The 130,937-nt window shown below is 43.7% G+C and overlaps 2 protein-coding genes across 2 annotated transcripts; both read right to left on the bottom strand.

The window, feature by feature from the left end:
• Positions 1–39,356: 39,356 nt before the first annotated feature.
• On the bottom strand, positions 39,357–41,409 carry LOC137340919 (inositol 1,4,5-trisphosphate receptor-interacting protein-like 2). The gene has a single exon (XM_068003727.1). The coding sequence runs from the start codon at positions 41,251–41,253 to the stop codon at positions 39,706–39,708; it is 1,548 nt and encodes a 515-aa protein (XP_067859828.1). The 5' UTR covers positions 41,254–41,409; the 3' UTR covers positions 39,357–39,705.
• A 25,532-nt stretch (positions 41,410–66,941) lies between these two features.
• Positions 66,942–111,735, bottom strand: notum2 (notum pectinacetylesterase 2). Its single transcript, XM_068003059.1, has 13 exons — positions 111,714–111,735; positions 108,405–108,531; positions 97,155–97,496; positions 96,903–96,955; positions 95,147–95,242; positions 94,941–95,001; positions 89,049–89,107; positions 88,857–88,959; positions 83,196–83,384; positions 81,010–81,110; positions 80,779–80,926; positions 74,063–74,110; positions 66,942–67,449 (listed from the first exon to the last, which is right to left on the bottom strand). Exons 1-13 carry the CDS (start codon positions 111,733–111,735, stop codon positions 67,146–67,148), a joined length of 1,653 nt encoding a protein of 550 aa, XP_067859160.1. The 3' UTR covers positions 66,942–67,145.
• Positions 111,736–130,937: the final 19,202 nt, after the last annotated feature.

Below are 130,937 nucleotides of genomic sequence, written 5' to 3'. Positions count from 1 at the left end.
GTTCTCGTACTCTGATTTCTTGCTGATTCAAGACTTATTTAGATGCTTGTTGTGGAAGCCTGTCTAGGTGACCTGAAGCAGGCATAAACTGTAATTTGGGATTTACTAAAGTATACGATACCAAGAACTCCACTAAAACAACACCTTCTTGCATTTATATAGCGCCTTTAACGTAGTAAAACGTCCCAAGGTACTTCATAGGAGCTTTACCAAACAAAATTTGACACCCAGTCACATAAGGAGATATTAGGACAGGTGACCAAAAGTTTGGTCAAAGAGGTAGGTTTTAAGGAGAGTCTTAAAGGAGGAGGGAGAGAGGCAGGGAGGGAATTCCAGAACTGCCAATGGAGCAGTGAAAATAGGGGATGTGCAAGAGGCTAGAATTGGAGGAGAGCAGAGATCTTGGCGGGGTGGGGGGGGGGGGCTGTAGGAGGTTACAAAGATAGGGAGGGGCGAGGCCCCTCAAAGATCAGCATTGATCTTCAGGAGGGACACTCAGAATTGAGAAAAATGTGGGATTTGTATTAAGTGAGGCAATGTTTGGAAGGGGTGTAGTTTATATGCGAACACACTTTGTCTGGGAGGAGTCGAGTTTTTAAATCAATATATATTGATTTACTGAAGTTGTAAAATAAATGTAAAAGGGACTGTTTGAGGACACTCACTTGGGTCATTGGTTTAAAACCTCGTCATGTGCGTTAATGCTTCCTGTAACAAAATCACACACTGCGTGGATTGAGACCTGCAGCGGTTCAGTTTATTACTTACTCCCTGGATGATTGCGGCTATAAATCGAGGTCTGGCCGCATTGGACGTCGCGTGCTGACTTCCACCTGAAATCACAGTCTAATAGATAATATTCACTGGCATTTGCCGGAGTTCTGAACATTTCACGATATTAACCGGTCGCTCTATAGAGATACTTTGCAATGTTCTTTGAATTAAAAATAACAACAGAAGTGACTGGAACGTTTAACACCCGGGATGTAGCGTTTATGTAGCAAAATAATAATTAAAAATAACACACAAAGAAGGCAGGCGAGAGATTTTGGTTAAAACATTGTTTTTGCTGCTGCAGTCTGTCAAAGCATGTCACAAGACCCAATCCAATTGTATTAATAATTATAACTATTTGAATGTGTTCAGTAATAAAACGGGGCTCAAAGGAAAATAAAGAAATGTTTAGGATTACATTTGGGATGGGGAATTGGCAATTTCTTCACTAAAGTGTCCGAATTGAATTAAGAGTATCATTTAATCGGGTCCTAATCTAGCTGGAGTTTCACATTTAAAATTGTAGACCTGAAATTTATTTTCAAAGATGTGTAAATTAAAATGAAGTTTTTGAAAATCTCTTGTCATATTAATATCCCGTCAACATTGCCCACAGTGCAAACAATAAAAAATGAACACTTTTATCAGAGCAAGGCCCATAGATACAAGGATGGTTGCTCGTTTTGTGAATGATTTATCCACTCCTCGATATGCCAATATATCATAAGACGTAAGACTAGAACGGTAGTAAATTTGTAACAGATTTGGCGAAACTGTAGAATAGTGACCCCAACTGCATGAAACAAGCTAATGCATCATGGGTTAGTCCAGTCTCCCCAGCTGTTTCATTTTCAACAGCAGACATTGGCACAAAATATAATTAAAGCTTTATTTTGTCTGTAACTGGAATGCGTGAAAGACATTCCCTTAACTTTGCAGCATGTAATAGAACTGATACATTCTAAGTGGAAACTTGCCATTCATACAGCACATAAGGCAGGACTCACGTTAAGATGTAGAGTGTGAGCGTGTGTGGGGGTTGGGGGATAAAGGGTCTGCTTTTCTTTGGCTCCCAACCGTGAGTGCTTGGCGCTTTCACTGGTTGCTGTTAAAAATGTTCCATTTGTCAGGAAACCATCCAGCCCCTTTACAGGCATTCGTTAAGTAAGCAAACATGCATACCCTTCTGAGACTAAATGGAAGCAATTGGCAAACTACAGGAAACGCATTTGCGTTGTATAATTTCCTCTACGTGGATTGGTTTAGATTTGACCTTGCAGTTAATTATTTTCATGTTCAAAAGCCTTTAATAAAATAAAAAAATATATAAAGCATGTAAAGCCCACCCAACAATTATAGATGATCTCATTTTTTAAGTCCCTCATGGCTGTTTCATTAATGCAATGGTTTTTGGGTGTCCCAATACATGCTGCTATTCTGTTGACTGCAATATCTCTAAATCAAGATGTGCTGTAGCTTGATAAATAAATATAGGCTGAGATCAACCTGTCAATGCAGCTAAACTAAATGGACTCAAAGAAAAACAACACTTAAATATGTGGGAGAAAAGAATATAAACTCTTGGTAAATGATATCATTGGAACATTTTCATTAATAAAACTATGAAGGAAGCAGACTTAACAATAAATATTGTGTATTTCTATTTTTCCAATCTGGATTTTTTAAACTTTAGTTTCCCCCAAGTTCTATATCCTTGTCCTACATAATGGTGAGAATCCACACTTTGTAACTTACATTGTTTAGAAAGTTCACATAATTTTCTCTTGTATTTAAAATATATGAAGGTGTCACAGCCCTAATCAAAATCACAAACATAATTTTCTGTGACTGTGACCATGGTGCACTATCCTTTTATTGCCTGCTCTGCAGCTTTTGATACAGCCAACCACACCGTCTTCCCCTAATGTCTCTCTCCAGCTCTGCGGGACTGCCCTTACTTGGTTCAACTCTTACCTATCTGACTGTAGCCAGAGCATCTGCAGCAATGGCTTTTCCTGCCCCCACACCGTTACCTCTAGAGTGCCTCAAGAGTCTATCTTTGGTCCCCGCCTCTTCCTCATCTACTCATGCACCCTGGCAACATCATCCAAAGACATGGGGTCAGCTTCCATATGTAAACTGACCGCACTCTCCTTTACCTCTCCACCACCTTACTCGTCCCCTTCACCGTCTCTGTATCGTCAGATTGCTTGTTCAACATCCAGTCCTGGATGAGCCACAGTTTCCTCCGATTAAAAATTGGGAAGACCAAAGCCGTGGTCTTTGATCCCCACCAGAAACGCCATATCCTCACTCCTAATTAAATCACCCCTCCCTGGCTACTGTCTGTGGTTGAACAAAACCATTCACAACCTTGGGGTTCTATCTGGCCTCAAGGTGAGCTTCTGACCCCATAATCGTCTTGATCATAAATACGACCTATTTCTACCACTAATTTTAAAAAATATATTAATTGTTGGGATGTGGGCATCGCTGACAAGGCCAGCATTTATTGCCCATCCCTTGTTGCCATTGAGAAGGTGATAGTGGACTGTCTTCTTGAACTGCTGCAGTCTGTGTGGTGAAGATGCTCCCACAGTACTGTTAGGCAAGATGTTCCAGGATTTTGATCCAGCGCCAATGAAGAAATGACGATAAATTTCCAAGTCAGGACGGTGTGTGACTTGGAGGTGATGATGTTCCATGCACTCGCTGCGCTTGTCCTGTTAGGTGATGGAGGTCGCAGGTTTGGGAGGTACTGCCAAAGAAGTCTTGATGAGTTGTTGCAGTGCATCCAGTTTATAGTACACACTGCAGCCACGGCTCGCTAGTGATGGAGGGGATCAATGTTTAGGCTAGTGAACGAGGTGCCGATCAAGTGGACTGCTTTGTTCTGGATAGTGTCACGCTTCTTGAATGTTGTTGCAGCCTCACAAGTGGACAGTATTCCATCACACTCCTGACTTGTGCTTTGTAGGTGGCGGAGAGGCTTTGGGGAGTCAAGTGTTGAGCTACTTTTCGGAAAATACCCAGCCACTGACCTTGCTTTAGTAGCCACTGCATTTATGCGGCTGGTTCAGTTGAGTTTCTGGTCAATGGTGACCTCCAGGGTGTTGACGGTGGGGAACTCAGCAGCGGTAGTGCCATTGAATATCAAGGAGATATGGTTACACTCTTTCTTGTTGGAGATGGTGAATGCCTAACACTTGTGTGGTACAAATATTACTTGCCACTTATCAGCTCAAGCCCGGATGTTGTTCAGGTCTTGCTGCACGCAGGTATGGACTGCCTCATTATCTGAGGAATTGCAAATGCAACTGAACACTGCGCAATCATCAACAAACAGCCCGAATTCTGACATTATGATGGAGGGAAGGTCATTGATGAAGTACCTGAAGATAGTTGGGCCTAAAACACTGCTCTGAGGAATACTGCAGTGATGTCCTGAGAAGAGTGGCCTCCAACAACCACAGGCGTGTTCCTTTGTGCCAGGTATGATTCCAGCCAGTGGAGAGCTTTCCCCCTGATCCCAACTGACTTTTGTTTCACAAGGGCTCCTTGGTGCCACACTGGGTCGAATGCTGCCTTAATGTCAACGGCAGTCAATCTCACCTCACCTCTGGAATTCAGCTCTTCTGTCCATGTTTGGACCAAGGCTGTAATGTGGTCTGGAGCTGAGTGGTCCTGGTAGAGCTCAAACTGAGCATCTTTGTGCAGGTTAATGGTGATTAAGTGCCACTTCATAGCACTGTTGATGGCTCCTTCCATCACTTTACTGATGATTGGAAGTAGGCTAATAGGGTGGTTATTGGCCAGGTTGGATTTATCCTGCTTTTTGTGGACAGGTTATACTTGGGCAATTTTCCACATTGTTGGGTAGATGCCAGTGTAGTAGCTGCACTTGAACATTGCCTGCCTCTGTCTTTGCCTCAGCCCATTTGCTGCTGAAACCCTCAACCTTGCCTTTGTCACCTCCAGATTTGACTATTCCAATGCTCGACTGGCTGGCCTCCCATCCTCCACCCTCTGTAAACTTGAGCTCATCCAGAACTTGGCTGCCCATATCATAATCCGCACTGTCCCACTCACCCATCACCCCTGTGCTCGCTACTGGTCGCCCAACGCCTCCAACTTAAAATTCTTAAATCTCATGTTTAAATCCCTTTATGGCCTCATTTCTCCCTACCTCTGTAACCTCTCCAGCCCTACAATCTACCCAGAATTCTAGTCTCTTCTGCATCCTCCGCTCCCTTTGCCCTACCGTTGGTGGCCGTGCCTTCAGCAATCTCCACCTCCCTCTCCTCCATTTGGTCCCTCCTTAAAATCCACCTCTTTGACCAAGCTTTTGGTCACCATTCCTAATAGCTCCTTCTTTGACTTGGCATCCATTTTTGTCTGATCATGCTTCTGTGAAGCTCCTTGGGATGATTTTCTACATTAAAAGCACTATATAAATGCTAGTTGCTGTTGTTGTTGTTATTGTTGTCAGTCTTAGCTCAGTGGTAGCACTCTCATCTCTGAATCATAAGGTTGTGGGTTGAAGCCCCGTTCTGGAGACTTGAGCATATTATCTAGGCTGACACTTCAGCACAGTACTGAGGGAGTGCTACACTGTCAGAGGTGCCGTCTATCAGATGAGATGTTAAACCGAGCCATTGTTTGCTCGCTCAGGTGGGTGTAAAAGATTCCATGGCGCTTTTTTAAGAAAAGCAGGGGAGTTTTCCTGGTGTCCAGGCCAACATTTATCCCTCAACCAACATCACTGAAACAAATTATTCCATTGCTGTTTAAAATTGGCTGACGTGTTTCCCTACATTACAACAGTGACTACACTTCAAAAAGTACTTAATTGGCTATAAAGCACTTTGGAGCATCCTGAGGTCATGAAAGGCACTATATAAATACAAGTCTTTTACTTTAATGACCAGTGTGGTTAGAGGATAGTAACTCAAACTCCTTGCGAATAATTTTAACTTTGGATGATAGTGTAAAGTGGATGATATTGAATTAGCCACCAATTATACACCACAGCCGATTTTCACTACCACTGACTACAACAGAAATGAAAATCAGGTGTGGTGTATAACAGGCGGCTAAAATAATAGCGGCCATTTTACACTATCACCCAAAGTTAAAATTACCCCCCTTAGGTCAGTAAAAATTTTACTTGAAGCAAATAATTCCTGTTTTAACACATTGGGGGTAACTTTGAACTTGGGAACAAAAATCGGGTCCTGACCTCAGATGCTTCGGGCACATAATGTGCCATTTCTATTTTGAATCGGAGCTCCATTTAGGCATCCAATGCGTTCGCCCGAAATCGGTGGGCGCTTATTTACATTAGCATCCTGCGCTTGTTTAAGGTCCCAAGAGCCCTTTTCAAAAGCTCTGTCATTCTATTCGCTAATTCTAAATCAATCACACAAATCATGGGCAGTAACAGCTTGGAGGGTGCCATTTCTAATGATATTTAAAGAGATCAACAGCTGGTCTCAGTAAATCACTGGTTAGTTTATATGGCTTGCTGGTGAGCTGCATTTGAGATTTTTGGCTGCTGGAACTGACAGTAATTGTTTTTGAAAGTAATTTGGTGAGGAGATTGACAACAGGCTTCTGGCAAACTTCTGACTGCTTTCAATGGGTTTGCTACTTACACTGCCATTGTGGCTGGAAGAGGAGGAGGTGGAGGGGGTTAGAGTCCACGGAGCTGCAACTGCAGAGAGAAGGGGCAGAAGGAGGCAGAAGGAACTTCTTACCTGCAGCTCACTGAGGAGCAGTGTGTGAGGATGCTCCACCTTACCAGGGAGGCTGTCACAGAGCTCTGACACTTCTGCAGCACCAAGTTAAGCCGAGGACAAAGTCATGTACATCCTTGCCTGTGGCTACCAAAGTCATTGTTACACCTCGGGGTCATTTCAGTCTGAAGCAGATGTAAGACATTCTTCCTCCTCCTTACTCCCTCAACTAAAGCCTCCAGGTCATTGTCTGAGAATCTGGGTGCACTAAAAGTGGATATTTTGTGTCTTCCAGTACACAGAAACCTGCTTCAGCTCAGCTCCACAATGAGCACTGCATCTCCTTTTTAGAAGATACAAGCCACCAGGGCCGGATGTCCAAAATCCTTGGATGTCCAAAAGGACGAGCTGTCAAATTACCAGCCCAATTTGCACTGACAGCTCGGCCATCAAATTTAAATGAGGCACAAACCTGAATTCATGCCTCGTCCCACCCACTTCTCACCCATTTTGGAGAGAGTTGAAAATTTTCCACCCCTGTAGCACCCCTATAAAACAGCATTTTTCATCCACTGGTATTATACATCATTTTGAATAATCTCAATGGTGGGATGATTATACCAACATATGTTGATGCTGAGGCAGACTCAAGCTGTCTATGCTATTTTTATTATTACTACAGATGCTACCTTGGAAGTAACAAAGACCTTGTGTGCAGCACTGTTTTATCAAAGTTTATTTTCCTTGTTGCAAGTAGGAAAAATTACATATGGGGCTGGATTCTCCTCTTCTCGGCAGGATCGCGGTAGGGCAGGACTTCTGCCCACCTCTGTGACCCCACTGCAATCCCCAACTATTTTCCCGGGTCAGGAGTCATTTGATATGAAGGGTGGCCTCCCAGCAGGACTCCCACCAATGCCAAAAAGAGAAATTGTACCACTGCTGCTGCACCAGAAGAGACAGCTGACCAGTTAAGGGGGTGGGGGGGGGGGTGGCAGAAGAGCCCCTAAGAGAACATTTTATTAAAACCTTAGCTGAGACCAAGGCCTGATAAGGTTAGTGTTTGGGGGAGAAAAGAACGAGGCCATAAAAGGATTAGTGCTGGGACCATTATGGCAGGAAAGGGGGCCACTACCAGGCCTTCTCCCTTCATCGATCGACTTTGGGGACTTGCCGCTACTACCCCAGGAATTACCACCACCCTTCTCATGATGGCCCCTGGGTTTGGCGGAGACAGCAGCAACAGTAAGGAGGGAAATTGGCGAAGAACCCAGGAGCTGACCCCGCCAACATTTACATGCGGTAGGTGGGGAAGAGTTGGCCGGGGCCTGTTCCAGCAAAGGGATCAGAGGGAAATCAAGGTCCATGCAAGAATGTGGTGGTAGGCCTCACTCTTTGTTGCTCCATTTTCTGCCACTATTCCATCAGATTTTGGGTGGAAGACTGAAGGAAGATCCAGCTCATGGCCTTTAATTGCTAGGCTAGCAAATGTTCAATGTCTCCAATAGCATCTGAATGGAATAATAAAACTGGGATAATATCCCAACATCCTGGATAATTCACTGGTCAAAACAGAAACTGTTATCTGCTATGTTATCACACATGCTTAGAAGATCAATCTGGAGTTGCAAATGCATTCTATCTAAATACTCCATCAGAGCCTTGCGAACAATACAGTGAATCACAAATTTCTGTCTCATGTCAGTTTGCTTTCCGGGCAAAAGCAATTAAGGTGGTTGGCAGCAAGGACTGAATCAGATTTTTTCAATTAAAAAAATCTGAAGATTGTCATAGAAATGATAATCGTTTGAAACGATTCAAAGGTTAATTCTGTAATTTCAGTCAGATGGATATATTTCAAAAACAAGTCAATTTTATGTGCGTCTTGCATCTCATTACAGAGAACAAATTATGATAATTTGACACTGGGAGTAATTTATAAGCAACAAATTAATCTCAACAAAGGTATAGATAACAACTGAATACTAGACTCTCCTCTAAATAAAATCAATGTTTTCACCCATGACTTCTCTTAGTGCTCCACTTGTAAGATACTAGAAGCAGCTCGCTTGCAATTTAGGGAGAAGCAGATTGGGGCAGATTTTCATGTCCTGGTGATATTCAGTCTGGAATTTTTAAGATCTATTGCAAATCTGGTTAAATGTATGGTATGCTAATAATATGCAATTTTCCCAGTTCAGCTTATTAACATAATTATTCACAGCTCCAAGTTTTGTTTTAGTTAGCTAGCCTAACTGGGTGGGGAGAGAGATCAACAACTTGCATTTATGTAGTAAAACGCCCCAAGGTGCTTCACAGGAGTGTAATCACACAAAGATTGGCAACTGGTGTTAGTGGGTGGGAGGAAAACAATGGGTGGGCACAGTCCTTGTGCACTGAAACATTAGGTGCCTGACATCACTCCACTCTTCCTCCTTTGTCACAAAAACATGCGACTTGTGGGATTCCTGTTGTTTGCATTTTCAGAACTGATGCAGAAGATGCATGTGGTAGAACCTGGTCACAAAGACTCACTTGCAACTAAGGACCCCATAATAACACAGAGGCGGGGTCTCAGAGGTGGAGGAGGGGCAATAGTAGCCGTGAAACCCGGACGATGTTTCAGAGCATCAGAATGTCCGATTTCAACATGGATACCTAATAATCATTTTAGTTCCGGGTTTCGCGACTCCAATGCACATAATTAGGCCTGATGCAAACCCGCATGATGCCATCTCAACTCGACTACTTAAATGGCCAACCCAAAGATGGAATTTGGAGGAGTTGGAAGCATTTGGAAAGAGATGGTAAAGTTACAACATTTTCAAAGGCTGCGACCCGTTTTAACGACGCCTCACTTGATGCACAGCAACGGGAAGAAGAAACCTGCTGCTGTCACCAAGAAGGCATGGTTAGAGGTGGCTGAGGAGGTCAGCAATGAAGTATTGTGCCCAGTATCTGGATCCAGTGTCAGGAAAGATGAGTACAGTTGCAGATTCACCTACATCCTGTTGTGCACACATCCTCCACCCCCTCACTCTGTTTTGTCAAGTGTATCCCATCATATCACTCCTCACAGCCACTTGAGTTTGAAGAGCACCCACTATTTACTTTCCATGCACTTCCTCACCTCCCCATTTATCCATCCACTACTGCCCCTCATCCCAATTATCATGCAATGTGATGCATCTGCCTGATAGTCACCCTCACCGAATGCACTGCATCCATCAGGCGAAGACATGCCTTACAGACTCTCATAGGTCTGTTGTTCCCTCATTGCAGGAGAAGCGAGCACAAAACAGAAGGGAGAGGGAGAAGACCGGAGGTGGCCCGCCACAGATAATGCAGCCGACATCACCAGAGGAGGAGGCCATGGAGACCAGTGGCATATCAACGTCCCTGACCATTGGAGATAGAAAGACTGGGACTTCGCAGCTGTCTGGTGACAGAATTAAATATCTCCAATCCACATCTCATACAAGACTAAGTCATGTTGACTTGATTTCAGCAACAAGTAAAATATGACCATCTTAATTATGCTAGGCAGCAACATTTTTACATTGCCAGTACTAATTCATATCAGTCTCTTCTCTCCTCCAGGGCCTTCATGTGAAGAACAGCATTCTGTGGACTTTCCAGACGACAATTCCTCAGAGGAGCTGATTCCTTCTGAGGGTGCACAGTCACAGGACATATGTTCACCAGACACTCGAACTTCGGTGTGTCCTATTAGACTGTTAGTTGGGTTATCACCTGGTGAGTCACAGTTCACAAGTGAGTACAAGCAGAGAGCGATGGCAGGGACAGCTATGGAGAGTCCGTGTTGGAGGGAGCGCTCCTCTCCAAGCTCTGTTCAGCTGGACACAGATGCTGAACGTCAGGGACCATCGATGAAAAGAGGAATCATAGAGGGCCAGCAGCAAATTTGCAAGGTACTGACAATCATGCCATGTACATTCTCTACAACAGCAGAGAGGATGGAGGAGTCCAGCTTGAACATCTGTGGATTGATGTCGCAGGCCATTGTGAGAATGTCTTCCATGGATAGAGAGGCCTCCTCTGTGGAACTTCAATCACAGCAATCACAGCAATCAAATCAGTTCACGCAGGCCGTGACCACAGCCACGCAGACTTTGGATGCCAACATGTCTGCTATCTTAAACAGGATGACAGATACCTTAATCGTGGCCGTACAATCATTGGTGGAGTTCCTCAAAGGTGTCATCAGTCAGGTTCAAAGGGGGTATCCTTTGCCACCTAACAGCCACTCTTTAAGGGTGGTTCCAGGTATGAACAGGTTGGGGATGTTGGGCTGCACCATGAAAGCGCCATGGCAGCTCCAAGGGAATCTGACATAGACCTGCATGAACCTTTTCTTGTGGTTGCACACCAACTCAACATTGATGGAATGAAATCCCTTGTGGTTGACTCCTGGTTGATCTGGTGGTGCTCAGATTGCCATGTGTGCAGTCAATGGCACCCTGTACCTATGGGAAAACAGCCAGAGACGAGAATCTGAGTGCCTGCTCATACTGTCATTACAGGGGAAGTTTACATACTTAGGAGTTCTGTCAAACAATCCATCCATCATCTGTCTTATGCATTTACGTGCAGCTGACTGGGAGACCCTCGATATGCCTCTGGTAGCGACCTGGAAGGAACCAGAGGCAAAGGAATTGAGGGCAGTAGTGACTTTCACAACAACTGGTAATGCATGGCCACCACGTCCAGCAGGGAGCAGCTCTTCTTCTTGGAGGCTGCAGATGTCTGCGACCACCTGACGTGATAATCAGAGCCTCCGGAAGCACAGCTCTTCGGAGAGGCCAACGAAGCTGAGCCTCTGTCTGTACACCTTGTTAGGTGGGTAGTGCCTCCTGTAAACTCGACCCCTCTGCTGCTCCCCACTTTGTTGCTCCCACCACAGCACTACCTTGCTGCTGTGGATGGTGATTGGACTTCGGACGAGGAAGACAATCTAAAGCAGCCATAGCACCACCAGTCATGATGTTCTCTGTGTGAACACCTTTTTTTTTCAAAAAATATACTTTATTCATAAAATTTGCAGCAGTACATACAATACAGTTGTCATATCACTTTCCAAACGTACACAATACAGATTATACAATTTGCAGGTTACGTTAAGTGCAGTACAATGAACACATTGGACATAATTACAGTTCATGACACTCTAGGGTGTCTCATTGCATCATACTTAACACAGATTATTGCTTACAGATTCATTTCTGGTCCATTTCAGATTCATTACAGGTACATTTCAGCAATTTGAATTTTACATTCTGCCCGAGGGGGTTTTTCCCTGATTGCAGCCCCTCGGTTTACAATGGCGGGAAGGCTCTAAACGGTTGCCTTTCCCCACAGGGCCTTTGCGGCGGTCGCACCCATCCTCAGTGTATCCCTCAGCACGTAGTCCTGGACCTTGGAATGTGCCAGTCTGCAACACTCGGTCGAGGACAGCTCCTTGTGCTGGAAGACCAGCAAGTTTCGGGCAGACCAAAGGGCGTCTTTCACCGAGTTGATGGTCTTCCAGCAGCAGCACACCTCCAGACTGTACCAATACATCTGTCACAACAAGAACGCTCAGCAAACCGTTTCCCAGAGGCAACTGAGAATGCAACTGTGAGCACTGAGCCTTTATTCATAGTGGGACACCTGACCTTTAACCATCCCTATGAAGTGCCACTCAATCTCACTTCTGTTTTACTGCTGAGTTTCCCCGAGTCCAGGGAAACCTGTGCATAAGGTGTTAATTTCAAATTGCTGCCAGAATCTCATGAAAGGACCCTCATTAACATATTATAATGATAGACCCGCCTCTTGACACCGGGTTACTCAGCCATACCCAAACCCGCCTCTGTTAAAACTGGAGGTGGGTGCGTTCGAGGTGAGATTCAGAATTTTGAAATTTTAACCTAACCCCCTGCCACTGTCCCACCCGTCTTGGGGGGTTAAAATTCCACCCTAAGAGTTTGAAAAAGAAAAAAAACAAAAAAAAAGATGCAAAGAAACATATGATTTTCCAAATCTGCACTTTACAGTCCTTTGGTCCTTTAAATTTTCAAAGCCTCCGTCAGCTGTTGCCCAGTCCTCCTGGAACTAGTGTAAATGGCCCAAAATCATGGAGATGTCTGAATGACATCAATTGTCCCTATTAACAAATTACAATGAAGCTCCTACCTGTTTATGGTAGAAGCTTCTTCTACGGATTTAATTGCCCACTGGCAATATTTGTCAGATACAAAATGGAAAGAGATCCAGCGACACTGATCTTTGCCCGTTTTTTGCTCCATTAGGCCTTGTATGTCCCATTTATGGGGCTTAGCAATAATGAAAATTGTTTTATTATGTCCCAAGACCTAAGAAAGATAAATAGGAGTATTTTCTAAATGATGAGAAACTAGGAGCAGAAGAGGAGCAAAGAGATTTGGAAGTCCAAGTACACAAACCATTTGAAGCTACTGGACAGATACAAAGAGCAATCAAAAAGGCTAATGGAATGTTGGACAAACCCCATCTTAGAGGGGGTGCAGCACAGATTCACCAGAATTAATATCAAGGCTTAGAAGATTATATTATGAGGACAGGTTGCATAAACTTGGCTTGTATTCCCTTGAGTATAGAAGATTGAGAGGTGATCTGATCAAGGCGTTTAAAATATTAAAAGGATTCGATAGGGTAAATACAGAGAAACAATTTCCTCTGGTTGGCAAATCAAAAACGAGGGGGACATAATCTTAAAATTAGAGCTAGGCCATCTAGGAGGGAAATCATAAAGCACTTTTTCCACACATAGGGTAGTGGAAATCCAGAACTCTCTTCCACAAAAGTCTGCAGATACTGAGACAATTGGAGCTTTCAAGACTGAGATAGATAGATTTTTTTGTTAGGTAAGGGTATCAAGGGATATGGAGCTAAGGCAGGAAAATGGAGTTGAGGTACAGGTCAACCATGATCTAATTGAATGACAGAGCAGGCTCGAGGGCCTGAATGGCCTACTCTTGTTCCTATGCTCCTAAGGCTTTTTTAAAAAACTTTATTTTTGTGCAGTTGTCTCATAGTCAAAAGCACACTTTGCCCTTTTATATACATTATAAGATCTACTCAAGCTACATTAGCCCATCAGATTGTAGAACACATATGTAGAATTGTCACTGTTGTTCTATACTGTTTCCATTGGCGGAAGGGTCAAGAACCAGAGGACTTAGATTTAAGACGATTGGCAAAAGAACCAAAGGCAACATGAGGAAAAACCTTTTTTTAAAACAGTGAGTGGTTATGATCTGGAATGCACTGCCAGAGGGGGTGGTGGAGGCAGATTCAATCGTGGCTTTCAAAAGGGAATTGGAGAAGTACTTGAAGGGAAAAAATCTGCAGGGCTACAGGGAAAGGGCGGGCGAGTGGGACTAGCTGGATTGCTCTTGCAGAGAGCGGGCACAGACTCGATGGGCTGAATGGCCTCCTTCTGAGCTGTATCCATTCTATGATTCTATGGTAATAAAATATTCAGGCTCGCCTAAACGCTATTCGGAGCCAGTTTATTATTTCCTATTGTGTTGGCCCTAAGTTTGATCTGCCTACATTCACTTGTATATCTAACAGCATCTGTAGCTTGTTTGACCGATTTGAGAGCGAATTTAGAATGTTTCAATTTGAGGAGAACACTGCTAATATAGCACTATCTAATAGCCCAGCTGCACAATTTTAATAAGCGGGCAGAACTTACTCAGTCGGGATGCCGTTCTTCAATGGCGTCCTCTCCAACCGCCAGCGAATCCATGGGAGCAAGTTCGCGAATGTGCACGTGCGCAGTAAAACCCCAAAATCGCGAACATGCTCCAATTGGTTCACCAGAATTTTGACAGTTACGAATTAAAGGGCCACCTATGATGCAATCAATACCAAGTTATAGTCCAGCAATTTTATTTTAAATTCACAAGCTTTCGGAGGCTTCCCCCTTCGTCAGGTGAACGATGTGAAAATGAAATCCTCGAAATGAAATCGCATTTATAATTCACAGAACAATGCTTGGTGAGTACAGACAGTTTTTTCAACTGCCCGTTGCCAAGGCAATCAGTGTGCAGACAGACAGGTGTTACCTGCCAGTTCTCACAGAATATACAAATCACCAAAAAAAAAACAACAAACAAAAAAAAACAGAGATAGAGAGGTAGAAACATAGAAAAGACAGCAACTGACCCGTTATATTAAAAACAGATAACATTTGTTCGCTGGTGGGGTAACGTGTAGCGTGACATGAACCCAAGATCCCGGTTGAGGCCGTCCTCATGGGTGCGGAACTTGGCTATCAATTTCTGCTCGACGATTTTGCGTTGTCGTGTGTCTTGAAGGCCGCCTTGGAGTACGCTTACCCGAAGGTCGGTGGATGAATGTCCATGACTGCTGAAGTGTTCCCCGACTGGGAGGGAACCCTCCTGTTTGGCGATTGTTGCGCGGTGTCCGTTCATCCGTTGTCGCAGCGTCTGCATGGTCTCGCCAATGTACCATGCTCTGGGGCATCCTTTCCTGCAACGTATGAGGTAGACAACGTTGGCCGAGTCACAGGAGTATGAACCATGCACCTGGTGGGTGGTGTCCTCACGTGTGATGGTGGTATCTGTGTCGATGATCTGGCATGTCTTGCAGAGGTTACCGTGGCAGGGTTGTGTGGTGTCGTGGACGCTGTTCTCTTGAAAGCTAGGTAATTTGCTGCGAACGATGGTCTGTTTGAGGTTGGGTGGCTGTTTAAAGGCGAGTAGTGGAGGTGTGGGGATGGCCATAGCGAGGTGTTTGTCCTCATTGATGACATGTTGAAGGCTGCGGAGAACATGGCGTAGTTTCTCCGCTCCGGGGAAGTACTGGACGACAAAGGGTACTCTGTTGGTTGCGTCCCGTTTTAGTCTCCTGCGGAGGTCTATGCGATTTTTTGCTGTGGCCCGTCGGAACTGTCGATCGATGAGTCGAGCGTCATATCCCGTTCTTACTAGGGCGTCTTTCAGCGTCTGTAGGTGTCCATCGCGTTCCTCCTCGTCTGAGCAGACCCTGTGTATTCGCAGGGCCTGTCCATAGGGGATGGCCTCTTTGACGTGGTTAGGGTGGAAGCTGGAAAAGTGGAGCATCGTGAGGTTGTCCGTGGGCTTGCGGTAGAGTGAGGTGCTGAGGTGCCCGTCTTTGATGGAGATTCGTGTGATTTGTATATTCTGTGAGACCTGGCAGGTAACACCTGTCTGTCTGCACACTGATTGCCTTGGCAACGGGCAGTTGAAAAAACTGTCTGTACTCACCAAGCATTGTTCTGTGAATTATAAATGCGATTTCATTTCGAGGATTTCATTTTCACATCGTTCACCTGACGAAGGGGGAAGCCTCCGAAAGCTTGTGAATTTAAAATAAAATTGCTGGACTATAACTTGGTGTTGTAAAATTGTTTATAATTGTCAACCCCAGTCCATCACCGGCATCTCCACATCATGGCAATCAATACAGTCAACAAATATCCATAAACGTACCCATCTGCCCGGCTGGAACGAAGATACTTACGCCACAGGAAGGTACCAGCCCTACGCTACTTTTTAAAAGCACGGTGACTTCTAAATGACTGCAGAACAACAAAAAATTTAATTTTCAAAATGTGTAATGTCTAATTATTCTTATTTTAATATTTTTGATCATTAAAAAAATTAAATATTTTTTTGAACACTTTAAAATTCTTATGTTTCAGTACATTATAAATCATTTCCTTGCCTTTTTGTAATAAGGTCCATTAAATTTTTATTTAGACTAACTTAGGGAATGTCACTTTAAATGAATGAGTATTACTTGCCTCCTTGTGGGTGGGGCTTCCATTCTCACAGTCTATGCATGTGCATGAGGACCTACTCTGATCTCAGAGCACACCACTGGAGAAGAATTCAAAATGAAGCAGATGAACGTTGTGGGCCATGCAGTAAGTATCTTTGTACTTTTTATCCGCAGGATGTTCGGAAAGCCTTGCCACGCCAGTCTGAGCAAGTTCCGGCCCAATGTATAAATGAAATGTTTGTGTCCTCCAAGGAGCAGAAACTGAAATGAGCCTTGCAGAGGTTTTAGACATCAAGGCCCCTTGTTTCAAAAGATCAGATTTATAGATAAACTGTGGCGGTTTTAGAGAATTCAGCAAAATTTCAATTTGTAAACATTCTGCAGATTGTTTCTAAATGACACTCTCTAGCAGTATACCAATGAGGCATATTAACTAAATAACACTGCAAGGACTCACTTGCTTTATTTCTGTCCAAAAGCTTAATTTTTACACCAATATTATTGTACAGGAAATAAAGTGTCACAATATAATTCAAGTGGATCGTGAAATTTTGCAAAGCAAGCACATTTTACTGGAAGTAAATGACACTCTGCCCAACTTAAATAATAGTGTGAAACAAGTTTAGGATATTTCAATGAACAATTCCCTCTTGTAATGGCCCCTCTGCTCTCCCCGTAAGCAGACTTTGCATCCCTTGCAGTCAGCCTAACCTCAGTGGTGGGCAAATTATTGGAAACAATTCTGAGGGACAGTATTAATTTTCATTTAGAAAGGCACTGATTAATCAAGGACAGTCAGCATGGATTTGTTAAGGGAAGGTCATGTCTGATTAACTTGATTGAATTTTTCGAGGAGGCGACAAGGAGGGTCGATGAAGGTAGCGTGTTTGATATAGTTTACATGAATTTTAGCAAGGCTTTTGACAAGGTCCCATTGGCACACTGGTCAGAAAAGTAAAAGCCCATGGGATCCACGGGAAAGTGGCAAGTTGGATCCAAAATTGGCTCAGTGGCAGGAAGCAAAGGGTAATGGTCGATGGGTGTTTTTGCGACTGGAAGTCTGTTTCCAGTGGGATTCCACAAGGTTCGCTACTAGGTCCCTTGGTTTTTGTGGTATATATTAATGATTTAGACTTAAATGTAGGGGGCATGATTCGGGAGTTTGCAGATGATACAAAAATTGGCCGTGTGGTTGATAGTGAGGAGGAAAGCTGTAGATTGCAGGAAGATATCAATGGACTGGTCAGGTGGGCAGAAAAGTGGCAAATGGAATTCAATCCGGAGAAGTGTGAGGTAATGCATTTGGGGAGGGCAAACAAGGTGAGGGAATATATAATAAATGGGATACTGAGAGATGTAGAGGAACAGAGGGACCTTGGAGTGCATGTCCACAGATCCCTGAAGGTAGCAGGACAGGTAGATAAGGTGGTTAAGAAGGCATGGGATACTTTCCTTTATTAGCTGAGGCATAGAATATAAAAGCAGGGAGGTTATGCTAGAACTGTATAAAACACTGTTTAGGTCACAGCTTGAGTACTGCGTACAGTTCTGGTCACCACATTACAGGAAAAATGTAATTGCACTAGAGAGGGTACAGAGGAGATTTATGAGGATGTTGTCAGGACTGGATAATTTTAGCTATGGGGAAAGATTGGATAGGCTGGGGTTGTTTCCTTTGGAACAAAGGGGGCCGAGGGGAGATTTAATTGAGGTGTATAAAATTGTGAGGCGCCTAGATAGAGTGGATAGGAAGGACCTATTTCCCTCAGCAGAGAGATCAATAACCAGGGGGCATGGATTTAAAGTAATTGGTAGAAGGATTAGAGGGAGCTGAGGAGAAATTTTTTTACTCAGATGGTGGTAGGGGTCTGGAACTCACTGGCTGAAAGGGTGGTAGAGGCAGAAACCCTCATCACATTTAAAAAGTACTTGGATATGCACTTGAAGTGCCATAACCTACAAGGATAGGGACCAAATGCTGGAAAGTGGGAATAGGCATGATAGCTCTTTTTTCGGGTGGCACAGACACGATGGGCCGAATGGCCTCCTATGCCATAAATTTCTATGATTCTATCCCCTATGTTCCAGAATTTGCACCCTCTCAAATTTCTGCCCCTACAGAGATGTCATAACCTTATGACTCAGACCAATCCTAGATTATCAATTCTTTCGGCACCTTTACTTCACCACTTGGAAGAAGGAAATATCAGCCTTGTGTTTGTTTCAGGCCACAGTTTGAGTTACTTGGTTTAGTTACGTGATATTAACCATTAATGCACAATTTATACACAATCACTGCACTAAACTACAAGGCCTTTTGAAACTACACTTTTCTGCTGCAGCAATTAATGTTAAAGGTCTTTTACACTACGGAGTCAATAGTGCGACCCAAGCACCACATCACTGACATTGGTTTTATGTTATTACATGCTTCTGTGCTAAAGCGGCTGACCTTGCAGGATAATATATGGTCAGCCTATTAGTATAATTTACCAGAACTCTGGTTGAAGCTGTCTTGATATGTCAGGAACACCAGGGTGGTTGGCTGCCCATTGTGAGCTAAGAACTCTCCCAGCATGAGGAAGCACCAACTCACAACTTGAGGCAAGAGGCAGGGATGTGGTGAAATCAGGCAAGGTGGCATTTTGCCAATGAGCCAGGTATCCTGAGGAGAGCAAAAGGACAGAGGTATTCGAATTTTTTTTAAAATTAAAGGCAAACTCCCATTCCGCACATGTTCTAAAGGGGCACTGTTCAGCTGGAGTACTGTTTAGTCACTCCTCCTGCATTACAGGGTGGGCAACTCATTTTAAATACAATGCAGGGGCATAATAAGCCTAGCAGATCATTTGTGTGCTGACTCTCTACTCCATTTGTGGTCACCACCCACATTGGGTCATGCTGAGCACCTTGGGTGCATTTTGGGCCTCAAGCTTCTGTGGCCAATTTTCCAGGATACCAGATGTAGTGCAGTGCACTGGGGACCCACCATCACATTATCTACCCCCACAAGTCTCTTTCTCACCCAAGAGCAAGCTGTCGATACAGTTTGTGGGAACACTCAGTATCACATCCCCCTTCGTGTGGTTCAAATTCTCCTCTCTCCACAGTACCCCTGTTAGGTGCTTAATTGTCCTATTTTGTCTTTGATTTGTCTAGCACTATATTGGGACTCTTAATTGCCTCAGTTCCAAGTTGAATGACGCCTAGAATGGCATTGTTCACACCTCCAAAATGAGGCATTCCTGACACAATTAGGACATCAAACCAGTCTGTATGCCAAGAACAAGGAATGTCTTCCAGCATCCAAATGAATGGACGGGTCAGCCAAATTAATACTGAACCTGCCTTGGTTTAATTTATACAGAGAACACACATATATTTCTTGTTTTCACAGCAAATTAAAACAACCAGAAGTTATTTCCCCACAAATTGAAAAATTGCCCACAGAATGATAACATATCCCAAAGTTGAGAAAGTCTTTGCAGAGGATTTCTTCTGTACCGCTAGAATACTGTATGTAAATTGTTTTTCTCCATAAATATATATTTATTAAAATGTTGGCTGTATCACAAGAAATGATTCTTACATATAACAATATGTTAATATTTCCAACATCACTCATTGTCTCTTGATGTTCCTGGCATCCAAACATGCTTGGGATTATCAATATGTGTCCTTAACAACATTTCTATGTCAAGTCTTTGGATAACATTTACAGATATCAGGGAACTGAGCCAGGACATGGCCGGCTCTAGCTATTTAAGAGATGCAATACAGACTTTCAAGAGGTTCAAAAGCAGAAGGAATTTGAATCTCTCCCGGGTATTTGACACCTTGAGCAAGCCAAGCAATGCTGACTACAAGTGGAGATTTGGCATGACTCCTTGATGGAGTTTGCTTTTGGGGAAAATACTTGAATGTAATTTATGGGATTCTATCAGTGCTCATCTAAAAAGCATAATCGTCATAAGGAGCAGTCAGCAAGAACATAAAGAAGACTGAAAATGTACAAGGATGGTAAGGTAATGATATCATTGGAGCACGGCCGATCCTATTTGACGGTCACTACGTAAGTGATAAAACTTTCATTTTTAAAAATGCTGAAGAAATTTCTGGTAGTACCGTTATTTTGAAGAAAAAGTAACATTGCTATTGCTATCATGGTGATCCCCACAGTTCAAGTGGATTTTACATAATAAGCTAGTTATTATGTATTAAGTAATAGGTATCAATTTCAGTTGAGGTTAATGAAATGTTAATGTTAGAACAGCCAAAAGATAAGTGGAAAAGAGAATTGTGGAGAGGTGTGGCAGTGACAGTATGGTTTTTTCCAGTTATGTTATTTGAGCTAGAGAGGGGAGAACTAGTAGGCATGAAACAAGAAAACATACCGTTAGATTAGCTGCCAGGAAGTATTTATTTTCACAGAATGTCATTGACTTCTGGACTAGATTATCAAATGCATGGTAAGTATGGATTTACTGCAGTTCTTCAAAAGGGAACTGCATGAGTTCCTGAGAGTTGAGGACATTTCACGTCTTAGAAGGTAGGCGAGTGGCAGCTGTAATTACTGATATCAGTTACTGCAGTCTCTTGCAGCTTGGCTGATTGCCTTCAGGAGAAGAATTTCACAGAATTTTTGTTTTCTCTTAAAATTGGTCTACTGTTTCTTTCCTCTTTTTTTTGCCTCTCCTAGGTGATTGCGTGACTGATGGAGGAGGGAGTGGTTACTGATGCATGTAGGCTGCACCATGTTTGGAAGGGACAGGCTGGATAGACCAGTTGATCCTTTTCATATGTTTGTATATTTATATAAAATAAAAATGATTTTGAAGTGACATAACACAATATCAGGGTTCCAATGAAGTTCACTAACCATATGAGCTTTGCTGTTGTGAATTCCTACACACGAGTCCAGCTCTTATGGCGCATCATTTATGCTTACTTTGATCTTTGGCCAGATAAAAGTAGATCTCTTTATAGATTTTTATTAATATTCTCAGTCTCCCCCATTAGTGACTCCCTCCATCACCATTTCTGGAAGCAATCTCTATTCAGTGATATAATTGGCTAATCTCCATTTTATCATTTTCCCCCACGTGTCTCTCTTTAGGTAGCTTTCTCTCTGTTCCTTTTCACAGTATCTGTGTTTTTAAGTGATCTTGTTAGATGATCCAAATATATTGTTTAAGTCTTGATCTCAATTTTGTCATCGCTCCCATCTCACGTTACAAAAAAATTGTTTATAAAACAATTTCCACAGAATTTAATGGAAGTAATAATTACAAGGTTCATATTCTACTACACTATCCAAGTGATCTCTTTTACAATTGTACGTTTATAAATGAAACATTCATTGCTCATGAATCTGCATTTTCCATAGGGCTTTTATTGGAACTGTAAGGAAGAACATAATGAGTGTGAGTAATTGCTGGTGAAAGCCATGTTACAACCACAACGTCATGTGGAACAGCAACTTTTTGAAGAGATGTACAATATTATAATTATTATAATTGAGCCCCTGTGAAGAACTCATCTGTTATTAATGAAATGGATCGGCTGTGGGTCTAATTGTTGAACAAAGGAAATCCACAAACAAGGACCAGAACAAGCCTGCTTTGGAAATGATCATAATTCTTTTTTTTTTCCACAATCCACTTTTTTTGTATTTCATAGTTCTGACTGGGAATAGAATAGCAAGGATTAGCACAGCATTTGTTGGTGGTAATTGCGCTATTCATCATTGTAATTCACAACAAGTTTATATTAGGAATGTGTTAGGATGGAACCTGGAGAAAAACCCTGGCCTCGATATTAACCAGCGCGACAGGAATGGGACGAGTGAGCGGGTAAAAATCACAGGAACCCACTTACCACCCCGTTCGCACCGTGAGCTCCCCAATCGCGATCTTAACTGCGCCACTGACTCAGGTCGGAAATGCACCAGGCAAAAACAGGCGGTGCCTGGTGAATATATTCAAATCGGGATCCCACTGCGACCCCAATGCTATTTTAACTAGGCGGACAGACGTCATAACACGGTCAACCCTCTCAATAAAACCTTGTAGGAATGGCCTCAAAAACTGACAGACACAACTGGAAGAACTATGTAAAGGGACACTTATCTGCAGTCATTTGGATCATTAGGATATCTGTGCTTCTGTGAAACCGCTCCCGCACTGTTATCTCTGGAGTCCCCCAAGGATCTATCCTTGGACCCCTCCCAATTTTCATCTACGTGCTGCCTCTCAGCGACATCATCCGAAAACAAAATGTCAGATTCCACATGTGCACTGACGATACCCAGCTGTACCTCACAACCACCTTCCTCCACCCCTCCACTGTCTCTCATTTGTCACTAGGCTTGTCCGACATCCCGTACCGGATGAGCAAAAATTTCCTCTAACTAAACATTGGGAAGACCGAAGCCATTGTCTTTGGTCCCCGCCACAAACACTGTTCCCTAGCCACCGACTCCATCCCTCTCCCTGGCCACTGTCTGAGGCTGAACCAGACCGTTCGCAACCTTGGCGTCCTATTTGACCCTGAGATGAGCTTCCGACTACATATCTACTCCATCACCAAGACCACCTACTTCCACCTCCATAACATCGCCTGTTTCCGCCTCTGCCTTGGCTTATCTGCTGCTGAAACCCTCATCCATGCCTTTGTTACCTCCAGGCCAAGAGTCAGTGTCCTGGATATCTCAGAGGAGCAGTGCATCAGGAAGCTATACTTGACGTGGTAGGGCTGTTACAGATCTGTACAGCTTCCTGCAGCAGGACCTGCAGCCTGCTAGATTAAGGGCACAAACTTAGCCAGTGGCTGTGAAAGTCACCCCACGTCTGAACTTTTTCGCCTCAGGCTGCTACAGGATGTATCATCTGCGTCGCCCAGTCTGCAGAGCACAGCTGCATTAAGCAGATCACCAATGCCTTCTTAACCAGAGCCAATTAGTACATTACTTGTCCAATGGATACCAACAATCAGAATGAGAGCGGTCTGGGATTTGTAGCAGTAGCTGGCTTCCATCGCGTGTCCAGGGCATCATTTGCTGCATGCATGTAGCTACCAGGACACCAGAGGATAAACCAGGAGTTTTTCTAACAGGAAGGGCTCTCATTCCATCAATGTTCAATGGTATGTGATCATCGCCAAAGGGTCATGCAAATCAGTGCCAGTTTTACTGGCAACTGCCACGATTCTTTCATCCTGAGACACTCATCCACCCCCCACTATTCCATCCTTTCAGGAATGTCAGAGGATGACTGCTAGGGGAGAAGAGATACCTCCCCCATACCTGGTTGATGACGCCCCTCTGCAGCCCCACCACGCCTGAGCGGCACAGATACAATAATAGCCTTGGGACCACCAGGAACACATCATTGGCATCTTGACACTAAGGTTCTGGTACCTTTATTTGTCTGGGGGCTCCCTGCAATATGCCCCAGACAAAGTGGATGGTATCATAGTAGTTCGCTGCATTCTGCACAATATGGCAATGCAAGAGGATTGCAGTTGGAGGAGGCAGAGCAACAGCAAGAGGCATCATAAAACGATGAAGAAATGGGCGAAGATGAGGGAGAATCAGAAGGTGAGGGAGAATCAGAAGAGGGAGAGGCAGCACAATATCTGGCAGCCAGAGAGGCCAGGGAGCAGTTAATCTCTAAGCACATTCACTGATCTGCTCAATCCATTCACTTGAAAAGTGACAAAAAGCCCCTCTGCATTAACAGTCCTTGTTACCTCGTCAGCACTCCATTGTGCATAAAAGAACAATGAAACAATTCAGCCAATCTCTATATCAGGGACATTCTGACAATGCAGACTAACCAGCTGCATTGAAGAGATTATACACCAAACTCCCAAATGTGAAAATGTTGATGAATTTATAAAGAGAAGATTGAACTTAAATCTTCTGACACTCAAGTGCTCAACTCATTCTGCTAATCTTAGCAGAAGCTTTCCTCACTACTCCCCCAACATGGTTCTTTCCCAGTGGCTTCAGCAGAGCTGGTGGAAGGCCGCTGCTGCTCATGTGTTGACCTTGGAGATGACAGTGGCCGGCAACTCCTGGGTGCTCGAGCCCGAGAGGGCCCGGTTGCATTCAGCAGCACTTCGGCTTCTGCTGGGGCAGTCACTCCCGCTGCTCCACTGCCACTGCTATGGAGCTGGGGCTCAGCACTTCCACTCATCTACAGGAGGGCAGTGTGCAGAAGATGGGTGGCTTGGTGAAAGCCCCCATCCACTTGCTCTACCAATCTCCCCAAGGTGGAGCATACGTTTGTGCCCAGACTCTGCATGGCAGCTATTTGAGCTTCCAGCAAAGCTGTAAAACATGCGAACATGGACTCCTGTTGTGAGGGCCTGGCTGCAGTGTCCCTGGAGGTGGCCACACTCTCCAAGGTAGACAGCAGAGTGCTGATGCCAGACACAATGAACCACTCAGGCTGGAAGTAGACTGCTCTACACTATCAGCCACTGAGGTGAAACTTCTGGGCAGGACTTCCAATTCCTCATATAACTCCTTGTGTGAGGCAAGTAGGTTTCTTCTCATTGCTGGGCCGCTGAAGTCATCATCTCTGGCCTCCTCAGCAGAGCTGGGAGAGGACCGTTCCCTCCAGGGAACTGTCTCCTGAGCTGTCCCTGCCACCAGAACCTGCTCCTGTGCACTAGTATTAGGTGCATCAGCACGTGCAGACCCCTCTACCTCACTCTCTAAACCAGCAGTGGTGGCAATCTCTGTGCTGGTGCTTGGGAGTGATCGAATGCATGATAGTGCCTCCTCAGGAGGATTCTCTTCCTTCTTTGGGGCGCTTGGGCTGTTGAGAAGGCCCCAGAGGAAAGAGAAAAGGGACAAGAGTTAAGATGGCCTTGGGAGGCTGCAGAGTTGTAGAGCTCATGCATTGCAATGTAATTTTATGTAGTCAAACTGGCAGAATGTGCATTTTTCCAATGCTTATTGAAGTAATTGTCAGAGACCCTGTTCAGTGAAACCCCTGTAATAAATTGGATAGCCAGGTGGTGAAAGATAGAATACTAGAGCCTAGTCTTCAGTTGCTTCCAAGCCTTTATTCACAGAACTCCACATTACCCACTGAGCACCCCCTAGATAAACTTTCATATAAATGATACAAGGGAGTCCCCAATTGATATGCATCACCTGAATACAATTAACACTAATTGATATAAATCACATGGATACAATTAACAACCCCCAGCCTTGAAATGTCCGATGCACACAGGTCTGGGGAGGCCCACAAATTTCTGTGGCTTGTTGTTCCTGGTCGCTCGGGATCATGAGGTTAGCTGGTCCTTCCCCAGTCTTGCTCCTCTCACGATTATTGTGCCATTTTGCCCTTCAGAAAGAAAGGCCGAGACTTAATGAGAGGCTACTGAAGAGGAGATGCAGATGTGTGCAGCTTGTGCTGGAAGTACATATCCTGAGAGGGAGAAGAAGCAAGATGCTAGCAGAATGAGGAAATACTGAATGGAAAGCAAGTGTCTGAAGTGTGAAGTAAGGAAGGAGTCTTGAGAGAAGTCAGTGATTCTGCAAAGGCTAGCAAGGAAGTGGAGAATTCTGCTATGGCTGGTGTGAAGGGAAAATGGAAGAGGTGAGTGTGTTAATAATGAGAATGAGAGGTGGGAGAGTGTAGTGTTAGAAGGAAGTGATGGAGGAAAGAGAATTGTTCAAATTGTTGGGGAGGGAGTGAAGGACTGCTGCCATGTGTTCTAGAGAGAGGGGTAAATGAAGAGCATCCAACTGTAGTGAGGTCATTGAAGTGCTTCCTGTACTGTATCCAGGGCCTGGGGATGACATTCCAGGAGCTGACGACCACTGCAATCTCTCTCCGTGCCTGGTGGACAGTGTGTATACCAACCCTCTTGGCACAGCTGAGGAACAGGAGTTCCCTTCTCGCCCTCACCTCTTCTGCAAGCAAATCTAGAGAGGCTTCTGAGAAAATGGAAGCTTGTCTGCGACTCATTTCAGAGAAGATTCTTCTTCCAGCACCTTGAAAATGCAAGAAGCCACAAGGGAATGCAACCTCACTTGAAGAGGCGAATTCCCACTTTAAATAGGCCTTCTGCTTTCTGTGAGGTTACCACATACTGTTTTATCTCCAGCTCCAAGAAGCCCAGTGCCACATATTACCTGCACTCAAGAGAGATGGCAGTGTGACCTGTTAATAGACAACCTATAACACTCTGATCCAGCTATAAAAGATCTTTAATAGTGAAAGAAGGACTCCTCTCTCCTCCACTGCTGTGATATCCTGCATTAAAATTTTCAAAAGAGAGCTCATGTTTATTTTCCATACACTGCTTTTGCTTTGCATCACTGTGATGTCAAGTTTGAAGATGTCATAATAAGGTTCTATTTGAAGTGGTACACCAAGATTACATTTGATTTCCATGCTATATTCATAGAAATATGCTTATGATTACTTTATATTAAATTTACTTTGGCAACCGTTGTACGACATCAAGAGTTGTGGGATTTATTTGTTCATTGAAAATTTGGCTTGAAAGTATTTTTAATTGCCAAGGCTGGCTTAAAATATGGGAGCTATGAGTAATCACTGGTAGTAACCATATTGCTCCTCATGACTGATAGTATTGACAGGTAAAATAATCAACACTGAAAGAGATATAAAATAAAATCCATTTTAGCAACCGTTAGTGAATTAGGGTCATCTGCCATGTGACAAAACCAACAACATTCCTATAGTACAAAACCTGCTGTGAAACACAACCAGGACTTTGCACCCGCCATTTTACTACAGTAAAGCATTTGATTACAGAACCCTAATATGTTCAATGTGATTACATGTGGCAGTGGGTGGTTTTCAAAATGGCTGCTGCACCATGCAGTCATGTAATTGCTGATGATTTAAATAATTTTCCTGATGCTACGAGAAAGAGTTAAGAATGCTAAGAATGTGAGAAGGGAAAGATGTAAACATGGAACTTGGCCCTGAATTTCTCCGATGTCCATAATATCAATCACCAGCAGGGGGAATAGCATAGAAATTTCCTGGGTAAGTTCATTGGCATATGAAGTGACATTAGTTGTGGTGGAATAGTGTTGTAAAGGTGCTGCGAGCAGTGTAGGCCCCAGGAAATTTCATTGCAGAAGCGACGCATCTTCTGTAAAGACTGCATTCTTCATCAGAGCACTTGGGGACAGCAAGGGGAAGCTGCAGAGATTCTTTCCCCAACCCCTTTGCCTTTGCTAACCCATCGCACTCCACTGTGCTTAAGGGCACCTACAACTCACTATCTGGAACTACGGCCACACACCTCCCGTAACACAGAGCAACTGCCTTGCACAACTCCAAAACAACTTCCTCAACTCAGGCATACTCAAAACCACTCCTCTCTCACTTCATCTCTCCCATTACACTTGTCACAACCTCCTTAACTACAAGCGTAACCTTCATTTACTTATCTTGTTGCAGGAGAAGTCGGCATATAATACCTAGAAGAGACTCAGCACCAGCAGGGGCATCTCCACCTACAGACTCCTGACTCCCCATGAGCAGAAGGACTTGGATATCCTGGGCATATGCTACAGGTGATGCTGAGGCCAGTGGAAAATTGCCAATACCAGTACCTCAATACCTACAATATCACCCTGACAACCCATAGCATTGCCACACACACACTCAACCTTCCACCCCCTTTTCTATCACTCCTTCAACCTGAGGTGGTATGTTCACTCCTTCTCACCTTCTTCCATCCTTCCCTGCAGATCCAATGCAGTCTCCAATGGCAGAAAAGAACTATGAGGAACTAAGAGGAAGAAGAGATGAAACTCAGCAATGAAGAAGGACGTGGTAGTTCTAGAGGAGAAGGAGAGCATACAGCAGACCACAGCACAGAGCCAGCCAATTGATTCCACCCTGTCTACCTCATTCCCAACCCCACCTAGTTTGTCACCAGTGATAGTTACTTCCTCTCTCCCAAGCACCAGCCCAGGAAGTTCCACCCATAGAAATGTACATAGTGAGGATCAGGAAATGTCACCAACAGAATCTTCCAGCATGGAGGTGGGTGAGAATCTGCCCTCTTTCCAGCTGAGGCTGAGGAGAAGTCTGCCGATGGCTTCAGAGTCATGGGACCTAGAGCTTATGGGCTCGCGCCTGAAAAAAAAGGATGCTTGAGGAACATCATTCATATGTGCAGGCTTTGAGGACAATCTCCCAGGATGTGTGGCAATTGGCAGGTGCGACCCTTGAGTCTACTTACATTCTTAGCCACAAAATCGTGGAAGGCTTCTCTTCCTTGCAGGTGACAATGCAGCAAGTGGTATCTATATGGATGTCTGCATCAGAGCCCAGAAGAGAGGCAGCCGGGGACCAGTAAAGGCCTCCACCTCCATGGAAGCACAGACTGCAGCTTTCTTTTTTATTCATTCATGGGATGTGGGCGTCGCTGGCGAGGCCGGCATTTATTGCCCATCCCTAATTGCCCCTGAGAAGGTGGTGGTGAGCCTCCTTCTTGAACCGCTGCAGTCCATGTGGTGAAGGTTCTTCCACAGTGCTGTTAGGAAGGGAGTTCCAGGATTTTGACCCAGCGACGATGAAGGAATGGCAATATATTTCCAAGTCGGGATGGTGTGTGACTTGGAGGGAGACGTGCAGGTGGTGCTGTTCCCATGTACCTGCTGCTCTTGTCCTTCTAGGTGGTAGAGGTCGCGGGTTTGGGAGGTGCTGTCGAAGAAGCCTTGGCGAGTTATAGAATCATAGAATCATAGAATCATAGAAGTTACAACATGGAAACAGGCCCTTTGGCCCAACATGTCCATGTCGCCCAGTTTATACCACTAAGCTAGTCCCAATTGCCTGCACTTGGCCCATATCCCTCTATACCCATCTTACCCATGTAACTGTCCAAATGCTTTTTAAAAGACAAAATTGTACCCGCCTCTACTACTGCCTCTGGCAGCTCGTTCCAGACACTCACCACCCTTTGAGTGAAAAAATTGCCCCTCTGGACCCTTTTGTATCTCTCCCCTCTCACCTTAAATCTATGCCCCCTCGTTATAGACTCCCCTACCTTTGGGAAAAGATTTTGACTATCGACCTTATCTATGCCCCTCATTATTTTATAGACTTCTATAAGATCACCCCTTAACCTCCTACTCTCCAGGGAAAAAAGTCCCAGTCTGTCTAACCTCTCCCTGTAAGTCAAACCATCAAGTCCCGGTAGCATCCTAGTAAATCTTTTCTGCACTCTTTCTAGTTTAATAATATCCTTTCTATAATAGGGTGACCAGAACTGTACACAGTACTCCAAGTGTGGCCTCACCAATGCCCTGTACAACTTCAACAAGACATCCCAACTCCTGCATTCAATGTTCTGACCAATGAAACCAAGCATGCCGAATGCCTTCTTCACCACCCTATCCACCTGTGACTCCACTTTCAAGGAGCTATGAATCTGTACTCCTAGATCTCTTTGTTCTATAACTCTCCCCAACGCCCTACCATTAACGGAGTAGGTCCTGGCCCGATTCGATCTACCAAAATGCATCACCTCACATTTATCTAAATTAAACTCCATCTGCCATTCATCGGCCCACTGGCCCAATTGATCAAGATCCCGTTGCAATCCTAGATAACCTTCTTCACTGTCCACAATGCCACCAATCTTGGTGTCATCTGCAAACTTACTAACCATGCCTCCTAAATTCTCATCCAAATCATTAATATAAATAACAAATAACAGCGGACCCAGCACCGATCCCTGAGGCACACCGCTGGACACAGGCATCCAGTTTGAAAAACAACCCTCTACAACCACCCTCTGTCTTCTGTCATCAAGCCAATTTTGTATCCAATTGGCTACCTCACCTTGGATCCCATGAGATTTAACCTTATGTAACAACCTACCATGCGGTACCTTGTCAAATGCTTTGCTGAAGTCCATGTAGACCACGTCTACTGCACAGCCCTCATCTATCTTCTTGGTTACCCCTTCAAAAAACTCAATCAAATTCGTGAGACATGATTTTCCTCTCACAAAACCATGCTGACTGTTCCTAATTAGTCCCTGCCTCTCCAAATGCCTGTAGATCCTGTCCCTCAGAATACCCTCTAACAACTTACCCACTACAGATGTCAGGCTCACTGGTCTGTAGTTCCCAGGCTTTTCCCTGCCGCCCTTCTTAAACAAAGGCACAACATTTGCTACCCTCCAATCTTCAGGCACCTCACCTGTAGTGGTGGATGATTCAAATATCTCTGCTAGGGGACCCGCAATTTCCTCCCTAACCTCCCATAACGTCCTGGGATACATTTCATCAGGTCCCGGAGATTTATCTACCTTGATGCGCGTTAAGACTTCCAGCACCTCCCTCTCTGTAATATGTACACTCCTCAAGACATCACTATTTATTTCCCCAAGTTCCCTAACATCCATGCCTTTCTCAACCGTAAATACCGATGTGAAATATTCATTCAGGATCTCACCCATCTCTTGTGCTTCCGCACATAGATGACCTTGTTGATCCTTAAGAGGCCCTACTCTCTCCCTAGTTACCCTTTTGCCCTTTATGTATTTGTAGAAGCTCTTTGGATTCACCTTTGCCTGATCTGCCAAAGCAATCTCATATCCCCTTTTTGCCCTCCTGAGTTGCTGCAGTGCATCCTGTGGATGGTACACACTGCAGCCACTGTGCGCCGGTGGTGAAGGGACTGAATGTTTAGGGTGGTGGATGGGGTGCCAATCAAGCTTTCTGCTCATGGGGAGTCAGGAGTCTGTAGGTGGAGATGCCCCTGCTGGTGCTGAGTCTCTTCTAGGTATTATATGCCGACTTCTCCTGCAACAAGATAAGTAAATGAAGGTTACGCTTGTAGTTAAGGAGGTTGTGACAAGTGTAATGGGAGAGATGAAGTGAGAGAGGAGTGGTTTTGTCCCTTTAAGCTCTGGAGGCAATTGGGGACAGATTTGAGCGCAACATAGATCGCAGATTCCAAGCTGTAGCCAATGTCTTGTCTCAGTGTTAGACAGAAAAGAAAGACTTGCATTTATGGAGCACCTTTCATGACCTCAGGCCGTCCCAAAGTGCTTTAGAGGCAATTAAGTACTTTTGAAGCGTGGTCACTGTTGTAATATTGGAAATGCAGCACCCAATTTGCGCAAAGCAAGGTCCCACAAACAGCAATGTGATAATGACCAGATAATCTGTTTTAATGATGTTGGTTGGGGGATAAATATTAGCTGGGACACTGGGGAGAACTTCCCTGCTCTTCTTCAAAATACTGCCATGGGATCTTTTGCATCTCATCCGAATTACGGCACATCCAGTAGTACAGCACTCCTTCAGTAATGCACTGAAGTGTATTTCTATTCATTCCTGCTCCTCCCAGCTCCACATTCAGGTAGCATTTTTAAAAAATTTACCTTTATGGTGACAGACTCCAACAATCCCTTTAAGGACTGCTGATTAGGCCTCATGTAGATCTGAATGCAGCAGGCCTGCTGCTTATTAGCATATTCAAGGGGCCGAATGCCAGTTTTGGGCAGTTACCAGGGACGCCTCTACAGCGGCCAATCCAATATGGTGACAGACGTGTTACCGATGCTATTCGGCTGTAGGAGTTGGCCCCTAAATTAGACCTCTTTGCACCCGTTTTCCACCTGGAAAAAATGCGCAGCACAATCCAATTTCTAGGCCCCAGTGCTAGTTGTTGTGAAAGAAAATGTAAAGATAACTTGCTAGAGATGTATAGTTCTGTAGTTACATCTCAATTAATAGACAACATTTAAAATGGCAGTATATCAGAAAATAGCTCAAATTATATTTAAATTGATCATATGAAAGTAACATGACTAAAGCAGTGTTGTTTGTATTCATACTACACTGGGAAATATACAGAAATGTACACTTTTGTCAAATAAATTGAACAATGTTTTAAGTTTTAATTGAAGACTGTACAGCACAGTGACTGCTCCCATGTTTACCATGTCTGTTAGACATGCAATACTATCGTGGGTCTCTGCACTTTCATAAAAGTTGGATTTGCACGGATCTACAATAAAGTCAACTGATGTTGTCTGACTTCAGTTACAGAGCTGTGGGCGGACATTATGCATGTATCATCAGTGGTAAATACAGTCTTCATGTCTAAGTACTTTCTACTCCTTGCAATCTTTAAGTCACATATCCAGCTACTGAAATTAGATCTTATGCAAATACAGTAGGTAGTTTTCAGTTGCCTTCAAGTAACAAGTCAACATTAAATTTTATCCATGTGAATAAGTTGCTTCATTTCTTACTTGTAAAAAAAAACTTCATAGAACTACTTAATATTGGTCCTGAATCCCCTAGTCCAGTAACATTGGACCATTTTGAAAAACCATGCATTTCGAACCACTGACCTTGTTATTTTTACCACCAACATAGCTTAAACATAGTTTTCACTAAAACATGCTTGTTAGACATAACCTTGTACATTTATTCACTCATTATACATTGCAAAATTTGTGCATATGAAGCAATAAAAGCTGGCAGATCATAAGTATTTCTGTACAATACAATAGGATGTAATATCATTTTTGTTAAATCAACGCTAAGGCACAACAAAAAGGCCTTTTGAGCATCAGTGATATATTTTCATAGCATATGTTTAATCAACAATTGAACTAAAAGGTGCGCAATATATGAGTTGGCACCAATAAATTCTTCAATTTTCAGTTTCATGTGTTTGAATTAGTTTTTCTCAAAAGATGGTGATGAGCTTTATAAGAACTTATGACTAAATCAGGAAATACACATTTTCACCTGGAGGCATACATGGAAATTTGCTCCAGTAACTAATCATGGCCAACAAAAAATTATTTTTTGTGATCAATTTTCAATGCCTATTTCCCTACTCCACTCCTGAAGGTACTTATGGTGCAGATTTATGGGTGTCAATCATCCACCCCCTTCACCTTCCTTATTTGATATCTTTTGGCGCTGCTCACCATGAGAATCACATATTTGAAATTAAATGATTTTATCACTTTGTGAAAAGGGGATGAATGTTGAAAATAACTTAATGAGCACTTTTTTGGGTTAAAAATGTGATTGATTCTTGTGATCTAAAATTCACACGGTTGACTTAAGACTCCATGGTGGCTCAGTGGGTTTATCCAGTGAGCTATGGAGCCATAGAGACCAGATGGTCCAAGTTTTCAATTTCCAGCCTGTGTTGAGATAACGGTTCTCCAATGGGGCTACAGTCAGCCTCAATGCCACTGCATTAGGAATGGAAAAGGCAGCCATGGTTCCCTCTCCTGATTGTTTTCTGGTGGTCTTTATTGGAAGCCCACATACATGGACAGAGTGAGGCTTAACTGTGGCTGCCTCTGCACCCAACTAGCCAGTGATATTCACTGTCAAGGCTCACACATGAGTACTGACTGCTTTGATGAGTTCAGGGATAATTGGCACCCATATAACTGTCCTGTAGCAAGAGTAAGTGCCTTCAGGAGAGGAGGAGGGAAGCAGAGGAATTGATTAGAATAATACATTTTTGTTGGCTATGATTAAACTTTAACAATTCGATATATTTCCTAATTTATAGTACCTAGCAGGAAAAAAATAATTTCTCCATCATCTTAATACTAACATCCTGTCCCCATAGATAATTCACTTTTTCATAATATAGCAAAAATGTGGCAAAATGAATCTTTGCTTATATGACCCGCGTTGGATTTTTCTTTTAAACTTAGAATATTTTTGTACTGCTAGGATCAGCACATAAGGTGTTACATCTATATCACCCACGTTTTATCAAAGGGGGATCACAGCAGCTTAATCCGAGACACGTATGCACCATAGCTGCTAACTAATGCAAGATGCTGAAGATATGAATAAGCATCCCTATGGGGGTCAGTTAATTGAAATGGTCACATTTCTTTGTCAAGCATCTTGGGCTATCAACAAAGTCTTCATTCAATATTGGTGAATAGTCATTCTGAATTAATTAAACCACGAGAAGTATGTTATCTACCCACAATCCTAAGGATAGGCCCTAGTTTGGAGCCCTTAGTCATTGACAGCTCAGTAGCCAGGGACCCCAACTATCTGTCATAAGGGAGGTAGTGTTCTGAGGCAGTCTCCACCTCCGAGTCAGAGTGTCTGTGGTTTTGCAACCAACAGGAAACGGCTGTCTGTATTTTAAAGATGGAACCAGCTTAACTTTGAAGGGGTAAGCTAAAGATGGTAATCTTGTGTCATATCGCCCATGTTTAGAGAGTTACAAAGTTGTCTTTTTATTGCTTTTCTTAAAGAGAGTGCAGGAAAATACATTGTTCTCACTGTGAAAACTGTATACTGTTCATTCATGTATTTTATAGAAATAAATCAGTTATTGGTCGAAAGCCTATGACTTGTTTCAGTAGTGTGCTTATTCAGTTCATCCATAAAGTAAAAGGAGAATTCACATGGTGGCGCATGATACATTTCAGTAGCTGGTTCACACAGGGTCATGGTATTGTTTAACTAGATATTAGACAGAGAAAGTGCACTCCAGATCGTCAGGAATGTGAGGTCCACTTAGGAGTGACTGGTGACACCAAACCAGAGGAAATATCTGGTGTAAAAACACAGCAACCGTGACTCATGATTACAATAAATCTTTCCTGCTTTTTACAGAGGTTTAAAATAACAACGAAATATTAAATTAAAAGCAGTGTAACACAATGAAAAAGACAAAATAACTACATTAAATATAACAAATATTATATGCTGGTCAATTCAAAAGTGTTGAATTTAATCCAAAAGATGTCACAAAAGCTAGCGGAATCTTTCTTTTAACCTCTCCTGCTGAGAGAGAATTTTGTTCACCAAAACTCTTTTTGCATTTTTCCCCTGCAGCTATTTTCTGTGTTATTTCTCAAACATTTTTGAACTAATACTCCATGCTTAGCACCTTTCATCTCCACAGATTCCTTATCTCTGCTAATTTTGCATTCTCTCTCCTGATAGCTCCATATCCAACATGCACCCAATTGATTTTTATGAGAACTGAAAACTTCATAAAAGTATCAATTCATAGTTGTTTAAAAAATAGGTGAATACCACTTAAAAATAATCATTTCATTCAAGTTATTTTTGTCAGAAAAAGGTGCAATAAACAGATTATATGGATGGGATGTACTATGATTAATAATTCTACTGATGGGAATAAGTGATGGCATTTGTCCTTCATGAATTATTAGTTCAGCCCAGTCATAATTGTAATTATGATATTGCACCTCATCTGCCATTTACTATTCTCTCACCACATGAAAACATGCAGCTAAAATGCATTACAAAATTGTACACATTTAAAATATTAAGAAGTTTAGATGGCATCACAAACCTCAACAGTAAGATGTTTATTAATATCAATCTCTTCTGCCATTGCCTTGAGCTATATTTTAAAACATATTATTCTATATTATTTATATATATATATATATATATATATATATAAAGTACGTACTTTCACAAAAATCAGCAGCAGAATTGAGCAGTAAGCTTTCAGAAGGTAGACACTCATGACTGTACTGGTGACTCAAACATGGCCTGTAATGCTACTTTACCATGTAAAGCATACTGCAGCGACTAGACAATTTAATTGAATGTTGCAGTGAAATATAATGTCTTAAATGTATTATATACAGTAACAGAATAGCATAAACTCATGATAAAATGTATTTATATATAAGCTTTTTGGGTTTGACCAATTAAAACCCCACCTGGAAGAAATTTTGGTTCCAGTGTTTATTTTGGTAGTGCCAATAAAACCCAGTAAACCAAATATTTGAAGCCTTGAATGTATCTTGTGACCAATGTATCTCTGCACTGTTAGAAGGTATTGTAGCGCAGCTCATTGGAACTTTTCAATGGCAGTGACACCTCCTTCCACTGAAATCTTTTCCTTGACTTAATCAAGATGGGCATGCAGACTTCCAGCAGTAAAATCTTGACTTGAGAGGAACAGAGGTGGAGAGTGAATTGTCAAATACAGCAACTGATAGCTGTTCAGGCTGTAAAGGAAATAGTTTGTGAGCAGTGTGATGTCCAAGGAGCAGAGCCGTGTCCTGCCAGCTGAGGAGAAGGCAGGTGGGCGACATTTGGGAAATTCAGAAGAGATTGTGTGAACAAAAACAGTCTCACTGAAAGCACTGGGGAGACCCAGTCTTGTTGAAAGAGGCAATGAAGAACACCACATTTGATGCAAATTAACATGGGAAAATAAACACTTGAAACCCCAAGATCTGAAAACCAGGCACTCTAATTATACATAAATACAAAAATCATAAACATTAGTAATGCTGTACGTCTCGAAAGATACTAAAGTCTGGTCCAACTGGGAAAAGCTGCTCTTTTCGTGTCCAACATGTAATCCGCCAGCTATATTTTTGTAGGCCCACATCATTACTTTGTAGTTTTCAGTTAGATAAATAAACATCCAGCTTTTAAAAATAGCATTTAATTTTTGATAGTGGCATAGTTTAACCATTTATTATACCTTCGCAGCTGAGGCTCACACTGTCCAATCTCTTGTAAAATATGGAGATATATAGAAATATTGAAAAGAAAGGTTTTTTGTTTAAAGAGTTTGGGTTATCTGTACTGTGAGTGCATTTGGCATTCTTCATCAAGCCAGAAATGCCTCAGCTGATGTGTCATAGGTCTCAGTTCCTCCTGCACAATCCTGTTGTGTAAAAAGGAACTAATATGAAGCCACATACTGAGAACACACATTGCGGCTTCTAACTAACATTATACAACAGCTCTTTAAAAGTAAATAATCATTAACCCAGCAGGGTGGATACGCCTTCCTTAGCAGGAGGGAATCTTAAACTGCACACAGCTAGTGCAGTTGGAATGCATTCTATAATTCTGTTTCATATCTTTTAGTGTCATCAGGCTCAGAGAGGATGATTAAAGCATAATAACGAGAGAGGATTTCCTCAATTTTGCAACAGAAAGATAATTCACTACATTGAAATAGTTTCTCTCCTTAATGGATATTAGGTTTCCAAACTTCTTTTATCTTATCAGATTCTCATGGAACTGGCTGTTAGATTTATAGAACGACAAGATTTCATCCTTGGCCCACTCCGCTTACTCGTCATCTGCTGCCCCTCAGTGATATCATCCATAAGCATGGGGTCAGCTTCCATATGTATGCTAGCAACACCCCGCTCTACCTTTCTACCGCTATCCTCGGCTTTATGACCGCCCCTGTGCTGTATGGCTATTTGTCCAAGGTCAAGTCATAGATAAGCAAGAATTTTCTCCAACTTAGCATCAAAATCAAAGCCCTTCTGTTCAGCTCCCACCTTTGCCCCTAATTCCAACTCGACGACAACAACAACAACTTGCATTTATATAGCGCCTTTAACGTAGTAAAACGTCCAAAGGCACTCCACAGGAGCAATTTTCAAACAAAATTTGGCACCGAGCCACATAAGGAGATATTAGGACAGGTGACCAAAAGCTTGGTCAAACAGGTAGGTTTTAAAGGAGCGTCTTAAAAAGAGGAGTGGTAGAGAGGTGGAGAAGTTTAGAGAGGGAATTCTGGAGCTTAGGGCCTAGACAGCTGAAGACAGGGCCACCAATGGTGGAGTGATTAAAATCGGGGATGCGCAAGAGGCAAGAATTGGAGGCGCGCAGAGATCTTGGAGGGTTGTAGGGCTGGAGGAGGTTACAGAGGTAGGGAGGGGCGAGGTCATGGAGGGATTTGAAAATAAGGATGAGAATTTTAAAATCGAGGTGTTCCTGGACCGGGAGCCGATGTAGGTCAGCGAGCACAGGGGTAATGGGTGAACGGGACTTGATGCAAGTTAGGATACGAGCAGCAAAGTTTTGGATAATCTCAAGTTTATGGAGGATGGAAGATGGGAGGCCGGCCAGGAGGGCATTGGAATAATCAAGTCTAGAGGTAAAACGGCATGTATGAGGGTTTCAGCAGATGAGCTGAGGCAGAAGCAGTATTGCTGCTTCTTTGCACTTCTTCAAAAGCCTTCTCAAAATGAACCTGTTTGATTATACCTTCAGTTATCAAAAGTACTATACGTGCTGGGAGACACCACCACCAGGTCTGTCTAGGATTAGTTAGCTGTTCTTTTCTAGATCAAATGGCAGAAGCAATTGAAATTAAAGGACTTTTTTCTGGTGGAGGATGAATTCTATGAGTCCAGAGACCTGCTTTGCATACATATAAGTTAAAATAAGTTTCTCTTGCTCAAGGAATTTGTGCATCTCAAGAAAGTCATAACAAACCCCTTAAATCTGTGTCTATATTAGGTATGGCTACGGTGATACTTGGCTGCCTGGTAGGATGTACAGAGCAAGAAAGTAATAACTGGATGAGCTCTGCTCATGTGCTATGTCTCTATCAAAATGTCTCTGTGATGTGTGGGGAAGGTTGTGTACCACCTGCTTAGTTACACAATCAGAAGATTAAACAAAAAAGCAGAAATAAAAAGAGATATTGAGGAAATGAAACTGGTTAAAAACCGCTTACACCAAAAACATCCAGAAAGGATAAAACTTAATTGAAAAAAATTGCAGACTGTGACAATTAAACTGCATTGTGTAAAATATTCTATATAAATATACTGCAATTTAGTTTTACAAACCACTTACACAAATAATAACAAGAAAGGATAAAACTTGATTGTCACAGTCTACATTTTTTTTCAACTAAACTGCATTGTGTAAAATATTCTATATAAATAATATATTGCAATTTAGTTATGTAACCCTTAAACTGCTGGAAGCTCATTGCATGCTCTGCTGTATTTTCTAAGCTAACATTTCCCACAGGTACTCATACTGCAGGAGAAGACAAAAAATGACAGGTGACCTCACAGCATATAGAGTTGGGGATGTAAGATGAAGTAGATCCTCACCTCAGCAGATTCACCATCTCCACAGAATATATGTTAACCCACATAAGCACCAATTAATATACTTGAGGCAAGACCATAAAATTATGAGTTTTACAGTTAAGAGAAAACAAAATGAAAAGCAAATTCTTCAAATGATTATTTATTAATAAAATAATAAATTACCTAGATTTAAATGCTTTAGAAATTTACACGAGTAAAAGCTGACCTTTTGATATAAAGTACTGAGTGCGCATTGTACATTAGACTGCTGTTTTCTCAACGGAAAGCAGCCAAGTAAATGATATATGTTCTGTGACACTGCCTTCTGACCAAACAGGAATATAACAATTATTGATGATATTGAGCCACTGGGACTGACATGCAATAAATTAAAATGGCCATCCTACAGTTTAGCAGATATAAATAGCAGAAAAGATTGACGTTATTATGTTAATATGAAGGCAAACTGAAGATATCAGCACTTGAACTATTATTAATTTCTGGGCAAGTGTTTATGATTGTTTAACTTCATTATTAGATGTGCACGATTCCACGTTTTCAAGAGTTGAAAGGAAACCAGATCCAAAAGAACGGCATCAAACCCAGCCAACAGGTTCACTGGCAAGACTTCCTTAATTTTTCTTGGCACAGTCAAAAAATCCGGAACGTTTTTATTTCCCAGGAAAAAATGCATCAGTTCCTGTTTCTGCAGCCGTTCTCTCCAGAACCTAACCAGGTCCTCTAATCTTTCCATCAGGAATTTTTCATCCCACGCTTCCAGGGGACCTTTCAGCAGCAAATGGAAAAGCGCCGTTTTCATGTTGTAGGAGCAAAGTATTGTGTTCCACTGAACGGAGAATTTCTGGTCGAACTCTTTGCATCCCACGTCACGAAGCGCTTTCAAAATCTGAAGGCATTTCAAGTGGCAAGAGTTGTTCGGAGTTTGCACCTTCAGCCAGTTCAGAAACTTTTGCTCGTGCTTTGACATATAGACATACCAGAAGGCCTCTTGTCTCAGCGGCCTGAGCACCGTCTCGGTCCTGGTCCAGGGCTGGGCTACAAGAAACACTGAATCACCCACATGCACAGCTGGAATGAGTCGGACCGACATGGAGATGTGGCAGCACACGTAATCGGACTTTGGCAGCAGTTTCAGTATGAGTTGGTCATTGACCACAGACAGTGTAACGGAGCATCGCTCCTCACACTGGTATCTGATGACATTCAGGCATCTCTGCATCTTGCTGTAAAACCATCTCAGCACCTGAGTGGACGAGAGAGCAGATTTCTTCTGAAAGTGGACACAGAAACAGTCATTGAAGCCTTTCTTGTACTTTGACCACTCGGATTTGCTGGAGGGTTTTAACCTGCAGATGGCGGTTCCTCTCAAGTAAAAGGGAAGCTCTTTTCTCCCAATATCGAAGGCGGGCTCTAGTTTCAGAACCTGGGGTACTTTTATCGGGACAAGGACGTCGAAACAGTCCGGGCTGTTGATCTTATGCTGCTCATAAGCGCTGCCAATTTGAACAAAATCCCCTCGAAAAGTCAGGGTGCAATCCTGATGCTCAGTTTTCCCAACTTTGACCAGCTCGCTGACTATTTTGGTCACATGAGCCTTGCTGTGTCCGAGGACGTGAGGGGACAGTTTCAGCTGATGTTCATAGTAAGCTTCCAAGACGACCTTCCTGCCGGGAGCCGGCTGGGGAGCCGGTGTTGCCCGGAGAGGCGAGGACTGCCGAGGAGCCGACCAGCAGCAGTATTTGATCAGAAAGTAACATACCAGGAAAGCCACCGAGAACTTGAAAAGAGGGAAGGCGCCGGGTTCCTTGTCTGGGGCGCCGCCGAGCTCACTCTGGTGCTCGCCTTTCAAGGCGTGATGGAGGCACAGGAAAGCGGTGCAGAAGCAGGTCGTCAGCAGCCAAAACACTCGCACGTTTGGAGAATGAGCTGACATGGTTTTTTGTGTGTGTTTATGTTGTGAGATCAGCCCATTTCGACCAGCCCCGGAGCCACGTGTAAACTGCTGAATAACTTCCTGCATCTACAACATATTCCACCTCTGCGGCTCCTAAACTAACCGGTAACTGCACCGACTGGTCCTAAACTCTCACATTTTCCTCCCTAAAGTGCCATACATCCAATAATCCCGACCGTTACTTAGTTTTAAACTTCCTCTTCCGAGGGAAATAGATTTGCGTCACATTCTCTATGAGCTAAGAGGAAATGCCATCCTCTAGTTTTAAACTGTAAGCTATTGTGTGCAGCGTTCCTATACGTTTTAACCATTTACATGCTGGAGGGGAGGCCAAGCTGCAGTTACGTGTTGCTCCTAGCTCCAGACCATCTACAAACATCACCTCCTGCTCAAAGCATGACTGCGATCCCCATATTTCTCAGACAGATGCAAATGTTTGAGCCACTGCAATGCAGCCTAGCTCAACTTTATAAAAGAGCAATTTTGCAAACCCGTCGCATTAAAAGGGGTTTCTTATTATTTACCTTTGGATGTTTGAAGCTGATCGCCTCCAGACGGTACAATTGGTGTTTGGCTTCATTCCAGTCGAAGAAATGCGAGTGGGTAATTATTTCATGAAAGATTGGTCAAATGGAATGCAAAGCAACAAGTGCTTCCCCCTATAATTAAAGTGAAGGTGTTTGCATCTGCACATCAGAGATTTTTTTAAAATGCTGTTCATCATTTGCAAACCTAAACTAGGAGCTGCTGAATGACATGATATACAAGTCTGTAACACTGAGTGCCAAGGGTGCACTTACAGACCTGTAGATGCAGTTAGCACATTTCTGTTGCCTGGTCGGAACTGGATGTCATGCCCCAGGAGAGAGCTGGGCTTGTCAGGCGTGCCAGAGCTCTCAACAGTTTAAAAAAGCAAGGCCCCAGAATTGTAATCAGATGCCAGGACGGATACTAGGCAGATCGCCTGATGGGGATTGGAATTTGGGATGGAACCTGGATTTGCTGGAATTCCACCTTAAGTGCCATCTTAAATTTCAGTGTGAGGAGGGTGCAAGACTTTCAAAAGTGTTTTTTTTTCTTTTTGCGTGTGTTTTAGGCCCCCCTTTTATAAGAAAGGGGGGTTAGGACGTGTTCATGTGCAGAAAACCAAAAAAAACCCAAAATAAGTGTCAAATTGAAATTTTATTATATCGGTCCAGGAAGCACTTCAGTACCTGCGGTGTCCACCGGTCGCGGAAAGCCTCAAGCGTACCGGCAGACACCGCGTGCTCCTTCTCCAGGGCCACCCGGACGCGGAGAATTCCGCGGAAGAGAAGCAGACAGTCAGAGCGACCGCCCCCACGGGCCATGTCTAACCTGGACCTGTGGATAGCCACCTTGGACAGGCCCAGCAGCAGGCCCACAAGGACGTCCATCGTCCTGCCCGCCCCCTCCCCCCCTCCCCTCACCGGGCGGCAAAAGATCAGGAGCGTGGGACTGAAGTGCAGCCAGAACTTGAGGAGCAGCCCCTTTAAATAGTCAAACGGGCTGCAGCCTCCCACACCCTGTGAACAAATGAAATAAGGACTTGTCCAGGCCGCAGAAATTGCAGGCGGCCTGGGAGTCCGTGAAATGGCGTAACCGCCTATTGGTCGCGACTGCTCCGTGCAACACTCTCCACCCCAGATCCCCAACAGCAAACGGGAGGATCCCTGAGTAGAGAGCCCTCCACTGGGGAGCCCTGCCTCCGCCGGACAGTGGGATGGTACGCCAGGGCGTGTCCGGGCAAGAGACGAGGGCGAGGAAGTGGAGAGTGTGCAGGAGCAGCCCGTACAGGAAATCCCTCCACGCAGAGTGAAATGGCACGGAGGGAATTTCCGAGAGACGGCTCAAGTTGTAAGGCACAGCCCTCCGAGGGAGGTTTCGGGGCCTGACGCTGATGAGAAATTCCGTCCGAACCGGAGTCAGATCAGACGGCCTGCCTCCACACGCTTGAGCCTCCTCCACACCCCGAGTGGAGTCAGGGCCGAGTGCCACTTTCAACGCCCGGATGGCGGCGGCCGTGTCCCGGACACGCTGCAAGGACATCCGTGCAGCCAGTGTCCCCGGCGCCATCTCGCCCGCCCCTCCGCCATCCAGGACGACCCTGACTCTGGTTACCTTACCGGCCAGGGCCCTCCCCTCCGTCAGCCGCGAGCCGCCGAAGCCAACACCTCGGAGGAACGGATTCCTGAGCAGCGGCAAAAAAAAAGTGGTTGATAAAGTGCCACATAATAGGCTTATTAGCAAAATTGAAGCCCATGGGATTAAAGGGGCAGTGGCAGCATGGATACAAAAGAAAGCAGAGAGTAGTGGTAAATAGTTGTTTTTCAGACTGGAGGGAAGTATACAGTGGTATCCTCAAGCGGTCGGTACTAAGACCACTGCTCTTTTTGATATATATTAATCACCTGGACTTGGATATAGGGGGCAGAATTTCAAAGTTTGCAGATGACACAAAACTCGGAAATGTAGTAAACAGGAGGACAGTAATAGACTTCAGGAGAATAGAGACAGATTGGTGAAATGGGCAGACACATGGCAGATGAAATTTAATGCAGAGAAGTGAAGTGATGCATTTTGGAAGGAAGAATGAGGAGTGGCAATATAAACTAAATAGTACAATTTTTAAGGAGGTGCCGGAACAGAGAGACAGGGGATGCACATACACAAATCTGTGAAGGAGGCAGGACAAGGTGAGGAGGCATATGGGATCCTTGACTTTATAAATTGAGGCATAGAGTACAAAAGCAAGGAAGTTGTGTTAAACCTTTATTAAATCACTGGTTAGGCCTAAACTGGTGTATTGTGTCCAATTCTGAACTCTGCACTTTATGAAGGATGTCAAGGCCTTGGAGAGGGTACAGAGGAGATTTACTAGAATGGTACCAGGGATGAGGGACTTCAGTTATGTGGAGAGACTGGAGAAGCTGGGATTGCTCTTCTTAGGGCAGAGAAGGTTAAGGGGGGATGATAGAGTAAATAAGGAGAAACTGTTTTCACTGGCAGGAGGGTCAGTAACCAGAGGACACAGATTTAAGATAATTGGCAAAAGAACCAGAGGGAGATGAGGATTTTTTTTTACACAGCAAATTGTTATGATCTGGAATGCTCTGCTTGAAAGGGTGGTGGAAGCAGATTTAATAGTAACTTTCAAAAGGGAATTGGATATATACTTGAAAAGGAAGCATCGTGCCTGTGCTGGTTCTTTAAAAGAGCTATCCAATTAGTCCCACACCCCTGCTCTTATGGGGAAAGAGCAGGGGTGTGGGACTAATTGGATAGCTCTTTTAAAGAGCCAGCACAGGCACGATGGGCTGAATGGCCCCCTTCTGTGCTGTAAGATTGTATGATTCTATGCTTCCTTTGGATCAAACAAAACAATTATTTGCAGTTTGTCTTTGACCTAAGGAAGGGCTCAGAATCGCCCTATCCCCCCAGGCTGTAGACTGCTCTGACATCTACTGACAGACCAGCGCGAGTACCTCTAAAGCACCTTACAGCTGCAGGCGGCCTGTCACGACTGTGTAAATAGCTCAATACAAAGGGATTCGGGACTGGGTCTATGGATTTCGCTTTGGGTGACTGGGAGTTCTGCTCTGCTGTTTTGGCCCCCGTGTATTTAGAAGGCGGGATGGGGGGAGCCCCTGCTCTCTTAAACGTTTAAATTGGGGTTAGGAAGGCTTATACAGTGCTCAAGGGATTCAACCTTGTACTTACATTTTTTGACAAAAATCTGGTATTTAAATATATTGGGTTGGCATTTTAGCACTTTATAAACCAGGTTTGTCACTGCACTGGATTTACACTCCAGGAAGTGTGCTACTGCCTCCAAAGAGAGACTCATTCTGCTTCAGGACATGATTGCGGATTAACATTGCCAGTTTAGCAATTGGTGCGATGCCAAAATCATTTCATTAGGTAGGTGCAGGATCAGTTCTAGCCTCCTTTCTACTGCCTGACTCTTATTGGAATTCTCCCACTCAGAAGAGAGCTCTTTGTATGTGCGCATACAACGCCCCCCCCCATTACATTTTAAATGTATTGAGAGCATGAGTGGTAGTGCCACACCTTAACGTTGTCGTGAAACTGCTTTGCAGCAATTCTAAAGTTGCAGTATAAACACACCCTACGATGTCAGTGTTGCACCAGACTAAAAGATAGTTTACATCATCAATTTATTCAGAGAATGATTGAGATGAAGAAAAGGTGGTCTTGGCTGAGGCCTTCAGTTAATATTACTGGCCCGGTCTTCGGTGCTGCGTGGCCCCTTTAATGTGGCTCCCGCTTCTTTGGATATGACAGCCACAGTCCTGCTGCACCATCGCCTTGATTTTCCTGGGGGCCATTGGTGGGTTTCCATTTACTGGTGGGGATCCCATCAGAAGCCCACCATGAATACCTAATGACCTCCAACCCAGGAAATTGGGCTGGAGTCATGGCATTTGGGGCGATGGACGGAAGTTCTGCCCCGAACTTCTCAGTGTGGGATTAGGAAAATCCAGGCCTAAATATTGTAAGAATCTAGTTTTCTATCCTGTGCTGTTACAATTTCATTTTATTAAAGTAATGTTACTTTATAATACAACCTGCTGGTTACACTAAATTCTTTTGCATGTTATATGAAGGAAAGGAGGGTATGCTGAATAATCAACAATGTATGACATTTTATATGTCATTAATTTGTAAAACATCAGATTATTATGTATAATAGTAAGGATGGAGCCTAACAGCTGCCATTTATACCTCCTTCATTTTCCCAAAATGCATTTAAGACTTAACTGCTTCTGGCAAATGTACATAGAGATTTTCTTCCAAAAAAAGGGTATGGATTTTCTGCCCTAGAGACGTTCCCACATCTAAGGACAGTTATGAGCTGTAAATAATTATCGTGCCCAAAAACACAGCGTTCAGATCAGTAAATGGATATAATGGTCTAGACTTTGCTGCAGCAGGGCAACGAACGACATCTGCCATTAGTTAGACTTGTCCTTGCCCGTTTAATCTCGATGATATTTTGCAACGCAAGTTGCTGGAAGTGCGAGATGGTAAAGTCACAGTGAGGGAAACAGGGCATCTGGGATCTGAATGAACAGGGCAAGCAACTGTGTATCTCCTTAACCAATCAGATTGAAGGATTGTAAAATTAACAGCACAAGGACTGAGAAAGAAGTGTAAATTAGAGTGGGTGAATTCAGTGTCACCCACTCTAATTGGGTGACAGAAAGAGAAATAAAGAGAGGGAAAGAAAGATTGGATTAAGAGAGAGAGAAAAAAAGAGACAGAAAGGAAAAGTGAAAAAAATTAATTAATTTTTAAAAAATCTCCTAAAACAATTAAAACCTGAAGGAATGAGACTCCACACTTGTCATAGTTAATTTTCAGTGCCAGAGAGGTTGATTGGCAGTAATTAACACTTATCATGTCATTAAAAGGGTGCTTAGATTTGAAATGATTTGACTTAACTTTCTGTGGCGAGTTTAGTCATCGAGTCATAGAGTTATACAGCACGGATAGAGGCCCTTCGGCCCATCGTGTCCGCGCCGGCCATCAGCCCTGTCTACTCTGATCCCATATTCCAGCATTTGGTCCGTAGCCTTGTATGCTATTTAGTTCGTATCTACCACACAAATAGAGGAACTTCATGCCATTCAATGCATTTCAATGGCAAGGTAGTCAGCGAAGCTAATGGCGCAGCGACACATCTCAGACAACAACTTTAGGATTTCCACGTTTGAAGTTGCTGTACTTTTTTCACATAAATAACAGCGAGCGCCATTAGCCCCACTGTTATTTTGACAGCAAATTCTGGGCCATTACGTATGAAAGATTTGTCACAAAAGTATTTGACTGCACAACAGCATTGTGTTTTAAATATATGGGTGTTGAATTAACATCTGATGAAAATGAAACAACTATTAAATCCTTTAAAATATACAAACATGCATCAGTGAAATGCACATAATTTGTGCCTATATTTTTAAACAACAATCTTGTATTTAAAATGTATTAGGTCTGTTTCTATTTTACAATTGTTAGGGTGCAATACAGAGACATGTTTAATTCTATTATTGAGGACGATGGCACAGTGTGGATTATAAACACTTATCTCTTTGTAGGGGAGCACAAACCGTACTTTCTTGTGCACGCTGATTGTATATCATGGACCGACTAAAATTGCTTTAGATTTTAAAACGAATACATGTAATTTAAGTAAAGATTTTTATTTTTGGGCTTTTCAAAGCTGAGCTCCAATAAAAGAGTGAGAAAATAGTCACTACACACAACTGGCTGGTGCTGAGCACCAGCTGATGCAAGTCCAATCCATTGCTACTTCCCTGGGAAAAGCTCAATTTAGGTCATGGGAAAAATTTCAACTTAAGCCTCAATCTGAGAGGAATATGTTCCGGTACAGGGGTCCCTCTGGACCATCAACACAACTTTAACATTCCTGGTGTTACCCCATTTGGAATAAAATATACGTAGAACTGAACATAGCTGTACAAGATCTATTAGAGTTACCTCATTGTTTCACTGAACTCCTTCCTCTTTTCTTGTTGTTCCTTTGCTTCACTTTTATGCTTAAAATCAAGCTCGTAGTGTAACATACAGAGGGGAGGAGCTCGATCAGGCTTGAGGATGTTAGGCTTTGGTGCCATTTTCAAATATAAGAAGTGTTAAAGCAAGTAATTCAAGGGGGGACATGAACAGATTTTTAAAAAATGTGTGTACTGGAATCTTGGAACACATCCAAGCACGTTCTGCAAGAGTGAGGGACTATGCTGGACGGGATCATTTCAAGTTAAGATTGTGATGGGGAGGGGTCAGGGATTGCGAGTTAGCCATTTCTGCTTTTTCAATGGAGCCTGGAATGAAAATATAATCTATTTAGCTCATTTTTTTCTTACTTTTGTTTAACTTCTTTACTAAAATATGTTTATGCATAAATTTTGTTTTTTTTTCATCTTTTTGTTTAACTCTTCAATTGCCAACAGGCCCTGGACGTAACAGTCATCTCTAACAATGCACTATAAGAGGTAGAAAGTCCTAACCTGTTTTGTGTAAGGTCTAGAAACACTGCTTGCTGCAGAGGGTCCTTAGTTTTGCCAATCAGAATATGCGGATGTGGAGGAATCCTAATGAGAGATACATAGGCAGCCTTTGGGCTGCTAACAGAGGGTTTTCTTATACAGAAGAATCAGACGACTGAGCAGGCAATCTCCCAAGTAGGATGAGTAGAATCAATCACTGTAAAGTAAAAATCAACCAGATGAGTAGCACAATAGGAACACAGGAACAGGAGTAAGCCATTCAGCTCCTCAAGCCTGTTTTGCCATTCAATTAGACCATGGCTGATACATACCTCAACTCCATTTACCTGCCTTTGATCCATATCCCTTAATACCCTTACTTAATAAAAATCTATCGATCTGAGTCTTGAAAATTGACCCAACATCCACAGCTTTTTGGGGGCGATAATTTCAGATTTCCACTACCCCTCCATTGAGCTTCAAGCATGGCTCACAAATGAGTCCATTCAGGCCATGACGGTGGCCATGAGTACTCTGTATGCCAACTTTTCTGCTGCCTTAAAGAGGCAGATACTTTAGCCATGGCCTTAGAACGTGTCACAAATGTACCCCACGCTGTTGTCCAGCAGAATCATAGAATAGAATCATAGAATCATAGAAAATTTACAGCACAGAAGGAGGCCATTCGGAACCATCATGTCCGCGTCGGCCGAAAATGACCCACCCAGCCTAATCCCACTTTCCAGCACTTGGTGCATAGCCTTGTGGGTTATGGCACTTCAGGTGCACATCCAGGTACTTTTTAAATGAGTTGAGGGTTTCTGCCTCTACCACCCTTTCAGGTAGTGAGTTCCAGACATATTCCATGGCATATTTCGGAGGCCACGGGAGACACGCTCAAGAGAAGTTAAAATAGTTGTGTAAGTCAAAAGACAAGAAGTTAACTGGATTAAGTACTTTGAAGACCTAAATTAGCCCTTTAAATATCGTAAAGCCAGTGGGACTTCCGGGTGTCAGAAACGTGCCCACTGCCACCAGCAGAGAAACAAATTTGCACATGCCTCTTTGTTTGAAGGAGGCACAACTAATAAAATAACTTAAACATAATGTCTACTTTCAACGAGACCAAAAAAAAAACTTAGCAAACAAAATCATAATGTTAATGTGTGTGTCTACCCTGCGAACGGTGGACACCGCATGCTCCCTCTCCAGGATCACCCGGGCACGGACAAGACCGCAGAAAAGAGGCAGCAGCCAGTGCGAGCCCCCCGAGGGCCGTGTCCATCCTGGACCTGTGAATCGCCATCTTAGCCAGGACCAGGAGCAGACCCACAAGATGGTCCTCCGACTTGTCCGCCCTCCTCCGCACTGGGTGGCCAAAGATCAGGAGTGTCGGGCTGAAATGCAACCAAAAATTGAGGAGCGGCTACCTTTAAATAATGTCAGTGATGATAAACTTAGCTATCTCAGATGTTCTCAGGTCAGGTATAGCAAGGCACAGAGGGATTAGAAAATTGAGCATTAGGCATGGTTTGCATCCCAATGCTTTCTGCCTGTGACTTTCCAATTGACTGCATCTTGCTAGGGCGTAGTGTGTTTGCACATATTGTGTGCCAGATTTTCATAAATCTCCAGAATGTATGCAAAAATATTTAATTCAATACCTGGCACACATTGAAAATATCTATGGACTTTTGCAATGGGATGGTGTTTTTACCTTTGAAGCACATTTGAATGGACACAAGGCAATATAGGCCTTAAAGGGGAACAGGGTTTGTATTTTTATGTTTTCAATACTTTTTAATACAGTGAATGAATCTTTGCAAGGCTCTGCACCATTAGTAGGACCCTGCAAGCAGTAGACAGTTTATTCGAAAATCCCAGATGCATTGCCGAGATTTTCCACCCATTAATGTCACTGGATGAAAAATTGCACATAAACAACTTAGGATTTTCCTATTAATTGCCAACCGTGTGCAAGGCTCCATCAGTGCCTTGGAGCTTTGGAAAACCCCATCTCCTGTGTTTTTATTATAGATATTTTCAATATGTCTAAATTTTAATTTTGTATTTTTTGGAATAATTTTTGGGAGACAATTTTTATTTATTCATTGTGGTAAGTTTATTTTATTGTCATTGTCTGCTACATTACAGGAACAGAAGAAAAAAGAAGGCAAATAAAAAGGAGTCCTTCCAATGTCAACTTTCAAGGGAGCCCCAGTGCATCTAGGTGCAAGAACAGAGTCCCATGGCAAGCAACAAGTGAAGGTAAAATTAATGATAGAGGTTGGTTTGAAAGTGCCTCAAATACAGTATTTAATCGGTGTAGTGGAACAGATGAAAGAAGGCATGGCAGAGAGCAGCAAGATACCTGAGAAGCACTGGTTGCACCTGCCATTTTGTCACCAACCATATCTGCCTCTGTAGGCTCTGGTTCAGCAGAGAGCCAGTTGCAAATCTGTGCCAAGTGCTACAAAAACATCTGTAGCTAACCTGCAACATAGGCACGGCACTGACAGTGGCAGGCAAGGTCACCTCTACCCTCAATTTTTCTGCCTTGGGTTCATTTCATGCTAGCAATGAAGCTAGCCATGCATATATGAAGCAGATGACTGATGCATTGGTCAGTATGACTGGCACCTTCATCTCCTTTCCCACTGAACAGCAACAGAAACTTGACCCAACTGCCCAATTGCATGGCATTGCTGCATTTAAGATAGTGCTAGATGTAAATTATGGCAGCCATTTGGCCATCCAGACAATAGGTTCCTGCTCCCCTTCACCTACGCTCTGTGACTCACTCAATGCTACATTCTCTAGCTCAATAACTGCATCCTCCAGCTATGCTGGAGTTTGAAAACATTGGTGAGAGGGCGCAGAGTGCTTTATGATGCTGTCTTGTTCAGGGATACTGGCAATGTTGACAGGTTGCTCTTCAAAGCCTACAAGGACAGTAAATGAACAAATATTAGAGCACTGGCTGCAAACGGAGCTTAACTTGCAATTTAACGTATGTGATGTTTATGTGGTTGTGTGTATGTCTCTGCTGCAGTATGTGAATGGGGCAAAATAAGAATAGGGTCGTACTAGCTCTGAGCTAGGGGAAGGTCTGTAGCTTCACCTTCCAGAACTCCCTCCGTGCTCTAATATGCAAGGATGTCCAGAATGATCTTCTCCAAGAGAGTCAAGAAGTTGTAACTTCTGAATGTATCTCCCTTTCAGGTCTGTTCCTTGTATTATGTGTCATCATGTTGTGTAAGCAAAGAAATATTTTTGAACTGTAATATGAAGGAGCGCATACACAGTAACTGACATGTGCCCAACCTACAGCCATTCCTGGGGTATTAGTAAGCAGCCATGCGTTATATGGTTGTATTACAATAATTTGATGCATCAGTGGATCCTTGGAAAATGTCAGTGAGCCAAGGATTTCAATTGCAAGATGCAGTTTAAATGTATGTCCTACTGAAGTATGGGTATGCATGAGATGCTGTGAAGGAGCTGTAAGATTGTGTGAGTGCTTGGCATAGGTGATCAATAAATATAGAACAGATTGACGGGACATGCATATCTGGGCAATCTGCATGACATATTGTTAGAGGATAGTTTTTAATTATGATTAGGTGTTCTATCTATTCTTCAAAATTAATAAGGTTCTTGAAGTGTTGCGGTCAAGCGTTCATAGATTTATTAAATACTTGCAATAGTATTTAAACATACACTTAAAATATAGTACTAACAACCACATCTGATGGTTGGGAACCCAAACACATTACAGCTCTAAGCTTAGTATTCAGGTTGATTGAACCCTTAGAATTCAAAACCTTATTACAATTTTCCACTTTTATATTTTGTACGTTTCTACATTACATGGTTACATCGAAAGTTAAGAAGGGGAAACTAATTGAAACCCATATCTTCAGTTAATAAGCTGATTTCCTTACTAACAAGCTCTCTTTCCATTGGGCTAACGAGATCAGTAATACTCCCTATTTCTTAATCTTATCACAAATTTCTCTCTTGTTGCATCTAATTGCAATTTCACCAAGTGAAATTGCTAATTATAAGTCTGTCTTTGATTCTGTATTAATCAGCACCAGTTTGATTCTGAACTCTAATTAAAAAGGATAACGTTCACCCAGATGTTTTCCTTTTGCAGGACTAACTGTTGTCCTTGCATCCATATTAATGTTTACAATCTCCCTGATATTTGGGAGCCAGTATGGAATGGCACATCTCCGATTAACTTCTCTCATTAAGCAGGTGGTTACTTCATATTAAAACCTTCCGGTGCTGTGAGGGTCAGTCTCAGTTCAAAAGTTCAATAGTCACCATTTTAGAATTGCTGTACACTTGTAACTATTTTAAGACATTACAATTTAGGTACTTTCCCACCTAACAAACAAAGGCTAAAAGCTAACATTACTACAAAATAAAGACAAATCAATAGTGGTATTACATTAGCACACTTCAAGTCTGTCTGATTAACCCTTTCCTCACAATCTGGTACTGTTGGGTACTCTTACCGTGACAGTTTCTTATTGTAGTTTGTCTTCTTTATCTGTTCCTGGGTCTTGCAGGTACTGTACACAATGTTGAGCTTGACTGCCAACTCCTGCCAGGCATGGTGTGGATTGGGAAAATTTGAGTGTTCTTGAAGACTGAAACACCTGCTTCATTGGCAAGGGCTATTGGTTATTCTGGATGGCATGAGGGACTGGCACAATGCCCTCTGGAGGGCAAAATGGCAACCAACTAATAAACAGAAGGTCCAGCTGTCATGGGAGGCAATGGCATTGGGAGGGCGAATGCAGTGTTGCCCATCTGTTGCACATAGAACGATGCATGCAAGAAGATGTCTGGTTTGAAGAAAAGTGTCAAGGCAACAATGAAAATGTCTGTCTATTTTATACTACTGTATATGGGTGTTCAAAGAAGTTTCAGGTCACTGACATCTTTGCTTGAATAGTTCTACAAGTGTATTGTTAATCTGAATTTATCCAGTAACATGGTGTAAATGGAGCACAAAAGGGAGAAAATGAGAATATTTCGGAAGCATTAAGACAGGCCAGAAAAGAGAAACCTGCAAAGTTGCAAACGAGAAAGACTGATGACTAACTATTGTTAAGCACAGATAGAACTCCAAGTACAAAACTATTGAGTCTACCCTTTGAAGTTCAGTTAACAAGATACTTGAAATTTTATTTCAATATGGCCTTCTCTTCTCTCTGAAGAGTTTTCTTTTATGTAAGCCATATTGTTCGTTACTTTGCAAAAGAAGAGAAATTTCAACAGATGACAGCATCTGAGAGCTGATAACGAGACTTAATAAATAAAACTCCTTACTAACTATAAGGATGTGTTTATGGATATCATAGGCTGTGAGAGGCCACACAGGTCTTGAGAAATGCTGAAGTGTTTAGAGTCAACAATGGTCCTGGATTGTGCAAAGATAACCATGCTTGCAGACTGTAGCAATGATTTTGACATTCACCAAGTTAAAAGCTCTACAAACCATGGAGCAATAGTATGCCCATACACACATCATATTCCTTTTTTTTAAAAGAGAGAGAGAAAAAGAGCCTGTATTTCACAGAAAGGCACAAGCCAAGGAAAAGGAACTTAGCTTCAATGCTTGTCTCTTCCGCTCTGCAACACCATCAGTTCAAGCAGGCACAAGATCAGAGAATCCCACTTTTGAGAGCATTCATGTGTGAGAAGGGGGAGTCATGGACTATGAGTGCAGATGGACACATTTATAAGTTTAAGCATAGCAGCATGTTATGTAGAGCAGAGTAGCGATTTGGGTAAAAACAAGCAGAGTGTGTCTGGAAGGGACAGAGAGTTTAACAAAGGTAGTAGGGCATTAGTGACTAATGTCACATCAGGGAAAATTGGTAAAAAGTTAAAATTAAAGGTGCTTTATCTGAATGCACGAAACGTTCATAACAAGATAGATGAATTAATGGCACAAATAGAGATAAATGGGTTTGATCTAGTCACCATTACTGAGACGTGGTTGCAGGGTGACCAAGGTTGGGAACTAAATATTCCAGGCTACTTGACTTTTAGAAAAGATAGGCAAAATGGAAAAGTGGGTAGGGTTGGGATAGCCCTGATAAAGGATGAGATAATGGCAGCAATGAGAAAGGATCTTAGCTCAAAAAATCAGGATGTAGAATCAGTATGGGTGGAGCTAAGAAATAACAAGGGGCAGAAAACACTGGTGGAAGTAGTTTATAGGCCCCTTAACAGTAGTCATAGTGTTAGACGGAGTATAAATCAGGAAACTAGAGGAGTATATAACAAGGGTAATGCAATAATCGTGGGGGTCTTTAACCTTCACATAGACTGGGCAAATCAAAATTGCAGAAGAAGTTTGGATGATGAGTTCATGGAATGCATTCAAGACAGTTTTCTAGAACAATACGTCAAGGAACCAACTAGGGAACAGGCTATTTTAGATCTAGTGTTGTGTAATGAGTCAGGGTTAATTAGTAATCTTATAGTTAAGGATCCTCTGGGGAGAGTGAACATAACATGGTAGAATTTCATATTGAATTTGAGAATGATGTAGTTAAGTCTGAAACTAGGGTCTTAAATTTAAATGAAGCCAATTATATAGGCATGGGGGCGAGTTGGCTAAGGTAGATTGGGAAATTAGATTAAAAGATATGATGGTAGATAAGCAAAGGCGAACATTTAAAGAAATAATTCATAATTCTCAATGAATATACATTGCCTTGAGGAATAAAAACTCCACGAGAAAAGTGATCCAACGTGGCTAACTAGAGAAGTTAAGGATAGTATTACATTAAAAGAAGAGGATTACAATGTTGCTAAAAAGAATAGTAAGACTGAAGATTGAGAGGGATTTAGAAATCAACAAAGAATAACCAAGAAACTGATAAAGAGGGAGAAAATTGAATATGAGAGTAAACTAGCAAGAAATATAAAAACAGATTGTAAAAGCATCTTCAAATATGTAAAAAGGAAGAGATTAGTGAAAGTAAACGTGGGTCCCTTAGAGGCAGAGATAGGAGAAATTATAATGAGGAATAAGGAAATGGCAGAGACAATAAACAAATATTTTGGGCTCGATTTTACCGTTGGGTTTCCTGTGGGTTTCCAGCGGGGGGGCCCCGAAAATCCCGATATCCAGTCACGTGACCGGATCGCGCCACGATCCCGCCCACTTCCGGGTTCCCCGATGACGTGCGGGGGTGCGTGCGTGGCCCCCGCTGGTGGGAATCCCGCAGGCAATTAAAGCCAGCGGGATGCCACTTGAGGTTATTTATTTTGCTTGTTCAGGTCATTAACTGACCTGATTAAGGGACTGTGTGTGATTTTGGGGAAACATGGGACTGTTTCACACACTGGGGGAAACAGTCCTAGTTGAACTGGACGTGTTGCAGCCGTCAGCCTGTGGCAGCTGCAAAGGTCCATTTGACAGGTGTGGGGGGGGAGACCCTCACCCATTGCAGGAGGCCGCTCTGTCACTTGGGACAAAGAGTGGCCTCCACCACCCCCCTCCGGATGGTCAAAGTGACCAACCTGCACACTCACCCCGGGGTCCGGAGACATGTGCCTACCTTGCGGACCCCCTCAGATGTACATCTTGCGGATGGGGGCCGCCGTAGCTGCAGTCATGACCCCCTCGGAGGGCGAACAACATCACCAGCCTCGCCATCCACGCCGTCCACCTCTGACACGTGGAGCTCCACAACAGAGTGCTGTGACACATCCACCTGTACAGCAGGAGGGAGGGCTACCGCAGAGAGAGACGTGTCGCAGAGGGCACTACCCTCGCCACAGGGTCCACAGACCGAGGCGCAGCTCCCAGGACCTCTCCGAGCAGCAGTGCACACGGAGGCGCAGATTCACTCGACATGTAGTCGTGGAGATCTGCAGGCTCTTTCATGCCGAGCTGCTCCTGGCTGGCCCCAGCACCATCTGCTTACCTGTCGCTGCCAAAGTCACCACTGCCCTCCACAACTTCTCCACCGCATCCTTCCAGGGTGCAGCCGGGTACACCGCCGATGTCTCTCATTCGTCTGTGCGGAAGAGCCCTGCAAATACACCTGCACCTACTCTGCAGTGACACACTGGGTGGCATCAGTGGTGGGTCCTCATAGTGATACCCAGGAGCGGGCATTATTGAACACAACAGACAGGATTCGCGGAGACATGGCAGCGGTGGTGCCAATATAATATGTAATGTGCGTTGGTCAGAAATTCAATATAAGTAACAACCATGGCAAACCCTCAAACACCCTTGTGCATCCCCTTCATGCTCACGACACGTTTGCCTTACGCTGCCTACTGCACATATGTGATGCATGCCCTGTGGCTGCAGCACAGGTAGTGGCAGGTTGAGTGAGGCTGGCCGTGAAAGAGATGCACGAGAGGGTGAGTATGAGATAGAGCCATGAGATTGTATGAGGATTGGGTTGAGTGGTAGTGGTGGGATGAGTACTGGCGAGGTGAGTAGGTGCAGGTAAGATGAGGATGGGGTTTGAGTGGGTATGAGGGGTGATGTGACAGAGTAGTGTTGGCGGTGCCGAAGGAGATGTGGGGTGGGGGCAGTGTTGTGGCAGACGCAGTGTAGGGGAAAGAGTAAGTGTTCTCACTGTGGCTGACCTACTGCGGTCATTGGAGCGCCTCCTGCACTGTATGCAGGTGGGCGATATGTTGGTGGTGCAGGTGACCTCCTCTGCCACCTCGAGCCAGGCCTTCTTGGTGGCAGAGGCAGGCCGCTTCCTCCCGCCCGCCGGGTGGAAGATCTCTGTCCTCCCCCTCCTCCTCACCCCATCTGATGATACCTGGGGTGAGGCATCATTAAACTGGGAGCAGCCTTCCCCCTGGGCTGCTCCATGCTGTAATTTGTTCCATTGGTTGCAGCATCTGTCAGTGGAGGACTGCCCCTTTAACTAGAGAGCCTCCAGCTGACAGATCGTACTGCGCATGCGCAGCCCGCCCGACGCGCAGACCAGCAGCGCGGACCCCGGAGGAGCAGGTAAGTGATTCCAATTAGTGCATTGCCTGCTACGATCACGCGGGCAACCCACTAATTTCACCGGGCGCGGAGGCCACGCACCCGAAACCCAACCCGCCGGAAACCCGCAGGCCTGCTAAAATCAGGCCCTTTGTATCTGCCTTCACAGTAGAAGACACAAAAAACTTATTGGAAATAGTGGGGAACCAAGAGTCTAATGAGAGTGAGGAACTTAAAGTAATTAAGATTAGTAAAGTAAAAGTACTGGAGAAGTTAATGGGACTAAAAGCTGACAAATTCCATGGACCTGATGGCCTAAATAAATTTAAAACAGAAATAGACAGTTTCCTAGAAGTAAAGGGAATTAGGGGTTACGGGGAGCGGGCAGGAAATTGGACATGAATTTAGATTTGAGGTTAGGATCAGATCAGCCATGATCTTATTGAATGGCGGAGCAGGCTCGAGGCGCGATTGGCCTACTCCTGCTCCTATTTCTTATGTTCTTATGTTCTTATCCTAGAGTTTTAAAAGAGGTGGCTGCAGAGATAGTGGCTGCATTGGTTTTGATCTTCCAGGATACTCTAGATTCTAGAATGGTCCCCGTAGATCGGAAGGTAGCAAATGTAACCCCGCTATTCAAGAAAGGAGGGAGAGAGAAAACAGGGAACTATAGGCCAGTTAGCCTGACATCAGTAGTAGGGAAAATGTTAGAATCTATTATTAAGGACGTAGTAGAAGGGCACTTAGACAATCATAATATGATTAGGCAGAGTCAACACAGTTTTATGAAAGGGAAGTAGTCTTTGACAAATCTATTAGAATTTTTGAGGGTGTAACTAGCAGCGTAGATAAGGGGGAACCAGTGGATGTAGTATATTTGGATTTTCAAAAGGCATTCAATAAGATGCCACACAAGAGGTTGTTACACAAGACTAGGGCTCATGGGATTGGGGGTAAAATATTAGCACGGATTGAGGATTGGATAACGGACAGAAAACAGAGAGTAGGAATAATCGGGTCATTTTTGGGTTGGCAGGGTAGATGCTGAGAGGTTGTTTCTAAGCGGATGGAGAGTCTAGAAGTAGGAGTCATAGTCACAAGATAAGGGGTCAGCCATTTAGGACCGAGATGAGGAAAAATTTCTTCACTCAGAGGGTTGTGAATCTTTAGAATTCTCCATGCCAGAGGGCTGCGGATGCTCAGTCATTGAGTATATTCAAGACTGAGATCCATAGATTTTTGGACACAAGGGAATCAAGGGATATGGGGATAGGGCAAGAAAGTGGAGTTGAGGTAGAAGATCAGCCATGATCTTATTGAATGGCGGAACAGGCTCGAGGGGCCGAATGGCCAACTCCTGCTCCTATTTCTTATGTTCTTAATGCTGCTTGGCAAAAGTCCAGCATAGCCACTTTGTGACTCCAACTGAAAACGACCATTTCAATCCATCTGGACGGCCCCTAAGTTTGAAAAACAGAATACACAGTTCACTACCCATATCCCTCAATTGATTTTCTCGCCAAATGCCTGTCCAACTCCCTATTTAAAATTACTTATGATAACAGCCTTAATTGTCTCTCTGGGCAGTCTATTCTGAACATTCAGCACCCACTGTGTGAAACATTTCATCGAATCAGCTTCTTGTCTCCTTGCACAACTGAATGCAAGATAGTCTGGGGAGTGTTGTGAATTCTGCCGCCCAGTTGTGCACAGTTATGCTCGGTAGGCTGCAACTGAACAGCAAGTAGCATTGTTGGCTTGACATTCCTACATTACAACATTGACTACACTTCAAAAGTACTTCATTGGCTGTAAAGTGTTTTGGGTCATCCTGAGGTTACGAAAAGCGCTATATAAATGAAGTCTTTCTTTTGTTTTCATTCGCAGGGGAGGCCTCAGGCATACAATCAGCTAGCACAGTTGGAGTATCTTTCAGAAATGCTCCCATTGATGATGTGTGAGCATTGGGTGTCCAAATCCAAACTATGACTAAAACTGGCTTCAGCTAGGACAATCTCATGGAGCGATTCAGAAATCTCATAGAAATGTATTGCTCTCTAGTCATAGAGATCAGTGATTAGTAGATAAAGAATATAAACTTAAAACCTACCTAACAATTATCGAAGGAAGTGATTCCTGCAGGATGTGGGAGTTTTGAGTAGCAGACATAGACTTGGACAAACACATCTGTAGGAAATGTCTCCAATTGAAATCACTTGAGCTCAAGATGTCAGAACTTGAGGCAATGTTGGAGACAATCCAAAACATCAAGGAGGGAGAGAAGTTTTGGAGCAAGGGTTTCAATGGATAAGTTACCTGCTGAGAAATGAGGAGCTGGCAGTGCTGACCATCCACAAGTCAGGGAAAACAAGACCAAATTATCCTCTCAAACAAGGTTGAAGCACTGGCTTCCTTTGGGGAGGATGATGACTCTGGGCAAGACCCCCAAATGGATTACAGTGGCACCAAAAATATGAGATGGCTCAAGGGGAAGAGATTAACAATTCAGTTGGGAACACAGGCCTAGAAATTGGTCCATGCAGTACTGAGACTACTAAGGCCCCAATATAGCGGGCAGGAAGTGCATGCACTTTTCCGACCAGAAATGCGCCGCCTGCCATATTGGGTAAGGGCAAAAAATAGGAGTCCTTTACCCACGCCTGAAATGGGCGTTAAGTCCTTTGATTATGCATAAAAGGGATCTAACGCCTGTTTGAGGCCCCCTCTCCAAGATGGTTTGCCCTGAGACAGCCAGCGCCAGCCTATGATGCAAGACAGTCTACAGTCCACGGTGCATTATTATATGTAATAATAGAGGGCAGGTCAGCAACACATCACATTTCACAAACTGTTACACAAATAACACTAATGCTGTGCACTGTAAAGAGTATACTCATTCCTTTCTTTAATTAACTCAAAAAAGGACTTAGGATCATACAAAACAAAGATTCATGTAACAGATAGCAGCAAGTCAACTTCAGGTAAAATATATTGGGCCAAATATTCCTGGAAAAATAACAGCTTTTTAATGATGCACACCATTATTAATGCTCAAATTGGCCAGCAGGTCCAGGGGAGGAACCTCCAGAATCTCCAGAACTTGCTGATCGATTTACACTGCTCACCTTGCAGAAACGGCATCTCACCCTTAGTCTCCCTGTTATTTTTAAGAACTTGCTGGATTTGCACATTAATTGCCCATTAAACTTGCCGCAGAAAGTTAGGACTCATAATTAAATGGTTCATGCTTCCTGACACTGGCTTTGGGCGGGCGTCGAAGGCCATCCCCAGAGACTCAGCAGTGTAGGATATCAATCCTGAGTTCGAATACTCTGTGGCACTTAAAATTGGTGCCTGCAATGCATTCTCCTCGGTTCTCCCCGGTGTCCTAGTCAATATTTATCCCTCAGCCAACATCACTAAAACAGATTATGTAGTCATTATCTCATTGCTGTTTGTGGGAGTTTGCTGTGGCTTTCTTTTTCTCTTTCTTTCTCTCTCTCTCTTTCGTTTTCTCTCTCTCTCCCTCTCTCTCATAGACTGGAGTTTCAAAATCATTGAGCCCGATATTAGGAGGGAGGTGGATTGCCAGCGGGGGGTCGACTGGGCGCGTGGGTTAGGTGCCCAGTGAAATCGGTGTGCTCCGCACGTGATCGCAGCCAAATGGAAGGTACTTATGCGTGCTTCCAGGTTTCCCGTTGCAGACCTGCGCAGCGGGCGCACTGCGCTGGCTGTCAGCAGGAGGAGCCCTATTTAAAGGGGCAGTCCTCCAATGCTCCTCCAGCATGGAGCAGGCCAGAGGCAAGGCTGCTCCAAGGTTCTCTGACTCCTCACTCCAGGTGCTGCTCAATGGGGTCAGGAGGAGGAGGGAAACTTTTTTCCCATCAGACGGGAGGAAGTGGCCTGCCTCTGCCATCAAGAAGGCCTGGCTCGAGGTGAGAGAGGAAGTCAGCAATAGCAGCAATGTCGCCCGAATCTGGGTCCTGTGCAAGAAGCGCTTTAATGACCTAACCAGGTTAGCCAAAGTGAGTATACTTACGCATTCTCCCACACTCCGTCTTCCACATCACCTCCACCACCACACAACCCCTTCTGCACTGGCACCACAACGCTCTCACATCACTCCTCACATCCACTAAACCATCATCCTCACCTTGTCTGCACGTACTCACCGTCCCAGTTCTCATTTAAACACTACCTCGCAACCCAATGCTCATACAATCTCATGGCTATATCTCACATGCGTCTCCCTCACGGTCACCCCCACCCATACCAATGCATGCAGCAGATCACTATGCAACCATCACTCAATCACGCCTCTGTGTTTTGCCTTGATAGGAGAAGAGATGCCAGAACGCCCGGGAGAGGGCAAGGACCGGAGAGAGCCCGCCACACCAGGTGGTCCTAACGGACGCAGAGCAGCAGGCACTCGAGATAAGCCGCACGCTGGAGTGCCTGTCCGTGACAGACGCCGAGACTGGGAGCGCACAAGCGGCTGATGACAGAAATCGAACACTCAGCACTCATGATAGCGAATGATCTTAACATCACTTGGCATCTGCAGCACCTCAACATCTGTCCACATGCTTAATATTGCTTTCTGTTCTCTTGCAGGGCCATCTGCAACCGCCATGACTGCGGAGGGCGATTCTTCAGAGGACCAGCCGGCCTCTGAGGGGGCATCATCACATCTGAGCCAGCCATCCACCAGCGCAGATACACTCACCTCGGTGGGTCCCTGTCCTCAGTTAGTTCGGGTTGCACATGGTGAGTCACCACGCACACGTGAGCACGAGCAGACCCTGGTGGCAGGGGCAGCCGTGGAGAGTCCGCGTTGGTTGGAGCACTCTTCTCCAGGCTCTGCTCAGCTGGACCCAGATGCTGAACCCTGGAGGCCAGCCATGAAAAGGAGAGTCATCAAGGGGCAGCAGCACATTGCCGAGGTACTGGAACAGTTGCCACGCGCACTCTCCACAATCGCGCAGAGGATGGAGGAGTCCAACTCCTGCATGAGTGGAATACTGTCACAGGGACATGAAGGCAACTCTGAGATAGTGTCGCGGGTAGGTGCGGGAATGTCTGCGATGGAGTAAAGGCTAGCCTCCAACGAGCTTCAAGCACAGCTCAACAATGAGTCCATTCAGGCCCTGACAACGGCCGTTCGGATTCAGGGTGAGCAACAATCTGCCGCCTTAAACAGGCTGACAGATACCTTACAACTGGCCTTCCAAGGCTTCACACAAGCCCTCCAAACTGTCATCCAGCAGGGTGGAAGGAGTGATGTGGGCCTGGCCCAGGAGAGGGATGATGGTGAAAGGGGAAATGGAAGAGGGGACGCCACTCAGAGCGCTCCCACGTCTCACCCGTTGCCCCCCCTCTCAACCAGTTCCCGCAATGCTGCCTTCTCTCCAGGTGGCCGAGTCTGCCCCTGCACAGGTGCAGGTGGAGCAGATTTTGGAGGGACCCTCACGGGCACCCAAACCCAGAGGGCGTCCGCGCAAAGCATCTCATCGGTCAGGGCATGGACACGAGCAGCCTGCCACTACCTCTGCTGAAGCTACAGGGGTAGCACCACGTAGGGGTTCCCGTAAACGTAAGGCGAAGGTTTTGTGAGCACAAAGGGGATGCACAAGGGTGTCTGATGGAATGTCATGTTTTTCATTTAGATTTGTTTGTTTTGCCAACCACATTAAATTTTGTTATCACCACTACTGCCACGTCTTTGCAAATCTTGTCTAGTTTGTGCAATAATTCCCTTTCCTGAGGATCTCTATGAAGACCCACACCTAATGTCACCCATTGTGTCACTGCAGAGTAGGTGTAGGTGTATTTGCAGGTTTTTTTTGTGCAGACGACTGAGAGATGCCGGTGATGTCCCCGGTGGCACCCAGGAAGGATGCGGAGGAGAAGTTGTTGAGGGCAGTGGTGGCTTTGACAGCGACAGGTAAGAAGATCTCCCATCGTTGCCTGAAATGAGCCTGTGCCCTAGAAATTGAATGTGGTCACCACCGACAGAGTAATGAGGACAGATGACTGTGGCCACAGGTCCTTAAACAATAGCTGGCACCGCTCCCCTATTACATTCTTAGAGTCATAGAGAGTCATAGAGTCATAGAGTCATAGAGTTATACAGCACGTATAGAGGCCCTTCGGCCCATCGTGTCCGCGCCGGCCATCAAGCCCTGTCAACTCTAATCCCATATTCCAGCATTTGGTCCGTAGCCTTGTATGCTATGGCATTTCAAGTGCTCATCCAAATGCTTCTTGAATGTTGTGAGGGTTCCTGCCTCCACAACCCTTTCAGGCAGTGAGTTCCAGACTCCAACCACCCTCTGGGTGAAAAAGTTCTTTCTCAAATCCCCTCTAAACCTCCCGCCTTTTACCTTGAATCTATGTCCCCTTGTTATAGTACCCTCAACGAAGGGAAAAAGCTCCTTAGTATCCATCCTATCTGTGCCCCTCATAATTTTGTACACCTCAATCATGTCCCCCCTCAGCCTCCTCTGCTCCAAGGAAAACAAACCCAATCTTCCCAGTCTCTCTTCATAGCTGAAGCGCTCCAGCCCTGGTAACATCCTGGTGAATCTCCTCTGCACCCTCTCCAAAGCGATCACATCCTTCCTGTAGTGCGGCGACCAGAACTGCACACAGTACTCCAGCTGTGGCCTAACCAGTGTTTTATACAGCTCCATCATAACCTCCTTGCTCTTATATTCTATGCCTCGGCTAATAAAGGCAAGTATCCCATATGGCTTCTTTACCACCTTATCTACCTGTTCCGCCGCCTTCAGGGATCTGTGAACTTCTCATACACATTTCCTCACTGTGTTGACTGCATATTCTTTTGGGGGGACAATATCTGGTGGGGTTCATCCTCCTTAAATGCAGTCTCACTCTCCTCTCCTCCATTCCCTCCTGCTCCTCCATGATAATGGAATACAATGGTATGCCCATAGGGAATGACATACCTACTCCTGAGAAGCTTTCACTGTGGGGTGGGGGAGGTTCAAAGGCTCCCAGTGATCTCACATTCCCACAGGCAAGTAAAGTAAGTCCATGGCTGTCTAGGCTCAAAACCAAAAAAATAAAATCGCTCCACAAAATCATTGCCAGCTGTAGTGATTGCTACTCAAACTTTCAGCAGTCTTCAAGCTCAGAAATTCCTATTCACTTGATCCTAGCAACAGCTACATCTTATATTCTAACTGTAAGTAACCCTGGGGTCAATTTTCACTGCCTTCACCTGGCATTAACGGGGCGGGAACAGCCTCAAAATGGGGTCGGTAGCCTTACCACCTCATTAACACAGCAATGCAGCCGGATCCATTTTAAAAGGGTGTCCAAAGTGCCCACATGTTTCAGACGATAAGCTCCTTTCAATATGGAAATCAGGGTCCTATGACGTAAATAGGACCCTGATTGCCATTTTTGGTAGGAATTGGCCGGAGTGTGCGTCGTGCATGGTTTGGCCAGCTCCACAGATGATGGAACTGAAGAGACCCACTGAAGATAACTGTCAAATTAATTTTGTAGGCCCAGGAGGAGCAGGAGTGCCTCTCCGGGGCCCACAAAAATAATCTGGGCCACTGCTGCCCCTGCGACCACCCCCACCCCCTGCAACTTACCCTGCTGGCAGCTGCCCCTACCTGATCTTGATAACTCAATCCGGAGAGTGGCATCAGGACGCCTGTTTGGCGCCCCACAGCTTGCCTGCCAGATTTAAATGAGGCCAGGGTCTCAAAATCGGGGTGGGGGCCTCCGCCGCTGGAACAGGCGGTCAACCAGCGCGCTCAGCCAGTCGATCGACCAAGAGTCAAAAACTACCCGCCTTAATGCTCTGTGAACATATACCTAGGAAATTCGGGACTGCAGTTCACTAACCTTCATTTTAATATATGTTAATTAATTGCATGGGGATTTAGAGGGCGGATTGCAGAAAGAGCCAAATCATATTTGGAAAATTGTTTTTGGAGCAGAAAGCCATATAAACCGTTTCCACCCCAATTTGCTGGCCAGTCAAATGAGTTGGCCAATTTTAGGCCACAGAAAGGCTGAAAATGGCATGAATTCTTGGGGTCAGAATTTATCTCCCTGTACACAATATTTGTAATTCTCAAATAACAACATAAAGAGGAAATGTTGTTTTTCCTGGATGCTTAAATGCATTTTTAGTTGGATGTTTTAATTTTTATCATAAATATTATGCATTTATACACCAACTACAAAATAAATGAGACCACTGTCAACATTGTACAGTAAAGGCTTTACATTATTCCCCTTATGGTTGTAAGTGCCTTTCAAGCTTAGTTGCTGACCTGAATTGAGTGACACAATATTTTCTTTCTATTATTTATGGCTGTCACAGAATTACTATGGTTTTGCAGCATGATAGGTTAATGTAAAAGGCACAAACTATAACCCACGAACATTACTACTCTGATAATGTAATCTGGTTTCGAAGACGGAGATCCATTTTGAAATCCATTTTATCTCGGTTTTGGAAGCCATCACAGACCATTAGATAACCATTACATTTTATTTGAAATGATATTACAAGTAACAAAATGAGTATATCTCATTACAAATACCTCCATCTTATTACAGTAAAAGAAAGCCAGAAAAATTACTGAATCATACACGTAAATGTCTGTAAGTAACATAACTTATTGATAAAAGTATACATTACACATATAATATGTTAATGCAAAATATAAGTTTTTAGTATAGGAGTAATCAGTACATAGTAATTTTCATAATCAAATTGTTCTTTATGTAATGTTTCCTCATCTTGCCAACCATAGTCTCATTATTGAGAACTATCAGCCCAAATTACTTTCTACAAAATTTAATTCTGATTAACTCACTACCACAATGATAAGTTAAAGAGCAGCCACAAATAATACACAAATGCAGAAGGATACTGCCGACGGGCTAAACAGCTGGCTTTTGTTTCATTTAATGCCAAATTAACAGTCTTAATTCAGAAAAAATAATGAAATTCTAGGATCATTGCATTGGAAAGCAGGATAGAGCTTTATTCGACTGCTATTCATCCACTGATTTTGCATTTACTTTTTCACTGGAGTATATTTTCCCCTATATGTAAAGTTAAGGAAAATTCCTTTTACCAAATTGTTACTGGCTTATGACAGTTTAGTAAAAGAATTTTTCTCTAATATTACACACGGCAGAAAATAAATCCCTTTTTTGAATTTGAGAATCTCTGATATCCACATATTTTTGGCCAACGTACAGGTGGTATTAAAAGCAACCTATAAGTTTTCAACCTATAGGTAGCTTTTGATATATTACTGCCCTAACTGCTCTTTAGAAAAAACAAACCAGTTTTATTGTACCCTGGGCAAGCAGTTCATAAAAACAATTGGAATTCTCCGTTTCCTTGAATCTAAACACAAACAGCAGCAACAAAAAAAGATGGAAATTAATGTGATAACAATGGATCTGTCATTTAACCCCTTAACTACCGGCAACAAGCAGACTCGTTCAAACCATTGATAAAATTAATGTGTTTTCACTTTACCCATTTAGTCCCAGTAAATGTATGTATTACTTTATTAATGTTCTAGATTAGAAATGATCAAAACCAAATACTCTTTGAATATGCATTCAACAAAAGTGAAGAATGAGTTTTATGGAAATGTTAAACACAAATGATACCCATCACTTCCCCAAAAAAACAGTAAAGGAGTTGAACCATGCTTTTAGCAATGCCAGGTTAGAAATATATAGTTATGCTGAACTGGAATATGTTCTGAATAATAGGGCATGCTAATTCAAAATTCCAGCTTTGTTAACCAAGCAATGCTGTGTCCAAAATCCATTGTTTTCACTGTAAATATTATCACACAGAGGAAAATACATAATTCTGAGCAACTAAAATCAGTTTTAAGACTTTAACCTCCATTACTAAGCATCCCCAGCAGGTGGCTGGGTTCCATTCCAAGTTGCTGTGCTATTCTTTGAACATCAAAGCCCATATTCATCAGGAGCTGAATCATGTTAACTTCCTGACCTGTGACCTGATCACGAAGAGCTGGGCATGTGGGGTTGCAATGTGGCAGCCGACACTGATCAATTAAATGGAAGGAGCAATTTCTCACAGGGGGTCTTGAACTCTTGTTCTCCTGAAGACTTCGATCCCAGCACTGCAGTGCTCTGTTCAAGGAAATTCCCCTCACCTGAAAATCCAGCCAGTTGCTAATACAAAATATTGAAGAACCATTATATAAATGCAAGTTGTTGTAAAAATTAGATATAAAGTGTCCTGCTTGTCTTTGTGGCTTCAACCATTTTATTAATGTGACAAAATAAAACTACCTTAAACTTTCAACTTTAAATCACCATTGGTCCAATGGTTCTTCTGTGTTCGTGCACAAATTATGAATAATTGGTTTTTAGTTTTCAGGGTTTGTCTGAATCCAATTGTATCATTTAAAAGGAGTTTGATTCATACAGAAAATATAAACAATCTAATTGCCAATACTAACAATGTTTTGTGACCTTATGTGTAAGGTGGTTCTATTATTCTTGGTATAATGGTGAACAGTGGATTGAAAGCTTATGATCTTACAGGAAGTTTAAACAAAAAGTGTAGTCTTATACCCATCTGGACTAGTATACTAATGTCTGCAATTTCCACGGATATTCTCCCAATCCTAATTCAGCAAAAACCCTAGAGAAACTACGTAAATGGTCGTTTATCCATCGGCCGATCTTCCACCAAAGTTATGGCAAGAGATTGGGAGAACTCCATGGAAATCCTACCCCCAGTAATAAAGGAACCTTGAGATCACTGTAAGATGTCACACAGATCTGAAAAGAGTTAGACACAGATAAATCCCTTCATTAAAATGACTGGTGCCTCTGAGCTTAAAGTAGCTGAATTAGGGCAAATTTGTCATTTAGTAAATTAACCTGAACTGTTGGGTTTGCAATTCAGTCCTCGGTACTCATCCTAGTGAATAGAGGTCTAACCATTAAGCTTTTGTATAGTAAAATACTATTGTATGCATCAATTAAACTCGATTACTTTCAAAATGCGCACCCTCTTCCATCTTTACATGGCTATTTGGAATTGTTATGGACATTCCCTATGGTAGAGCTGAAATATATCAGAGTAATATTTAGTTGAAAATGTAAATTCAAGGGTCAATATTTAGATAATCTGACTCTCAAGTCCCCCATTTAAAAATTACTTTTGTGCTAACACAGAACCTGTCAGGGAGCCTTATCACTGGACCATTAAGGAATTGGACACGTGCCTATCACAAGACCGCCAAGGAACTGAAAAGAAGTTGGCCATCAAAAGTCAGACACATATCCATAGGAACATAGGAACAGGAGTAGACCATTCAGCCACTCGAGCCTGCTTCGCCATTCAATTACATCATGGCTGATTTGTATCTCAACTTTATTTACCCACCTTTGATCCCTATTCCTTGATGCCTTTACCTAATAAAAATCTGTCAATCTCAGCCTTGAAATTTTCAATTGACCCAGCATCCACAGCCTATTGGGAGAGAGATTCCACATTTCCGCTACCCTTTGTGTGAAAAAGTGCTTCCTGATTTCACTCCTGAATGGCCTAGTTCTAATTTTAAGATTGTTTCCCCCACCAGAGGAAATAGCTTCTCTCTATCTACTCTATCAAATCATAGAATCATACAGCACAGGAGGAGGTCATTTGGCCTATCATGCTAGTGCTGGCTCTTTGAAAGAGCTAGCCAATTAGTCCCACTCCCTTGTTCTTTTTCCACTGCCCTGCAAATCCTCTTATCATTTTAAACATCTCAATTAGATCACCCCTCAACCTTCTAAACTCAAGGGAATGGAACCTGTCCTCATAATTTATCCCTTTCAGTGATGTATGCATTACTAAGCTGTCAGAGATCCATGCCTACCACAAAACTGCCAGGAACGCGGATGCATATGGGCCAAAAGGGTACAAGGAAGTCTGACACATGCTCACCAGGGAAGAAGCATGCATACCCACTAAACCATCCTGAAAAAGGAAACATGGACAGCTTTCCATGATGAAAAAACAGGTGAGACTGTGGAGGGAATCATAAGAACAAACTTGTGTGTGACCAAGCTGTTGTACCAACTACCAAAGTGTGGTTTTAAAGTTGCCACACAAAGAATTTAATCCCAAGTGCGCATAAAATGAGCTCTTTGTCCTGTAGCACGAGTGTAACTCCTATAATTATTTATGATCATAAGGAACCTACATAATATTCAGAATAAAATGGCAGCTTCAGTGATATGGAACATTGCGACTGACCTTGTAACATAATTTATATCCAGAAAATAACATGAAATAAAACAGTTATTTTGTTTTCAACCACAATTCCTATGCAGTAAACCAAGGTTACTCCATTGTGCAATAGTCATAACAGTAGCTACAATTTGATTTGCCTAACTCATAGTTGGTACGCATTATAAAAAAAATGAAGTGAATGTTTGATGTAGTTAGTTTAGATTAAGGACAAGCTTGAAATGGAAATAATCATAGCAGCAAGGTTCCTTGGGGCTAAAATTCCTCGGGGGTTCTGCTGGTCTCCCGCTGTAACTCTGCCAGGTCATTAACAGAACCCCACAGATACCAAGGCTCCACCATTTCTGGCAGTTTCAGACTTGCCTTGTAAAGGCTGAACCTCCACCCACCCATTACAGGGCAAATGCTGTTAGGGAGCAGAGTCAGGGACAGGGTCTCTGAAAGCCAGAAGTTTGCACTTCACTGCCTCAGTCAGAACTTGGTGATTTTGTGAAAGCTGGTACTCTGAGTGAGTTAAGGTGTACCAGCCCCCAGAAGGATGAATGTGGGCGCTACCAGTGGCCCAGTGGACGTGGCCTGGTCCACATAAGAGTAATAAGTTTTTAAAAATTGAACCGGGCTGTTCACAACCTCGGCATTCTATTCGACCTCCACCACAAAGACCATCTACTTCCACCTCTGTAACATCACCCACCTCTGGCCCTACCACAGCACATCTGAAGCTGGGACACTCATTCATGCTTTTGTCACCTTCACATCACTACTCCAATGGTCTCCTGGCCAGACTTCCATCCTCCACATTCCGTAAACATCAGCTCATCCAAAATTCTGCTGTCCAAATCCTATCCTGCATCAAGTCCCGCTCACCCATCACCCCTGTGCTTGCTGACCTACATTGACTCCTGGTACACCAAAGCCTCAAATTTAAAATTTTCATCCTTCTGTTTAAATCGTTTCATGGCCCCACTGCTCCCTATCTCTGTAACCTCCAACTCCAATGCCTCCCCAAACACTCCATTCTTCTGACTCTGGCCCTTCACCCCACCATTGGTGGCTGTGCCTTCTGCTGCCTAGGCCCCATGCTCCGGAATTCCTTTCCTAACCCCCTCTGCCTCTTCACCTCCCTGTCCTCTTTTAATGCCCTCCTTAAAGCCCACCTCTTTCACCAAGCTTTGGGTAAACCCTTCTCATATTCACTTCTATGTTTTGACATTCATTTTTTGATTATGCCTCTGTCGAAGTGCTTTGGGATGATTTTCTATATTAAGGGCACTATATAAATCCATGTTATGTTGTGTTGTTGAGCAGTCACCTTATGTAGCAGGCCAAGGATGTCATGGCGGGCATTCGGGGGTTGGGGGTTGGACAATCACCTCCTCCCCCACCCCGTGTCAGGCATGTGCTGGAGTTTCTGGCTGCATTGAGTAGGCGGGCAGCAGAGATGCACCCTTAGTAATGCTGGTGCCATGCTAATGAGGTGCTCGCCCAATGACCCCACAAACTCTGGTGGCATCATCACTGGAGGACTCCAGTGGGATCGTGTCCCAAGGATTTTCAGACCCCTTGTATTTAACTACTTGGCACTAGTTTTAATAAGCAAACAGTTGTTGGCAGTGATCATCATATCACAGCTGTCAGACAGTATAAAAATCTTTTAGACAAGTAAAATCAAGATTTGTCAGATGCTCTTAAGCCAAAAAGGCCCAACTATATTGCTGCAAAAGAGAAAGAGCTGAAGTTGCTGGTTGCTGTCCTACTATTTCATCATTGCCATGTGTTTTAAGTTATGATAATGAATGTTAAAACAAGGATGTCAGAAAATTTGCATTGAGTTATTTCAGTTGGAATCAATGGTGCATGATTTGGAAATGATTTGGGAATGAAATGTCAAGAAAGTGAAAATTACATTTGAATTTTGAGTTAGTTTTGTTAAGTAATACAAAAGTTAAAGTATAACTAACTTGTTCACTATAAAATTGTTGATGTACATATCTTCCAATGGAATGCAACTTAATGAACTACATAAAAATTATATATTTTAACAGTATAACATGTTGTTGACTTTGAAGTTCAAATTTATATTATATTGTGGTTGCCTTTAAGTTTGCTGTAATATTACACTACTGACATGAGACTGGTATCTGCTGAGTGCAAAGCACAGCCAACAAGACTCAAGGTACACTGTGGGCTGTGTCTAATTGTAACTCACATTCTTCGTGCCAGGTGACAGCACTGTGTAAACATGTTTACACTTACTTGCAGTGCTGTGTTCCCTCATCTAGTTTTAATTTTAGGAGAAAGTAGGTGGTGGGGGGAGGGGGCAGTATCTGCTTTCTCTTAACATTAACCATATTCAGTATTAAGCTAATAAAGTGGCCAGGAGAACCAAAGGACTTCTCTAAATCTGCCTTCACACCAGACTGGATTTATACTCCACCCAGACAGTTCAAACTGTGCGAAAATGCCTCGTGGCACACTGTGTACTCAGGAATCAGACTCACTTATTATACTGTACCTTTTGTGTTGAAGAGCACTTGAAATTACTTTGCATCAAACTAAATGTACCAGTGTAATTGCAGACTTAGGCTCATTGCATTTGTTTCCTTTCTATATTATTTGTTTCTGAATTAGCAAATAATTTTAAACATTGTTAAAATGGAGTGGAATGAAATTCGTACTACCGCTGTTTGCCGTAATTCATGTAGTGAAACTTGTGTTTGGGTGACTGTGTGATTTTAATGAGGATGATCACATAGTGAAGAATGTTGAGAGGAATGTAATTACATTGTCTTAAAATTGTGTACATCATGAATGAAACAATTTTGAGTATCAAAATCAACAATTTTTGATTACTCAGCAAAGAAACATATTTAAATATATTCATGTTCACATAGTATGTACGTTTTAAACTGATAATTACAATAAAAATACATGATTAAATGTTATCTGAAGGTTAACTATCTGTATTGTTACAGAAAACCAAGCCCATTTAACAGGACATAATGCAGATCTAGTCTGTATTCAGTTTTGGCTGAAAATACATTATAATTTAACAGTACTAATTTAACAGAATTTCTTGTTCAAATGCAGTCAATAGGAAAAAATGAAACAGGTGGTCATAGAATTGATTTTTAGTTTTTGTGCACTTAACACAAATATTTGATCAGGTGCAGTCTTTATTCAAATGGAACGTACTGCACTTAGCACAGCTCTGGACTCCATTAACACTCCTGACTGCCACTCGAAATTTAGCCCAGAGGTTTCAGGCCTTGACATCCTGCTTGACGTCAAGCTGAGTTTCCTTCTCCACGTCCAATACATCTCCAAAATTGCCTTTTTCCACCTCTGAAGTATTGGCCTCTTCTGCCCTTACCATTCCCCCAATGTTGCTGAGGCCCTAGTCTGTAACTTTCATCATGTTATGATTTCTAGGATGATCTCCTTGTTGGCTTCCACCCCCCCCATAAACTACAATTTGTCTAGAACGTCACAGTCTGCAGCTTCTTCCACACACGTCCCACACCTCCATCACTTCTATCCTTGTCAAGTTTCACAGTGGGTAATTTTCACTTTGGGCATGGGTGGAAATCTGGAAACTAAAATTGGGTGGGGTGTCTAACCGTAACCATCAGTTTTCTGCCTATGCCCAAGGTGAAAATTACCCTCCCTGACTCCCTGTGCCCAAAATATCAATCAAAAGATCATTGCCCTTGAGTTCAAACTGCTTTATGGGGCCTCGCCTCGTCCTACTTCTGTATTCTCCTCCATCTGTACATCCCGGCACACAATCTCTGCTCTTTCAATATGTTCACTTCTTATTGCTGACTTCTCCATTGGCCACTATGCCCTTGTCCTCTACAAACTCCTCCCAAAATCCCTTTCCCTTGCACCTCCCTTCCTGATTGCAAATGACTCCTTAAAACCTTTCTCTCCAACCCGTCCCTAATTCATTTTCTCTCTTGCTTTGTTTACTTTTTCTAAAATGCACAGAGACATTACTCTCTATGTGAGGAGAGCTGTATAAATGTTGTGATTAACAGAATTAATTTTCTAAAAAGCATTTTCAGTATTTAAAAGTACCTATGTGTACATCATAGAAGAATGTATAAAAATCTCAAGTTATCATAGAGTATTCAAAACTCATAAATTTGCAGGTCCATAACCAACAATAGCAGCAGTAAATACTTGCTTGTAGCATTTATGCAAAAAATTGTGGAGTAAAAATATTCCACTATAACTTTGCAAAATTTAGATTAGTTCATTTTCCATGACATAATTTTTAACAAGACAATCATTAGTTTAACTGAAATTTTACCCTTGGTATAAAACATGGTTTAAAAATAGCTACGGCACAGTGCTAATCCCCTGTCTAACAGCATCATGACTGACATAGTACAGATGTGTTCTGACAGATCCAGCAGAGGAAATATATGCCCTCTACAAATGGTTTAATGAGCTAATTCCCAGTAGAAGAATACAAATCCAATAATATTTTATGTAATAGCTTTCAAATTATTTAACATCTTAATACCTTACCTTTTAGAGATCATGGTGTGCGATAGACATGCTGGGGCAAATACAGCTCTAAAATAGAAATGATTAGAATTATACAATAAACATCAGAAAAGTACATACATTTACAAAACACTAAAACTACACTTTCTGAGGCATCATGGACCATTTAGAATGAAATGATTTATGTGTATTGTACACTGATGGAACAATTTCAGGCACACTATTTTTCACTGCGCTCTTGTAAAATCCAGAAAGATGCTAACTTGTGTTTTACTGTTTTCTAGCACTGAGGAGCTAAATCTTTTCCAGTCCCAGCAAAAGCAAAGAATTACTTAAAAAGAGATTGCTAATTTTTCTAATGAATACTTTGTACTCTTTCATGCCAACTTGACCTGGTTGCTGCAATGTCGACATTAGGCTTTGAGCATATAATCCAGGCTGACAATTCAGAAAAGCACTAGTGCCTCATTGTCAAAAGTGACGTTCTTCAGTTGAGAATGTTAAACTGACCTGGTCTGCCTGTTCTCGTTATTTAAGTGGACGTAACAGGTCCCACAGTCCTGTTTGAAGAAAGGTAGGGGGTTCTCCAAGTTTTCTGGATAACATTCCTCCTTCAAACAATACCATGTAAAAACAGATTGACAAATCATTTGTGTGACACTACTGGCACACAATGACTGCCATGCTTGCCAACATCACAGCAGTCATTACACTTCAAAATGTATTTCAATATATGAAGTGCTTTGAGACTTATCAATGTGAAAGGCACTATGTGAATGTAAGTGCTAAAACTACTACCCTTGAGTAAATCCATTGTAACTAGGATTTCAGCAAAGTTTAATGGTGAGTGTGCAAAATTTTCATGCAGTTACACTGTAGGCATTGTTTCACTAAGATGTCAGAAAAGCATAATGGGCATTTAAAATTTTCATGTGAGATAGCCTCCAGACTGCTCAGCTGTTTTAAAGGGAAATATTCTGACTGGGCTAGACCTCAAGAATGTAACAAATCACTTTTGATACTTGAAATTCCCAGGTTTAGAGGGAAGGATTGTCTTTTTCACCTTTTGATTACATCCAGTACATTTAAGCCCAGAAATTACTACTGGCAATATTAATGGACAAATGTTTAACACATTCCTATGACATTTCTCTGTCCACTATTGTAATAGAAGTCTTAGCCCATTTTATTTTAAATGGGTTAATATCTCTATCAAAATAGCATAGAAAATACAAGGTCATTAAGATTTGCAACAGTAAATTCTAACCTTTATGATGTTTCTTTGCCCTTTGGTAATGATTTTGAGGATTATGGCACCTCATCCACCCCAAAATTATTATTTGTTAGGTTAGATTGATGTTTTGAACTAGGTATATTTTAGAATACCAAATCCCCTTCTACAGGAGCTGATACTGACGCTCAACACTGATAAATTAACTGTGGAAAATCAACCCATCTTGGAATTTCTTGGCTTTGTTACGTACATCCATTATGGTATATTAGTCCCAAAATCCAGAAGATATGCATTCTCCAGAAATGCTACATCATTAATTCCTACCATTGTCAACCTTATCTGAAAGAGATACCTGTGCTGGGATCTCCAGTATCAATGTTGGCAGTATCTCCATGAGTGGTATCATTTTCGAGCTTTCACTCCTACAGTTTTAGACTTCCAATTAGAACTTATCAAGTTGGGATTTACATACCTACTCTTTCATTTTTCAATTGCTCCAACTATTTCTGGAGACTTCTATCTCAAAGAAAGTTTGAGTTGCATTTTTCCAGGGCGGGGTCTCTGAGGGAACATGGTCATTCTCACAGTGGACTTGCCACAACGTCCTCTGCATTCATGCTTGTTCAGGTTTTCAGTGTGCTTATTGCTTATGATTAAGCTATCACTTACACAGCATGTAGTGCTATGTGCATGTTTTTACACGCTGCATGGATCCCTGATAAGTTCGTGCCTGTACAGGATAGAACCCATCCTTCTGAACAGTGAACCTTCAAAATATATAATTCACTGTAAATACTATTTGAGTTTAATTTAGCAACTGATAGCATTCGCTCCAATATTAAAACATGCTATAGGCCTCAAGCTTCCACATGGCTGTTTTCCCAATTATTGAGCTGCTGCTCCACTCCAGTGCTAATAAAATCATGGGGTTGATTAACTTAAATTCCCTCCAGCATTGGCAGATCGCAACTCCCACAGGAGTTCTGTACTGGGGAGGTGTTGGGGTGGAAATTTAAACTGCAGCCTTTAAAAAGCTTTGAATGGCTGAAGATTTGAGCAGCAGGCTGGGGATGCAACAGGTAAGTAGTATACATTTTGCAAGACAGAACTGATTGTCAGGTAGTTGTAATAGATGTCCAATGTGAGATCTAGGAGCACTTTGAAAGACTGTCTTCCACTGGAAGAACAGGCAGAGGCCCCTAAAGGAGGGAGCCAGGCTTTGGAACGAGGCAGACAAAAAGGGCCCAAAATTGTAATGAGACCAACCTTCAGACACTGATGAATTGCAGCAGAGCAAAGAAAGATTGCCCATGGAAGGAAACTCCAGAAAAGTGTGTTGTGTGCCATGTGAAGGGAGGTGTAGTGGTACTGTGCCACCTCTCTCATCTCCAGAACTGCAGACCAGCGCTAGAAAAAATTGAGTGACCTGATGAGGGCAGGCAAGGAAACAGGCCGGCCACTCAAAGAGAATTGTGGCAGAAATTATGAGGAAATGAGGTGGAGAGGCCTACCATCACCTCACTGTCCCAACCAGGATTTCCTTTTCCCTATCCTCATTGGGACCACCACTGTTCTTTCCTTCTCTGTCTTCCACATGCAATTGGTGGTGGGTGGGGGTGGCCCAGGTCCCAGATAGATTTTCCTTCTTTCTGTCTGTGTTACCACCATTTCCTGGGCCATGAAGATCTGGGCACTGGGAAGCAGCAGTAACAACTCTGAGGTGCCCCCTGGAGGGAGAGGGCTTTTTAATGGCCTCGCCTCCATTCCGCGGACACGATGGGCCGAAGGGCCTCTATCCGTGCTGTATAACTCTATGACTCTATGACTCTATGACTCACCTGTTGAAGGACCTGGTCTCAGCCATGGCCTTAAGTGGGACATCACTGCTGATCTTTGGGGCACTTCTGCCCCTTTAGGGTTATTCATCTGATTTTCTTTGCTGCAGCACCACCAAGATTGTCATCCTTTGCATTGATGGTCCCTCTTGACAGCAGGAATCAGGCAGAATTCTATCCTAAAGAGGAGACTCTCCCCCTGTATCTTACAATGGAATAGATTTTTTTTTGTCTGGGCGTTATGCTTTGTCTGAGCAGAGAACTGAGAAGAAAATGCAGTGGGGAGGATCACATTCTGGTAACAGGAGGAAAAACCAAAAATCTACCCCAATATGTATTGAAAACTCCCCGAACATGAAGTGCCAGCATACAGAACCTTAAAACACCTTCCTCCACTGTAACAGGATGCTGCCAGCAGATCTATTATATCAGGTCTGATGCCACCTGGGAAACATCCATCAAGTGCTAGCCTTAACCTAATTCATATAATCTTGTTACAGAAGAGATTTGCACACAGTGCCGGTGAAAGGCAGGGAGGCATCCCAGAGATTAGAGAGCTGGACACCGACCAGGAGCAGGCCATAGCGCTGGTGGGAAGGCAGTCTGCTCTATTCATGGGAGATGACGAGATCGGTGGGTCAGTGCAGCATTGCAGGTTAGTGAGTTCCGACCCAGATAATCACCGTGGTATCCCTGTAAAGCAACAGACAGCCAGAAGCTTCCTCACCCTTCACAGCCTCCTCCATCTCAGAGGGCTATGCTCAACTATTCTTTCCATCACAGCAACTAAAGGGGCACGGGAACAGATGGTGATAAAGAAGAGGAGGATGATGATGAGGATGAGGAACAGAAGGGAAGAAAATTCTTTCTGGCGTACTGTGACAGGGATGATGATGAAGAGGAGGAGAATGATGAGGACCAGGCCACACAAGAGTTCCTGAAGCAGGACAAAACCCCCTCGATGTCACCCCCTGTGTCACTTGCCTTCTCACTAGCTCGGATACTTTCACCCGGAGGAAGTAGACCGTGTTAATCAGGATGTAGCTCCGGGTGATTCACAGAGCAGAAGGGAACCGGAGGAGTGGAGAATGGGTGAGGATGTGTCACCTTATCAATGGGGGCACAGGAGAAGGCTGCCCTTGTCTTTGGAGTTGTGGGACCCAGATCTCATGGGTACCTATCTGAAATGAAGGGTGCTCGAGGAATATCGCACTCGTGCAGGCCCTAAGATCATTCTCCACAGATGTGCGCTAACTGACAGGAGTTTTTCAGGAGTGTGCGTCCCTCATTTTGCGGGATCATGATGAAGGGTTTTTCTTCATTGCAGGCATCAATAGAGTGTAAGGCAGCTTCACTGAAATCTGCAACAGTCCCCCACTTCAGTAGTTGTCTGGGACCAGTGGGTGCCTCCTCTTCCACTGAAGCACAGACTGCAACTCTGTTGCACAGTAGAGAACAGATTAGCCAGAAGCCTGCGTATCAGCTTCAGGCACTTAGGGCCAGGTTGCAGGCCACTGTCTCTCAGGGCTTTCAAGATCTGTTGGCAGCATTAGACCAGCCATTCTGTGATCAGTGGACAAACAGATCCACAGCCCAGTAGAATGATAACAGCTGGAGCCGACCTGCTGTTTCTCAAGACAGCAGCCCATGCCCAGCATTCAGCCTATTCCCCCAGAGCACCATGCAAGTGGCAGGCAGCAGGTGAGTCCAGGCTGCCTGGGCAGAAGCTCACGAGATGCAACCCACAGCAGGTTCTTCTTCTCTTCCTTGTCATAAGAGGAGGGTCACCTCAGTCCCACAAGCCTTTTGTACCTCAAGAGCAACCGACAATCTGGTGATACTGGCCCTGCAAGTTGCAACTAGGAGAAGAACTAGAAAGGCATGTTTAGATGCCCTGGGCGAGCAAGTGTAGGAGTAAAATGGCTATTGGTCACACTAGAATAATAGGGAAGGTGCACTTATCTCATGCTCATGTATTCATGGAGGCTCGGGTAGAGGCAAAGAGGTTCTAGGATGTGTATTGCATTGAGGGAACTGTCATTTTTCGGAAGGCAAAGGAAGTGGAGGAATGGCAGTGGTGGCAAGAGGAAACTAGTAAACAGATGAGAACACTTCATTGATAAGTTGATCTCAGATGCCCCTTGCAGCCGTCACTGAGGAGTCCTCTGAGTGAGTCCGGCTGATGGTCCACTCCATGCTCCTCTGCCTCCAAAGCAACTGGGGCCACTTCCCCAGTAATCTCCATGCCCAGGTATTTTCAGGTGGCAAAGTTCCGCATGGCACAGCAAGCAACAACTATGCAGGATACATACTCGGAAACGTATTTATCAAGGTCACTATAGTTCTCTCAATCACAACTCCAGTAGTATGTACCTCACTGTAGTACTCTTCAGCTTCTGTTCTTGCCACTTGCAGAGAGGTCATTATCCATGGTAGCAAGCGGTATGCTTTGTCACCTGGAAGCCAACTGGTCACTTAACTATCTTCCTTGAAGAGTTCAGGGAGGGATGAATTCTTGAGGATAAAGGCATCATGGCAACATCCAGCAAATCTGGCATTGACATGTAGGATTCTTTGCATCTGATCCCACAATATCTGGATATTCGTGAGTGGCAGCACTTTCTATTGAGAGGGTTTACTGTAAGAGCTCAGAATGCTACGTGTGTGCCATCTATTGCACCCTGCACTTTGGGGAAGCCAGCAGTGTGATGAAACTGGATGGCCCTATCATGCTGCTGCCTTACTATCATGCCAAACTGGATGAATTCCCCAGCTCTCCTAAATAATTTTCAGTTATCTGATGAATGTGTACCTACACAGCACCCTGCACTCTATTGCGCAGCTCTCCCATGGCTTCCTGAAATGAGCGTGTGGTATAAAAGTTGAGGGCTGGGATAACTTTCACAGCCACAGGCAGAGCTGTCCAAGCAGATGATCCTGGCTGCAGGTCTTCCTGCAGAAGCTGGCATGGTTTCCCTGACAGCCTCTTTGGTGAAGTGCTCTCTTCTCACACAGAGGTCTTCAGTGAGATCTTCCTAACATCTGCGTGGCCTGTAAATTCTTTGGGGGCAGATAATATCTTGTAGGGCACTTCTCCTCAAGTGCTACCTCACTCTCTTTTCCTCCATCCTGTACTGCTCCTCCTCTTCCATTAAAATAAAGAACAGGGGGAGGTCCTTTGGCATCCTATGACATTAACTGACAACCTCTTACTACAGTTGGGGGAGGTGGGGGGGGAGGGGAATTTTCCCAGTGGTCTCACAGGCTTTCAGGCTATCATGGTGCATTGGGAACTCAAGTCATTGGTTTATGCCACTCCTATGCAGGTCTTCTACATTATCATTTATTATAATAAGCTTCCAGCAGCATTGGTGCACGCATCGCAGGAAGGCTCCCAACCTGATCGCCAACTCCCATGCAGCCATTACGGTGTTGGAACCTGGTGTAAATGCATTCCACCCTAACTTGTGAGCCTGAAGATATTAAAGTGCCATTCCAGCACTAGTTGTGGGTTAGAAATGTTGTGGAAAATTGGGGCCATATATTGTATAGTTTGTTTTCAAAATAATGCAGATTAGATAATTCTGTAGCGATGCAATTCCTCTTATTCTACTGCGTTTATACAGATGTAATATCTTGATGTTTCAACCTTATATTTTGCTACTTACGATACATCGCGCAATGAATTTCTGAGGTCTCTACCCAGATTCTGGATATAGTTCCATTGGTTTTCCGTAAGAGAGTGACTTCCCAGTTGAATATTCTCCATTTTCAACTGCTCCTCATCAAACAGCCACTGCACTACAAACACTGGGGCTGAAACAGAACAGCACAAGTTATATTGACTCCACTATCCAGACTAAAATTTATAAATATATTATGTTGAAAGTTCTATTTACATTTTAAGGACGAATACATCCTGTAGCCAAAGAAACACTGCCATTCGTCACCCCGTCTGAACTGCTGTCTGCATCTTTCAGGAATAACCCCATTCCACAACCTGCACAGAAATCTCTCGTTAGCTCATTGGAAGTGTTCAGACTGTGTAAAGCTACTGCAGAACAACTGTTGATTTTTTTTTATCATAAAGGCACACAAAGCTGTTTTTTTAAAAAACATTTTTAACCTCATTAAAAATAACACTTTTCTAAACACAAACAACTAATATTTAATTTGATTTTTAATTTTGGTCATAAGATTAAAGTCCCACAACATTTCGAGAAAAATAAAGTAACTAATTTTGGGGGGTGAATTTTCTCAGAGCGTCTCCCACTCCATCATCGTAACTTGGGTGAAAGTGCGGCACAAACCCCTGTTTACATGGGTTACAGCGCAGAGTGGGAGAAGCTCCAAGGAAATTCATCCCTACAGCTTAGACTCAATTTAAACTCATACTGGCGATAGATGGCCTCCTAGAGTGCGGTGCCACTTTCGCATTGGTGTGCACCCTGGCAGTTTATATCCAGCCTTAATTCAACCAAAGGTACCATTGTGCATACAAGGTAAAAGTTAACTCATATCTGGTCTCAGTACATATATGTGTAAAACGGGCATGCTATGTATTTAACACAGATGGTATTGGACAGTAGGATAGACTTTTGGTGCTGCAAGAATATGGTATTCATTAAAACTTCAACTGAAAGCTGGAAATGTTACTGTGGTTGTAGTCATGTGTTTGTTATTGAGTACATTTGAATCTTTCCAATATTTCAGGAAAGTTTAAATTAACAAATTGGCCTAGAAATCGCATTGCGCCTGAAAGGGGTGTGATCCGGGTGCAGCGCACACTGCACGCGCTTAAAGAGGCCAGTGGCAGGACCATGGGAGAACAGTCCGCCAACCTTATTTGTTTATTACCAGTGAGCTGCAAGTGCCAGTCTCAGCCCCAACGGCGGCTCGCCAGTCCCGGGAGACACCAAGATCGGTCAGCTTGGACGCCATCTAGATCATAAGGAGAGTCCAGGAGGAGGGCATTTGGGAGGGGGTGAGTGGTAGCCGGCAGTGACCTATGGATTTAACATGGAGTCTGGAAGAGCACTCCTGCTACAATAAGGTAATTAAAAAAATGAAAACTTACCTTTCCAGTGGCAGCCTCCCAAATGGTGCATGCTGCAGTCATATGCAATCCAGTTTTGCAAATGGGCCTCAAGCAGGCAGCACACTTCTGACATGGAATGAGCGCGTGCATGCTGCCTACAATATTAGACCCTTAGGCACAGGCATAAAATGAGCACCACGTGATCCAATTTCTAGGCCATTATGTTTTAAAGTGGAACCATTCAGTAGTTTTTGTATAAATAATAAATCTTGACATTTAGTAGGAACTCCCTTTCTGGATGTTTATGAACATTCATATATAGATGTACCAACATGACTTCACCATTTCTCTCTAGTGGCAGTTCTTTCTCCTGTACCCTTACTAGCTCTCTCTTTCTCTCCTTCTCTTTCACTCATGTATTTTTTTCTTCCTCATAGCCTCATGGCTAGCTCTTCCTTTTTTGCTTTGGTCTGGGTGGGTGGGGGGGTGGTGGGGAGATGATCCCAGGAAGGGCCGGCAACGGGCCAGAGTTTTTTTTGTCAACCCAGAATAAGGACTCCCGCGTCTCCTGGGCCCACAAAAATAACAACTCAAAATTTTCTGGGCATCAGATGGGCCTTGATCATCAGTGGAGTGGCCGAGATGCTCTTCCTCAATTTTCAACTGCTGGCTGCCTGTTTAGCAGGCACAAAGTGGGAAGCTGTAAGTTGAATTTATCTCCCCCCACTTTGTTTTGGGTGCTAGGAGGGAAAAATAGTAATTTTAGCCAAAACAATATTCAGCCCATAAATAGACCTCTGTGTGGATAGGTTTGGGATACAATGTCAGAATTTTGCAATACTGCATTGTACATTACTACATTCTGATTCTTCATGGAGTGATTATCATTCAAGTAACTGCATGCTCCATTATAAAGTTAAAATAACACAACATGGTAAGTTTTCTGATACACACTTAACAATACATTTCAATCTTTTCTCTCCCCCCCACCTAATTTTTTACTGGATTTTGAAAGGCAATTGATATACTTGCAATTTATTGATTTACCTGAGTCCTTTTTTAATGACATAGTTTGGACTACAGGAAGTTCCATCTGAGCATTCAGTTTGCCGCGGCTGTTTATTGTCCAGGAACCAGCCAGAGTCTACCAAGCCCCGGACCTGAACATCAGCACCCAGCTGTCCTAGAAGATTAGCCACCCGCTCGATGTTCAGCAACACTCCAGTTCCACCAGCACTGCAACCAGATTACATACTTTAAAGCTGGAAAATCCTCAACAACAATTAAGGTCATTTCTGATAAGTATCATCTCTGTCAATATAACTTTCATTTGTTAGATCTAGAACTTTTAATAGATTTTTATTCCTGATACAAATATTTTCATTAAAAATGTTCAGCAATTCATCTTGTGAAGGACTGTAATAATTATATCGGGTGAGTAAACTGGAGTCATGCATCCAATCTTGGCCTCAACTAGCATTTACTTTGGTTCCAAAATTTAAAGCTTAGAACCAACAACTTGGCTCCAAATCAGTAAAATATGATCAGTGTTTCACTTCATTTCAAATTCAAAGCCACAAAGTGAAATTACACATGTTTAAAAAGCCGCAGTTTGCAGCCAATGAGGCAAAGGATTCATGTGTTAATGGTTCCAGTGTCATTGAAGTTGTGTATTAAAACTAAACAAGCCAGTTTGTGGAATGTCATGCTTCACAGTCTACTTCAAACTGAAGCAATGAGAGGCAATTGACTCATCCCAGGCTCATTATCCAAGATGGTGTCTATTCATTTTGAGAATAGCATGAAATGGTCTCTTGAGAGCCATACCCCAAGGGGGGAGGAGAGGTAGCCGGTCTACTGGCAAATCACTGAAGGGGAAGAAGTTACATAGAATTACATAGAATTACATAGAACGTACAGCACAGAAACAGGCCATTCGGCCCAACAGGTCCATGCCGGTGTTTATGCTCCACGCGAGCCTCCACCCTCCCTACTTCAGCTAACGCTATCAGCATATCCTTCTTTTCCTTTCTCCCTCATGTGTTTATCTAGCTTCCCCTTAAATGCATCTATGCTAGTCGTCTCAACTCCTTGTGGTCGGGAGTTCTACATTGTAACCACTCTCTGGATAAAGAGGTTTCTCCTGAATTCCCTATTGGATTTATTGGTGACTATCTTATATTTATGACCCCCAGTTCTGGTCTCCCCTGCAAGTGGAAACATCTTCTCTACGTCTACCCTATCGAATCCTTTCATAATCTTAAAGACCTCTATCAGGTCACCTCTCAGACTTCTCTTTTCTAGAGAAAAGAGCCCCAGCCTGCTCAATCTTTCCTGATAGGTATAACTTCTCAGTTCTGGTATCATTCTAGTAAATTGCTTTAGCACCTTCTCCAGTGCCTCCATATCCTTCTTATAATATGGAGACCAGAACTGTTCGCAGTACTCCAAGTGTGGTCTAACCAAGGTTCTATACAAGTTTAACATAACTTCTCTGCTTTTCAATTCTGTCTCTCTAGAAATGAACCCCAGTGCTTGGTTTGCTTTTTTATGGCCTTATTAACATGCATCACTACTTTTAGTGATTTGTGTATCTGTATCCCTAGATCCCTTTGCTCCTCTACCCCATTTAGACTCTTATTATCCAAGCAGTATTGGCCCCTTTATTCTTCCTACCAAAATGCACTGGCCGAGGGGGCAGATTCAATCATGGCCTTCAAAAGGGAACTGGATAAATACTTGAAATGAAAAAATTTGCAGAGCTACGGGGAAAGGGTGGGGGAGTGGGACTAACTGGATTGCTCTTGCCTAGAGCCGGCGCGGACTCGATGGGCCGAATGGCCTCCTTCCGTGCTGTAACCTTTCTATGATTCTATGATTCTAACAAGTAAATTAGCCCACAAAAGGGACAGAGTGCATGGTTTGTTTATTAAAAATATTTTTCTCAAGAAGGGAAGTGAAAATTGAGTGAAATAAGTGAGGTTTCTTTACAATTGTTACTCTGTTCATTGACTTGCTGTTTGTGAAATAACGCAGTTTAACAATTTGTGCCTGGCCTCATCTCACTTCTGCTCAAAGATTGGAGAAGTGCATGCAAAAGACACAGGGGGTAAAATTCAACTTCAGTGCTGGCGCAAAACGGGTGGTGGTAGATCGGCCGCCTGTTATTCACCCACCTGATTGTCCTTTCCATTCGTCGATCTGCTTCCGTCCGTTTTACACCCCGCCACAGTTTACCCCCAAGATATCCAGCCCAGATCACAAGAGGGTCCTAATGTTACACCCCAAGGTTACACCATCATATAATTAGATATTGGGAAATTCAGACACACCCCGAAACATAAGGTGGTCGTACTACTTATGGGAATGAGTAGCGTTGTACCCAAGAGAATATCTAAGGCAGGGCTGAAATTTGTAACAGTCCCCAATGACTAATTTATCATGCTGCTAAAGTTTGTAAAGTTTGATTGCCTGTTAATAATAAAATGTATTTTTTCATAATATATTGCTTAGTTATGTTTTTCTAACAGCATAAGGTATGTAGGGGACTGGGTAGCACTGCAGGTTAGAACACAATCCTTTGATCTCTGAGATCTGAGGATGACTGCATGGTAGCACAGCACATTAGGACTCCAGATGTTGCACAACAAAGTGGTAAGACACAGGTCTGTGTCTGTAATTCTACACGGTGAGTTTCTGATTCAACTGTGCTGTCTTGGGGTGGAGCAAACAGAGACAAGACATTCTCCACAGGGATGGAAAGAGGAATCAGGAGGCCTGTCACTCTCACCCAACTCCTGGTGGCCAGTTACAAAGTGGCATTGACAGAAGCTTTGAACAGGCCTGCCTTTTCCACTCTGACACTGATATTTTCACATTAGTGAGCTGAGAAAGAGAAATATGCTGTAAAAATTAGACTTTTATCAAAAATGCATGCTTCATTCCAATATAATCACATCAGATATGATATATTTTGCTCTAAGTCACTCAACAAGGCACTGAATCATAAGCAATTCCTTATTTCATTTTATATTTTATGCACCTGGCATCCAAAAGATTTCAAATTGATTGTGTTTACTATCTGATTATCATAAAGTCTTCTCTTTTCATATCATCTATGTCTTTAATTATAATGCTTCATTAATTGGAACTTGATTAATCTAAATTCAATGTAGTGTCTTGTAGGACTTGAATTGATTAAAAAAAAATTTGCTTAGCCTTTGAGAAGTTTTTCAAAGGAAGTTTCTAGGTTCATATTTAGAAGACCAGTAACAATGCGGTAAATTTTAACTTCCTGCCCGGAAGGGAGCGGGGGGAAGATTTCTGGGTGCGAAACCTGGAAGGTAAGTGGTCGGATCACTATCCATGATCATGACCTTAATGAGGCCTATCAATCGCACTTCCGGGTTTCATGCCCAGCCGCCAGCCTGATTGACAGCAGGCCGTAGCCGGAGATCAGAGGGAGGGAAGGAAGGATCATAGGCTGGGGAGAAGATCGGGGGTGGGGGGGGGGGGCAGGGAGAAGATTAGTGGGGCTGAGGAAGAGATCGGGGGGGCTGAGAAGAAGATCAGGGGGCTGAGGAAGAGATCAGGGGGCTGAGAAGAAGATCGGGGGGCTGAGAAGAAGATCGGGGGGCTGAGAAGAAGATCGGGGGGCTGAGAAGAAGATCGGGGGGGCTGAGAAGAAGATCGGGGGGGCTGAGAACAAAATCAGGGGGCTGAGAAGAAGATCGGGGGGGCTGAGAAGAAGATTGGGGGGCTGAGAAGAAGATTGGGGGGCTGAGAACAAAATCAGGGGGCTGAGAAGAAGACCGGGGGGGCTGAGAAGAAGATCGGAGGGCTGAGAAGAAGATCGGGGGGGCTGAGAAGAAGATCGGGGGGGCTGAGAAGAAGATCGGGGGGGCTGAGAAGAAGATCGGGGGCTGAGAAGAAGATCGGGGGGGCTGAGAAGAAGATCGGGGGGGCTGAGAAGAAGATCGGGGGGGCTGAGAAGAAGATCGGGGGGGCTGAGAAGAAGATCGGGGGGGCTGAGGAAGAGATCGGAGGGGCTGAGAAGAAGATCGGGGGGGCTGAGGAAGAGATCGGAGGGGCTGAGAAGAAGATCGGGGGGCTGAGAAGAAGATCGGGGGGCTGAGGAAGAGATCGGAGGGGCTGAGAAGAAGATCGGGGGGGCTGAGAAGAAGATCGGGGGGCTGAGAAGAAGATCGGGGGGCTGAGAAGACGATCGGGGGGGCTGAGAAGAAGATCGGGGGGGCTGAGAAGAAGATCGGGGGGCTGAGAAGAAGATCGGAGGTCGCTGGAGGTCGGGTGAAGAATCGGAGGTAGGTGGGATCCGCCTGTGGTGGGGGGGGCATTATCGGTGGGGGTGGGTGCGGCCGATCATGGGGGTCCTGTCGGCCAGCTGAGCAAGTTGGGCCTGGATGAAGCACTCCTGCTCCTCCGGGCCCACGAGCCATGTAATAAAGGCACTGGCCTCATAGATCCAGCTCTTCCCGCTTGTTTTCACCTGACGTGAATGGGAAGCGATGGGAAACCCGAAGAGGTAAGGTTAAATTCATTTTATTATTCCAATACACAAAATATTAAGTACCTCAAGTATCTCAATGAGGTACGTTGCCCTTTTAAGTATCGGCCTAAGTGGGGGTGGGACTTCCTGGTTTCTGCTCTCCACACGCACACAAACCTGCCTGGGTTAAACCCAGAAGTAGGCGTGTTGGAGCTGGGATGCGGTCCCGCTCTGAAAACAGAGTAATTTTACTCTCCACCCATCCCCAACCCACCTGTTCTTGGGGGTTAAAATTTACCCCAATGTTTTTAGAACAACATGAAAGATAAAATCGTGGTAATGTTAGCACCAGTGGGATAATTGCTGTAATCTTATATATCCTGTTTTATTCAGTTAATCCAACCCTGGTCCAAGAAAAATATTTCAAGGGCCCATCAGACCCCTTTACAAAAGGATTGATCTGTTGCAGGAAGCTTATGATTTTCTTCAAGGGTCCAGGCCAAGACCCAGGCCTAGACCTCCGGGTGGGATTCACACCCGTTGACCGGGGGACTGGTACGCCAGCGTCCTCCAGGTGTATGAGCTGCTCGCTGGAACCCAGGCCAGGGATGAGGAAACTCCCAGTCTGGGAGTTCCCTTCCAATGACCACGCACACTCTGATGTAGAGGACCATGATGGAGGTTCTGCCCCAAACAAAGCCCCTAGGAAACTTGCAGCGGTGACCAGGCCTAATTCGTGGACCTTCCACCGCACTCCCAGTGAAAAGGCCCACGGTATTTGTGGCCCCCAGGGATCATAGTGAATTGGCCTATCCTCATTTCCGCAACAATACATTGACTTGATTGCATCTTTTTAAAATATTTTGGACAAAGTATTGGCAAAATGCAGCTGAGTCAGGCTGTCAACCATATGGAGAAGCGTGGTCTGATCAAGCCAGGTTTGAACGGATGGTTGGGACCCATTGAGAATGTGGGATTGCCAGCAGGTATAACCAAAATGAAAATTTAAAAGAAAACATCCTAATGTGTTAATCACAAAGTCCTCCTTGTGTAATTCAAGAGCAGTGATGAAAATGGATTAGTTCAATCTTTTATGCTGGAGGTAAATAAATAACAGCACCCGAAGGTAGTAAATTGAACTATTCTCCTTTAACTCACATTAAAAAATGGTTAATCGATAAAGATAAATAAATTTGGCTTACCTGGTTCCAGCAAGCATGACAACCTTAGCCAATTTAATACCCTTGGGAACCAAATCTTTAATCACTTCCCTGAGAATCAAGGAGCCCATGAATGCATAATCAACTGGAAAGAAAATACTTATATTAATGCATAGAAACATTTTCACATTTGTTTCTCCTAATAATATGTCAAAGAAAGGCATTAAAATGTACCTTGGCGAGTCTTTGGTGCAGTTCCACTCCATACATCGCTTGAACAGTAAGGGATAAACCTATTTCATGAAAAATAGAAGTATATTGCAAATTCATTCTTTCTATACCAAATGCAAAATATGTACAAGTGCAGCAGCTCAAACAGGTAAGGGATTTGTGTTCCCGGGATGTAAATTAACCACCAAGTTAGATCCAGACAAGTGTTCGACACGTGGTGGGCATTTCAGGTAGACAAACTATATGGAAAGGATCAAAGCTTTTCAAATTGGGCAGGGTGTTAATATAATAAAAGTAAAAAATTATCACTAAATATTCCTAGTTCATTCCTAGTATAATACCATATACAAAGCATGCAAGACCCCTATGGTGAGAACATCAATATGGCACTTCTCCCACTTTTTTTGCCTGATTACACTTCTGTGAAGTACATTGGGATGTTTTTCTACATTAAATGCAAGTTGTTGTTGTTGATGTTGTTGACTCTTTAAATCAATGTTGGACTCCTGAAATTGGAAATGAGAACTGAGTGGACATATTTTTTCAGAATGCTAGATCCACCTAAGGTGATATTGTTCACATAAAGGCTGGCATGGTATATCCCCTAAAACTGCTGTGGGATGTAATCTCAGTATCAGCAGCTGAGTTTCTGTGGTTTAAAAACACTCTTAGGGAGAATTTTCAACCTCGGCGGGGGAGGTAGACTGGTGGTATCGGATAGGCCGCCCGTTATACACCCCACCCGTTACACACCCCACCCGTTATACACCCCACCCGTTACACACCCCACCCGTTATACACCCCACCCGTTACACACCCCACCCGTTACACACCCTGCTCGAGTGGGTTGTGTAACAGACAACAGATCCAATACCAACAGTTCACCTTCCCCCCCGAGGTTGGAAGTTAACCCCCAATGAATGGCTAAAAGTGGCTTTTTCATTTGTTTTCAAAAGAATTTCTTTGAAAATAATAACTTCACAGCTAAGAGTAAGAGCTTGTATATAATAAAAAGGTATAGCTTGGTAAGACAGCAGTATAACACAATAGCCAGGAACTTCCATAGAGACGCTCCGTAACTTTGCCAGTGTGTTGGAAAACCCATTTCCGCACTTAAACAGGGTTTCCACCACACTCCTGGCAAAGGTACCACAATGGAGCAGGAGCAGCTCTGAGGAAATTCTCGGCCAATGTCTGTCACCCCTGGGACCCAGATTTCTAATCCAGCCAGACTGATGAGATTAAAGTCTCTCTCTACCAGTTGTTAACATCCTATTGGAAATGTTTTTTAAGCAATTTCAGTCCAGTTCCAAGTAAGTACTGGCCAACACCACAAACCACTGATAATTCAGAACTAATTTCCACTTAATTGGCTGGTGAGAGATTATTGGCTAGTGAGAATAAATCAGATTTTGTGCATGTGTGGGGTGTTTCTTTAGGCTTGGGGTTAAGGTATAAAAGCCAATTTTCCTCCTTCCCCTGCCTGGGCACAAGTCAATAAGAGTGCACACTGCTTGGCCTGACTCTGCCTGATTCAGATTACTTTCACTGGCCTGAAAAGCCTGCAGCCTTCTGGCTGCTGTCCACAAGCAGCAGTCAGAAGGTCTCTGGCCCTGATAGTTGTCTTGCTGGCCCTGTAAAAAGAAGAAACCTACATTTTTGCTGCCTCCAGGACTTTACTCCCAGCCCTATCTCAGATCCCTTAATCTGAGGGGGCTGGCACAAGCAGTGAGAACACTTGCTGAGGACATTCATCCACTTGGGCCTCCATCGGGTGAAGACCCAAGAAAATGAGGCAAGAGGCATGGTGGTGTCACTCCTGCCCCACTACCATATCATTACAATGCTTGTAGCTGCTCCAGGAGCAAGTGCTCCATCCCTCCTTGAGGAAACCTTGGATGTACACAGGCAATTCAAAAGGTACAGATACCCAGAGTCATGAGGCCCGATATTAGGAGGGCGGCGGGTTGGCAGCGGGGGGTCGACTGGGCGTGTGGGTAATGCGCCCAGTGAAATCGGGGTGCTCCGCACGCAATCGCAGCTTGATTGAAGGTACTTACCTTTACTTCCGGGTTTCGCGCTGGAAAGCTGTGCAGCGGGTGGACTGCGCACCTGCATCATAGGCTGTCAGCTGGAGGAGCCCTATTTAAAGGGGTAGTCCTGCACTGACTGATGCTGCAGAAAATAGGCAAAATTAAAGCATGGAGCAGCCCAGGGGGAAGGCTGCTCCCAGGTTTAAAGATGCCTCCCTCCAGGTATTATTGAATGGGGTAAGGAGGAGGGGGAGGTCAGAGATCTTCTCCCTGGCGGGTGGGAGGAAGTGGCCTGCCTCTGCCACCAAGAACGCCTGGCTCGAGGTGGCAGAGGAGGTCACCAGCACCACCAACATATCGCGCACCTGCATACAGTGCAGGAGGCGCATCAATCACCTAAGTAGGTCAGCTGAAGTGAGTATACTTACTCATTCCCCTACACTCCGTCTGCCACATCACCACCCCCACCCCACATCTCCTTCTGCACTGCCAACACTACTCTATCGCATCACTCCTCACACCCACTCAAAGCTCATCCTCATCTTACCTGCACTTACTCACCTTGCCAGTACTCATCCCACCACTACCACTCAACCCAATCCTCATACAATCTCATGGCTCTATCTCATACTCACCCTCTCATGCATCTCTTTCACGGTCAGCCTCACTCAACCTGCCACTGCCTGTGCTGCAGCCACAGGGCATGCATCACATGTATGCAGTAGGAAGCGTAAGGCAAACATGTTGTGAGCATGAAGTGGATGCACAAGGGTGTTTGAGGGTTTGTCATGGTTTTTACTTATATTTAATTTCTGATCAAGTCGCATTACATATTATATTGTCACCACTGCTGCCATGTCTTTGCGAATCTTGTCTGGTTTGTGCAATAATGCCCTTTCCTGAGGATCACTATGAAGACCCACACCTGATGCCACCAATTGTGTCACTGCAAAGTGGGTGTAGGTGTATTTGCAGGGCTCTTTTGTGCCGACGACTAAGAGATGTCGGCGATGTCCCCGGTGGCACCCTGGAAGGATGCGAAGGAGAAGTTGTTGAGGGCGGTGATGATTTTGACAGCAACAGGTAAGAAGATGGTGCTCGGGCCAGCCAGGAGTAGCTTGGCATGAAGGAGGCTGCCGATGTCCACGACTACATGTTGAGTGACTCTGAGCCTCCATGTGCACTGCTGCTCAGAGAGGTCCAGGAAGCTGAGCATTGGTCTGTAGACCCTATGGCGAGGGTAGTGCCTTCTGCGACACATCTCTCTCTGCCGTTGCCCTCCCTCCTGCTATGCAGGTGGATGTGTCACAGCACTGTGTTGTGGAGGTCCACGTGTCAGAGGTGGACGGCGTGGCCGGTGAGGCTGGTGATGCTGTTCGCCCTCCGAGGAGGTCATGACTGCAGCTACGGCGGCCCCCATCCGGAAGATGTACTTTTGAGGAGGGCTGCAAGATAAGTAAATGTGTCTGGACACATGGGTAAATGTGCAAGTTGGCGAATCTTATTGTTAGGAGGAGGGTGGTGGAGGCCAATCTTTGTCCAAAGTGACAGAGTGGCCTCCTGCAATGAGTGAGGGTCTCCCTCCCCCACCTGTCAAATGGACCTTTGCAGCTGCCACAGGCTGATGGCTGCAACACTTCCATTTCAACTGGGAGTGTTTCCCCCAGTACGGGAAACAGTCCCAGTTGATGTGAAAATCCCAGCCCTCCTAAAATATCAGGTCAATCAGGTCTGCAAATGACCTGACGTACCTACTTAATTACTTTAAGTGGCATCCCACCGGCTTTAATTGCCGGCGGGAGTCCCACATGCGGGGGCTGCGCGTGCATGTCAGTGCGTCACTGGGGAACCCGGAAGTGAGCGGGTTGGAGCTGGGCTTCGGACCCGCCCCGGGAAACCCCGATTTTCGGAGCCTCCCCGCCATGAATGCACCTGCTCGGGGGTGTGAAAATCGAGCCCATAGTCTCTGCCCCTTTTTCCTCTGATTTATGCCAGGAAATGAGCATAGCCAGGGTGCAAAGTATAAGAAAATCAGCCCTATATTGTTTGGACAAGGAGCTAACTTAGCATATGGCCTCTGCTATACCTAACCTGGAAATGCTTGACCACTGACACTGGCAACTAAAAGTAGAAACAGTGTTTCATTCCTCACCACTGACATCTCCTACCATGAGCAGCACACAAGTTCACTCAAAAAATATAAATAAAAAAAAAACAAGTTACTGTGAAATTCCATTATATAAAAACACTTGGACCCAAAAAAGAATCTGAAGTTGGATATAAGTAGATGAGGCAATGGAATCCCAGTTAGAAGCTATGCAAATTAAAAAACTTCGTGAGTGGTTATCAGATTTTTAATTTAAGCTTTATTTTGGGGTAGCCGAGAGCCTAATGTTCAAGTCAAACAAGATAATTTTTTTTTTGTCTCTGATGCAAGAAAAGAAATCTATTGGCTTTATCTTCAAATTTCTTCATAATTGGGAGGCTTTTAATTCAGTAGCCAGTAAGTTTTCCCCCTATTTTCACTGGCCTGTTCACAGAGTATAACCAACCGTCATTGAATTTAATATTCCCTTTCATAGAAAATGGAAACATTACCAGGATGGCTGACTAACAATCTGTTACTTGTGCACTAAATTAGCTCAATCATCAAAGGAATTGCAACCTAGTTCAAACTGCTCAGCAGACCGCACAATTCCAAGCTAAATTCAATGGATGGCTGTTATTTAGAAATTTTGATGTAAAAGCCTTTAATGATGTGAAAATAGACTTTTGAAGTCACTTTGAAAATATGTCAATTAGATAAGAAAGTTAATGCAACTGAGAGGAAAAAGGTTTGCTTTCAAAAAAATAAATAAAATAATCCAATAAAGAGCAGATGAACAATGGGCAATTATTTTAAGCACAGTGCATCTGACCCAGTAATTTGCCTGATAGTAAGTTCAAGAGGAAAAAATGTAGTATAAAAAGCTACTAATTGACAATTCCAGTGGCTTTAAACTCACATTGGCTCAATACCCAGCTGCTGTGCAATGTCTTTATTCAGCTATGTAATTACAGCCATGCATACTCAAAGCAGTATTAATATTATTATTTTGCTGCTGTATAATCTCCTGTTTAGAGCTCAAAGTTTAATTTAGGAAAATGAGTCTACTGTTATTATTAAGATAAATGGTGCTCTGATCAATTTAAGAGCTAAGATTATTACATTTACACAGGAATCTTCAAATATACCCATCTTTCACTGTAGCATTCACTTTGTGGGATGCATTAATTATATTATAATAAGTCACTTTTCTTTTTTTCACTCTCTTTGTGAAGTCTCGTCTGCCACCCATTTTCCCACCCAAGTTATGCGAGAGTTCTGCTCTATAACTTATGACTAAGAGTATGCAAGATTAATCTGGGGAGACTTGTGCTCCTGTTCTGCCTTTATCCCCACAGGGAAGTGCCTCAATTTTGCACTACTGTTTTTAGTTTAATTGAACCAAAATTAGATTACTCCATGATTCCCCACAGAGTGGATGCTGAGTGGAGCGAGAGTAGATTAGAGTGTTGGGGAGTTAATGTGTACTTCCTAACAGATGACGTTGGTGAGCCCAGAAGTAGGTTATTTGTTCACTCTCAGTCTGGGAATTCCGCATGCCATGGAGGAAATGCAAAAATTACTAAACATGGAAAGGACAGGGGATTTTTCTCTTCAATATATAAAATAGAAATGCTGATCCTTTTTAGTCACAGTTTTTTTTCATGCAATTGAGCAAAAATGTCCTATCACTTTTTACATTTGAAGTTCTACATGGTTTATCTTACTTAATATGAAACACATTCTTGAAGCACAGAAATTAAAAGAAGCACTTACACTGTGTTAGCATTCCACCAATGTGGGTTTTCTTCAGGCTGTGATGATAGAATTCCAGAACCTGCCATATTGAATAAACAGTGTCAGAGTTGATATTTCCCTATTAACTGCAATAACTCTTTCAGAGCTGCAAAAATAAATTGTTTTCAGAGGCTTCCCTTGCTTTGGATAAAATAGCATCAAAGGAAACTATATAATATAATTACCTTTCTGGGTTTGTGGCCATTCAGAAGAACTCATAAGCCGTGGAATTGATCTGTATCTTGCGTCACAGCTTTCTTTGTTATAACAACACCAGCCACCTGTGCTCATTCACACAAAAAAATAGAAGAAAACTAATGATGCTGGACCCCTCATTAGAACAAGAATATTTGTCCAAACAAATTGCTGCTTTAACACAAACGTGGCCTCATCAAATTAATTAGGATTAATTGAGTTTTGATTTTATTATTGCCAATAATAAAAAGTAGTTATATAACACTCTTGTTCTGTTGAAATGGAAATGTTTTTTACTTAATTTTGAGCAAAAATGAACCGTGGTGTTCTACCATTTACTTTGTTCTGTGCCCAAAATCCCTGGTTTGATTAAAGTTGGTACATAATTCAGATTACCAGCTTAAAGATAAAGTACAGCCAAATCCTTTTCTATCACTAATCTCTCTTATTTTTTTTAATCCACAATGGCATATCAGGGTGCAAAACTGATACAATCACGTATATAACTTTAGGTCACAGTAACATCCTATCTTGACCAACTAATCTTTTTCAGATTTTCATTGTCTTGGTTTTGCCCTGTTGTGCACGAGAAAGAGAAGAACTTGCATTTATATAGTGCCTTTCATGACCTCAGGATGTCCCAAAATGCTTTACAGGCCAATTAACTTTTGAAGTGTAGACATTGTTGGAATGTAGAAAACACAGCAGTCTATCACCAATATGATAATGACCAGATAATCTGTTTTTGGTGGTATTGGTTGAAAGATAAGTATTGGCCACGACAATGGTGGGAACTCCCCTGCTCTTCGTCAGATAGTCTCATGGGATCTTTTACGTCCACCTGAGAGGACAGACAGGGCCTTGGTTTAATATCTCATCTGATAGTGCAGCTCTGAGGGAGCACTAAAGTGTCAGCATAGATTATGTTCTCAAGTCTATAGAGTGGGACTTGAACACACAACCTTCTGACTCAGAGGTGAGGGTGCTACCACTGAGCCAAGGCTGAAATCTGTCAACCTCTCATGCACTGTCATGCCTGACATTATCCAGGGAGCCTTTCCTCAAAACTTACAGCAGTAGTTGCAATTACTGCAGGAATAAAATAATCCTTTTCTTTTTGATGTTTCAAAATCATCTGTGTAGAATACCAACACAGTACAAGTCTATCCTGGTAGCAAGCAGATTGAAATAGGCATCTATACTGAGGCTTCTAAAGGGGTTGTTAACAGAGTTATGATCTAATCAGAAATATACTCCACAGGCTTCACCATGCCAGTCATACAGAAGGCAGCAGACAGCATCTGTAGAGTAAAAATTCTGATTGGCGAACTTCACGTACAAACACTTAATGTGCTTGTATTACATTCATGTGCACTATTTCTATGCAGGCATTAAATGGGTTAATGCCTGCATAAAAATAGTACACACCGGAATGTAGTATGTGCGTTAAGTGCTTTTACATGCAGTTTACTAATTGGAATTTCCATTGTTACTAAAGTGTTTTCAACTAAATATCTGTGTAATAAATAGTTAACTAGAAAAATTATAAATCTGCAAATCTCATGAATTCACTTTAAATTCTCCTCACACCATCTATGGACACAGACAAAGCAACTTATTTTCTAGTTAATGATCCTGATTTTTAATAATTCCACCAATAACTAACATGTTCCATTATAACTCATGTTGATAGAAAACTCTTCAAATGTAGGGTCTGCATCCATTAGTTTACCATATTTCACATACCTTCTAAAAATATTAACCATCGCTTGCTCCCTTTTGACTCCCTTATGTAATATCTGCAAATTAACAAGCCACAAATGCAAAAAAAATCAATATAAAATACATAACAAACAATTAGTGCAGCCATATGTTGAGTTAATTTGATTCTATATAAAAATGTCGTTGAGTGAATAATTTAAATTTTATGCACACATGATCAAACTTAAGCTAAGTGTATTTTCTCTCTGTTTAATCATTTTAAAATGTGTTTTATACCCAGCTGGAGTTCCATCGTTGCATGTCACGGTCGTGCTCTTTAGGAAGTTGAGTTTCATCTCATCAGTAGTAGCTGATTTTGAGCATTGGTACAGGGTCTGAGCTAGAGTCCTGACGTGAGACACCAGATTGTCATTGTTGTCTTCTGAAGCAGTAAGATTAGCATGAGGTAGTTCTTCATTAATGACTGGTTGTGCCGATTCCCCACTTGGGTTTGGAGTCCTTCTATTTGGGTTAGAATTCCTGGATGTAGCCTTTGAATTTGGCCTGTTTTGGGGCACAACTGTTCCCAGTAAGGTGATGAAGATTACGGTGCTGAAGAGGTTCATGGCACAATGGGATCTGCAAAAAATAGACACTTGTTAAACAATCAACCTTGTCAATTTGAAAACGAAAGTTTCAAATAATGCATACCTTTGTAAATGTGCTGAAGGAAGTTGTTTCAGTGATGATGTTAGCTTAGATCCAGGAGCCTTTTGGTCTCAACACTATCAGTACTCTTAGAAAGACAGGTAGTGAATGGGTGAGGACTGGTCCCGAAGCCAACCTACTGTGAAGAAAGAAATATTGGATCTACTCAAATCTCGGATGTGAATTTGATTTTATATTGTCGCCATATGGATCAAATTTCTCTTTTCTTAAATTTTGCTTTGAGCTGGTGCCAAGGAGGTGAAGATGGCATGGATTGGACAGGAAGGATAACAGATAGACACACTACTGTGAAAAATGTAAATCTTGCCTTTGAACTGACACCTACATTACTGATAGTTATAACTTCCTCGTTCTACTTTTCCAGAGGTGCTCAATTATGGGACTGTTTTGGTCAAGTTGCATTCTTAAATGGAATTCACTTAGCAGAATCCATGAAAACTAATTAACAAAGAGACAGGCTGCTGAAAGTATTTCTCATCATGAAAGTTTCTATATTTTTTCCTATAAATCTGCTTTGTCAGTTTCTTCAGCCAATTGCATCTCTCCTTGTACTCAAACTCATTGAATTTTTAGAGTGCTCAGCAGTAATTAAAATCAAGAAAATGAAGTGAAACAACCTTCACGTCACGACGCATAAGCGGCATACATTAAAGGAAACATACTTTACATGTTTCACAGTCTTTCATCCTGCTCCTTTGTAAGCATTGTAACTCATTTTCAAGCTAAATTCAGCAGGAAAAACTTACGAAGCTTCATTCTATTTCTTTTCAGAATCAAATCAAGAAATATCCTAAAGTAAGGAGAAATACTTGCAGCATGCAGACATGTAACCTGGTAAGATTATATTAAAACAATTATCTCAACACATAAGGCAGAATACCACATAAAACTTGTGGATCCATTCTGTTAAAAAAAAATAGAATTTATAAATAAAATCAGTATCATCATAAACATATAATATAATTTGGAAATACTGGGTCTTGGCACAACATTGAACAGTAAAGTAGACTTCATGGCATTACCTTTGGATTCAGTTGCAGGGTTTGTCTCTCTAGAGAGTCTGAAGTAAATAGTCATCACCAAGTTTCTGTTGAACACTTTGAAAGAAAACACTGGCTATTTGAACCTGCCCTGCATATCTTTCAGATAGCAGGAGGGTGACGTATTGATCATTAAAGGGGATCACGAGTGCTGTGCTCTAACCAAACACTCATCAATGAAATGCTGGACATCCACATTCGTCAACCATACTAACTGAGCCAGTGCTAAGATCCATCATTAGAACCAGTCCCCTATTACATCAAAGATTGACAGGGTCTGTCATTGCAGGAAAGTAGAGTCTTTTAGGTGTTAACTGCATACCAGACTCTCATATCTTTCAAACAATCATTCAATGTTGACAGATTGTTTTTTGATGTCAATATGTGGCACAATTTCTCATTGAGTGCTAACCAGCCACTAACGACCTTCATATTTGCATGCCTTTAAAGTTACTGAGATCTTCCTGTCAATCATAGTGTATTTCAGGCATTTATCTGATTGTCATAATTGAAAGCGAGTACATTTTCAAGCAAGTATACATTTTTGAAAATTGTCTCTTTTTGTATTTTCAATCTTTATAAAATGGTTCCCCTAAAAATGTTATATTACTAATAAAGAAGAAGTGCTGAATTAAGGTGCTTTCTAAGTTTCCAGAAAGTCCAGGAATAGCTCACTTTGAAAATTCAGCGGAAATCTGCAATTCCATCCGCCCAGCAACAAATGTTATATCTCCTACAGCATGAATGTTTGCATTAGGTTTTTTGGGGAGTGGATGAGGTTGTCCATTTTGCATTAAAATTTAATAATGCATCGAGGCTGATGCAATTATAGATTAGATTAGGCAACCACATCACCAATTGTGTCATCGCACACATCTTTGTTTTCATACCCAGTAAAGATACTCTAGCAGATGATAATGCTCCTCTTATGCAGTGGATTGTTCATCTATAAATAAAATAAGCCTGAATGCTGACAGCTATTAATAACCATTATCACGGTATAGTTAATTCACAGAATTATGACCTGATCAATTCTTATATTTTATATCATAAAACATCTTATTTTCTGACAGTTGCACTCCTGAATCAGATGGACACACAGATAGCACTTGTTTAATTTGTGCACAGGGATTGACCTCAGATGGACAATTTGATAAGTCACTGGAAAATGTCACCAACACCCTTAGGAGGCTTAGTACACTAAGGGGGGTTAATACTAGCTAAATTGTTTGCAAAGACATCAACAGGATTATCTGTGCTAGTAGAATACATTCCAAGAGACCGCAGACATTAAGACCTTTTCACTTAAAATAATTCTCGGTATTCAAGAAAATTAAAGATATGGACATAATTTGTGACTTCCTTACTTCCCCATCATCTGTAATATGTGGTTTGACTTTACTCGTTAGAAGCTAAAGCTAAATTTGTATATGTCTGAAGGAACTGCTCAAATACTAGTTTGTACCTGTTGAATTCAGTTTTCAATCTGTCCACAGATGGTTTTTGGAATAAATATTGAGCTAATCTTTACTCACATAAAAATGTCTTTGGTTTTATAACACAAAGGGGTAGATTTCCAACTTGCTGTACAGGCATCAAACTGGCATTGCAGATCAACTGTCTATTATAGAAACGGCCCAATTTTTATTGAAATAAATGGAGATGTAAAATTGGGCAGTTTCTATAACCGCGGCAAATCTGCAACACAATTTCATGCCTGGGTGGCTTGTTGAAAATCGATCCCAAAGTCTTAAAACATATTCTGAGGTGCCCATTGAGCAAATAAGGGAAGAAAATTAGACATTGTTTTTTATTTATAATTTTCAAACACCTGAAGTGCAGTTGCCTCAATGATACTAATTTTGCAAACAGTGCAATCCTCTAAAATCATAAAAATAGATTGCAGTGATGATGTCAGGCTTTGCTCAAAGAATACATATTGAACTGAGATATATCCAGACTCATGAACGGATAGCATTTAAGCAGCTGTAGAGTGTTTACTTTGTAACAAGACAGAGAAACATTAATATTATGGAGCATGTAGTTTAAAAGGAAAATTTTAACTGAGCAATAAGGTATTGCAATAAACATTCTCTCTCTGGATGGAACTGCTTGAACAGTTTTGAAATAGTAACACACAGCCTAACCACAGGAGGGCACACGTCGGCAGTGTGGGTTTAGACAGCCTCATGCTCCAGCACCACAAGGAAGTAGCATGCTCATAAACAGAAGAGCAGCTCATCTCATTTAAAAGGTAATATTATGATCAACACTGCTACTATTGTATCAGCAATGTGCTGATGTTTTTCCAGGACATTAATAAGAAAAATAGTGTTTATCTCATTATTTTGAAATATAAAGTTTCTGACATACTGCCAAGGAGTCTACATATTTAGAAATAATAAAATTTCAATGGGATAAATACAAAAAAAATAGCTAATTATTGAAACTTTTTTCCCTTTGCAAGAATTATGACAGAACAAATTAATTTATTCAGTTTTTTTTAGTTTCCTGCCTGCATTCTCTTTGTTTTCCAGATATTTTGAAGATTTACACCTCTGTGATTTATAGAATCATAGAATAGTTACAACACAGAAGAAGGCCATTCGGCTCATCGAGTCCGTGCCGGCTCTTTGTGAGAGCAATCGAGTTAGTCCCATTCCCCCGCTCCTTCCTTAGAGCCCTGCAAATTTTTTCCCTTCAAGTACTTATCCAATTCCTTTTTGAAAGCCACAATTGAATCAGCTTCCACCACCCCTTCGGGCAGCGCATTCCAGATCATAACTATTCGCCGCATAAAAAAGTTTTTCCCCATGTCGCCTTTGGTTCTTTTGCCAATCACCTTAAATCTGTGTCCTCTGGTTCTCGACCCTTCTGCCAAATGGGAACAGTTTCTCTATATTTACTTTATCTAAACCCTTCATGATTTTGAACACCTCAATCAAATCTCCTCTCAACCTTCTCTGCTCTAAGGAGAATAACCCCAGCTTCTCCAGTCTATCCATGTAACTGAAGTTCCACATCCCTGGAACCATTCTAGTGAATCTTTTCTGCACTAATACTGCCATTTCTAGGCATGCTTAAAAACATGAGGAAACACCTTGAAACCAGTTTCCCTTAACTCAAGAAATTGTATGCGATTTAAAAAGCTAGAATATTTACTTCGAAATATTAAAAGAAACAAATGGAAAAAATTGAAGATCTTATCAGAATTTTATGTGGGAAAAATATGCAAACTGGATTAAGTTGTATTTTTGAACAAGACAGCAACACATACTTCTTTGGTTCCATTAATTATTTTCTTGAAACAATTATATTCCAAATAGTTCAGTACACAAGGAACTGGAGCACCAGCATGAGTGTCATAAAATGGTAGGTGGTGGGTTTGCATGTCACTCACAACCTCGTAATTGCTTCAGAAAAATATTGGCAGAGGCATCATTATCCTTCTTGTTTCATAGCCACAGTTAGTGTGTGGTCCCCTAAGTCTGGGCAAAGGGGGGAACTTTGGGGAAAAGGGGCTTGTACCCTCAAAAAAAATGATAAAGGTAGTGTTATTTTCATAGCAGTAGAAATGATGAAGAGCAACTCCTTTCCCCTTGAACTTCTCATGCACAAAAAGGAAAACTTATCTGTATCCAGGTTATGTAAAATTAATTTGAATTAGTGGCGAAAGTGTTAATTTCAAAGAGAATGGAACTCCATTACTGCACCTTGCAGCATCAAGTATACCCCATATATATCTACCTTAAAATAATAAAATGTCTTATTATGATGGAAGATCAGGGCAAGAATGGGAGTTATGCTCAGATCTGTAGTAGGAAAACATTGCAATGCTTTCATTTCAATAATTATATAATAAGATGTATTGGAGAGACAAAGGACCACTTAAAGTCATTTGATTTTGATATTGTCCAACATCTGGGACATGAGCTTGAATCTAATCCAGAGTGATGGGTTGAAAATCTCCTCTCCTCTGCCAGCTGTAAGTATCATACATCAAACTAGTTTGGATAGTCTCAATTCGATTTCTAGTGTACGTTCGTACCAGAAAACTATCAATAATTCACAAGTTGGCACTAAATTGGCAATCTCATTTAGAGACACAAAATTGCTACTCTAGGAACTAGGGAAAAAAATCACATTGGTGCATTTGGAGTCCTTTTGAAATTGTTGGTACAAATAGAAGGATCCACCTCTGCATCAGTCACAAAAGGACTCAGTGGGAATAGAGTCACATTTTCACTCTAACACTCAGGCACCAACCCAATCAATTTGTATTCATGACAGATGCCAGATGCTAAAGCGCCAACATATGGATTGTTTCAAGCCTCATCCTGACAGTTACCTTTCTAAGATTTTGTGCACTGCAGTCAAAGTCTATATTTAACAGTTCACTCGGTCAGCTTTAAAGGACCTATTCTGTTGAACTGCAACCTACATTATTTTTTCCACACAGATCTGAAATGCTCACCGTTTATTTTATAATGTATCCTCCTTAATTAAAGGTCATTTGGCACTAGTAAGAATGTAAAAAAAATATTTTTACGGAAGCTCACTCTCAAATTACCACCAGCCTCCATGCATATGGACAGATGTATAGTGAAGTAAATGCCTTCATAGGCTAACATGAGTTTGACAATAATCTTTTGTGTATTTTTACTTTGCACTTTCATAAACAGGTGTTTTTACACAGCTCTGAAGATAAGGTGCTAGAAACTCGATCACACACGAAAAAGCATGCGCACGGGCGAGGCATACAGGCATGCGGGGCGTGTAGGGGGTGGGGTGCCCAGAGGGTGGTGCATGCATGGGGCGGGCCACTCTTTACCTGTGCCTGTCCGAGGCAGCAAATTAAATTCGTGCTGGGATCTCATTAAAATGATTCAGGCGTGCAGCCAATGAATGGCGTTGGCTGCACGCCTGAATAATTTTAACATTGGGGAGGGGGTTGGGAAATCGGGCGTCTCTGACCTCACTTAAAGGCAGCCAGCTCCTCTTAAAGGGAGGTGCGCTCTGGCTGCAGATAGCAGGGAAACCTCCCAGATTGTAGAAGATGGCTGGAAGAGGTCCAGATAGGGCACCCAGCTTCTCCAATGCCATGTTTGAACATAACAACATAAGAAATGGGAGCAGGAGTAGGCCGTACGGCTCCTCGAGCCTGCTCTGCCATTCAATAAGATCATGGCTGATCTTCTACCTCAATTCCACTTTCCTGCCCGATCCCCATGCCCCTTGATTCCCCTAGAGTCCAAAAATCTATCAATCTTAAGCTTGAATATATTCAATGACTCAGCATCCACAGCCCTCTGGGTAGAGAATTCCAAAGATTCACAACCCTCTGAGTGAAGAAATTCCTCCTCATCTCAGTCTTAAATATCCCACCCCTTAGCCTGTGACAATGCCCGCTAGTTCTAGAGTCTCCAGCCAGGGGAAACAACTTTTCAGTATCTACCCTGTCAAGCCCCCTCAGAATCTTATATGTTTTAATGAGATCACCTCTCATTCTGCTAAACTTCAGAGAGCATAGGCCCATTCTACTCAATCTCTCCTCATAGGACAACCCTCTAATCCCAGGAATCAATCTAGTGAACCTTCTTTGCACCGCCTCTATGGCAAGTATACCCTTCCTCAGATAAGGAGACCAAAACTGTACACAGTACTCCAGGTGTGGTCTCACCAAAGCCCTGTACAATTGTAGTAAGACTTCCTTACTCTTAAAATCCAACCCACTTGCAATAAAGGCCAACATGCCATTTGCCTTCTTTAGCCTTGGTCCAAGTGGTGGACAGGAGGATGGTGATCCTGTTTCCCCCGGGGGGGGGGGGGGGGCAAAAGCCCTCCAGGCAGCACCTCCACCGCCAATGGGAAGAGGTTGCAGAGGAGGTCAATAGCAGGAGCTTAGCTCCCAGGACATGGCTGCAATGCCAAAAGAAGTTCAATGACCTCATTACAGTTGTCAAGGTAAGAATACTTCTCTCTTACTTTCTGCTCACACCCCCACCACCTCCAGCCTCACTACTCACAATACTCCCCCTCCCCCGCTTCCCTTCACTCTCCTACAATCACTCCACCTCCTTCTCCTCCTACTCACAGACCCACCACTATTGTAACCCTCACTTCCCCACCCCTCACATCTTACACACTGCATACCAACTATTCGCTCATGACAGGCACATTCTCTAAACATCTCACAAGACTGTCACCAATACACTCCCTTCTTTCTTGCAAGAGAAGGTCGCACATAACCTGATGCAAGAGGCTGCCACCGGAGGGGGCCGAGCCCACCTGCACACCCTTTACCTCGTGGAAGAAAATGTGCTGGCCATCATGAGCAGGGGCAGAGTCACGGCCATGGTGACTGGCAATGCTGGAGGAGATGTCATGTAGGGTTTCTTCACACCTTATCCTCTTTTTCCCTTCTTACTTTTATCTCACCCCACACACTCTGCATGACAAACTATCCAGCCACTTCTTCCTCTGCTCTACCTCCACACTAAAAGTTAAATCCTTGATGAGCAATATAAAATGTGCAGCTCAATTTTAATTGTAATCTGCAGTAGAGTTTGGTTCCAATTTGAAAATTTAAGGCCAGAGATTGCAAACTATCTTTTGCTGCTTTCATGTGAACTGGAGAAAGGGAAATTGCTGAGTGAATATAAAGGGCACTGAAAAATCACTTTAAAGAAGTGATGAACAAGCAGTTTGATTTTATATTCTGACTTGCCAGACTGTTCAAGAAGTTTTTATTAACACTGCCACAGGTCAACATCATGGATTTTATGAAAACCATTGGAATTCTGTGGGACTCTCTAGAGTCCTGAAATCTTGGAATTCGACAGAATCTTGGACAGCACCTGTCAAACTACTCTGATATCAGAGGCAAGTATTCATTTCTAGAGAAGAGAAAAAGAAAGAACTTGCATTTATATAGCACCTCATCAAGGGCGCTAAATTGGGCCGTGTAGCGCCCATTGTTTCGGTGTTACACGCCAAACGTCATCTTGGTATAGGAGTTAGTGCATGCGCATTAAGGTATTAAGGGATATGGGCCAAAGGCAGGTATATGGAGTTAGAGCACAGATCAGCCATAATCTTATTAAATGGCGGAGCAGGCACGAGGGGCTGAATGGCCTACTCCTGTTCCTATGTTCCTATAAATACCGAACACTGGAAGCATGTAAAGTAGGGAGAAAGTGCATGCAATCAATGTGCAACGCTGATTTAAAATGATAGACACCATTTTGGACCTTAACGCTCAACTCAATGCACAGTCTTAACCCCAACCATCTGAACGTGTCTTACAGTGCCTGAAGGACCCCACCAGTGTTATTTAAAGGGGCCAGGTTAGTTGCTGGATTATTGCTTCTGGCTGCTGGAGGAGTAGGAAGTGTTTTTTGAAGTTCCCTATTCTTACTGAGAGTTTCGACACTACTTTTGAGAATGCTTTGGCAGGTACTGCCTTACGGGCAGGAAAGTTTCAACCATGGTTGAACAACATTCCTGCCAACCGTGGGTGGTCTGCTAGTGCTCCCACTGGGAGCATGCAGAGAGGCCATGCACAGTGGGTCAAGCTGCGAGGAGATGGAGGACGAGGAGGCCCAGGGCACTGAGCAGGAGGCCCTACCCAATAAGGGCCTTCCGGGACCAATTGTCTTACTTCAACGTGACCAAGGAGGATTGCATCTAACGCTTGAGGTTCACTAAGGAAGCCGTGACCGAAATCTTGTCAACTGGTGCGGCCACAACTGCAGCCTCAGAGCAGGGCAAGGACAGCATTGCCTGTGGCTGTGAAGGTCACCGTGGCGCTGAACTTCTACGGCTCAGGAGCATTTCAGGCCTCTGCTGGCGACATGTGCAACATCTTGCAGTATACAGTGCACTGCTGCACAAGGGAGGTCACCAGATGAGGAACAGGTTCATCACCTTCCCTCTCCACAGAGACAAGCAGAACGAGCGAGCATGGGGTTCGCTCACATTGCTGGCTTCCCCATGGTGCAGGGTGCCATTAACTGCACGCACATTGCCCTGCGTGCCCCACACATCAACTCAGCCGTCTTCGTCAACCGAAGGGGCTTCACTCCATCAACGTGCAGCTGGTGTGCGACCATGCACATCGAATCATGGAGGTCGATGCCCGCTGCCCTGGGAGCAGTCACGACTCCTTCATCATGCGGCAGTCCAACGTGCCAGCTATTTTTCACCTGACTCGGTAAGTCAAAGGCTGGCTACTGGGCGACAAGGGCTGTCCCCTCACGCCGTGGCTCATGACACCGGTCAGGAACCCACGCACACGTGCAGAGCAGGCTTATAATGAGAGCCATGCTGCCACATGCAACATCGTGGAACACACCATAGGCCTCCTCAAACAATGCTTCCACTGCCTGGACTGGTCTGGAGGAGCCCTGCAGTACTTCCCTGAGCGGATGGTCAGATTTGTGGTGGTAAGCTGCATGCTGCCCAACCTCGCCATCATGAGGGACCAGCCTTTGCCACCAATGATTGGAGAAGACCCTGAGCCAGAGGTGGAGGAGGAGGAGGCAGAGGAGGAAGAGGCTGAGGAGGAGGAGGAGGAGGGGGTGGAGCCGGAAGAGGAAGTGGAGGAAGACGCAAGACCACAAGCCATATGCTCGCCTGATCCATGCCCGCTATCAATAATTTGAACTACATCCTCCAACTCACCAACAGTCCTACACTCCCCACCTTTCCGCTCCCACAAGACAATAAAATCACCCTCCATCTGATTATACACTGGTGGCCCTCTCAGCTCATTGCATAAATAAAAACCACCACCAAATGCAAAATCAAAGTCTCATTTATCAATGAATAAATGAAGTTATGCAAACATAGCAGAACTATTCACCCTTGTGCATGCCCTTAGTGCCTTTGTTCGTGTGCCTTTACCTATCCTAGTGCTCCTACGAGGTGCTTCCCCACTGGCTGGAGCACGGGTGGTGGAAGGCTGCTGGCCTTCAATGGAGGAACGTGCAGATGGCCTTGGAGGACGACCTCAAGGAGCTCTGGGCCGGGAGGGCCCGGCTTCAGACTTCATCATCGCAGCATGGGCTGCAGCAGTCTGGCCTGGCTGGCTGATAGGCAACAACAGGGGCACTGGCGGAGTGGCAGGGGTGGGACCAGGAATGCTGTCGTCCAGAGAGAGGGCAGCAGGTCTGACTGCCATGGCGCCACTGCCACTCTCCCGGGGTGGCCCCTCAACAATCCTGGTGATCAGCTGGAGAACGGATTGCTGGAGTGCTGTGAGGCCCTGGAAGCCCCATTCCACAGTGATCCCCAGAGCCACGATAGCAGCAGTCTGAGCTCCAAATGCAGTAGTCAGAGCTCCAAATGCAGTAATCAGACCTTGGATGGCAGATGTTTGTGCTGCAATGGATGCTGTGACATCAGTCATCAGACGCTGCATCATGGTGGGTTCCACAGGTGCACTGATGGAGGTGACCACCCGTTCCATGTTGGAAAGGATGGGCTCCAAGCTCTGCACAAAGCCATGTGCCAAGTTGGAGCTGGACTCCTCCTTGCCCCTTCTCATTGTCCGCAGGTTTTCTGGCAGGTTTTCCAGTGCCCCAAGCATTTGGTGGTGTATGCCAAGAGCCGTCTTCTGTAGCCTTGCCCATCAAAGTCCTCATCTGACTCCTCTGCAGCAGAACTAGTGAGTGACCTCGCCCTCTGGCGAGCTGGCACCTGTGGTATCTGTTCCGCCTGCCCTGGCTCCTGCGCACTTGTGCTCTGTGTCTCACCACGTGCAGATCCCTCCTCTAACCTAGCCTCTAAAGGATGCGTAGTGTCACTCTCTGAGCTGGTGGAAGCAAGTGTCAGATAGAGTGACGTTGTGGCTTCCTCCTCCTCTTCCTCCTCCTCAGACGGCGCCGCCTCGTGTTCTTGGGTATCTGCAATGACAAAGGGAAACAGGTTGAGTTGTGGAATGGGGAGAGGAGCAAGTATGACGTGTGTGCTGACAGCATGTGCAGCACGTGAGTCAGAAAAGATTATGGGAGGAGGGAGATGTGGAAAAGGAGAAGGAGCATTAGATATGCAGAGACCCCCTTTATTGGGCCCTCCAGCGCGGCATGTTGTGATGGCTGCAGCGACGGCCCGCCCAATGATCCTGAGCACTGTCTCCTCTAGGGGGGTTGAGGATGTGTAAACGTGCCCGTTCACCCTCAGGTCTCTCCTACTGCCGGTTGTTATGCGCCACCTTCTCCTATAAGGCAGAGGACAATGTGTCAGTGAGTCTCCTGTAAGGTGTGTGGGTGATGTGCCTGTCGTGGTCGAATAGCTGCCAGTTTGTGTGACTTGTGAGTGGTGGTTGTGTGGCCTGCAAGTGTGGTACTATGTGCGGGTGAGATGCAGCATGCCGAGAGCAGCATTGCGTTGGATGTGCAGTGTTTGTTGGTGGGTGGGTGGGTGACAGAGGGTGTGATGCATGGAGCAGTGGTGCAGTGGAAGGATGTGCCACTTGACACTTGCATTCACTCACCTTGACCACTCGTGTTAAATCATTGAACTTCTTTCCAGCACTGCACCCACGTATGTGGTGCAATGCTCCTGGCGTTTACTTCCTGCGCCACAGCCTCCCAATGCCTGCACAGCTGCAGTCTGGAGGGTCTCCGGCCACCCTGCGGGTACATGTTGGCTCTCCTTTCGTCCACACCTTCCACCAGGACCTCCAGAGCATTATCAGAGAAGCATGGAGCCCTCTCTCATGCCGGTCCTGCTATTCTCGTGGCCATTTTTCCCTCCACCAAGTAAGCTGTGTACCTGCCATTTGAAATGTGCACCTGCACCTTTAAGAGGTGCAGGCTGCTCATGATGTGCGCTGTGCACGCCCCATTTCCAACTTCCTCATTCACCAAGCAGCATCTCAGCAGCGCGGGTTGCGCTGGTTGCACGGAGATATCATGGTAAGTAGCAGGCAGCATGGAGTTCATGTGCTGCCTGCGTAGGGGCCATCAGGCGCGGGGTACTAGCGCATCGTGCTACCCCTGCACGAAAGCGACCCTTATCGAATTTTTTCCCCCCACATCTCTTGGGATATCCCAAAGCACTGTTGGTATGTAGCTGAACACAACGGACAATTTGCGCACAGTGAGGTCCCACAACTATCAATAAGATAAATGATCCGTTCATCTGTTTTTGATGATGTTAGTTGAGGACGAATGTTGGATATCTGGGGGAACTTCCTGTTCTTTATCGAATAGTGCTTTGGGATCTTTAATGTGGGACATTTTTCTACATTAAAGGCACTGTATAAATTCAAGTTGTTGTCCATTTGAACAGACAGATAGGGTCATGGTTTAATGTCTCACCCAAAAGAAGACATCTCCAACAATGCAGCACTCCCTCAGTAATGTACTAGAGATTCAGCCTAGATTATACACTGAAGTCCCATTAACAATATAGCATAATGGCTTTTAACAGAAATGTTCTTGGAATATATTTAATTTTATTTGTAGCTGAACCCTGATTTTGAGATTTAAGACTGTGGTGCGACCTCTAAGGTGCAGGAAAACAATTGGGGCCAACAGGCAAAGTTTATGCCGTACTTTTTTTTTCAAATGACGTGAACAATAGTTCAGATAATGAAGCAGAACACAAATAACAGCACTTGTTAAAGTTAACAAAGAACAATTCCATCAAACACACAGAACAGCAGCAATCTCTCTCCAACAGGAAAGCAGAGGTCTCACTGTTGTTTTTTCAATATTTATCCTAAGAACCCAAATGTACCCTCGCACCACGATAGCCTTTAAGATGGAAGAGCATCAGTGTTGCTGGGAAATTTGATGTGTAAGGCTTTAGTTTCCTTATGTGATTTAATTAGGTGAGGAACGTATACAAGTGGTTTTGCAACATAAAATGAAAGTGCTACTCAATGGGCTATAAATTGTGCTGCGTAGTGCCCATTTTGTAGACACTATGTGGCCTCCTAAGGATCCAAAATGGCATCCGGAATGCACGCACACGCTTCTAGCGTGACGTGCGCCAGACATCTTCTTGGCAAATGGATTGGCACAAGCGCAGATAATGAACGCCAGCACCATGTAAAATAGGGAGAATATGCGGTAGATCAGAGTGCAACGGTGATTTTAAAGGACAGATGCGATTTTGGAACTCAAAGCTCCAGCCAACTGCACTGTCTTAACCGCGCACAGCTGAACAGGTCGTAGACGGCCTGAAGGACCCCTCACCAGTGCTATTTAAAGGGATCATGCAGGTGTTGCAGGTTAGTTGCTGGATCATTGCTTCTGGCTGCTGATACAATTGGACATGTTTGTTGAAGCTTCTTATACTTGGAGAAAGTTGCAATACTATATAGAGAGTGGCCTGGCAGGTCCTGCATTACTCTTGGTGGCATTTAAAAGTGTGCTGAACAAGGTTTCTGCAACCATGGGTGGCCTGCTAGGGCTCCCGCTGGGCATAGAACATGACTGGGAGCATGCAGAGAGGCCACACAGAGCAGGTCAAGCTGTGGGGAGAGGGATGGGAAGGAGGAGGAGGAGGAGGAGGACGGGCAGGCCACTGAGCAGGAGGCCATATCCAATGAGGGCCTTTAGGGACCAGTTCTCTTACCTCAACATGAGCAAAAGTCATTGCATCCGATGGCTGCGGTTCACGAAAGAGGTCGTGAAGCAGATTTGTTAGCTGCTGCAGCCACACCTGCAGCCTCAGAGCAGGGCAAGGACAGCATTGCCTGTGGCTGTCAAGGTAACCCTGGCGCTTAACTTTTACGGCTCTGGATCCTTTCAGGCCACTGCTGGCGATATGAGCAACATCTCGCAGTTTGCAGTGCACTGCTGCACAAGGGAGGTCACTGAGGCACTGTCCAAGCTACAGATCTATGCAACAGATTCATCATGTTCCCTCTTAACAAAAAGCAGCAGAACGAGCGACCACAAGGGTTTGTTCGCATTGCAGGCTTCCCCATGGTGCAGGGTGCCATTGACTGCACGCATATCGCCATGCGTGCTCCACATCTCAACTCGGACATCTTCATGAACAGAAAGGGGTTCCACTCACTCAATGTGCAGCTGGTGTGTGACCACACACAGTGCATCATGCAGGTCAATACCCGCTGCCATGGAGGCAGTCATGACGCCTTCATTATGTGGCAGTCCAACATCCCACCTATCTTTCAACCGGCACGGGAAGTCAAAGGATGGCTACTGGGCAACAAGGGCTATCCCCTCATGAGGTGGCTCATGACTCCGGTCAGGAACACACGCACATGTGCACAGCAGGCATACAGTGAGAGCCATACGGCCACACGAAACATCATCGATCACACTGTAGGCATCCTAAAGCATCGCTTCTGCTGCCTGGACTGTTCTGGAGGAGCTCTGCAGCACACCGCGGGTTCAACTGCCATGGCGCCACTGCCAGTCACACAGAGCAGTGCCTCAGCAATCCTGATGATTTGCTGAAGAACAGATTGCTGGAGTGCTGTGACGCCCTGGAAGCCCTGTTCCACTGTGGTACCCAGGGCCACGATAGCAGCAGTCTGGGCTTCAAATGAAGTGTGCAGACCTTTGATGGCATCTGTTTGTGCTGCAATTGAAGCTAAGACATGGGTCATCAGATGCTGTATCATGGTGGGTTCCACAGATGTGCTGATGGAGGTGATCACTTGTTCCATGTGGGAAAGGATGGGCTCCAAGCTCTGTGCCAAATCCTGTGCCAAGTTGGAGCTGGACTCCTCCATGCCCCTTGACATTGTGTGCAGGCTTTCTGGCAGACTTTCCAGTGCATCAAGCATTTGGTTGTGTATGCCCATCAGCCTTCTTCTGTAGCCTGGCCCATCGAAGTCATCATCTGACTCCTCAGCTGCAGAACTAGTGAGTGACTTTGCCCTCCAGCAAGCTAGCTCCTGTGGTATCCGTTCCCCCTGCCCTGGCTCCAGCGTACTTGTGCCCGATGTCTCACCACGTGCAGATCCCTCCTCTAACCTAGCATCTACACTACGTGCAGTGTCAGTATCTGAGCTGGTGGGTGCGAGTGTCAGATCAAGTGACGGTGTGTCTTCACTGTCACTGTCTTCCTCCTCCTCCTTGGACGGTGCCGGCTCCAGATCTTGGGTATTTGCAATGACAAAGGGAGACGGGTTGAGTTGTGGAGCGGGGAGAGGAACAAGTAAGATGCGTGTGCTGACACCATCTGCAGCACGTGAGTCAGAAAAGATTGTGGGATGAGGGAGATGTGAGAAATGAGAAGGAGAGTTAGGTATGCAGAGACCCTCATCGTCGGGACCTCCAGCGCCACCAGTGGCCACGGCCACAGCGACGGTCCGCCCAATGATCCCCAGCACTGTCTCCTCCATGGGGGTGAGGACGTGTAGGTGCGCCCGCCCTCTGTCCGTTCTTTCCTGCTGCCAGCTGTTATGCGCCACCTTCTCCTGCAAGACAAAGGGAAGTGTGTTAGTGAGTGTCCTGCAAGATGTTTGGGTGATGTGCCTGTTATGGTTGAATAGCTGCCAGTGTTTGTGACCTGTGAGTGTTGCAAGAGTGGTACTATGTGAGGGTGAGATGCAGCATCTGAAGTGCAGCATTGCGTACAGATGGGAAGCATTTGATGGTGGGTGGGTGACGGGGGGGTGTTGCGTGTGGAGCAATGGTGCATTTGGTAGGATGTGACACTTGACACTTGAATTCACTCACCTTGACCACTCGTATCAAATCATGGAACTTTTTCCTGCACTGCATCCACATGCGTGGTGCTATGCTCCTGGCATTCACTTCCAGGGCCACTGCCTCCACAGCTGGTGTCTAGAGGGTCTCCTGCCACCCTGCAGATGCAGGATGGCCCTCCATGCATCCATCTCCTCCACCAAGACCTCCGATACACCATCGGAAAACCTCAGCGTACACTCTCTTGCAGGTCCAGCCATTACATTTGTCTTCCACCACCGATTGCATTTACAGTGCACCTCCCCTTTAAGAGGTGCAGGCTGCCTTTAAGTAGTGCTGGCCACGCCCCATATCGGGCTCCCTGTTGGTGCGTGCAGCCACTCAACAGCGCAGGTAACGCTGGCTGCATGCAGAAATCATGGAGATGATCTCACATGCTGCCCGCATTTCAACGACCGAGCGCTGATTAATCGCACACTGTGACTCCCGCGCCTGGTTTCAGAGGTTATCCAATTTAACCCCTTACATATTTGTACAATCAGAAGCTATCAATCTTCTGTATCTTTTTCAGTGAGAATTTCCTTGATTTTTCGGCGCTGGAACGGAGTAGTACCTTTTTTTAGTGAGGACATTTGCACCGCTTGTGCGCCTTTAAGACGTTTCCCCGAGTTTCCTCGTGTTTTTTGAGCCTTCCCACAATCGGGCACAGAGCATCCGCTGGTCTCATTTGCATATGGCCGCCTTTCAGCCAGTGGCACTGTAGGTGTGAAGTTGCTGGTTTTACTCTGGGCAAGTGAGACTGAAATATAAGAAGGGCAGTAGCGGCCTGTATCACCTGATCAAGGTGGAAGAGAGGAGGCAGTGAGCTTTAAGGTATCTGGAAAGTTTGGATATTGATTTGAGCTGTTTAAAAATGTTTCCCTACCTTTTTTCTTGATTTGCTGCTACTGAGACATGCACTGATTTTCACTGCCTGCTGCTGGGTCAGACTAACTATAGGCCAACCCCCTCCCCTAGTCATAGCAATTCAGGAGCAGCAATTGCTTTACCCTTGGGCAAACCACTCCACGATATTATTATGGAGGAAGAAGAGCAGCACAGGCTGAAGGGAAGGAGAGTCAGATACCATACTAGATATCTCCGCCCCCAAAAGATTTTACAGCAGACGAGGACCTTTCTGAGGAGCTCTTCATCAGAAGAGTTTGCTTCTCAGCAGCTGCACTAGGGCATCTCCGCCATTTGCTGCATGAAGATCTCAAGTCACGCTCACCTACCAGCACTTCTGTCTCGCAACTTTTATGGCTCTGGCTTCTTTCAGGCAGCCAATGAGGATAAGTACAACATGAGCTAGTAAAGGTCTGCATACGCCAGGTCACCGATGCCCTGTACAGCAGAACAGCTCACTTCATAAGCTTGGGCATCACAGCCAGGGTGCAGATATGAAGGGCACACAGTTCTATGGGGCTGCGGGCTTCCTCAAGGCTTAGGGTGCCATCAATGGCACCCACATCACATTGGAGGTGCCCACAGAGCTCCCCCTCAACTATGTGAACAGGAAGGGATTCCACTCCATGAACGTACTGATAGTTTGTGACACCACTCAGAGGATCCTTCATGTCAACACACAATATGCAGGAAACCACCACGATGCCTTCGTCATCCAGCATTCAACCTGACCTCTGCAAGGAAGTAAACCGTATCGCTATGGCTATCGCTACTGAGCGACAAGGCATAATTCTGCTCCGATTACCCCAAACAGAAGCAGAGGAGCAGTACACTGAAGCACAAGAAGCTACCAGGCAGGTGATTGAGAGGGCCATTGGGGTGCTGAAATCACGCTTTCACTGCTCAGATAGTTTGGGTGGAGATCGGCAGTATGCGCCAGAGAGGGTCTCTACAATTGTGTGTCTTTCACAATTTTGCCATCCAAGAAGGAAGAAAACTGAAGAAAAGAAATCCAGACTTATTTAATTTTCTGCCTATTCACCGTGTTTAAAATTTATTCCTAATACAAACTGTTCTAACATGATTACAGACTGAATGTTTCAATTGGCTGAAGAGGAGGCCAAATACTTTTTCATGAAGATTTTGCCCCTTTAAAACTCAGATCTTGTTCAGCTGATATTGGTGTCTCAACAGCCTGCTGCTTCTCTGGTAATGGAGAAGTTCTCATAATTAAAGATTCTTTCAGTGTTTTCTTGTCCTCTTACTATCGGGTATACCATTGAGTTTAATAATCATAAACAAACTCTCTGAGTTTGTGTTATTTGTTTGCACTAAGTCTGGTATCTACAGGGATTTATTTGACTCTTTCTTTTGTTTTGGACAGTACTTTAGCCCATATTTAAAATCTGCTGGAACATTTCCTAACACATTATAGGAGAGAAATTGAACATTGATGCGCTTGTTTTTCAGGCGTATAAAAGGCGAAATAGGGTCCAAAATTGTGTCACGATCACCAGCGCCCGATTGATCCCAGAAATGGGCCTCATGTGAAATTGAAACTTTTAGTCCCCCAGGGCACCTGCCTGAAACAGGCGACAGGCTGATTTGCTTATTCAAATCGGGGGTCCAAATCAGTTGTAGGACCCTGATGTGAAATTGTACAGCAACTAGGCAATTTTTCTTTTGTTTGTTTAGTGTGGGAGAAAGCCAGAAATATGTGTTTCATTTTCATTGCATTAATCGTACCTTACGTTAACTATATGCAAGAGCTGCTCTTGCGATACTGCACTCTGACATAACCATAACTTAATGACATTACATCATATGTTTATGAAGGAACAAATGACACTTTGCCAAATATTTTTTCATGAAGGGGATCTCCTTTTAATGTTAGGGATATACTGGTCTAGTAATGGTATGAAACCCAGAGCTGCAAGGCAAGGCTTCAAATGGCTTCACACTAATAATGTATTTAGCAATTTTCAACATTTGCAAGAATGTGCAGTTGGAAAGGTTAGAGTTCGGAAGTTGGGGACAAAACTTTGCTAAAGAAAGGCAGGGCATGGATGCAGCATATAGATGCCCCAATACTCTGTGCAGCAGAAAGGCACAAGGTGGGCTTAAGTTCACATTTACTTACCTTCCAAATTTCCACTTTTGCCTATTCTGTCAGAGGAAACACCAAGCCCACACAGTTACTTCATCCTGGGGAGGGATACAAAACTGTCAGACAAATCATCTATGGCACCACCTTTTGTAGACTTCCTAGTGCATGTGCAAAAACGCCTGGAAGCTGCTCATCAGGATAATAATCCCCAAAGAAGGAAATAAAATTAAAATAACGTATATTTTTAAAACTAATTAATAGTGACTCTCATGTTAGTTATCTCTTCATAGGTTAATTTAGTTCCCATTACATGTGTCAATAATTATTATTTCTTCTTGTGGATACCAAACACAATTTTAGGCAGGTGAAGGTAGGTGGAAGACACTGTATAGTCAGTCTGACAAACACCAGCTTTTATTTCAATCTCTCCAATGTGGCAAGTGGGTTATTTCCCTGTGTAATTTACATTATTACATTTTACATTTTATTGGATACTTAACTTACCATTGGTGATAAATTGTCATATAAAAAAGATAAAATTGCATTCTAATGGTTGGGCAATAACTCTACATAATTATCTTAAATAGCAATAATAGGTGTGAATTAGATGATTTCAGTCTTTCTTTTTAGACTGCATTGTGATACAGAGCATCTCGATGTTAGGGAGTGGGAGAATGTTGGTTTGTTTGCATGTTCCATCGCTGCCAACCTCCAGCTCTCAGCTGTGCCTGTGCGAGAAGATGTCCAGAGAAGGTCAGACACTTCTCCACAGGAAAGGAGAAAATCAGAGACTGAGTCACCACACATTACTATGACATGCTAAATAAATTGTTAGAGGTTGAGAATATGTCACTTGCCCACCTTTCTGATACAGGAATGGCATGTGATACAGAAAGACCTAGAAGATGGAGAAATGATATATTAAAATAGCACAAAATATAAATATATATAAATAAAATAACAATTTGAATATATTTCATAATAATTAAAGCTTTTTGTTTCAAATAATAATCATTTAATATTTATTTTTAAAAGAAAGTTGTATTATAACTTACGGATAAAACAATCAATCAGCTTTTATGATCCGTACACAGAAATAAATCAGGTTGCTACCTTGTTTAAGGTGAGTGACATATTTGACACAGGCACAGTGTGTTTCATCTGCATGACTACAGTTATCTTTGAAGTGCTGCCAAACCCCAACTTGAACTTCACAACTTCCAGTAACCAACTATACAATTATCCAACCAGAACTGAATCAAATAAACACATACCATCGTGGAGCTTGGACCCCTCAAAATATTTAACACTGGCATTGTAATAAATTAGGTTTTCATTTTTCTTAAGTATGAATTTAGATTTCACACAAACATCCCATCCATCTTCCACTAACATTGTCTTGCAATGTGCTTAACAGATTCAAATATCTAAGAAATGAACGAATTGTTGTAAATCGTTTTTGATACTTTTCAAATGTAGACATTGCCAATAATTCACTAGATTTGTGGCTGATGTAGAATACAATAAGAATGCAAAGGAATACTGATACTAAAGTGAGGAACCACATGGAAAGCATAAATATGAAACCCACTTCAAAATGTGAAAACTGTCTCCTAAAATATATTTATAAGTAGTTAAACTGCATCCTGAAAATGAGAGTAAGCTTAACTCCCAAATAAGAAGAATGTACACCATATCTCAAAATAATTTTAAAAATACATTTATATGTTAGATATACTGTTAGATTTTTGGTATTTTGCATCTGAATATCTGAGAATAAGTATGGCCATCATGGCAGTTAATAAAATGTACATGATGGTGAATTATATTAGTGCTGGTTGTGGTATAATCTATTATTATTGTACTGTAGTTGAACAAATAGTGACTATTGCTTGGAGGGCCATTAAATGAGGTTTTCATTTTTAAGCTTGAGTTTACTGCACAATTGTTAAGGCCTTCATGAGGCTTCAGCAAGTTTATTAGTGAATAGCTGAGCCATCTAGACCAAGAAGGTTCCAGGTTTTGACGTGCTGAATTAGTTGTTCTCAACTGCAGCAACAGCTGAGATTCTTCCATCTTCGGGTTAACACTCACCTGATGAAGGAGAAAGCCTCCGAAAGCTTGTGATTTTCAAATAAAACAGTTGGACTATAACCTGGTGTTGTAAGATTCCTTACATTTGTCAACCCCAGTCCATTACCGGCATCTCCACATCATCTTCGGGTTAAGGGAAGGAAAATTGGTTACCATTCCTCTCCTGATCTCTATTCAAGCAAATACACCTATATGAACAGGATTGGGCTCAATGATCACTCTTCTATGATTGAACAGTCTTCTAATGCTCCATTTTCAGGCCCATAATTGTGTCATAGCCATGTGATTGAGATAGTAAAGGTAGAACCATATCCTAGAAAGCAGTCAACCTCTTCAGGAAAGGAGAGAGAAAATTGGTTGAGAAAAAACATTGTAGGCTGTAAAGGTTACAAATGACAAAAGACATGTTAGGCTCCCAAGAGAAAATAAAGTGGATTAAAGAATATTCAGCCATCTTTACGTAATTAAAATAATTACTATTTCTCTTTTTGCGACATCCTATGCGTGGAAATGTAACTTTGATTCATACTTTTAATGCTCCAAGATAACCATTAGATTTGTTGACTAAGTTTCCTCTGCTTACTTTTTGTAGAAAAACCATAAATGCGTTCTTTATACGAGTTTAAGATTTTACTAGAAATAGCAATCAACTGCAATCCCCCTTCCCATAATGTCAATTCCATTATCAAAAAACTTTTGAGTGACGTAAAGAACCCGAGTAGAAGTCTTTCCATGTAATTAAAATCAATTTTTAATAGCTGTAATATTGTTTTATGATATGTGGGGGTAGATTTTCTTGTTTTTGGACTCGGGCATAAAGGATCGCCTGAGTACAATGTATAGAGCAAAATCGGGCAGGCTGTATTACATACGTGTGATCTTCCTCACCCGATTTTCCTCTATGTGCTGTATTAAGACAATCATTTACACTCAAATGAAGTAACTGGAAAACGTGCCACATAAGTCCCGATTTTAACCAGGAGCGGGAATTGGGCTGGCGGGGACTAGGTGAGTGCCAACAACCCCCACTCCTAACTTTGGCAGCGTGAGGCCCAAGCGATTTTAACTCCTGGCCTCATCTGAATGACACCGGTCAGCTGCAGTCGTCCAGCGAGAGGGTGCAGAATTTCGGACAGCAGGAGGCCACCGGCTAGTACAAAGGAAATGTTGCGAGCACTCAGGTAAGTCACAGGGAAGGGGCTTAGGGAGGGTCTCCTGCTCCTCCTGGCCCACAAGGAAGTTAATAAACTTACCTTTTTGGGTCACTTCTGGTCCCCAATCCTCTTCCCGCTGTCTTCACCTGACGGGAAAGCCACAATGGCTTCACCACTCAGGCTACCAGTTAAAATTGCAGGTGGGGCCAGATGACATCATCGGACCCCTGTCTGCATATTTAAAGAAGGCCTAAGGCAGCTTCAGGTGAGCATCCTTGCCACCTGCTCAGAAGAACAGATTAAAATAGAAGACAGCAGAATCAGTGCGGGATGTTGGCAGGTAAAATCACCCTGCTGATTTTAAATGCCACCTGTTTGCTTTCCACTGGGCAGGTAGAGTTAAAATCACCCCTATAGTGTGTAGTTAATATTCTGGTAATCTACTGTGGATAAAACACCTAAATGGTTAAGTTTCTCCTGTGATAACTTTAACAAAAAACCAGCACCAACTTTTTCAATAAAATTAATGAAAAGAAACATTTCAAACATTCCCTTCCACCTACCAATAATACTGTTTCTCTGATTCTACAATAATATAGTATCTTAAATGTAATAAAAACTTCCCAAGGGGCTTCACAGAATAAGTTTAATAGAAAACAGAAAATGGACTCTGTATCAGGAAGAGAGATTAAGAAGGGTTACCAAAAGCTCGGTTGAAGATATGGGTTTTGAAGAGGTTTTTAAAGGTGGAGTGAGAGACAGAGAGGCAGAGAGGTTTAGGAAAGAAATTCTAGACAGTAGGACCCAGGTGGCTGAAGTTGCTGCCACTGATTGTGAAATGAAGGGTGGGGGGAGGGCTGGAGTTGCACAAAAGGACAGTGTCAGAGGAACGGAATGGTGGCAGAAGGTATAGGTCTGGAGGAGATTTTGGAGATTGAGTGGGATGAGGCCATGGAGGAATTTAAAGTTGAGGATAAGGATTTTCAATTTAAGGTATTGAGCAGGGTGATGGATGAATGCGACTTAGTATGAGACAGGTTACATGCAGCAAGTTTTGAACAAGTTGGAGTTTCTTAAGGGTGGAAATTGGAAGGCCAGCAAGAAGAGAATTAGAGTAGTTGATTCTGGAAGTGATAAAGGTATGGATGAGGGTTTCATCAGAAGAGGGACCGAGTAAGGGCTGATGGTGGTCAATGTTGTGGAGGTGGACGTATGCAGTCCTAGCGATGGAGAGGATATGGGACCTGAAAGTCAGCTCAGGGTTGAATGGGATGCTAAGGTTATGAACAGTTTTGCTCAGCCTAAGACAATATCCTGGAAGGGGTGTGGAATCAAAGGAATTAAGTTTGTGGCAGGGGTGGAAGATGTCAGGGCTTTGATATTTCCAATGTTTAGCTGGAGAAAGCTATGACCCATCGGGGATAAATATTTGAAAAAGAAAAATATTAAAGAGCATGGCGAAAGAGCAGGGAAATGGGATTAGAGTAGGTAGCTCCTCTTGGACCAAATAGCCTCCTTATGTATTGAAATTTCTGTAATTCTATTGTACTTATCACATGAGCACTCTCGCCTCTGAGTCGTGTACCTCTTAGAGGAGAGCTTGACGGTCTTTATCAGAGAAGCTACTTCTGCCTGCTTCCCTGGCGTTGTGCTCAGTGGGCACAGCTGGCACCTAAGTGGCCATGATAGTGCCAATCTGGACTTCTGCTATGGGTGAGAGAAGCTGTTATATGAATTGCTGAAAATTATCAATGAAACCACTTATCAACTGCTTACCTTGTTGTTGGACAGTGTTCTCTTGCTGCCGGGCGTTTGTAGATTGCTTCAAAAGAGTTAAGCCAGTGTTGCACTGAAATTTCCTGGGGGGGGATTGGTGTCAGAAACTTGAACAGTTTCTACAATCAAGTTATACCAGAGCTACACCAAAAATATTTAAATTAATTTGTCCCAGGAAACTTTTTCCTCTCAAACCATCCCTGCCCTCCCTGTGTCAATATTAACTCATCACCTTTGTAATGTCAAAGTAGGCCCCATTCTTGATCATGGAATTATGCAATGTGCAACAGACACAGTCATTCTACAAATAGGCTGGCTCATATTGGTAAAGCCCTCCCCCTAACCTCATGCAACTAATAGCTGCTTGAGGGCACCAAGCATTTACTGAATGACGAAAGCCTTGTCTTGAGTACCTAATTGCACCTCTGTTCTGCCGGTTTCTGTGGTTCCTGAGCTAAATTTTCAGGCCATAGCCCAAAGCCCATTACAACCAATCTTGTAGTTGATCATCAAATGCTACCCCCTAAAGATGACTAGCTGAGGTTGAAGCAGTCATATGTTGATGCCAGGAAATATGTATTCATATCCAAGATTCTTTATTATGCATCATGAACTATCTGTAAATTGATAGAACGGAAGACTTTTCAACTGATATATAGGGCTCGATTTTACCAGCGGGTTTCGTGTGCGTTTCCAGCGGGGGGGGCCCAGAAAATCCCGATATCCTGGCAAGTGACCGGATCGCGCCACGATCCCGCCCACTTCCGGGTTCCCCGATGACGTGCGGGGGTGCGTGCGCAGCCCCCGCTGGTGGGAATCCCACAGGCAATTAAAGCCAGCGGGATGCCACTTGAGTGTATTTATTTTGCTTGTTCAGGTCATTAACTGACCTGATTAAGGGACTGTGTGTGATTTTGGAGAAACATGGGACTGTTTCACACACTGGGGGAAACAGTCCTAGTTGAACTGGACGTGTTGCAGCCGTCAGCCTGTGGCAGCTGCAAAGGTCCATTTGACAGGTGGTGGGGGGAGACCCTCACCCATTGCAGGAGGCCGCTCTGTCACTTGGGACAAAGTGTGGCCTCCACGACCCCCCTCCTGACGGTCAAAGTCACCAACCTGCACACTCACCCCGGGGTCCGGAGACATGTGCCTACCTTGCGGACCCCCTCAGATGTACATATTGCGGATGGGGGCCGCCGTAGCTGCAGTCATGACCTCCTCGGAGGGTGAACAGCATCACCAGCCTCGCCATCCACGCCGTCCACCTCTGACACGTGGAGCTCCACAACAGAGTGCTGTGACACATCCACCTGTACAGCAGGAGGGAGGGCTACCGCAGAGAGAGACGCGTCGCAGAGGGCACTACCCTCGCCACAGGGTCCACAGACCGAGGCGCAGCTCCACGGACCTCTCTGAGCAGCAGTACACACGGAGGCGCAGATTCACTCAACATGTAGTCGTGGACATCTGCAGCCTCTTTTATGCTGAGCTGCTCCTGGCTGGCCCCAGCACCATCTGCTTACCTGTCGCTGCCAAAGTCACCACTGCCCTCCACAACTTCTCCTCCGCATCCTTCCAGGGTGCAGCCGGCTACACCGCGGATGTCTCTCAGTCGTCTGCGCAGAAGAGCCCTGCAAATACACCTGCACCTACTCTGCAGTAACACAATGGGTGGCATCAGTGGTGGGTCCTCATAGTGATACCCAGGAGCGGGCATTATTGGACACAACAGACAGGATTCGTGGAGACATGGCAGTGGTGGTGCCAATATAATGTGTGATGTGAGTTGTTCTGAAATTCAATATAGGTAACACCCATGACAAACCCTCAAACACCCTTGTGCATCCCCTTCATGCTCACGACACGTTTGCCTTACGCTGCCTACTGCACATATGTGATAAGAACATAAGAACATAAGAAATAGGAGCAGGAGTAGGCCAATCGGCCCCTCGAGCCTGCTCCGCCATTCAATAAGATCATGGCTGATCTGGTCCTAACCTCAAATCTAAAATCATGTCCAATTTCCTGCCCGCTCCCCGTAACCCCTAATTCCCTTTACTTCTAGGAAACTGTCTATTTCTGTTTTAAATTTATTTAATGATGTAGCTTCCACAGCTTCCTGGGGCAGCAAATTCCACAGACCTACCACCCTCTGAGTGAAGAAGTTTCGCCTCATCTCAGTTTTGAAAGAGCAGCCCCTTATTCTAAGATTATGCCCCCTCGTTCTAGTTTCACCCATCCTTGGGAACATCCTTACCGCATCCACCCGATCAAGCCCCTTCACAATCTTATATGTTTCAATAAGATCGCCTCTCATTCTTCTGAACTCCAATGAGTAGAGTCCCAATCTACTCAACCTCTCCTCATATGTCCGCCCCCTCATCCCCGGGATTAACCGAGTGAACCTTCTTTGTACTGCCTCGAGAGCAAGTATGTCTTTTCTTAAGTATGAAGACCAAAACTGTATGCAGTATTCCAGGTGCGGTCTCACCAATACCTTATATAAGTGCAGCAATACCTCCCTGTTTTTATATTCTATCCCCCTAGCAATAAAAGCCAACATTCCGTTGGCCTTCTTGATCACCTGCTGCACCTGCATACTAACTTTTTGATTTTCTTGCACTAGGACCCCCAGATCCCTTTGTACTGCAGTACTTTCCAGTTTCTCGCCATTAAGATAATAACTTGCTCTCCGATTTTTCCTGCCAAAGTGCATAACCTCACATTTTCCAACATTGTATTGCATCTGCCAAATCTCCGCCCACTCACCCAGCCTGTCTATATCCCCTTGTAGGTTTTTTATGTCCTCCTCACTCTCTACTTTCCCTCCCATCTTTGTATCATCTGCAAACTTTGATATGTTACACTCGGTCCCCTCCTCCAAATCGTTAATATAGATTGTAAAGAGTTGGGGACCCAGCACCGACCCTTGCGGAACACCACTGGCTACTGGTTGCCAGTCCGAGAATGTACCATTTATCCCAACTCTCTGCTTCCTGTTAGATAACCAATTCTCCACCCATGCCAGAATATTACCCCCAATCCAGTGATTCTTTATCTTGAGCAATAATCTTTTATGTGGCACCTTGTCGAATGCCTTCTGGAAGTCTAAATACACTACATCCACTGGTTCCCCTTTATCCACTCTGTACGTTATATCCTCAAAGAACTCAAGCAAATTTGTCAGACATGACTTCCCCTTCGTAAAGCCATGCTGACTTTGTCCTATTAAATTATGTTTATCCAAATGTTCCGCTACTGACTCCTCAATAATAGACTCCAAAATTTTACCCACCATAGATGTTAGGCTAACTGGTCTATAATTTCCAGCCTTCTGCCTACTACCCTTTTTAAATTACGGTGTCACATTAGCAGTTTTCCAATCTGCCGGGACCTTTGCCGAGTCCAGAGAATTTTGGAAAATTATTACCAAAGCATCCACAATCCCTACTGCCACTTCCCTCAAGACCATGCAAGCCATCAGGTCCAGGGGATTTATCCGCCTTGAGTCCCATTAATTTACTGAGTACCAATTCCTTAGTGATTTTAATCGTATTTAGCTCCTCCCCCCCTAGAGCCCCCCGTTTGTCCACTGTTGGGATATTCTTAGTGTCCTCTACCGTAAAGACTGAAACAAAATATTTGTTCAGCATTTTTGCCATCTCCATGTTTCCCACCATTAATTTCCCGGTCTCATCCTCTAAGGGACCTACGTTTGCCTTAGCCACCCTTTTTCTTTTTATATAACTGTAGAAACTCTTGCTATCTGTTTTTATATTTTTTGCTAATTTATTTTCATAATCTATCTTCCCTTTCTTAATCAATCCTTTAGTTATTTTTTGCTGTCTTTTGAAGACTTCCCAATCTTCTATCCTCCCACTAAGTTTGGCTACCTTATATGTCCTTGTTTTTAGTCGGATACTATCCTTAATTTCTTTACTTAGCCACAGATGGCTGTCATTTCTTTTACACCCTTTTTTCCTCAGTGGAATATATATTTTTTGAAAGTTGTAGAATAACTCCTTAAATGAACACTACTGTTCATGTACCGTCTTACCCTTTAAACTATTTTCCCAGTCCACTTTAATCAATTCCGCTCTCATACCATCATAGTCTCCTTTATTCAAGCTCAGTACGCTTGTTTGAGAACCAACCTTCTCACCCTCTAATTGGATATTCAATGTAACCATGTTATGGTCACTCATTCCAAGGGGATCCTTAACTAGGACATTATTAATTAATCCTGGCTCATTACACAGGACCAGGTCCAAGGTTGCTTGCCCCCTTGTGGGATCAGTGACATACTGCTTAAGAAATCCATCCCTAATACACTCAATAAACTCTTCCTCAAGGCTGCCCTGCCCAATTTGATTTGTCCAGTTAATATGATAGTTAAAATCCCCCATAATTATAGCTGTTCCCTTATTACATGCCCCGACAATTTCCTGATTAATACTTCTTCCAGCAGAGTTGCAACTATTAGGAGGCCTATATACTACGCCAACGAGTGTTTTTTTTCCCCTTATTATTCCTTATCTCTACCCAAACTGTTTCATTATCCTGATCCTTTGTCCCAATATCTTTTCTCTGTATTACAGTGATTCCTTCCCTTATTAACATAGCCACCCCACCTCCCCTTCCTTCCTGCCTGTCCTTCCTGATTGTTAAATACCCTGGCATATTTAATTCCCAGTCGTTGTCACCCTGCAGCCATGTTTCTGTAATGGCCACAAGATCATACCCATACGTCGTTATTTGTGCCGTTAACTCGTCCATTTTGTTACGAATGCTACGTGCATTCAGATAAAGAACTTTCAAATATGTTTTGTGACACTTAGTTCCTGCTTTTTCCTTTTTTAACACTTTACCTTTTTCTCCATACTTTCTGTCCCTTCCTGATACGCTTTCCTCTGTCTCCCTGCTCAGGTTCCCAACCCCCTGCCACAGCTTTGATGCTGGGTTAATCGCCTTGCACCTTCTAGTTTTTATTTTATCTCTCGTGCCTAAAGTACACTTTCTTTCCACTGCTCTACGCTTTTCCCTTTCACTTGTTCTTGAACAACTGTTTGTACTATTTGTATTGTAGAATTCCCCTGGGTCTTCCCCTCTCTTGCTGCTCTCAACTTTATTCCCTTCTGACTCCCCGCTCAGGTTCCCATCCCCCTGCCACTCTAGTTTAAACCTTCCCCAACAGCACTAGCAAACACCCCCGCGAGGACACTGTGATGCATGCCCTGTGGCTGCAGCACAGGTGGTGGCAGGTTGAGTGAGGCTGGCCGTGAGGGAGATGCACGAGAGGGTGCGTATGGGATAGAGCCATGAGATTATATGAGGATTGGGTTGCGTGTAAGTGGCGGGGTGAGTACTCGCGAGGTGAGTAGGTGCAGGTAAGATGAGGATGGGGTTTGAGTGGGTATGAGGGGTGATGTGACAGAGTGGTGTTGGCGGTGCCGAAGGAGATGTGGGGTGGGGGCAGTGTTGTGGCAGATGGAGTGTAGGGGAAAGACTACGTGTTCTCACTGTGGCTGACCTACTGCGGTCATTGGAGCGCCTCCTGCACTGTATGCAGGTGGGCGATATGTTGGTGGTGCAGGTGACCTCCTCTGCCACCTCGAGCCAGGCCTTCTTGGTGGCAGAGGCAGGCTGCTTCCTCCCGCCCGCCGGGTGGAAGAGCTCTGTCCTCCCCCTCCTCCTCACCCCATCTGATGATACCTGGGGTGAGGCATCATTAAACTGGGAGCAGCCTTCCCCCTGGGCTGCTCCATGCTGTAATGTGTTCTATTGGTTGCAGCATCTGTCAGTGGAGGACTGCCTCTTTAACTAGAGAGCCTCCAGCTGACAGATCGTACTGCGCATGCGCAGCCCGCCCGACGCGCAGACCAGCAGCGCGGAGCCTGGAGGAGCAGGTAAGTGGATCCAATTAGTGTGTTGCCTGCTACGATCGCGCGGGCAACCCACTAATTTCACCGAGCGTGTTGACCACGCTCCCGAAACCCAACCCGCCGGAAACCCGCAGGCCTGGTAAAATCGGGTGCATACTATCAAGTTGACTGTTTGCAGCCTATAAGCCCAGACAATCATATTCAAGACTTTGGGGAAGCCAGCAATTGCAAGGAATTATTATTGTCTCTCCCACAGTTAACCTATACCTCTCTGTAAATAGAGATGCCTATGGCCAATACAATGCATTGGTCATTTCTTGAATAGAGATGGCTGTAACTCTTTGGATAAGCCTGAAAAATCACCCAAATGACTGGAATGTGCAATTGTGAAAAAATTCAGGGCTGCTGTGGGTTTCAAAGTCACAACAAAGTATTTCTGGTCGTAGAGGACACATTTAAGTCACTACGCTCAGCTGACATTCAGGCCCTGTGGAGTTTTTTCCTCAAATATGGTCATCTCCCCAGAGTCCTTCTCCCGAGTAATGATTCTATCAGGGAGCAATTTTCTTCTTGTTACTCCCCTGTTTAAAAGTGGAGCGGCAGAGGTGCTAAAAATTATGCGACTGTTGGAAGTGCCAACTTAATACCAAGTTGCTATCCATCCTGTTTTTTGGGCAGACCTTCATTCTGCTGACAGAAGCTCCGATCAGAAACAGGCAAGAGGCTTATAAATATATGCAAATCGGGGGCAGTTAAAACCCCCAATGCTATTTTCCTCTTGGCCACCTGAGTACCACCATGTCCTGCTTGCGCTCACCACCCATGGGCAATACGAGTCGGGAGGCAGCTACTTCCAGTGATAGTTAAAAAGATCCTGATCTGCAGTTAGGGAAAGCAGGATGGAGGTTTGGGAGACATTTTTATGGCAGTCACTTGTGGTTTTTGAGCCTCAAAGGCTTTCAAATTGAATGTATTTTCTGATTTAGGTTCTGTACACATGTTGCCTGCTGCTCTAACATCCTGCTCCTTTTCATTCTTGGCGCTAATTTCCCATTCCTCTTTAAAGTGCTGCTGCAGGCCCCTGACATTCGGCCGACCTGCCCGATTTCCCACCTCCACATCAGCAAGCTGCCTATTGGGGAGCATGTTTCACATTGGCAGCTCACCGACTTCATTCCAATTAGGACCCAGCACCAAAATTGGTCAAGTCCCACATTGACTCCTCTGGGCAGCCCACCTGAATAATGCTCAAAACGAAAATCGCCCCCTTAGTCTCTTCAAGTTGGTGTGGTACAAAGTATAAAGTGAAACGAACAGAACTCTCTAACAATTTCATGGAAGAGTAATCTTTCTTCTGTTCATTTTGAAAGAATGATGATAGCTACAATTCAATGTTGTCATCCTCTTTGCTGGGTTGTGAAGCATTAATTTCATTTGCACAAGCTCTGACCTTGAGTTACAACAAATATGTGAAGGCTCCTTAACTAGTAGAAAACAACAACATAGTTCCAATTAATTGGATCCTGCCACTAATCAATGGCCTTAGTTGCTGTTTTCAACTTCAACTACATAAACACATTTCACACACCATCAGAAAAGATGTCAGAAACTGCAAACCTCCATCCACAATAGATGATTGTTTCAGCACAAGTAGAACCATATTGCTGCATTGCTGATACCCAGAAGCTTACCCCCACAATCTCACTATGAAATACTTTACTGTTAATGAAGTTCATCAAAGCCAATAACAGGTGCTTTTTTTTGTTAACTGTAAAATACTGTGAAATTAGAAATAAATTAGTTCAGTAAGTACGTTGCATTGCTCGTATTAACGGCTTCAGTTATAAATGTTTATATTTTATTGATCCAATTGTTTAAACCAATACCTCTGGCACAAAGAGTGAAACTTATGCCCTTGTAACATCTGATTCTCTGATCTGTGATCATCAGAACTGTCAAGTTGCTAGAAATCTATTATACAATTTTCTTCTTAATATAACTTAAGCATAAGAGACTTTGCTACTATTATAAACATTTGTCGTAATTTCTTTGGACTGCACAAATTACTAGATTTGATTCTGGCTTTAGATACATACAGATCTTTCAACATGTTTTCAAGGGGTAGATTTCTGGATCAATTAAAATCATACATAACCTCTTCCAAGAAATTCTAGAAACAAAATTAAATGATGTCAGTCAAGAAAAAGAATGGGCTCTTACCTAACACATGGGAGTGTCCATTGGCTACTGTTATGAAATGCCTCTTTACACATTCCTAAAATGCTTCCCAATCCTGCTGTTGAGTAAAGAGTTCTCAAAACAGAACAAGGCTTGTTATTCTGAGGAGACAAGTGTGGCAGCAGTTAATGTGTATCTAGACAATTTGCAGTGGGGGAAGAGAAAGCAATGAGTTTATACTGAGTCTCTTTAAGTTGAGCTATTTATTACTGTTAGTGCAAAGAATGAAGTGAGATTAATAAAGTAATAACAGCTTTACAACAATTATTGTATTGTAGAGCAATCTCTATCATACGGTAAAAATTACACTCTTGAAACAATCTTTTCACTCTTTTCTCAGGGTACATTTTATGAACCATGAGTGATGTTTAACTCATGCAGAATTATGCAGATGTGGCGGTTTAATGATAAGTGAGTATTTGATTCCAGACCTGGGAGGTGAATTTCCTTGAGGGTTCTCCCGCTCTGCCACCATAACTTCGGCAGAAACACCATTTACGTACGTGAACGAGGTTTCTGCTGAATATGTTGGTGCAGCACGAGAGGACCCGAAGAAATTCACCGTACTGGTGTTTGTGAGCTTAACTAAGGGGGAAATTTCAAAGTAAACTGCAATAGTGAATATTGCATAGGAGCTTTCTGTCCAAAAGCATGGGTGCAGCAGCCAGAGCCGGGTATCTCACAGTGCAGTGCCAGAAGAAGGAGGAGAGAGTCACCTGGGAATACAGAAAGCTTAAGAGATTCATAATTTACAGCAGGTACTACTCCAAGCAGTATGTGTACCACAACAGAGTCAGCTACTTGGACATTACAAACTACCAGTACATGAGGAAACTCAATCTCAACAAGGAGACTCTGCCTAAGGCATGCCATCTGATCTAAGGAGCTCTGTAGGGTCAGTCAGTATCTTCAATATACTAACAGTGGCAGTTTTTAAAAACTTGTTTTCAGGATGTGGGCAACACTGGCAAGGCTGCATTTAATTTCCAATTACTAGATGCCCTGAAAAGATGGTGGTGGGGCAGTTCCTTGAATAACTACAGACCTTGTGGTGATGGTGCTCCCACAGTGGTGCTAGGTAGGAAATTCCAGGATATTGACCCAGCGACAATGAAGGAACAGTGATATATGTCCAAGTCAGAATGCTGTGTGACCTGGAGGAGAACTTGGAAGTGTTGGTGTTCCCAAAACATTTTTGCTCTTGTCCTTCTTGAAAGTAGAGGTCACAGAGGAGGGAGTGCTGTCAAAGTAATCTCAGTGAATTGCTGCAGTTCAGCCTTTATATCATATGTACTGTAGCCACAGCGCACCAGAAGTGGAGGGGTGGATATTGAGTTCACTTGCACAGGGGCTGATCAACTGAACTGCTCTAAGACTTTTTTTTTATTCGTTCATGGGATGTGGGCGTCAGTGACAAGGCCAGCATTTATTGCCCATCCCTAATTGCCCTTGAGAAGGTGGTGATGAGTCACC

The sequence above is a fragment of the Heptranchias perlo genome, chromosome 22, assembly GCF_035084215.1.
Source record: "Heptranchias perlo isolate sHepPer1 chromosome 22, sHepPer1.hap1, whole genome shotgun sequence".
Taxonomy (NCBI): Eukaryota; Metazoa; Chordata; class Chondrichthyes; order Hexanchiformes; family Hexanchidae; genus Heptranchias; species Heptranchias perlo.
This window is presented reverse-complemented; position numbering and strand designations above follow the sequence as displayed.

Coding starts and splice junctions, on each gene's coding strand:
- LOC137340919 (XM_068003727.1), bottom strand. CDS start 41,253: ATGCAGGAAGTTATTCAGCAGTTTACACGTGGCTCCGGGGCTGGTCGA.
- notum2 (XM_068003059.1), bottom strand. CDS start 111,735: ATGACTGCCTCCATGGCAGCGG. Junction 97,497..108,404: donor ACGCATCCTTTAGAGGCTAG/GTTAGAGGAGGG, acceptor TATTTTTTGCAG/ATCCCATTGTGCCATGAACC. Junction 88,960..89,048: donor TGCACCAAAGACTCGCCAAG/GTACATTTTAAT, acceptor TTTTCTTTCCAG/TTGATTATGCATTCATGGGC.